The following is a 142149-nucleotide window of genomic DNA, read 5'->3' as shown; positions in this document are numbered from 1 at the left end:
GGAGTCACTTCGCACTGGGCCGGGCGAGAGCTGTAGGAAAGCACAGCTGTGGGACGCGGGCCCCTCCCGGCCGCAGCCCACCTCCCGCGGGCACCTCGCAGCGCCTCCCGGCCGCAGCCCACCTCCCGTGGGCACCTCGCAGCGCCTCCCGGCCGCAGCCCACCTCCCCAGGCTCCCATGTCGTCTCCAAGGCCTTTGTCTCCGAGAAAGAGAGCTGCACCTTGTCGGTGGGTTTTGCGGGTCTCAGGACTAGGAATGGCGCTGGGTGCACCATCAGGTGAAGGCCACTGTTCCCACTGCAGCCCACACCTGCCACCAAGAGAGCAGAGCAGTGGCATGGACAGAGAACCACTCGTTTGCCAAATCATTTGAATCAGACTTGTCACAGCTGAGAATGCCACAGCAAAGCACAGTCGACTTTGTTCCAGAAAGAAAAGGGAGAGCAGGGCACTGAGTCAGACCACAGGAGCACGAGCAGCACCTTCCCCACTGTCCTGGAGAGCACCCAGTCAGACCGCGGGAACACAATCAGCACCTTCCACGCTGTCCGGGGAGAGCAGGTCACCCAGTCAGATCGCGGAAACATGAGCGGCGCCTTCCACATTGTCCTGGAGAGCACCCAGTCAGACCACGGGAACAGGAGCAGCACCTTCCACACTGTCCGGGGAGAGCAGAGCACCCAGTCAGACCGTGGGAACACAAGCAGTGCCTTCTACACTGTCCGGGGAGAGCAGGGCACGCAGTCAGACCACAGGAACAGGAGCAGCACCTTCTACATTGTCCTGGAGAGCACCCAGTCAGACTGCGGGAACACAATCAGCGCCTTCTACACTGTCCGGGGAGAGCAGAGCACCCAGTCAGACCGGGGGAACAGGAGTGGCACCTTCCACGCTGTCTGGAGAGCACCCAGTCAGACCACGGGAACAGGAGCAGCACCTTCCACACTGTCCGGGGAGAGCAGAGCACCCAGTCAGACCGTGGGAACACAAGCAGTGCCTTCTACACTGTCCGGGGAGAGCAGGGCACGCAGTCAGACCACAGGAGCACGAGCAGCACCTTCCACATTGTCCTGGAGAGCACCCAGTCAGACCACGGGAACAGGAGCAGCACCTTCCACACTGTCCGGGGAGAGCAGAGCACCCAGTCAGACCGGGGGAACAGGAGCGGCACCTTCCACGCTGTCTGGAGAGCACCCAGTCAGACCACGGGAACAGGAGCAGCACCTTCCACACTGTCCGGGGAGAGCAGAGCACCCAGTCAGACCGGGGGAACAGGAGCGGCACCTTCCACGCTGTCTGGAGAGCCCTCTTTGCCAGTGAGAAACGTGGCGTTTGAGGCCGAGAGGGAGACCGATTCCAGGTGAAAGGACCATTTTTAAAGACTCTCCAGCTGCCGGTCTGTTTCTTCATTAATTTTCCGTAGAAGCCCCACTTGTGAGACAGGCAGCTCGACGCCGGCCGCTGCCGCCCACCCCCACCCACCCATCATAAAGCAGCACACCAGTGGGGGAGCCGGCAGCCGGGCTTGGGAAGGCGTCGTGGGGTGCGTGCCACGACCCGCCCCCCGGGCCACCACGGAGCTGGGGGTGTATTTTCAGCATGTTTAAAAACCACAGAAGCATTTCTAAGGTCAAAGTGGAAGGGTTCAAATAGCCCGACCAGAGCCCAGAGCAGCCCCAGCACGTCCTCTCCTCATTTACAAGAAAACCCATCTGATTTAAAGTGAGAGACTCCACAGTCACTTCTGTAATTGGCCAGGAAATCACCTCATGAAGGCAGTGTGTTGTTTGAACTATGTCTTATTCTGAAAGAATTTCATTAAAGCAATTACATTTTAATAAATGTGGGAGGTTATGGATGGCACTTCATTTTGTACCAGAGCCTGTATGCCTCAGCAATTAGCCTCGGAAAATGAGCAGGACCCAGCCCATCACTGTGCCTGCGTAATGTTTTCATTACAGGAGTTACAAATAATCTATTAATCTTCCTCTAAGCACACAGCAACATGCAAGCATTCCTCACCGAAAAGCCGGTTCAATAAAGTCGCTCTAAGTAAACAAAGTAAGACGCGGAGAGGCAGCATGTCAGCATCGGATTTGCAGAGTGAATCGAAGGCCTTTGTGCGTCTGGAGACATCCTTAGCCCTTGGGAGCCAAGAGTGGCAGCACCTGGAGACGAGCAGAGCCGGCCTCACCACTGCGCGGGAGCTCTGCCTGTCCGGCCGGGTCGGTCTTTCCGGAACCGTCTGTCTGCCCGGGTCCTGCCTGCCTCTGCCCCCGCCGTCGGAGGAGCCTCAGGGAGCCCCAGTGGGCCCCGTCCCTCGGGAACCAGCTGCTGCCACGGCCCCTGGGGTCACCTCAAGCCCCCTCCCAGAATGAGGGGCTCCCTCAGGAGCAGCACAGGGCAGAGAAGAAACTCCCCAAGGCTTTCAGACAAAAATGTTAGGTCCATTGAAGAATTCCCAGCGGCAGACAGAATGGGATGGCCCAAATCCAAAGGGGCACCTCGAATCTCATCTTTCATCGTCTCCAGCGGAAATGGGCACCACCCTGGAGTGATTTTCTTAAGATCTAAATCTTGATCGTCGATTTCCTCAAAACCAAATATTACAGAATTAACGAGGCCGGGGCTGAAGGGGTAGCGGTTCACCCAGACCCCTCTGCAGTCTCTGGTTCTGGGGGAGGGACCCTGACTCTCAGGACGTGGCAGTGGGCAGAGTGCGGTGGGTGACGGGTGGATGCTGGAGCCGCTATCAAGACAACTGCAGGTGGGAGATCCCTGGGTCATGGGCAGAGGGCAGAGGGGCGTCTGTGTCTGAGGTCCGGCAGCCTCTGCCAAGGCACCTGTGCTGAGAAGCCTCTGGTCCCTGGAAGACACCTCCCTTCAGACACAGATGGCCCTTTTTGTCTTCACTGCCAGGAAGCTCAGTGTTCAAAAGTTACCACTCTGAATCCCACAGTATCTGCCTTCCACCATCATCTCATCTCTGCTGAGTTGTCTGTTCCTGATTGAGAACAACATTAAAGCCCTTTTGGAAACAAATGGGTAATGAATGTGTGGTGGGAGCTCAGGCCCCCAGCCAACTAGGAGACCCTTCTCCTGCACGCAGGGGTCCCTCCACACAGCTCCCAGGCCCCCAGCCAGCTGAAAGACCGTTCCCTGCACACAGAGTGTCCCCCGCCACCGTTCCAAGGCCCCCATCTCCCTTCTCAGACCCTTCTCCGAGAAATACCTTTAATGTGGGGACTAAGCTCTGATTTTATCTGGCCCAAATTCCTATCTAAGGCGACTGGGGAGTCAGGCCCTTCACCGTACCTTCTCAGCAGATGGGTCTTATTTGGCCCTATATATCATGCCTTTCTTTCCAGGCTGACTCTGGCATAACATTATAAGACAAGAAAAGAAAAATCAAAATATTTAACCCCCTGCAGGGGCTGCCCCCCGAACACAGACCACACACTCTGCCTCTTGCCCCACGGCCTGTGGAGACACAGCAGGGGCCACGCGGTGGCCGGCAGGGCCTCCAGCGGCAAGAGCGTCTCCTTAACTCTCGTGCTCAGCACAGACTGCTGCACGCCAGCAGCACGCAGGGACCTGAGGGCCGGGGCGCGGGGAGGGACCTCTGCTCCCGAGACAGGAGCCCCATGGGGGACCCAAGGCCTGCCCCCCGTGAGTGGCTCCCTCAAGGCCCGAAGGACCCGTCTCTGTCAGGCCCAGAGGGACAGGGACTGACTGCTCTAGCCAGGCACTCCCCGCAAGCTTCCTGTCCTGCCCTCGGGACGCCGGGGAGCACGGCCCTCTCCTCGCGGTGGGTCCGGGTCCAAGGGGTGCTGGGGCTGCTGGGCCTTTGGGGCAGGCCACAGGCACCCTGCGCTCCGCAGAGACACGAGAGGCAGGGAGATGCCTTAGACAGGAGGCTCCACACCGTGCTGTAAGCTTTCAGCTGAGTGCAGACGCCGCCCGAAGTCCTCGGCCCATGGAGGGTGCAGGAGTCTGAAGCCACTCTCAACGTCCTCGCCTCCAGGGCTTAAAACGAAGCCGGGACTCACACCATCTCGGGGGTTCTGCGTGGCCTGTACCTGTGAGGACACAGGCCACGCGGGCTCAGTGCAGGGGTGGGTCCAGGCTCAGCTCCACGGGCGCTGCCCCCGCCGCGCCCCCGCAGTGTCTGAGCCCCGCTGCCCTCCCGGTGCTGGTGTGTGCACACCTCGGCCCCTCCCGGAGCCACACGGAGTTCACACCAGGTCCATCCACCGTCCAGAGCAGGAGGGGCCGGTGGCCGGGTGGCTGTGCTGGGAGGGAGGGAAACCCTTAATCTAATGATGTTTTCCTTCTCTGACCGCAAGGCTTGCATGCTAGGAGCCACTCTCTCTTGATTAAGCTCAGCTCCCATATCCCTTTAACCATGCAACTTTAAATGAAACATGTATCTTTCCAAATTAACTTTGTATCTAAGCATAATCAGAGAGCTCGAGTTGTCCTAATTAACTTACAGTCAGCTGCAGAACTCATTTGCCATTGCCACACTCGCTTCAAAGGGAGCCGACATTTATTCAGGGCAGAGGTGGTTCCGGGGCACTGTCCCACCCGGGCATCGCCCCCGGTTTCCACAGAGCCCCGAGGGTCTCGGAGGTAAAGCTCCCATCCCGGGACAGTTCGGAGCTGGGACTCGGGTGCAGCACATCTCCCCACCCCGCCCCCAGCCCATTCTGTATTCCAGAAGTACCCAGAGCTTTCCCTCCCACATGCCAGCTCCCGGCACTGGTGAGTCGTAGTCGTCAGACAGACAGACTGCCTAGAATGCATGCTTTTGATGGAAAAAGCCAGGAGAATATCTTTTTCAAAGAGTGGAGTTTTCAAAGAATGGAAATCTGTAAAAATCAGCCTGTGTGACTTACTGGGGTTCACTTCCTCAGCCCCAGTTACATTCTCGATTGTGTGTGGCCGCGGACTCCGGCTGTGCAGGTTTAGCAGGGTGAGGCGCAGGGACGCACGATTTCTGGGACCCGGCCACAGCCACTCTTCAGGACTGCTGCCGGACCTTCGGCTCCAACGAGGGAGACACCGCATCTGAGGAGTTCCCACAGCTGCTTCACGGGCTGACCGATGGAGGATGGCAGTGCCCTTCCTCCACGCTGAGCTCCAGAGCTCGGAAGCTGAGGCTGCCAGCTCTGTCCTGGCCGGGCTCAGAAGGAACAAACCACAGGGTCCACACTGGACACAGCGCAGGGAGAGCCCTGTTGGCCCTCGCCCACGCGTGGTGGATCACATGATGGCAAACACCTCTGCTCCGAGAGAAAATGGGCAATGCCTTTGCAACTGACCAAGCAAACGCAGACGCTAGATCTGCCTTCTAAACTTCCAGCGCTGGAAATCCCACGTGCTCCAGGCAGGCAGGAAAATGGGGCCACGGTTCCGGGTTGAGTGCGCCGGGTTTGGAGGGGACTGAGCATGGGAGGAGGAGGGGCCGCGTGTGCGGGCGGAGCCGGTGGCTGCGTGGCCGAGGGAAGGGGCTGAGAGGCCATCAAGGCTCACCTGGGACATTTTGTGGCATCCCAGCGCTTCCCCCCAGCCTGAAGCCGCCTGTACCAATAGCTGGGCCCAGGTGGGGTTTTCCACCGTGGGAAGGGCGGGGCAGCTTCCCCAGGCTGAGAGGCTGAAGAGAGCAGCACCCAGCAGCAGGCAGCTCTGAGGTGGGAATGCAGCTCAAAGGAAATGGCAGCAGCCAGCATCCACGAGGAGACCAGCCACGTGGCCAAGTGGATCCCCAAGACTCCCCACAGAGTGATGCTGGGCCAGGTCAGATGCAGAGGCACAGCCCTGGACACACGACAGAGACACAGATGCAGAGACACGGCCCGGCCACATGAAAGAGACAGGTGCCACATGTGGCCCCCAGGGCAGTGACCTTGGCATTGGTGACTGTGAAGCAGGGGCCAGTGCACTACATGTGACGCTGTTTTAGTGAAAATCCTCACGTCCTGTAGAACATGAGGCCTTTGCTGTGGTTTATGGCCAGTTCTAGAGAAAACGGGGGGCTTATAGAAGAGAAAGGGCCCCTGTGATGAACAGCTGGGCCCTTCCCCCCAGATCTCAAGCCAGCAGGGCCACGAGGGACAGCAGTGCTCCACCTTTTATCTGGGATCTTGCCCAGGTGGGGGCTGGCCGCAGCAGCAATGGCCTCCTCCTCCCCACCACACGGTGGCTGGGAAGAGCCTGCATCTTCTCGCTCGAGAGCCTGACACATCGGAGCGTTCCTGCTCCCATCCATGTGGAACGGTCTCCTCTACCGTGGGCGGGCTTGACCAGGGCAAAGGGCCCGGTTGGCTGTGCATCTAAACCGGTTGTGCTCTAGAAGTAAATTTAGAAAACCCCTGAGAAAGTAAAGTGAACACACCCGAGAGGGCCTTGGAGGCCGGAGGCTGAGGCTGTTTCCCGGCCCGAGCAGCGGCTGGGCGGCCGTTCACCCCAGGCCGTGAGATCCCAAGCCTGAGGCAGCCCAGCTGCAGGCCCTGACACAGCCCAGAGCCACACCCTGACTAGCCCCAAACACGGTCAGGATCAGGGAGAAAAGAAAACATCTGCGCAATCAGACACATGGGAGCGGAGCCGGGTTCACCGTGATAGCAGGCAGTGAGTCACGTGGACCGTGGGAACGTGTGTCCACTGGTTCGTTTGCTTTGCTACTGTGGGGCGTCCATCTGCATCCAGTAACTTTCCTTGTGTGCTGATGAGTGCAGGGGTTGGCCTGCATGAAATCGCCCAGCCATCCTTTTGTTATGCAAAGGCGTGAAGGGGCTCAGGACCCCCCAGCATCGTGGGGAGCAAAACACCTCATCTGTGTGGGATGAGGGTTGGCTCCTTTGTGGCACACCAGAGACCCAGGCAGCAAACAGATACCACTGCCCCCATGCCCCTGTGCCCTCAGGAAGGCAGCACCAACCCAGGCCGGAGGGGACCACGGGCCGAGATGGCCTCTTTCCCAAGAGTTGGGGTCCCCTCTGGCAGCTCCCGTGGGGGACCGGGGGCATGGCAGCGTCTGCAGGACCACAGGAGCACCTGGCTGCCCCAACAGCCCGTCTTTCCTTGTTCCCTCTCTGGATGGGCTAAAGGAGTTGCCCGTCTGGCATCTGCTGACCACCAAGTTCCCTGAGCTGCAGTATCAGGCTGGCCTTCCCTCCTGACCACTCCAGCGGTCACACAGAAAGCAACGGGCTCAAAACCGCATCTGTCATGAGGTTCCCAACCTTCAGGGCTGCTCTCGAGAGGGGCCCTGACTTGAAAGAGCACATCCTCACAGAATGGGATCAAGGAAAAGCCGCTCAGTGGTGAACAGCTGGATCAGCCCCAGTGCTGGGTGTGGCAGCCGCTGTTCAGGGTCCTCGTCTGCACCGTCCGTGAGTGAGAGCTGGAGCCAGAAACTCACCCGGACACCACTCCTGGGACGGAGGAACGGCCCAGGTCACCCCCACTCCCACCGGCGCAGCAGCTGCTCTGCAAAGTGGGGGCCTTCAGCACTTGTCAGAACTAAGCTGAGCCCTGTCCACACTCCTGGGACTCTGCTGGGAGGCTCTGCAGGAGCTGGCTGGGCGGGAGGCCAGAGGGTGCCTACATTGTCCCTGTAGGCTGGGCATACCCCTCACTGGAGCCCCAGGGTTGTCTTTGAACCTCTGTGTCAGAGCCAGTGGGCAAGTGTGTGCTGGCTCTACCCACCCCGCCCACATAGACATATGTGGGCACACCCGGGCACATGTGGGCACAACCAGGTACATGGAGACACACCCAGGTACATGTGGGCACATGTGGGTATATGTGGCCCACATGGGTATATGTGGGCACACCCAGGTACATGCGGGCACACCCAGGTACATGTGGGCATATGTGGGCACACGGTATATGTGGACACATGTGGGCACATGCGACACACCGGGGTACATGTGGGCACATGCAGGCACACCCAGGTACATGCAGGCACACGTGGGCAGGGCAGCACTGGCAGACGCTCACTGCCTGTCACAAGCCACGACCTCGGCTTTGACCCTGCGGGTATGCCGGGTTCAATTCGAATGCATGCCATAGCAACGTGTGTGCAGATCGTACAAGCAATGTAGCTACAACAGCAGCCGCCTGAGGCTAAACATGCATTTTTTTTTTTTTAGGTGAAAAATCAAAGCCAAGGAAAATTACTGCCATGGGGGTTGTGGCTGTGGCCAGAGCTTCCCTCCCAGTCTTGCACCTGTGCTCCCTGGTGTAATCGGGCTCAGTTCTTTTGGCCAGAGCGGAAAGGACCCACAGCAGAGCTGGGAGACAGCCCCCTCGTCCCAGGCAGCAGCAAAGGAAGCAGCAGCGTGGCGGGGTTGGGGCTGAGCAGCCCCCACCAACAAAGTCACCAGCAGTCTGCTGACTTTCCCTTTTCTAAGTTTTTATTTTCACGGGGAGGAGGAGGGGGTGCCTGAGTCTGACAAGAGGGTCTCAGCTCCCATGCTGGCCACCCTCCCGCCAGACAAGGGACTCCCGGTCTGTGGTGCCCTCCCGGCCTACTGGGTGACAAGGGACTCCCGGTCTGTGGTGCCCTCCCGCCAGACAAGGGACTCCCGGTCTGTGGTGCCCTCCCGGCCTACTGGGTGTCAAGCTCCGAGGGTACCAGCATTCCCTCCCCTGCCTCCTGCTGCACCTGCTCTGAGCTGAGTTCTGCCCATCACAGCTGTGGGGTCTACAGAGAGACCACCTGGCAGCCAGGCACACATGTCTGTAAGGGACATTTGCTGATGACCCACCGGGGTGATGGTGGAACCCGCCGGCCGTGGAAAGCAGGTGCTGGTACTGGTCATAGTGCCCAGACTCCAGGCCTCCCGCCCTCAGCCCAGCTTCCCGGCCACTTCACAACTCTAAAGTGAATGCCCTGTGCAAAGAGACGCAGCTCATCCCTGGCAGGCCCCGGCTCCCGACGCAGTGTGGACCCCTCACGTGCTGCTCTGGGCAGCCCCAGCCTGCGCTGACTGAGCGTCTGGCATGGCGGACGGACCAGGTTCTGAATGTCTTTAAAGCAGATGCCAATGGGAAGTTTTGTTCACAGAAATTTAACATCAAAAAGCGAATGGAAACATTACAGGAAAGACTGGTTACATTTCCTGAGTTGGGAAGATTCGGGTTCCGTCCGCCTGGGAGGAACGGGTGTGTGGGAGGTAGAGGGAGTCTCAAGAACAGAAAGCTAGGGGCGCTGTCCTGCGGGGAGTGGCACCAGGGCCAGGGGGGCTCTCAGTTTCACCAACCAGGAAAGGGACCCCAGCAGACATGGACTCGCCCATGTCACCCTTGGGGAGGCTCCCCAGCCAGTTGAGGACATACCCGGGGCTCTGGCCTCGCCTGCGGCCTCCCTCCCACTCCCTGGAAAACTGGTCTCACCCACAGCAGAAGAGTCTCACTGCGTGGCCGGTGGGTCCGGCGTGGGGTAGGTTCCCAGGGACACTGCCAGTAGGTCTGCAGATCAGAACTACCTTTGTGACAATGCTAAGTGATACAATGTGACAGTGTCACTGCTTTCGTGACAATACCTTCTCCACCAGGCGACATCTGCAGAACAGTGGCTCCATGGTGGGCACAGGGCGGCAGCTCCGCACCTGCCTTCCCACTGCTAGATGCTGTGCAGCAACGGCTCCGCTGTAAAAAGCCCCCCTGGAGCAGAAAAGCTGTCCGCTCTGTCACACTTCAGCCTTGCACACAGTATGGCAGGGCGCTTTGTCACGGGGGGGTGAGTACATTAAATACACGCAGAGCACACGGGCCACGCACAGAAGCTGACGTGCCTGCAGAAGGTGCACGGCCAGGTCTAGAGCCATGCCCCAAACTCCTGCAATGCCCTCAACCCCTCCCCGCACCCCCGCACCCCCGCACCCCTGTGCCCCCGGCTGATGTCTGTACCCGAAGGAACAATCAACACACACCGTCACTCGGATGTGGGTGTTGGGCAGACATTTTCTGGAAAATGTGCAAAATGAGCCTGTCGCTTTAAGGCAAACTTGCACTATTTGTCGCCATTAACAAACTTTGAGCTTTTGAGCAAAACTTAGAATTCTGGAGAACTTGTATCCACGCTTGGGCTCCAGTCAGCACCTCGAGACCTTTCCGAGGAAGCTGGTGGTGACATTCGCAAATGTGACTTTGATGTTAAATAAAGAAATGCATCATTTGAAAGTGCCGCATGACTCGGTGAACCGACTTTTTCCAGATGACAGTCGCTGGACGCCGCGAAGGCAGCCGGGTCAGAGCCAGCCCAGAGCATGCCACAGTCTCGGCTGCCACGGCAGCGCACCTGGAAGAAACCACCACTCACCACGCGCCGTGCAACGCCAGAAGAGACGACGCGCGATCACCTGAAAGGCTGCTCAGTAATCCCCCCCGTCCCAGCTCAGGATCTGTGTGTGGCCAGGGTTTTCTTCTCAGTTTCAGCCACAGCCATGGATCACAGCAGTTCAAATGCAGAGAACCCAGTGAAAGAGGCTTGCAACATGTAAGCTACTGCCATTCCCGTCACTAAAAATGTTATTAAAATGGTATCCTTTATGTTGACTGTAATGGGGTTATTAGTGCTGTTTTTAAATGAATCAGAAGACGATGAAATCACGTGTTTCGCAGCAGTGTGGGTGGAAGGGGTGCCCAGCCTCTCTCACACGCTGCGTGTCCTCGCTCACAAGTGTGAGAGGAATCCCTGTGCACTCCGTGTGGAGAGGCGGCCAGTGGAGTGGGGAACAGAGTGGGGAAGGGAGTGGGGTGGTGGTGGGGGTGAGAAAGTACTTGTGGGTACCGCGCACTTCACTGGGGGGGTTCCCCTAAAAGCCCTGATTTCAGCACCGTGCGATGTATGCATGGAACAAAATTACATTGTGCCCCATAAATTTACATGAATGTAAAATATGTAAGGAAGATTTTAAAAGTAAATAGAAATGAAACCATAAGTATTTTTCAAATGTCTCTGTTCTAATTGCTAATACGGTATATTTTGATAGTTATAATGCACAAAAACAAAAGCTCTGAGGGTCTTCAATAATTTTTAAAGTGTAAAAATATCCTAAGACCAAAATGCTGAAGACCCACAGGCTACTATAGCCTGGCACAAGCTGGGGTTTCTGTGAGGCTGCCCTGTGCCCGACTCCAAGCTCACGGACCCCGGAGGCCACCCAGCCTGCACTGGGGACTTGCCCGGTCCAGATTCTGCCGTGGCCTCTCGGCGTGGCCTCTCAGAAGCCTGGCCCCTCTGCTGGCCCCTCTCTGTTCCCTAATGCTCTTCCCGATTTGGCCACTTTCCACCCACTGGCCACAGCCTGGGACACAGGGACAGGCCCCTCGGGAAAGGGAGCAACGCCCCGGGAAGAAGGGGCGCTGAGCCCTTTGGCGGGACCAGCTCCAAGCATTTAATGGGATTGAGAAGCGAAGAACTGCGGACATTGCCCTGAACACAGGTGGCCTGTGAGTCACGAGCTGGCACCCAGGGCGGAGCCGCGACCCCAGGGACCCCACAGGGAGGCATTCAGGGCTCGCAGCGGGGACCCCGGGCCACACGGAGCCCCAGCAGCCTCCCCCTCCCCCGCCCGTGGCCAGGGACCCTCCCCGTGTGACACGCCCCCTCCGTCAGGGGTCCCCTAAGTGTCGATAGAGAGAAGGAACCTCCTTTTCAACTTGCATCTCGCCCCCAAGCCCTGCTCTCCTGCGGCCCTGCTGCCCCTCCCGCCTCTGCAGGCTCAGCCTTTCCTCCTGGGGCCTCGGCCCTGTCCCCTCCCTCTCTTGGGGGAACCCACCCAAGAGAGAAGAGAAGGAAACGCACTCTCAGCACAGGTGGGAGGGGCCCAGCTGACAGCTCCCAGGACGAGGGCTCCAGGGGTGACCCCACAGGACACAGGGAGCTGAGGATTCCCTGGCATTTGACAGGTGGAAGAAGCCCTCTGGGAGGCGTCGGCGCCTGATGGGGGCTTGGGAAGACTTCACAATAGCAAAGTAGAAAGTGAGGAAGGCAGAGGCAGCAGCCAGGTCGGGGAGACGGACGAGCCACACAAGCGGGGATGCGATTCCAGGACAGGTGGATGCCAGGCCTCAAAAGGCAGACGAGCGCCCAAGCACAGACAGCGGCCGCCAGCGCCACCTCCCTCCACGAGAAAAGGCAGCTGAGGATCCCAGACCGGTGGCCTGGCAAGAACAAAACCTAAAAGTGACATGTTAACGTAAACGAGAACGTGGGCTCCCTCCAGCTGCAACCGTGCACAGCCGACCGGGGACGGAGGAGGCAACATTGCAGTAAACCGCCTTCCTCCATGAGGAACAGGATGGCAGCCGGCGCTCAGACGTGAGTCAGAGTGAGCACACTGTTCACACGCTAACGGGTGACAGAAATCAGAGTGAGCACACTGTTCACACGCTAACGGGTGACAGAAATCAGAGTGAGCACACTGCTCACACGCTAACGGGTGACAGAAATGAATCAGAGTGAGCACACTGCTCACACGCTAACGGGTGACAGAAATCAGAGTGAGCACACTGCTCACACGCTAACGGGTGACAGAAATCAGAGTGAGCACACTGCTCACACGCTAACGGGTGACAGAAATCAGAGTGAGCACACTGCTCACACGCTAACGGGTGACAGAAATCAGAGTGAGCACACTGCTCACACGCTAACGGGTGACAGAAATCAGAGTGAGCACACTGCTCACACGCTAACGGGTGACAGAAATCAGAGTGAGCACACTGCTCACACGCTAACGGGTGACAGAAATCAGAGTGAGCACACTGCTCACACGCTAACGGGTGACAGAAATCAGAGTGAGCACACTGCTCACACGCTAACGGGTGACAGAAATCAGAGTGAGCACACTGCTCACACGCTAACGGGTGACAGAAATCAGAGTGAGCACACTGCTCACACGCTAACGGGTGACAGAAATCAGAGTGAGCACACTGCTCACACGCTAACGGGTGACAGAAATCAGAGTGAGCACACTGCTCACACGCTAACGGGTGACAGAAATCAGTGTGAGCACTGTTTACATGCCAACAGATGACAGGAATCAGTAGCATGAACACACTGTTTACACACTGACAGAATGACAGAAATCAGTCAGTGTGAGCACACTGTTTAGAAACATGGAGGGAAATGGCAGATGAGACAGCTGAAGCGTGTGGGGAGGTGAGCCAGGGACTATGACTTTTTTTTACAAGTGCCACAGTCCTGTTTAACCTTGTATTCTTTTTTTTTTCTTTTTAGTACAAACTTGAAATAATGGTAAGAAAGAAAACCTATAAATCTGAGCATGTCATCCCCTGTAGAAACCTTTTCGTCTTCCCCCTCGCTGGGAGGCGGGGTCCAGGCTCCTGCAACCACCAAGGTCATCTCTTGCTAAATCCACGCCCCAAGTGTCCTGAGCACACGGCTGGCTCGGCACTGAGTCATGATTTTCTTTAAATGCATTTACCCTGAACGAATCAATGAGCAATCTGACAGATATGGGCATGTTTGCTAAGTACTGGAGCCAAGGCTGATTTGAGAGTCAGGCTGGTCAACATGGTGAAACCCCATTTCTACTAAAAAACACAAATAATTATCGGGGAGTAGTGGCCAGCACCTGTAGTCCCAGCTACTCGGGAGGCTGAGGAAGGAGAATCACTTCAGCCCAGGAGGCAGAGGTTGTGGTGGGCCAGGATCACGCCATTGCACTGTAGCCTAGGTGACAGAGCAGGACCCCATCTCCAAAAATAAAATAAATGTTAAGAAAAAATGAAAGAAAGACTGGTATATTCACATTAGCCTTTGACAGTGGAAGCGAGGTCACTGAGGGTTGGTTGAAAGGACTGATTTCCCGAAAGGGTCGAAATAAGTAATTTATTGCTGACCCTGTCGACATCAGCAAGCCCTGCTGACCACACTCATCCCTCCTCTGACGGCAAAGTTCCCGTGGGACTTTGGGTTGGAGGCGGGGGGTTGGGGGGCAGGACACTGGAGGCTTTGGTTCTGCAGATGAGCACATCTGGAAGCACAGGGCTGGCCTCCCCAGCTGACCCCTGACTCCGGTGTCACCTGAGGCCCCATCTGCCCGCCATCCTGCTGCCACACACAGGGGTCGAGTGTGTTCCTCACAAGCGTGGCCTGGCTGGGGACTGTGGTTATGAAGGACTCTGCGTCACCAAGTGGGAAGAACAGGGCAAACCAGTGCTTAGCTCAGTGCCCCCCTTAGCCTCCTAATGGAGATGTCACAGTGGCATGGGATCCACGTAATGTGAACCATCTCAACACAGGGAGTGGGACAGAGACCCTGCACCCACTCCAGCAGCCAGCAAGGTCCTGCGTCCAGAGCAATTGCCACGACCTGTACCTGCCCTGGAGACAATTGCAGCTATTCTTTTACAGATGCACCTGCATCTACCAGTAGCATGTAATCAGATAAAAAGTCCCAGATGCACCTGTAATTTTCATGAAAATAACAGGCAGGAGTAAGAGAAGCCACAGGATGCCCCACTATCAGCTCACAGATCCTCTGCCCGGCTTCCAGGGCCAGAAGGCAGATGCCCGCATGCTGACACTCATTGTTAGTTAAATTGTCATTGCATAGAGAGCAACTGCTTCATTTTCATTGCTTAGAGAGGCCCAATTTAAGAAAGTTTCATATCCCCACACCTAAGTGAACAAAACAGAAATTGAAGAAATTTTAAATCTCTTTTTCAAAAATACTTCTACATGTAAATTTAGAAAGCTTTTATGTTAAGCAAAAATTGGCAACTAAAATTGCATTAAAAAAACATTTAAGTTCACAATTTTATCTTTAGTATTTACGAGTGAAGAAACTCTGTCCCACGATCTCACAGCATTAAAGCACACCTAACAAAGCAGAGGGTGGGATCTCAGCTCTCCTCCCTCGTCCAGGGGTCACAGTTACAACCGTGAGCCTGAACAGACCGTGTGTTTCTGCTCACACATGGCTGGACACCGCCTAAGGCTCAGCGGAAACGCGGAAGCCCGGGCTTGGCCACTGCAATGGTCCCAGCTTTGGTATGGCGTGAAGACACTCACCTTTCAATATAATTTATTAAAGGTCATTTTCATCAGGGGTCTCTTCCGACAACTTGAAATTCGGAAAGCTAGAAAAGGTAAGAAACAAACACCAAAACTTTGACAATAGCAAATAGCTCTGGAGAGCCTGAGGTAAGAGGCAAGGAGGGAGAGCCAGAGGCCAAGGTAGAGACTCCTTCTTAGACATAAAGGCTGAGGTGTATACAGTAGGAAGTGGAGAGGCTCCTCCTGCCGATGTGGGGCTGAGGTGTATACAGTAGGAAGTGGAGAGGCTCCTCCTGCACGTGTCGGGCTGAGGTGTATACAGTAGGAAGTGGAGAGGCTCCTCCTGCACATGTCGGTCTGAGGTGTATACAGTAGGAAATGGAGAGGCTCCTCCTGCACATGTGGGGCTGAGGTGTATACAGTAGGAAGTGGAGAGGCTCCTCCTGCAGATGTGGGGCTGAGGTGTATACAGTAGGAAGTGGAGAGGCTCCTCCTGCAGATGTCAGGCTGAGGTGTATACAGTAGGAAGTGGAGAGGCTCCTCCTGCACATGTCGGGCTGAGGTGTATACAGTAGGAAGTGGAGAGGCTCCTCCTGCACATGTCGGGCTGAGGTGTATACAGTAGGAAGTGGAGAGGCTCCTCCTGCACATGTGGGGTTGAGGTGTATACAGTAGGAAGTGGAGAGGCTCCTCCTGCACATGTGGGGCTGAGGTGTATACAGTAGGAAGTGGAGAGGCTCCTCCTGCACATGTCGGGCTGAGGTGTATACAGTAGGAAGTGGAGAGGCTCCTCCTGCCCATGTCGGTCTGAGGTGTATACAGTAGGAAGTGGAGAGGCTCCTCCTGCACGTGTCGGGCTGAGGTGTATACAGTAGGAAGTGGAGAGGCTCCTCCTGCACGTGTCGGGTTGAGGTGTATACAGTAGGAAGTGGAGAGGCTCCTCCTGCACGTGTCGGGCTGAGGTGTATACAGTAGGAAGCAGAGACTGCAGCACTGGGCCCCCACACCCCAGGAGCGGATGACATCATGGGGCCACATTTCAGGGCCAGACTTTCTGGGGTTGTCGGGGCCGGGTGAGTTCCATGCCGGGCTGTATGGACTGAGTCTGTGGAACGTGCAGGCTGATTGTCCGCAGGTCATGGGCTCCGCCGTGTAGACGGCAGGTACTGAGAAGGAAGACATTATTTACAGGCCTCCGCTCAAAGATGGTTCCACGTTTTTCTACTCCTGGTGGAGACGGTGATTTGCCCTGAATATTTAAGCCATGCTTAGATTTAACCCGCCCTCCAGGCTTTGTGCCCTGAGGCAGCTGCTCCGGCCCCAGCTTCAGGGTGTCGCACTGCACATGATCTTCCCTGCCCTCAAGGATCACTTGGGGCTGGAGATGTGCCCTAACACCAGCCCAGTCAGATGGCACCTCCAAGCTCTGGCTTCTGGCACCTGGAAAAGGGGACCCTCACTTTCAAGGTCCCAAGGCACTGTCGGAAACTACTTTGTGGCATCAGGTAGAACTAGTCTCAGGATAATGCCAAACAGAAGAGTAAAACAAGACCACATGGTTGGTGACATCACTGAGCTGCTGGGTCGAACCATCCCTGAAGCTGTCTCTTCTGGATGTCAGTCACCAAAGCCAATAGAGCCCCTTTGCTATACTATGATACGTGAGTTTGAGTTGTCAGCAATCTGACTGATACAGCTAAGTGAATGTTGGAAGTTAGTTTAATTTCCTCTCACCTTGAAAATCCTGCCTGGGCTAAATGAAACAGTGGTGTCTTTTAAGGGAAGTCTTGCTGCATATTTGGTAAAGACGGGCTGTTTGCAGAGTCCTGTGAGGAGGAATGTCACTGAGGCCACTGTGGCAGCAGCTGTTTCTGTGGGTAAAGACTGCTCACTGGGGATACGCATCCTTCACAGGAATGGCAGCTTGGTGAGGGTGGTTCCTTCGCAAACCCGAACTCTCTGCAGATCGAGAATATCTAAATAATCCTAACAACGACAACAGGCTTGTGGGAGCCAGCGAGGGTCGCTGCTCCGATTCACGAGGCTGACCACGGCTGGTCTTGAAGATCTAATCACTTGCTTCTTCGGGGGCTGTTAACTGAGAACGCGGGACTTTCCGCGCTGAGAGTTCCGCCCGCGGGCCTGCATGTCTCAGCAGCACGGAGCTATTTCTGGGGAAAGCAGAAGCAATAAACGCACTGAAAATACCCATGATTGATCCAAGCTTCCTCTTTCAAAGAAAAACCGGAAGTTCCTCCTTCCGTCTTTTTGTGGGAAGCCTGCAGGTGCAGGGCCACGCGGCCGGGGCGTCTGGGGAGCAGCCTCCTGCCACTGCCTAGTCAGGCCAGCCCCAGAGTGATTAATTTCCAGGTCACATTTCTGTCGACAGCTGGGAGGTGATGACTAAAACTTGAGTGTGTTTATTCCTTTGCACTGGAACTTGAAAACATCAGTTATTTTCTTGGATAAGTAATAAGTAAAAGAAGATGAAAGAAAGCAGGGTTTGTGGGGCTGACACAGTCGAAGGTCAGCCTGGGGGGCGTGCAGGGGCAGCTGGAGGGCGACGGTGAGGAAGAGCTGCAGCCGGAGGCAGCCCAGAGACGCCTGGAGACACGGCACATGTGGCCCAGGCCACGTTTCCAACATGGGCAACAGGACCCCGTCTTCAATCCCCGGCGTAGAGGCCACTTTGGAAAGTTACTCTGGAAGCTTATAAAATGCAAATTCCAAGTCGATTAAAGTTCGCAGTGGTGGGTTTTCCGTACATGGACTTTTCCTAGATGACCAAAGAGCTGATCGGGCACAGGGTTCCTGATCTGCCGCTGGGCTCCACGGGCAGAGCCTCGACGTCCTGTCGGGGCTGAGGCTGAGTTGCACCTGCCTCTGGAGGGGCTCACTGCCGGCTGCATGTGCCTCGTCCTCACTGCAAAATGCAAAGTCCACTCCATGCCCTGTCCAGCTGCCTCTGGGTCTAGAAAGGGGCCCGTCCATTTCATGACTGAGTGACAGGGACCTGCTCCTGACCACACAGGGGCCTGCGTGCCACAGAGGGAAAGCCTCGCAGAGAACAGAGAGGCGTGCAGGGTGCTGCACGGAGGGGCGCTTAGGAAAAGCCTCGCAGAGAACAGAGGGGCGCGCAGGTGCTGCCCTGGGTGGGGGACACTGACTCCCGCGGGCAGGGCTGGCAGGACGCCTGCCGGGGCGTTTGGGGACATAAGCCACTCTGGGTGAGCCCACACGAGCAGGTTGTGCTGCAGTGAAGCGTGGCCCCTTCTCCAGCGGGGCTTTCCTGGCCACACTGCGCCCTGCCATCCGGGCCCAGGCTCTCAGCCCAGCCGCACACGCTGCAAACCCGTGGCCGAACCTCCATTCCACTTTGTTTTTTATTTTTATTTTATTCATTTTATTCTATGTGACCTATTTGTAATCTTTCCTGGAATTAGGCCAGATTTTAATTAATTAACAAATCGGCTCTTTGGGGCTTGGTAACCCCACCTTACCAGAGTCATTTCCAGGTGGATACAGCCCCCAGGTGCAGGGATTTGGGAGAGATTCTGCAACGGGATGTTTTTTACACTAATTTGTTTTGTTAACTGCAGAAGATCAGCACAGAATCTGAAACAGATCAATAGGAAGCAGCGAACACCCACGCTGCAGCTGGTGCCCCCAGCCCACGCCGCTGCCCTGGGGCAGAGCCGCTGTCCTAGCGCGGCGCTTCCTCCCGCGCCCTCCACCCACCTCCAGAATCTTTACCGGCGCAGCCTGTGTTTAACGGCTCTGATGGACAGACGGCGGCGGGTGTCCGCCCGCATGAGGGAGGCCAGCGGACACATCGCCGGGCCACTGCACCCAGCTGGCCCTGCAGGGACTTGGGCACGCTTGATTTGAGAGCAGCAAGCACAGGGCACGCCCATTTGTCACATCCAAATAAGCAGCTGTTAGTCTCCTGCCGACTCGCAAACCAGGGCTGAAGCCTGCTCTCTTCAGCTCGAATGAGTCAGCCTAGGGCTGGGGAGCGAGTGGGGTTCAGGTGAGGTGACACTGGCCTGGCCGCCTGGGGAGGAAGGGGTCATGTGACCAGTTGCTCCCCAGAACAGAGGTGCAGGTGAGGAGGGGACAGAGTGGGGAGAAGCGGCACAGGGGAGCCCCGAGCCAGGTCCACAAGGGGAGGCACAGCTGCCCTAGGCTTCCTCACGCCCACCTGGTGTGGAAAGGGTGGGGGGACCCACGTCTCCAGGGGCAGCTCCCATGGGCAAGCCCCTGACCTCGAGTGGGCTGCAAGCAACAGGGACAGCGCTGTGAGCCAGGCTGGGCTGCGCCCACCATCCTGCCGGGATGGAATGAGGATGGCCAGGATCTGGGATTCCCGCAGGTGAGGCACAGGCGTTGGGCGCCACCCACCTGCCCCCGGAGGACGTGGGTGGGGCCGAGGGTGTCCTGGCTCTAGCGGGGCACACTCGGTGTCTCAGACCACGGCACTTCCTGCAATGAGTCCTGCCCGAGACGCGTACGGGGGGCTTCCGTGGGGGCCCATATGGGCTCTGAGAGTCCAGGGACAGCGTGGCTGGGTGGGACGCCGCCGTGAGAAGGTCATCGGGGTCTTTTCCACACTAGGAGGACCCTCAACTTCAGTTAAACACACAAGTCCACCGCCCTGTCTGCAGCAGCCCTGGAGAGTGTGGTCATGCATCTTAACGCCACTGGAGGCTCGTGCAGATGAACTCACAAAGCCACAGCTGCCCAGCACCCGCGGGGGGCCATGCTGGCAGGACTGCTGGGTGCCGTGGGGGTGAAAGGCGTAAGTAGGTATGTCTGAAGCAGCAAGGAAGGCCACCAGAAGCCGTGACAGCCGCGGAGCACTTCAGGCCCAGGGCACCTGGGTGCGAGGGAGGAGGTATTCGGGCAAAAGGAACTTTCCAGACCATGCTGTTTTCGCCCACTGTCCAGGTCGGCTTACGAAGGACTGGAAACAGCACCGAGAGCCCGCTCCGCTGTGGGACGATGCAGAGAAACGGTCACCTTTGTTCTCTCCTGAACTTCACCACAGTAAAGGGATTTTGTAAAACAAAACAGCTCACACAAGTGGAACGAGGCAGTGACAATCTGCGAAGTGCAGCATCTCTGTGGACCCCAGAAATGACTCTGACACAGCAGTGAGGACAGGGCACCCCGATTTAGATCCCAAACCCCAATCCCACAGGACTGTGGCTGAGGATGATGCGGGGGAGGGCTGAGGTGCGGAGGGACCTCGGTGCAAGGCAGGCAAGAACAGGAAACGCGGACAGACCCACGAGCTCCCAAAATGGAACCATCACGGGAGAGAAGGACATGAGCAGAAGGGCCAAAGTGAGAAGGCGCCAGGATTAGAGCCAGAAGACAGAGATCAAAGCTGGGATGGAAGGTGGGACTGGAGGACCAGTCCAGATGTGACAGAAAGGGGGAAGCCACAACCAGCCATGCAAGGACAGCGTCGCAGGACTGAAGGACACGCATTCTGCAGGAAGAGTTCGTGGACAGAGGACACGGCACAGGAGACCACGCCCGGGGCAGGAAGAACTCACGGACCCAGGACACGGCATGGGAGACCACATCTGGGGCAGGAAGAGCTCGTGGGCCCAGGACACAGCACGGGGACCACGCCCAAGCAGCACATCCACAGAAGGAGAGGGTCCCGCAGCTTCCAGAGACCTAGAGGTGCTGAGAGACCAGGGCCCAGTGTCTCCAGGGCACCTCTGGGAGCCCAGATGAGGGCATGATCCCAGCCTCCCGAACACATCGTCCCAACCAGACCGTCCATCAAGTGCGGGGAAGCCTGACAGGGACCCCCAGAGTGAGGGGCCTCTCAGTATCACTCCTGTGGGACAGGCTCCAGACACCCCTCCAGAACAAAGTGAGTTAGAGGCGCGGGAGAGGCGTCCTCAGGAAGCCAAAATTAGCAAGCGACCAAGAAAGACAACTTAAGCGAAGACTGAGACATGTGGGGTCCCGTTAGTGTACACACAGAAAGCAAAGGTGACAAAGGAAGAGCTAATGTTAGTGTACACACAGAAAGCAAAGGTGACGAAGGAAGAGCTAACTAATGTTAGCGTACACACAGAAAGCAAAGGTGACAAAGGAAGAGCTAATGTTAGTGTACACACAGAAAGCAAAGGTGACAAAGGAAACGCGAATTATTAATTTTGGGGAAACGGAAAACTGCAAGAAAAGTAATCACGGTTTGTGGGAGGCTCAGCGCTGCATGGCGGAAGTGTGGTCACGGCAGTCCTGGCCGACCAGTATTGGCTGTCCACGTTGTCAGTGGAAAGGTGGTGGGGACAGGAGGCACGGGAGGGGAGCTGATCTTTATTGTGGGAGGTAACGATGACGCCCCAAATTGACCTGCCCAGAGGTAGCAATAGCAGCGAGTCACACAGAGACTGGAGCTGAATGCTGAGAAAATCAGTTTAGAAATTTGGGAATGAATGCTCTGGAAAGACGGAAAGTGAGGTACAGGATTAGGGACTGCTGTTTGCAGAACAAGCCTTAATAAAAATAAAAATAAACACATCCAAGTACAAACTGACCCCGAAAGGGACTAGCCTCCAACAGAGAGAGATGCTTTTCCTGATGGCCGCAGTGCCTGAGCTGCGAATCCCAGCAAGGGCTGTCATTTGTCACTGGGGAACCTTCCCCTGAAACTGGCACTCACTCTTATTTCTGCCTGCATCTCCTAGGGCTGGGAAGAGGCTGGCTGGTTTGTGAAAAACTAATCTGTTAACTTCACGTCTTCATCACCCTCAAGATCTTATTTAAGAAGAATGCCACGCTGACGTTGCGTTCCTAAGGGCCTCTCCTGCTACTGGCGCTGTGTTAGGGAGCCTGAGGGAGGCCGAGAGGTTCTGAAAATGCAGTGAGAATGCTGTCCAGGCTGGCGCAGCTGTCCCCAGGGCGTGGTCTCCTGTGCCATGTCCCGGGTCCGCAGCATCTGGCGAGTGGGAGTCCACGTGCAACGCACATGCGAACTGGAACGCCTGCCTGCTGGCTCACAGCCTCACTGCACCCGCAGCGTCAGTGTTCCAGGCAGGCCATCCACCCCTGCACTCGGTGGGCTGGCACTGGGTCGCTCCCTGGCCATAGATCACTACCTTCTCCAAGCAGCCCCTTCAGTGAGTCGCAGAACACTGGCCGATTCTGATTCCGGGCCTCAGTTTCCCCCTTGTGAAAGGCAAGGCAAGCACCTGAGCCTCAGAAAATCATAGAAGCAGAGGGAAGTGTGGTTCAAACCCATCAAACCACAGCGAGGGCCTGAGGTCCTGGCTCCAGCAGGCACCACAGCCTCCCCCGTCCCAGCTGTGAGTCACAGACCTTATTCCAAGCAAGCTGGGGATCCCAGCCAGGTCCGGGTTGTTTATTATTTCTTGCCTGTGATTTTTCAGGGAGATTTGAATCCGCTGGGAATCCTCAGTCACGGTTACCGTGTGTGTCTGTACATGCCCCTGTGTGCATGTGTCCATGTGTGTGCATGCATATGCATGTATGTGTCCGTGTCTGCATGTGTGTGCATGCGTGTGCGTGTCTGTGTGCACGTGCACGTGTGCGTGTATGTCTCTGTGTGCATGCATGTGTGTCTGTGTGTGCATGTGTGCATGCGTGTCCGTGTGCACGTGCACGTGTGTATCCGTGTCTGCATGTGTGTGCATGTATGTGTCTGTGTCTGCATGTGTGCATGCGTGTGCGTGTCTGTGTGCACGTGCACATTTGCGTGTATATGCCTCTGTGTGTGCATGCATGTGTGTCTCTGTGTGTGTGCATGTGTGCATGCATGTCCGTGTCTGTGTGCATGCGTGTGTGCCTGTGCTCACTGCCTGCGATGCGATGACTGAGGCTGCTGGGGCTGCGTGTCCTCCTGCCACTGGTTCTGACCGTTGGAGCCAGTCTGGCCAAGCCGGTCCACACATTCTTTTCTTCAGGAATTCCCTTAGCTAAACCCTCTGCTTGTGAGTTTTCATGCAGGAGAATGCTGAGTTAAAGCCGTTTTAAGGAGAAAAAAAAAAAAAAAAAGCTTACTTTGAGTGATATCCATGCCCTTAACAAGTGAACACAAAACTAAGAAATAACTGACTGCCCAGAGTGACAGCCTGTCTCCACACGGTAATAAGGTCAACTGCAAACCACACGGCCTGGTGCCCCACATGCGCTGGGCGGCTGAGCGGTGCTGCAGGACCTAGAGGGCCTGGGGGCGCCGGATGTGGCTTGCTGGCTGCAGGGCCTGGTCTGTGGCCAAGAGGCCGTGGCGGGCTGTGGACAGGTGAGTGCTGGGCCCACAGGATGTAGCCAACGCTTCTTATCTCCCACCGGGCCTTCAGTTCCCCTCTCAGGAAGCCCGTCGGTGGCCAGCTGAATGTTTAAACCCAAGCGCTGACCAGTAAAAAGTCACGGGGAAAGCACGGGCTCCCTGAGGTGAGTCTCGGAGGCCGGAAAGCCACCCAGACGCTTGAGGAGGATCAGGAGTCTGCACAACCTACCAAAGCTCTTACTCAGGTCTGCGCTAAAATGTGTTTTTCCCTCAGAAAAATAAGGCATGCTCATTACACCAATTTGGAAAGTATGAAAAAATAAAAGAAAGTAGAAGTCATTCACAGTATCAGTACCAGAGGCAGCTCACATTAGCATTTTTGTGGATTTCCTTCCAATTGTGAGCATGACTGTGTGTGTGTGTGTGTGTACGTACACAGCGGGGAAAGGATAAAGTTGTGTTGAGAACTACTAAAGTCAGGCTGCTTGGGTCACAACCAGCCACCAAACAGTACAGAGTTGAGCAAGTGAGTGAACCTCTCAAAGTGTCATGTAGAGGTGAGAGAGCTGCCCCAGCCGGGGGGCGGTGGCTCACGCTTGTAATCCCAGCACTTTGGGAGGCCAAGGTGGGTGGATCGCAAGTCAAGTGATGAAGACCAGCCTGACCAACATGGTGAAACCCCATCTCTACTAAAAGTACAAAAATCAGCTGGGCATGGTGGTATGTGCCTGTAGTCCCAGCTACTTGGGAAGCTGAGGCAGGAGAATCGCTGGAACCCAGGAGGTGAAGGTTGCAGTGAGCCAAGATTGCACCACTGCACTCCAGTCTGGGCAACAGAGAGAGTCTCCAGCTCAAAAAAAGAAAAAGAAAAAAACGGGGCTACCCCATGGCTGGTTGTGAAATCCCACATGACAAGCCACATGAATGCTTCACAAATGTCAGCTCTTACTATTACGTCCATTGCGTGAACAGTCACATGCGCTGTACATACAGTTGAGTGTCGGCCCCTTCACTTAAAGTTACACTGTGCACCCCGTGGCACCGCACGTTCTTTGAAAATATGACTTTCAAGGGCTGCCCCTTCTGTGTGTGGCTCCCATCTGGGGGCTGTTCCCACTTGCTGGACCCCGTGGCACTTGTGACAATCGTAACACTGCAGTGACAGCCTCACTCGTGATACTCTGTGATTGTCTCTGATCATCCCTTAGAACTAGTCCGAGGATCACAGAAGGATGCATCACGATTCACACGGCCACGTGGCCTAGCTGGAGAACCACCGCCCCTCGGCGCCTGTGACCGCCTGTGACCGCCTGTGACCGCCTGTGACCGCCCTCCTCACCCAGCACTCAGGCCAGGATGGGCTTTCACTGCTGCTCTCATCTGTGGTTCGGGGATTACTGTTAAAGCTGAACGTTTGAGGCGCTTCTAAATAAAGTTTCCATTGCTTTTTGTGTGTGTGTTCATTTTTATTAATAAGATTATTGGTCTTTCCTGACTGATACATGAATACTAGTAAACTTCAATATATTTTATGAATTTTTTGAAGTTTATTCTTGCAGTTTTGAGATTTGTTTACGGTGTTTTCTCGCTTCTTGTCTTTGCTTTGTTTTTCCTTTCATTGTTTATGTTCAGAAGCTTTTCTCCATCCCCAGGTTGGAAAAAGATTCCTTTTAATTTCTTCTGGTTGTTTTATAATTCAATTCAAAATTTTTACTTTTTAATTCATCTGTCATATATTTTGGTGCACATCTTAAATTATATAAATTAATTTAAAACAATCTTCTCTGTCTTATTTTGTTTTTGGTGGTGGTGGTGGTGGTGATGGCAATAGCGATGGTGGCGGTGATGGCGGTGATGGTGGTGGCGGTGGTGATGGTGATATGATGATGGTGGTGATAGTTATAGTGATGGTGATGGTCATGATGGTGATAGTGATAGTGGTGGTGGTGATAGGGACAGTGATATTAACGGTGATGGTGATGACGGTGGTGATAGTTACAGTGATGACGCTGATCATGGTGATGATGGTGATGGTGATGATCATGGTGATGATGGGGTTGGTGGTGGTGGTGACGGTGATGATCGTGGTGATGATGGGGTTGGTGGTGGTGAGCTACAGCAGTTCTTCAGCATCTCCCCCTTTAGCAAACACTGCACATATTTGAAGACTCTATGTATCTTTCTGGGTTCAATAACCTCATTTTCTTTAGGCTGTTGGAAACATCAAGCAGAACTCTCTTGCTCATTCTTGCCATGAGGTGAGGTCTAGCACATCTTCCCTTGGGCACCTGAGAACTATGCTATTTGGTTTCTGACACATCCACAGAACTGGACTCCACAGCTTCCCAAAACCCTTTTCATTAGCAGACACACTTAGGAAACCTTCACTATTTTAGCCTGAAATGCCAAGGCAAGAATGAGTCTTTCCTCTGTCCTCTGTCTTCAAGATGCAGACTCCTGGCCACCACCTCTGAATTAACAGCTCGCACGTTAGGAACTTTGCTCTCTGCGGTCAGTGGCCTCACGCCCCCTGGCCCGTGCCAGTCAGCCCTGCTGGCAGCTGGTTGTGATCTCACCAGGCCATGTGTATCCACAGCTGGAGAACGCTGAGGGGGCTGAGACCACCCGCCCCCCAGGCAATGCCCTCCAGTGCAGTTTGAAGTTTCAGGAGCTTCCTTTCTGCTGGATGGACCTTGAAGTGTATTGACCTTAGCCCCGGTCATCCCGTGGACCTGAGGATGCAGCAGGAAGCCCAGCAGGCAGGGAGAGGATTCCAGGAGCCATGTCTCCAGGAGAGCTCCTCAGTGGCTGGCAGAGGAGGATTGAGAAGACACTCTCCAGGCAGGCCTGAGCAGAACACTGGCACACCCACCCCCTCCCCGGCCAGCAGCCTCACCCCCGCCATGCCCCCAAATCCAGCCCAGCTTCTCCGCCTTGGTGATCCAAATGCACCATGTGCCCCCTCTCCGCAAAGTCCCTTTCTCGGTGAGCTTCTCCCTGCTGCCCTGCCCCCAGCCACGGACTCCTGGCCAGTTTCTTTCACAGCCCATGCCCTGATGACTCACGTGTCACTCACTGTCTGTCTCCGGCCTTGGTGGCACCCTGGCTCCTGAACAGCACCCGGATGTGGCCAACTGGGCTTTGGTCCCTGGGCTGCCCGGCTGCCCCTCCCGGCCTCCAGTGGGAATGAAGCCCATGCAGAGAAAGGCCCCCTGGGCCCCTGCTCCCTTTCTGCTGCACTAGGGTCCCAGCCAGGGCATCCACACTTGTCTAGTCCCATTGTGAACACCTCAAGTATCTGTGCTGCCCACCCCAGCCTCCCAGCTTGTGCTTCCTCATTAAGTCAGTGAGCTTTCCTTCCCAGATGGTATCTCAGCACAACTGCTCTGCCCTGCACGGCCCCAGCACACACCCCATCCCCGGACGGTCACACTGCCCCACACGGCCCCAGCGCACACCCCATCCCCGGACGGTCACACTGCCCTGCACGGCCCCAGCGCACACCCCATCCCTGGATGGTCACACCCTGCCCTGCACGGCCCCAGCACACACCACAACCCTGGATGGTCACACCCTGCCCTGCACGGCCCCAGCGCACACCCCAACCCCGGATGGTCACACCCTGCCCTGCACGGCCCCAGCGCACACCCCAACCCCGGATGGTCACACCCTGCCCTGCACGGCCCCAGCGCACACCTCATCCCCGGAAGGTCACACTGCCCTGCACGGCCCCAGCGCACACCCCATCCCCGGACGGTCACACTGCCCTGCACAGCCCCAGCGCACACCCCATCCCCGGACGGTCACACTGCCCTGCACGGCCCCAGCACACACCCCATCCCCGGACGGTCACATTCCTGGATATGCCCTCAGTGGACAAGGCACAGTGATCAATGCGTGTCTGGGCCGGGACAAGCTTCCCTCCTCCTGTCTCCAACGCTGACGGAACATCCGCAGAGAGTGAAGCCCCCACGGTGCTGTCCGTCCCTGCGCTGGCGACAAGGGCGGGGAGAGTGTGACTGGCGCTCCCGGAGCAGCCTCGCAGCCGCGTCGTCACAGACGGCCCCGTCTGTCCCTGCATCACACCTCACGGTGTTTTCGTATTCTAAAGCCCGTGCACATTTCAATGGGGTCACGGATTTTGTAGTAATATTTTTGCTTGGAACTGGTAACAAACTAAGACAAATTAAATTCGATGCTGGTTTATACTTGCATTTTAAAAGATTTTGAAAATAAACAGCATGATGAAGCCCAAAGAGTGATCATAAACTCCTCAGAAACATCAGAAAAGCCATCTGAAATCTAAAAAGTAAAATACATGAGAATCCACCACTAAAAACTCCAAAGTCTAAATGAACAAAGGAATCGCCTGCCACTGCTCCGAGACACCCTCAGCCCCGGCGGAGCCTCTCAGGGTGCCCGGTGGCCTCTGAGTGACGAGTGTCCTTCAGGGGAAAGAAGTTCTCTAGCGCCCCCGACATCTACCACATGTGAAACTGTCTTAATCAAGTGTCACAGCTTCTGAAATGCTGCATTTTAAAACCTGGTCTCTCTGTGTTTAGGGTAAATTTCCCTCCTGCAAGCACTTTCAGAGCAGGGCCTCGCTGGGACGTCAGGGTGAGGGCACCTCCTGGCCCCTCCTGCCCCACACCCCCAAGCCGCAGCCCGCCCCACCGTGGACCCAGGGGGAGCCCTGGGCGCTCTGTGGACGCGGCTTTCCTTCCAAGGGGTGGCCTCTGGCCCACCCCAATGAGACCCCAGCACCTGCCTCAGCTCCAGTGGAGAAGCGGGGCGGGGCCGACCCAACCGAGACCCAGGCCAGGCAGGGAGGGAGCAGAGCCCCTTCTGGGCTGCAGCAGGGGCCGCCTGCGTACTTGGGAGCTGCGCACAGATGTGGGACCTCAGGGGCCACGTGGAGGAGACCTGGGGACCGCCCAGCTTTTGGCTGCTGAGCTGCGCGCACATGGCCACCCCGGGCCTGAGCCTATCAGGGACTTTGAAGGTGCCCACCCGGTCTCAGGGGGATTCTGCCAGGTGCGGGCACTGGGCACGGGCACTAGTGAGCTGCGAGGGAGCCGCGCACGGACTGGGGGCGAGAAGAGTGACCCCAGCCAGGTGCACAGCCAGGGACCTTCCTCACCTGGCCCTGGGCAGTGCATGGTCCCAGCACTGGGCTCTGCACTGGGTGGGGCCGTGGCATGTGGAAACCCGGGGCTGGCTGTGGCCACGGCAGTGGCCGTGACATCAGCAGACGTCAGTGAAGACCCCCCTCAGGGACCCAGGCTCCAGTCCCGAGTGGGAACGAACTGTGAGGACCTCACGTCCCGTAGAGCAGCTTGGAGCAGTCACCCTGGGTCTGAGCGCAGAGACTTTGAAGGCCCTGGATCGAGGCTTCCCTGGAGATCCCGGGACCCTGGTGCGCCCCGAAGCTCCTGTGCCTGGACACAGCAGGGCTGGGGCTCGGCCCTACCAAGAGCCCAAAATGTTTTAAATGTTAGTCTTTGCTTTAAGATGAGAAAGTCTGGCTCAGTTCCTCTCCCACTGGCTGGCATCTGTAACTCCACGAAACCTGCAATGTCTGGACTGTGAATAAGTGACTTTGACCTAAATGTTTTTACAAGCTGTAGAGTTTCAGTGAAAATACTTAGGTACTGATACTTCTTGGGAAGTTTGATGCAAAACAAACAAACAAACAAACAAACAAAAAGCATGTGTTTTGCCTTAAGGAAGTTTGGTCAGCTGCTCCCCACGGCCTGGGCCCCCCAGGAAAACCCAGCTCTGCCATGCTGGTGTCTGCTGTGCTGACGGTAACCAAAAAATAAACTTCTAAGCCCCCAACAGACTGAAGGGATCCTCCTCTCTGTCAAGGGGATTTCAAAGAAACCTGAAAAAGGTCAGGCCATGGTGGGGTATGGGGTCGCAGTCGCCTCCGTCGAGCCTCCGCCCTCTGGAATTGAGGCACAACTGAGCACTATTAACATCAAAACGGATCTTCAGACGGACACACAGGCTGTTTGTAGCAATAAGACACCAAACTCCCACCTAATGCCAGGGTGGTGTCACAGAACAGAGAGCAGGCTCCGGAAGTCCCCAGATATTTTGCCCCATAATATATTTATTTGACATATCTTTTCACGGCCCTGCAAAGCTGTCTCTTGTGGGAGAAATTCACACTCTGTAGAGAATCCTCTTCCCTCTCCAGGCCTTTTTCTGATGCTAAAGAGATTGGCTGAGAGTCTAGCACCTTCTAAAGGTCTAAATAGGAAACATTTGCCATCCAGTGTCTCTAAGGGCAGCCACCTATGCGACTCCATCTACAGCATAAGAACGTTGGTCTCCATACCCCTTCACCAACACGCTCCTTTCTGTTGACTCCAGGTCCTTAGACACCTTAACTCCTTTGACCAGTTGCCGCTCAGAAAATCTTCAAACACACCGATGACCAGGCAGTCCCCACTCTGGGTTGTCCTACCTTTCAGACCAAACCAGCGCACCCCTCACACGTACGATCGATAGCTGTCTGCCTGTAACTTCTGTCTAAAGCCGGGCTGTCACCCAGCCAGCTGAGCACATGTCCTCAGGACCTCTTGAGACTATGCCTCAGGCCCGGGCCGCTCATATTTGGCTCAGAAGAAACCTCTCAAAATATTTTAGAGTTTGGCTTTTTCCCCTCAACATGACCCTGCCACCCAACAACATGAGCTGATGAATAAAAATGGTTTCCGGAGTCTTCCTGCCCTTCCTCCCACCACAAGGAGAAACACGTTGTCTGAAACAGTCAGAATGTTAAGCTCACTTACTTTGCTCCTATTTTCAGCCAGAGGTTGGGCCAGGGGTTCCCTGGAGGCTCAAGTCACCCAGAAGACACAGGGACACCCCAGCCACGACCTTCCCCCATGGGAGTCTGAGTGGAAAGTGGGGGAATGGGGCACAAGAATGGGTTAGCAGAACTTAGAGTGACATCTTCTCAAACGAAGTGACAGATGCTTTTCACGGGGTGAAGGGAGCGCTGCCCGCCATGCTCCCACGGAAGGGCCGCAGCTCCAGCCGGCACACCCGAATGCTGCTGTGGGTGCCACGCAGACAGCTCGGGGCTCTTCCCTGGGCAGGGGGCCCTGCATGTGGCTACAGCAGCCGGCAGAGCTGGGGCGGGGCGTCCAGGGTCATCCCTGCAGCGTGAGAAGCACAGGCTGGCATTGCTCTGGGCACGTAGGATGCCAGCCACACTCACTTTGGCTCTGGGATTCCTCCTTCCCGTTCAAAGAGGAGGAAAGACCAAAAACCACGTATCTGTGTCCTTCGGACTGTGGAGTATCAGAGCACCTCAGGAGAAACTGGGGGCCGTGCAGAGGAGCCCTACGTGCCCCCCAGATGCCCACTGCATCCTCTTAAGGAGCAAGCAGCCACAGCAAAGCTTTCTGAATTCCCAGATAACGGACCAGTGCAGGGAAGTACTTCCCGGAATGGTGGATCCTCCGCTGCATTTTTGTAATTGTGGTAAAACGTAAATAACATAAACCACCTGCCATGTTCGCCACCGCAGGTGCACGGCCCGGTGGGGAAGCACAGCCGCAGCTTCTGTGCGGCCATCGCCGCCGGCGCCTCCTCCGCCCAACGCGAAGCTCGTCCCTGTGAAGCGCTGACTCCCCAGTTCCCGCCCCAGCACCCCCATCTGTGTCTACGGGGACCTCCTAGGAGTGAGACCCACGGTGACTGTCTTCGGGGGGCCTGGCTTATTTCATGGGGAATGATGCCCTCGAGATTCACCCAGGGCGTAGCCTGGGTCGGATTTTCCTCCCTGGTTCGCAGCTGAGTCATCCTCCGCTGCAGGGCGCAGCAGCGTCCGCGTCCACGCGGCCCCGGACAGAGCTCGGGCGGCCTCTGGCCTCGGCTTTCGTGATCAGCCGTAACTGCAGTTGACCCTCGAGCGACGCGGGTTTAAAGCACACGGGTCCGTGTCTCAAGCCGGTGGCCTGCACGTGGTGGGTCTGCCTGGCTGCGGGCACCGAGGGTGGGCACCGGTCCCCCATCCGGGGTTCTGGGAGGGCACCGGTCCCCCATCCGGGGTTCTGGGAGGGCACCGGTCCCCCATCCGGGGTTCTGGGACACCAAGGGGTGACTGCGCCGTTTTCCGTATTCGCCGGCAGCGCCATCACTAAGTGGGTTTCCTGCTAACCAACGCCCTGGTTGTTAGGAGCAGAGGGGAGGGCCCGGGAGGCCCCAGCGCGCCCTCGGGCTCACCTTCGCGTCCCTGCTGCGTCCGGCCTCCAGCGGCCTCCTGGCCTCGGGGTCCAGGCCTCTCCCCGGGAGGACGGCGGCCGCCCCCAGCTCCCATCCGGAGCTAAAACCGCTGCGGAGCCCCCGGCAGCACCTGCTCCTCCCCAGGCGCCGCCGCCGCGCCCTCCGACCCCGGAGGAACCTGCAAGCGCCAGGCCCCTCCGCAAGTCTCCCACGGCGTCCGCTCACCGTGGCGCCTCTCTTGCCAGGGCCCGGTTCCTTTGGCTCCCTGTTTACCAAGCTGGGTTTTGCCGGCATCGCCTGGCGGGTATGGCGGGAAAATGAATTTCGTCTTTCATCTCGCACACGCCAAGTCTGAGGCCCAAAGCGGCCCGGGGTGGGGACAGCGCGGGCAAACCCGGGAAGGCCCTGCGCACGTGCGGGCGGCTCGTGGCCCCCCGGACGCCAAAACCCACGGGCGCGGCCTGGGCTGGAGCGGAGCCTTCCCGCGCACCTCGTGTCCGCTCCACGGGGTTTTGTTTGCATTATTTTTTATTGTTTATTGTTATTTTTCTTCCCCTCCGGGGCTGGTGGAAACTTCAGAGGCGAACGGGAGTGCAGAGGTGGACAGTCGTTGAGGATTTGGAAATGATGAAAGGCAGCAGAGCCCTGCCAGCTTCTTTTAGAACTTCGGTATTTATTAGCTCGATAGAAGATCTTATTAGCTTGATGATTCTTTGAGACCAGGTGCTATTCTTATCTAATTTATTCATTCATTTATTTCCTCAACAAATATTTCTTAAATGACTTTTATATTCTCCTCCAAGCATCTCAAGCAGATGCTTAATAGGAAATAACACTCCCTTTATACAATAACATTACGCAACGCCTTCATTTGTTCTCATAAAGGCAATTAGTATATGAATTTCCACCCCCATCCTCAAAATTGCAACACGGTGTGTGGCGGAGAAACCCTGGGTGTCTCAGGTTTCCTCACTGCACATTTTCCCCAAGACAAAGCGGGTGGTTACCGCTCGAAGGTGGCCAAGAGCATGTGTGTCTACCGGCAAGCACCTTACCCTCCTCGAGTGAAAATAATTCAGAGAAAGTTTAACATATGAAAGTCTGGAGTTAAAGAACCAGAGCTCACAGACCACCTCTCCAGTAACCAGAGTGTTACTTAAATGCTTTGAAAGTCACTTCACTCATCTAGAAAATGGGGTGGGGGGGCTCTTACCTACCAGGACTGCCACTAAAATCAAACCATACCCTGAGCATGCGAAGCCTTCAAAGCCTGCATTTTTGGCTGGCAGAGGCACTGCAGAGGTCAGGGCAGCTTGGGGAGCCCCTGTGGGGGACACGAAGCCCCCGTGGTGAGGGGCACACAGCAGGTGAACTCGCTGCCTCCCCTTCCAGCTGTGCTTCCCGGGCAGAAAGAGGCCCCAAAACACCGAGTTACTCAACCTACTGACCATCAGGTTTGTTTCCAAAACCCTGATTTCCAGGTTTCAAAATTGTAAGCTGTGGCCCATCAATGGCCATGTGCCACCCAAGACCCCTCTCAGCCCCTCAGCCTGGATTCTCGCCTGCATAACTCCAAGCACAGCCGGGGTGGCTAATTCCACAAACAACCAGCTTCCTGATTGCATTATCTGAGGACTGAGGAGTTCTTCCCCGAGGCTGATCACACAGATGAATCAAAGGCCTCCTGCTTGGAGGCGAGGGGAGAGCAGGTAAGGGGATCATTCCCAACTGGCAGGTGGACGATTCCCAGGCAGCGTGGAGCACAGAGCTGTCCCTGGAAGGAGGCTTTCCCATTCTCGTGAAAGTCGAGGGGTTTGTACTTGATCCTCCCACAGGCATTCTTCCTGCACTGTCCAGAGTCCAGAGCTGTGGCTCCCCCCACCCCAGGACTTGGCCATGTCCACACCTCACCCTGCAGTCACTTGTTTCTTGAATTAATTTTAAATGTCATTTTGCTTTTTAACCTAGGCTCGTTCTACATAAAACGAGTGACCTTACGGACTAATGTGCCGGTTATTCTCTGTAACACATTCAAATTAATATATAATAATATACAAGAAATAAGTAACTAGTAAAATAAGGAACGTTTGTGCACATGCTGCCTAAAAAGCCTCTCATGCACGGAGAGGACTAGGCGTAGGACATTTGGGGAAACTGTCTTGAGAGAAGAGACGGGCAAGGCTTGTGCCCGGAGGCCTGCAGGCCCCACGGGGCTGAGCTCAGCCCCCTGCACGGAGTTTCTCCACCCCGCTCCTTGGGGTGCGGGTCCCACCTGCAGGGCGGTGGAGGGACGTCCCCATCTAGTGGCCGCCTGCTTCCATGACACCGAGAAGCAAGTTTCCCATCCAGAGGTCGAGGTTTCCTTTTGGTGATGGAAACCCTCTGGAATTGCACGTGGTGATGGTTGCACAACTTTGTAAATATACTCAAAACCCCAGGGTTGGACATTTTAAAGGCATGAATTATATGGTACGAGTTATATCTCCATTGTAAAGAGAACTTTTGTGAAGAGTTTCACTATGTGAACAGAAAAACATTGTCTATGCCTTCCTATGGTGAAATTAAAGCATCTGAAGCATAATGAGTGTGTCTTTTTTACTTCGTCCTAGAAACATGAAGTTAGGAACATCCAGGGACCACGAGTCTTCAGGACAGAAATTGTTTCATTTGTGCTTTTCTGCAAGCCACAGCAATAGTTACTACTGAACACAATTCTTCCAGGACGCCCTTCTCTGATACTCTAATAAGTTGTTTCTTTTTAAGGGCACTTCTCCCTAAAAAGTGCTTTTGGGCTGCAATTAGACCGATCTGGAACGTGCAGCGCACGCCTTTGCTCTCACTCTGCAGTGGAGCCTGTGGGTGTGGTTAAATTATGATGTTTTATTCTAAGGGAGGCTGAGAAACATCTGCTTCTTGATGGAAACCATGTGTTATTACAAGACACTATGTCAGGCATTTTAACATGATACACTCCTTGCAATTATACTTACTAAACACAACACCGCTGCAGAATCCCCTCATGTTCTCCTCATAACGCCGGCTCAAGAAACTTGCCCTGCACCTCATATGGGATTGATCAGTGCAATTATTTTGTAAAGGTCTTTGTCAGTGGATTCAAAATAACCAGAAACAATAATTATTATTATTTAGAATTCAAGTGTTAGTTTTCCAGCTGAGATGCAGCCTCAGCCTTACAGGTGTGGAAAGAGTGGAAATGAGGTTACTTGTGTCCACTGCATCTTCGAGGAGGGGAGATTCTGCAGCTGGTTCCTCATGGCCCAGCAGGGAGCGCCCCCCACCCCAGAAGCGTGCTAGAACACGGCTCCATGGGAGCCAGGAATCCGTGGGACCCTCGGCTCGTCACTGTCACACTGCACGTTTCATGGCCCAAACCAGTCTTCCTTGTGTGTAAACTTCAGAGAGAAGGTGCCTTCATGGGGTGAACACAGAAGTGCCACCCCAGAAAGCCTTTTCTGCCCAGCGGCAGGAAGGGGGGGTCCAGTCTGAGGCCCCAAGTGAGGAGGAGCTGAGCCGCATCTGCCGTCCAGGGATGGGCAAGGTGGGAGGGGAAGGCTGAGCAGCGTCCAGGGAACTCTCTGACGGCCGCCTTCCTCCTGAGCCTGGTCGACGCTCAGCTGGCCTGACCACACTGAGATTCACTTCTCCCTCCATGCAGCCCTGATTCCTCTCCTTTCCTCCACAGCCATTGACCCTAAACACATCTGCATGTCAGCCACAGTTCACAATGCACAGTGTAACTCTCAAAGACAGGATTATTCAGCCAAAATGTTGCTGGCGCCGTGGATGAGGGATCCTGAGACAGGCTGACCAAGAAGAGAGACGAGGCACAGTCAGGCCGGTGATGAGAGGGTTATCACCACCCGGTGCTGAGGGAACGCTATGAGCAAATGTATGCCAATACAGATGAAATGCAGAAAGGCCTGGGAAGATCAGACAACCAAAACTGACTCAAGAAGAAATGGAAACTCCCAATAGACCTGTAATAAGTAAAGAAATTTAATTCATGATTTAAAATCTTCCCACAAAGAAAAGCCCTGTCCCCATGACTTCATTGGTCAAATTTATCAAACATTTAAAGAAGAAAAATCATACCAATTATACACAACTTTTTCAGGAAAACAAACAGTAGGTAATACTCCCCAATTCATTCTGTGAGCCCAGGATCACCCTGATACCAAAGCCAGATTAAACATTCCAAGAAAACGTCACACCAATATCTCTCACGAACATAGATGCAAAAACCCCTAACAATATTAGCAAACAAAGAAAAAAAAAAAGCAAACCAAATCCAACAGCATATAAGAAGGATTACAAACCAACATCAATTAGAGTCTATCCCAGAAATGCAAGATTGGTTTAATACCTGAAAATCAATGAATCCATAGATGTGGAAAAATATCATCAATAAAATCCAATACCTATTCATGATAAAAACTAACAGAAAACAAGAAATAGAAAGAAGGGAATGCCCCCCACCTTTTAACGGAGGTGTTAAAAAACCTAGAGCTGACATCAGAGTTAGTTATGAAAGACGGAGGCTTCCTCCGAAGATGTTAAACAAGTCAAGGGTGGCTATTCTCACGTTGTGCTGGAGGAGGAAACACGTGTTAGAATTCATCAGCTTATTCACATCCACGTACAGTACCGAGGGGACCTCAGGTGGCAACTGTGCCACAGAAGGGCTGGGAGGTGCCCCCAGCTCTCGGGCTGTGCCAGACAAAGGAAATTCGTAAATCAAAGCTGGGCTTGGAAACGTGAATCAGATACACCCTAAAATATGTTTTCTTTTCTTAATGGCTGAATTGTAAGAATGATTTCTGACGTTGTGCTGGAGACGTGGTGAGGACAGCCAGCCTCGTCTTGTTCAACGTCTTAGGAGGGAAGACCTCCGTCTTTCATGATTCACTCCTTTCCCAGGAGGGAAGGAAGGGAGGGAGGGAGGGAAGAGGGGAAGAAGGGAGGGAGGAAGGAAGTTCAAATCATAAATACTGAAGAAGGAAGGGAGGGAGGGAGGGAAGAGGGGAAGAAGGGAGGGAGGAAGGAAGTTCAAATCATAAATACTGAAAAGAAGAAATAAAACTATCTACTAGAGATGACCTAATCCTCCATGTAGAAAATCTTAAGAAATTTACCAAAAAGAACCCTGCCGAACAAGCCTATCAAGATTGTAAGATACAATATCATTATGCAAAAATCAATTATATTTTATAGAATATCAATAAACCTGAAAATTGAATTAAGAAAACAATTCCACGTACAATAGCATTTAAAATAAAACAGTATTAAATGCAACAAAAGACATTCAATATTTGTTCACTGAAAGCCACAAAACATCACTGAGTTTTCATCAGCAAAAACTACAAACACCGTAGAAGATCTAACGAATGGAGAAACATTCTGTGCTCTTTGATTGGAAGGTTCAGTATTATTTACATGTTGTCTCCACAAATCGCTGCAATTCAATGCAGTCACTATCAAAATACCAGCATGCTTTTGTGACAACTGGCAGACTGCACTCTGTATTTACATGGACCTGAAGAATCCAAAACAATTCTGAAAAAGAAGAACAAAGTTGGAGAACTTACACGACTGGATTTCAGACTTCTATAAAGCGACAGCGATCAAGATCATCTGGTATCAGCATAAGGACAGACATAAAGATCAATGGAACAGAACTTGAAATCCAGGATGCTCACGGTCTGCACCGTAAAGGCAGCACGTTAACACGCCACTGGGGAGCGATTTCTTTCTGTTCAGGACTCTCAAGTCCAGCCCACCCTCGCGTCTATATGGTGCTGTCTGTCCCGGCTCCAATCCCTTCTCTGTTTTGAATCACATGAAGACAGTCATCTGGGGACCTGCTTCTTATACACTCTCTCCAGTGGCCGTAACAGAAACCTGGCAGCAATCAGAAGAGAAGCAAACTGGAAGGTAATTTGTATATAAATTGCAAGTTAAATTTATTCAGGAAGAATATTTCCTCTAACACACCTTTTAAATGGTATATTATGAAAATTTTCAAACATATGAGGAAAGCACCCTCCATCCTTGGTCCCCCCGTCCCCTCCAGCACCCTCCGTCCTCGGTCCCCCCGTCCCCTCCAGCACCCTCCGTCCTCGGTCCCCCGTCCCCTCCAGCACCCTCCGTCCTCGGTCCCCCCGTCCCCTCCAGCACCCTCAGTCCTCGGTCCCTCCATCCCCTCCAGCACCCTCCGTCCTCGGTCCCGCTGTCCCCTCTGGCAGCCTCAGTCCTCGGTCCCTCCGTCCCTCCAGCACCCTCCATCCTCGGTCCCTCCGTCCCTCCAGCACCCTCCATCCTCGGTCCCTCCGTCCCCTCCGGCACCCTCCGTCCTCGGTCCCGCTGTCCCCTCCAGCACCCTCCGTCCTCGGTCCCTCCGTCCCTCCAGCACCCTCCGTCCTCGGTCCCCCCGTCCCCTCCGGCACCCTCCGTCCTCGGTCCCGCTGTCCCCTCCAGCACCCTCCGTCCTCGGTCCCCCCGTCCCCTCCAGCACCCTCCGTCCTCGGTCCCGCTGTCCCCTCCGGCAGCCTCAGTCCTCGGTCCCACCACCACCTCCAGGACCCTCAGTGCAGCCCCATCTTATCTCAGTCATACCCACTAGTCCCTAAACCAAGTTACTTTGAAATCAATCTCAGGTATCTATTTCATCCCAAATATTTCAGCATATATCTCTAAATGAGAAGAGCCTTGTCTAGTAATATTCATATAAGTCATCAGTTTTATGTTTTGGAATTATTTTTAAATGAACAATCCTCCCTTAAGGCGCATGGACAATCCACACTCAGCGTATCAAGCCTATAGGTCTCTTTTAAAAGACTTTTTAAGACTCTTCTGATGATTTAAAGTCAAATGAGTGCTATGCTCATCCGCAATCGCAAATAGCCTGTTGCTGTATGGCCAGAACAACTGTGTTAGGAAAATGCATGTTAGAATTCATTCGTTTATTCACGTCCACGTAATGCACCGAGGAGACCTCAGGTGACGACTGTGCCACAGAAGACTGGGGAGGTGCCAGCAGCTCTCTGGCTGTGCCAGACAAAGGGAATTTTTAAATGAAAATTGGGCTTGAAAACGTGAATCAGATTCACCCTAAAATATGTTTTCTTTTCTTAATGCCTGACTTGTAATAACAATGTCATAAATTAAACCCGAGCTGTACAGGAGGCTCAAATGGCAAAACATTCAATGCCGTCTCTTCCTGCTATAAGTGAAAACACACCTGGTGGAAATTCTAAGACAAATGGGACCCTTCCAACTCAGAGTCACTAGAATCGCCACCACAGTCCAAAGCACCCCGGAAGCTTTCGGGGTGCATGTGCGTGGGCTCAGGAGCCTACCCTCTGTTCCAGCCCACGTTTCTGACGCGTGATCAGAAAGCAGCATGTCCTATCCTCGTTCTCCACCACGGCGTGGCACACCAGCTGCTCTCCGGGCCACAGAATCTCAGATGCCACCCTCACCCCGTGGGAGCTGCCTTCTCCTAGACACCACACGGGCCATTGACGTCTTCCCAGGTGTCTTTATCTTTCCAAAGTCCACACGTGCGCTACCTCCTCCTCTAAAACACAAAAGCAGAGAAGCAAACGGCAAGAAAGGCAGCACGCTCCCTTCAGCCAAAGTGCAGCACATTTGTTTTCATTATTCCTCTCCGTTTTACTGGAGGTAAAGCGTCATCTAGACAAGCCCACGGGAGCAGTGAAAAGAGCCAGTGAATAGTCGGTTGAGCTGGAACGGTCCCCATACTCACACGCCTTAGAGAGCGGGTTTACCTGGCCCGTGTATTGGGTGCCCGCTGCAAACTGCTCTGACGTGAACCTATCACATGTGACAGCATCCTCCGCGCAGATGTATTTCTTAAGACATCTTGTCTTACGGAGCTCTCTCCCTACAATGACTTAAATCCGACAGTGCAGTGGGGCATCGCCCCCTCCCCATCACCTCAGCAGGGCCCTTCCACTCACGGGGACTTTTCCTAATTCTGTTCCTTTTCTCTGCCCCATTTCTCGAAATAAAAGCAACCACGAGCAGACGCCTCCTCTGGGACCCATGCTCGATCTCCAAAACCAGCCCGAGAGGAAGAAGAGGAGGAGGCAGAAGAGGAGCAGGGGAGGGAGACACTGGTTTTCCCTTTTGGTCTATTTTATACTGTTAAAAACAAACAGAAGAAAAATCACAGGGAATTTCTACTTCTGACATTAAGGCAGGCCAGACACTCAGAAGGGTCCTCACCAACAGGACAACCGATCCTGCCTGAGACAGTTTTCCTCCCAGCATTGGGCTTGAATGAAGTAGGGCCTTCTTCAAGGCTTCCATGTGACCTGGATTCAGAGGAGGGAAATCCCATAGTAAAATAGAAAAGGTGAGGTCACCCTGGGAGTGCATGCTACATCACAGCTGCCTGCAGGCTGCATGGCCAGGATGTGAGCTGGGGCTCCAGGCCCAGCAGAGGAGGCGAGTGTGCTGCCCGCTGGGTCCCTGGCTGGAGCCAGGAGCAAACACCACCAGGTTCTCACAGTGAATCCGCCAAACCTGAGCTCACAGCCAAAGAGCAGCAAACGCATGCAGAAGAATGCGTCCAGGAGCAAGTCAGCATGTACAACACAAACACAAAACAGGCTCAGACACCAGGGGCATCCAAATCAGAGGTGAGATCTGAAGAAATAGTCCAGAATATATAACAGAAAGACGAGGCAAAAAATATTTGAAAAATTAAAAGGGAGCGATTACAGAAGAAGGTCTAAGGAATATCTAGTCATAGTTCTAGGAACTGAGTCAAAAGGAAGAGGGCGAAATGGTGCATTAAAGAGACGATGCTTGAAAATCTGCAAGAATTGGTGCAAGTCACGAATACACAATATATTCCAAATAGAGTCAATGAAATCCACCCTTAGACACACTGCAAGAAAATTTCAGGACGCTGAGGCCGAGAGCGGCGGCTCAACCTGTAATCCCAGCGCTTTGGGAGGCCGAGGTGGGTGGATCCCCTGAGGCCAAGAGTTTGAGACCAGCTTGGCCACCATGGTGAAACCCCGTCTCTACTAAAAATACAAAAATTAGCTGGATATGGTGGCGGGTCCCTGCAATCCCAGCGACTCAGGAGGCTGAGCTTGCAGTGAGCCGAGATCGTGCCATTGCACTCTATTCTGGGTGACAAGAGTGAAACTCAGTCTCAAAAAAAAAAAAAAGAAAGAAAATTTCAAAACACCTACAAAGCCAACAATAAGATGAACAGATTTTCTTTTCTTCTCTTTTTTTGTTTTGGGTTTTTTCAAGACGGAGTCTTGCTCTGTTGCCCAGGTAGGACTGCAGTGGCACCATCTCTGCAGCCATTCTCACAGCTCAGCCTCCCGAATAGCTAGAATTACAGGAGCATGCCATTATACCTGGCTAATTTTTGTATTTTTGGTAGAGAGAGGATTTCGCCATGTTGGCCAGGCCGATCTTAAACTCCTGATCTCAGGTGATCCGCCTGCCTAGGTCTCCCAAAGTGCTGGGATTACAGGGGTGAGCCACTGCGCCTGGCCTAGGTTTTCAACAGCAAAAATGAAAACCGGAATCCAGTGGAATCATGGCTTCTAAAAACAAATTGTCATGCTACAGTTGTCTACCCAAACCATCTTTCCACAATGAGAGCAGATAAAACATTCTCAAAGAAATAGAAACTGAGAATTCAACTCCAACAAAACTTTCCTAAAGGGTTTCTAAAGAATGTGCTCTAAGAAGGTGAGAACCAATCCCATAAAGATGTGATTGACTTATGCATATCATGTGGCATACGGCATATATTTCACATAGATTACATGTTATATAAATATTTGATGTCTAGTAGATTTCCACTGTTTAGCAGAATCCGTTTCTTTTCATTGAGATAGATATTTTTCCTAGTAAATTATTCGTTACTTAAAAAAGGAAGTTACAAAATATTATAACCATAATATCTAACTTGGGAGTTATGAAAATTATAGAACTAAAGTATCAAACAATGATAGTTTGAAAGTCTGGAGAAGAGTGTTTTAAGATTTATGTTGTTGAGAAGGAAACTGAGGTATTAATTTAAAGTTTATTATGTACTAAACGCAATGCAAAATTTCAGTGGTGATAACCAAAATCACAATGGAGTGAACAAAAAATTTACTAATAGACAAAAAAGCAGATCTCCATATATTTCCAAAGGAAAAATATGAAATAGAGGAGAAAAAATACTACACACACACACACACACACACACACACACACACACACATATAGAGAGAGAGAGAGAGAGAGAGAGAGAAACAGGAGAGATGGAGGAGTGACACACATAAACACATGGAGAGAAACGGAGGGAGCGGGACGGAACACACACACACAAGCAAAGATGATAAAACTGCAGGCAAAACTGGCAAATGCACTTTAAAAAGGAGAGATTTTTGACACATCTCTTTAGACTATGGCTTTTTCAATTAGGAAAAAAGTAAACATATACTAAATTTGAATAATACATTCAACAAGCTTACTTTATTAGATGGATATAGAATCCTGAACCAAATCAGAAAATAATATACATTCCTTTGAAGCAAATATTAACTATATACTGGACTTTATGCTAACCACATTTAATTTCAAAATAATAGTATCATACATTTGATATTATCTAACCATAGGGCAATTGTTAGAAACCAACAATACAAAACAAAAAGTTCCCAAAGATTTGGACATTTTTAAGATGTATTTCTAACTAACTCCTTCACTGAAGAAAATGATCACAATAGAAAGTCATAATTGAATGACTGACAATTTTGAAACTTGTGTGATGAAACAAAACTGTTATTGAGTAGGGCATTTATAGCTCTGAGGTTTGATTTAAACGAACACAGGCTAAAATTAATGAACTAAACATCCAATTTAAGACGATGAAAAAGAGCAATAATGAATCCAAAGAAATTGGCAAATTCCTAGAAAATATAATTCCAAAAGTGAAACATCTCATTGTGAGATGAGGTGATAGGTGTAAACAGACATGTAACTATGAAAGAAATCTAATCAGTAGATTAAAATTTTCCCACAAAAAAATAGCAAGACAAGAAAGGTTTAAAGTTATACCAAACATTTTTAAAAGGCCATCCCACACTTATAAAAATGCTTTGAAAAATGGAATTAGAGACATAAAAGAGGAAAGCTTCCCAACTCATTCCATGAGCCCAATATACCTTTGATTTCAGATTCAGCAAGGCAAACACGAAAGATAGACGTTTCTCACTTGTAAACATGGGGCCATAAAAATATTAAGTCGATTTAGCTAACTAAAAATCTACTTATGGAATTGGGTTCATCCAAGAAATGCATACCTTAATCTGGTTTTAGAAATAGAATCATGTATACATTATATTTATGCAAATATATGTATTTCCCCACCTTAACAACATGAAAGAGAAAAACCGTGTGATCATCTCAACAGAGGCAGACAAGCATTCGATACTATTCTAAAATAGTCATAAAAATCTTTTAGAAGACTAGGGATGAATGAAGTTTCTTTAACCTCGTAAAAGACATGCCAGGAAAACCCTTTGCAGAAATCTTTCCTGATGGAGAAATGTCAGAAACACTCCCATTATGAACCAGAATAAGACAAGGAGACCCGCCATAACTGATTCTGCTAATCACTGCAATATGGGGCTAAACTACCACAGCAATGCAGGAAAAGGTATAAAAGCTACAAAACTTGCAGAGGACTCACCATTTATAAATGATATGTCTTTTCACAGCAGAAACTGCAAATAATCTACTGATACGCTATTAGAAATAAAAGATCTTGGTAAGGTGAGTGCTTGAGAGTTCATGAAAATCCACTACAGTTCTGTAAACCAGCAACAATCAGCCAGAAAATGGTGTTTTTAAAAAGGCATCATGTACAACAGCAACAGAAAAATCAAGGAACCAGGAATAAAGACAAAACAAAAATGAGCAAGTACTATATGGAGAAAATCATAAAATCTTATTGGAGGACTTTGAAATGGACCTGACCAAGTGGAATGGTAAACCACAATGACAGATGGGAAATTTCAAATCACAAAACTGCCAGTTCCCCCCAAACTGACTTAGATTCCACACAGCTCTGATTAAGGCCCTAACAGGTTTTATCAATAAACTCGACACATTAATTCCACATGTTATGAAACAACAAATGCCAAGAACAGCCACAAAACTTCTGAAGAAACTTCTAAAGAATCAGGGGGCCCTGGTCCTCCCAGAGCTCTGGCAATTCAGATAATGCAGTAGAAGTCAGAATAGAAAATCTGGCCTGGCTGGTGCTGTGGCTCACACTTGGAATCCCAGCACTGTGGGAGTCTGAGAGAGGTGGATCACCTGAAGTCAGGAGTTTGAGACCAGCCTGGCCAACATGGTGGGACCCTGTCTGTACTAAAAATACAAAAAAATTAGCCAGCCTTGGTGATTCATGCCTGTAGTCCCAGATACTTGGGAGGCTGAGGCTGAGAATTGCTTGAACCGGGCAGGCAGAGGTTGCAGTGGGCCGAGATCACACCACTGCACTCCAGCTGGGCAACAGAGCAAGACCCTGTCTCAAAAAAAAAAAAAAAAAAAAAAAAAAAAAAAAAAAAGAAAGAAAAAAAAGAGAGAATGGTATATTTTAGAGATGACATTGCAGATCAATGAGAACAGAAGTTTTTCAATATATAGCACTGGGATGATTGGTTATTCATATGGAAAATAAATTGGATTCCTGCCCTTACATCATATATGAAACATCCTTTTTTTATTAGTAAATGGTTAGCTGTGAAGGGCAAATTTCATACATTTTAAAAGTATAAGACGAAGATCTCTTTAACCTCACATTAGGGAAGGCATTCTTAAAATTAAGCTTCTATTCATCAAAATATCTCATACAGAAATGAAAAAGACAAACCCAAAATTGATAGACAACATGAGTAACAAAAAAAAAAAAACAGTAAAATAATTTCCTTCAGAAACCACAGGGAACTACTACAAATCAGTAATAAAAAGACAAACAACCTAACAAAAATGAGCAACAAACATGAACAGGAATTTCACAGGAAAGAAACTCAAATGGCAGATAAAAAATAGAAAAATAAGCAAAAACATATGGTAATTAGAAGACTGCAAATCAGAATTACGAGTTTTCATTTTAACACAGACTTTTGCCTGGTGTGGCAGACACCAAGCTGGATGACACGGGCTTGAGGACATGGATGGAAAGTCACTCCTCTGTTGCTGGTGGGATTATAAATTAAAACAACCATTTCAAAAAATTGGTAGTCACCTCATTCATCTGAACATCTGCATACTCTATGATTCTGCAGTCCCCTCCACACACACACCCTCCAGAGGCTTCAACTCAGGTGCACCAAGAATCATGCAGAATGTTCACTACAGTATTTCTCATGATACAAAAAGTGAAAGTGAAAACAACCAAATGTCCATGTACAAAGACTGCATAAACGCATTATAGGAAATTATACAGACAGGAGTCACAACAAATAAACCACAGCCAAATGAAACTATATGGGAGAGATGTACATACGCAATGATTAGTGAAAAGCCATCACTGAAGAATAGATATGATGCTATTTTTATAAACCTCAGAAACAAGCCAAACTAAACAATATTAACAATATTTTTTGTGTATACATATAGATATATACTCATTCAATAAAATACTGTCGAAAAGGAAAATGATTGACACCAGACTGAGGTTGGTGGATGCCTCTGGGAGGAAGCAAGGGCAGGGTGGGATGGGAGCTCTCTGGCAGTCACTGTGATGTTGATGACAGCCTGGATTTCCGGTCAGCTGATGGGCGCCTTTTAGGGTTGGGCTTCATAGCTTCCCCGATACGGTACACACAGTCTGCTCTGTATATGGGGAGCCTGGGGGCTGGAAACCCTGAAGAGATGTGGCCACACTCAGCACCTAGCCAGGCCTTAGTACCCAGGGCTGTGACAGAAGCAAGGGCAAGGAGACTGTGAGGGATGGCGGGATGGAGATGGGGGCCACAGAAACAGAAGTGGGGTCAGAAAACATGCAGGGGGTTCCACACTGCTCTTTGAAAGGTCTGAGTCCACGAGGGCTTTGTGATACTCAGAGAAAGGAGGCAAGGTAAATGACAATGCCAGTCCTCCAACTCTGGACCATGTTGTTACATTGGCCTGATCCTAAGTGAAATAACATTGCCGTCCGCCATGCCCTTGGTCCACGGAAGAATGGCAGGTGCAGCTGCTCTGTGGGCCTGTGGGTGGGTGGGATGTCTGCATGGGGATAATCAAACAGGGCTGCCTCGGTTTCAGCTGCAGAGCCTCCTGCCCAGACCTCGCCCTGAACAGAGAAGGCCAGCAAGACTGCACTCCCTGCTGCTCTGCCCATGAAAGGCTGGCAGGGAACTCACTCAGAGACAAGAGACCTGCTTTTGTTTTGCCCCAGGCTGCTGCGGCTCCAAGTTCTGCCAAAATGGAACCATGTCAGTCACAGAGAGCCCACAGGTTGGCACCAACAGCTTCTTTCACTTGTGACAGCAGCAAGGCCAGCAGAGGTGATTCCCTGGAAGGTTGGAGCCTTCCTCCTAGCAGGACAGTCTAATGCCCTGGGCCGAATGGGCTGATTCTTACCCCAGGGGTTTCCACTGGTTTCCCTGCCATTTTCCCACAGCAACACACATCACAGCTGCAGCCCAGGGGAGGTGGAGGAAGGCCCAGGCTCACTCGCATCACAGCTGCAGCCCAGGGGAGGTGGAGGAAGGTTCCAGGCTCAGCTGCATCACAGCTGCAGCCCAGGAGGGATGGAGGAGGGTTCCTGCTCACATACATCACAGCTGCAGCCCAGGAGAGAGGGAGGAGGGTTCCTGCTCACATACATCACAGCTGCAGCCTAGGGGAGGTGGAGGAAGGTCCCAGGCTCACGTGCATCACAGCTGCAGCCCAGGAGAGATGGAGGAGGGTTCCTGCTCACATACATCACAGCTGCAGCCCAGGGGAGGTGGAGGAAGGTCCCAGGCTCACGTGCATCACAGCTGCAGCCCAGGAGAGATGGAGGAGGGTTCCAGGCTCATACATCACAGCTGCAGCCCAGGAGAGAGGGAGGAGGGTTCCTGCTCACATACATCACAGCTGCAACCCAGGGGAGGTGGGGGAAGGTCCCAGGCTCACGTGCATCACAGCTGCAGCCCAGGAGAGATGCAGGAGGGTTCCAGGCTCATACATCACAGCTGCAACCCAGGTGAGGTGGAGGAAGATTCCAGGCTCACGTGCATCACAGCTGCAGCCCAGGTGAGATGGAGGAAGATTCCAGGCTCACATGCATCACAGCTGCAGCCCAGGTGAGGTGGAGGAAGATTCCAGGCTCACATGCATCACAGCTGTATCACGGGTGAGGCAGAGGAAGGCACCTGATGCCCTCACTGCACCTACTGAGGGAGTGAGTTTCTGGAAGTGGTATCTTGAGCCGCCTCCACTTGACCTCCTGGGAGGGCTCATTTGTTCAGGTCCATGGGACATTTTAAAGAGCTCCCTGTGTGATCGTGAGGTATCCTGAAGCTTAAGAACCACGACTTTATGAGGTTTGTGCTATTTTAAGGCCAATATTCATGCTCTACTTTATGTTCTATAAATGTGAATTTATACATCCAATTTTCTAAAAGAAGAACATGTGTTCTTATGTTGTTTATTAAGATAAAATATTAGAATTAAAACAACAGATGAAACTGGCTATTTAAATGTGTAAGATTCCCTCCCAGCTCAGCATGCCAGCCCAGGCATACCTCAGAGAAGCTGTTGTGGTTCCAGACCACAATAAAGCAAGTCACGTACATCGTTTTGGTTTCCCAGGGCTTTATAAAATTATGCTTACACTATACTTTAGTCTTATTAAGTGTGAAGTACCATTATGTCTTTAAAAATGCACAAGCTACCTGGGCATGGTGGCTCACGCCTGTAATCCCAGCACTTTGGGAGGCCGAGGTGGGTGGATGCCGAGGTTAGGAGATTGAGACTATCCTGGCCAACATGGTGAAACCCTTTCTCTACTAAAACACAAAAAAATTAGCTGGGTACGGTGGCACATGCCTGTAGTCCCAGCTACTCAGGAGGCTGAGGCAGGGGAATCACTTCAACTCGGGCAGTGGAGGATGCCATGAGCCGAGATCGTGCCACTGCACTCCAGCCTGGGCAACAGAGAAAGACTTCATCTCAAAAAAAAAAAAAAAAACAGCACAAGCCTTAATTAAAAAGTAATTTATTGCTAAAAAATGCTGACGATCATCTGCACCTTCAGTGAGGCTAAATCTTTTGCTGAGGGTCTTACCTCAGTGCTGACAGCTGCTGGCTTGAAGGCTGGGGTGGCTGTGGCAATTTTTAAGAATAATATAGCACTGAACTTGGCTGTGCTGATCAACTCTTCCTTTCACGAACACGTGTGATGCTGATGGACAGCATTTTACACACAGCAGAGCTTTTTCAGGACTGGAGTTAATCCGCTCAGACCCTGCCACTGCTTTATCAGCTCATTTATGGAATATTCTAAATGTTTTGTTTCATTTCAACCACCTTCACAGTGTCTTCATCAGGAGCAGATTTCATCTCAAGAAACCATCTTTGCTCATCCGTAAGAAGCAACTCATCATCTGTTCAAATGTTATGGGATGGCAGCGATTCAGTTCCATTTCCAGACGCCCCCTTCTAGTTCTCTTGCTACTTCCACCACATCTGAAGTTATTTCCCCACTGAAGTCGTAAACTCCCCAAAGTCACCCATGAGGGTTTGAATATAGTTCTTTTAAGCTCCTGTTAATGTTGATATTTTGACATCCTCCTATAAATCATGACTGTTCCTAACGGCATCTAAAATGATGGATTCCTTTCAGAAGGTTTCAATGGACTTTGCCTAGATTCATCAGAGGAATCAATTATAGCCTCACAAAATGTATTTCTGAAATAATAAGACCTGAAAGTCAAAATCATTCTTGATCCCTGGGCTGCAGGGTGGATGTGGTGTCAGCAAGCCTGAAAACAACACTCATCTCCTTGTGTCTCCATCAGAAATCTGGGGTGACCAGGTGCATGGTCAGTGAGCAGGAATATTTCTGAAAAGAATCTCTCTTCCTGAGCAGTAGGTTTCAACAGTAGGCTTAGAACAGGTGGTAAACCATGCTGTGAACAGAGGTGCAGTCATCCGGGCTTTGTTCTTCCACTGATGGAGCATAGGCAGAGGAGATTTATTAGGGGCCCGGGGATTTTCAGAATGGCAACCGGGCACTGGCTTCAATTTAAAGTCAGCAGCTGCATTAGCCCCTAGCAAGGGGGTCAGCCTGTCCTTTGAAGCCAGGCGCTGACATCGCCTCTCTAGTGGTGAAAGTCCTAGACGCATCTTCTTCCAGTAGAAGGCTGTTTTATCCACATGTAAAATCTGTTGTTCAGGGCAGCCTCCTTCATCGATGGCCTCAGCTGGGTCTTCCGGAGAACTGCTGCTTCTCCACCAGCACCTGCTGCTCCACCTTCGCGTTCATGTTACAGAATCGGCTTCTTTCCTTCAACCTCATGAATGAACTTCTGCTGGCTTCCAACCTTTCTTCTTTCTGAAGAAAGTGGAGAGAGACAGCATCCTCGGCTCTCCAGCCTCCACAGAATTGAAGAGAGTTAAGGCCTCGATCTAGACTGGGCTTTGGCTTCAGGGAGTGTTACGGCTGCTTTGATGTTCTATCCAAACCACTGAAACTTCCTCTGTATTCGCGATAAGGCTGTTTTACTTTCTTATCATTTGTGTTCACTGGAGTCACACTTTTAATCTCCTTCAAGAACTTTTCCTTTGCATTCACAGCCAGGCTAACCATTTGCTATAAGAACGCTAGTTTTTGGTCTCTCAGCTTCTGACGTGCTTTCCTCACCAAGCTTAATCATTTCTAGCTTTTGATTTAAAGTGAGGGCATGTAACTCTGTCTTTCAATGAAACATGTAGAGGCCATTGTAGGGTTATTAACTGGCCAGATTTCAATACTGTTCCGTCTGATAGAATAGGGAGGCCGAGGAGAGAAGACAGATGGGAACACCGGGTCGGTGGAGCAGTCAGAACAAAATTAAATTTGGTGTCTCACGCGGGCATCGTCACAGTGCTCCAAAATAATTGCATAGGGCTGGGCACAGCGGCTCATGTCTGTAATCCCAGCACTTTGGGAGGCCGAGGCAGGTGGATCACCTGAGGTCAGGAGTTTGAGACCAGCCTGGCCAACATGGTGAAACCCATCTCTACTAAAAATATAAAAGTTAGCTGGGTATGGTGGCAAGGGCCTGTAATCCCAGCTACTCCAGAGGCTGAGGCAGGAGATTCACTTGAACCTGGGAGACAGAGGTTGCAGTGAGCCCAGAGTGTGCCACTGCACTCCAGCCTGGGTGACAGTGTGAGATTTTGTCTCAAGAAAACCCCCAAAAATCCAAAAAAACAAAAACCTAGTGGTGAAATGTAAACCTGAAGGTACCTATTGTAATGTAGACCTGTTTCTCAGAAGCTAATTTTGGTGGAGGTATAAAAGTTGTAACTATCAAAATGAAGGGAAAGCCATGAAGAGAGGTTCTCATACACATCTAACAACAGGTACGCTAGAAGACTAGGCAAAACCCAAAACCTTGCATAGAAACCACTGCAACCTTACACAAAAAAAGCTTCTCCAAGGACATCTGCCCAACAATTGCCTGTCCAACCTTGGACTGGCATCACCCTTGCTATTGATCTTTGTAGCCAAGGATAATTATTTCAAAATAATTCTGTCATCCTCCTAATTTTTCCTTTAAAAACCTGTCTTCCTTTTCCTGAATATGCACATAGTTTACCATGGCATCCGAATTCCCATTGCAATGCTCTATTCTTGAATAATTACTTCTTTGAGTGAGCTTCTCTCTGTTACTTAGACTGATACATAGAGTGTCAGAAATGGGACCAGAAAAATATCGCCATCGGAAGAAATGACATGTTTATTAGGTTTTCGATTACTTAGGAAAACTGAGTTTTAAATGGGTTAAGGCTTTTACATTCATGTAACTTTCTGTATTTGCTTTTGTAGTATTTTAACTATTACTCTGTTGAAATGAATGATTAATATTTTACACGACTTGTGATTTTTTTTTTTTTATATGGAGTTTCACTCTGTCACCCAGGCTGGAGTGCAATGGTGTGATCTCAGCTAACTGCAACTTCTGCTTCTCTGATTCAAGCAATTCTCCTGCCTGAGCCTCCCTAGTTGGGATTACAGGTGCCCGCCACCACACCTGTCTAATTTCTGTACTTTTAGTAGAGACAGGGTTTCACCATGGTGACCAGGCTGGTCTTGAACTCCTGACCTCCAGTGATCTGCCTGCTTTAGCCTCCCAAAGTGCTGGAATTACAGGCGTGAGCCACCATGCCTGGTCCTGTGATTCTGTTCTGATCAAGCGTTTTAAACTTTTTGACATCTTTGGCAGGTTTCCCAAATCAGAATACCAAATTAAGTATTTTTGACCCTAAAACTAACTTTGGATTTTCTAGTTCTGCTCCTGGAGAGACTCAAAAACATGTATCTCTCATTTGTTGACACATTAAATAATCAGTCTTATTTGGTAAATTGTAGGGAAGCATTGTCAAATGATAAGTGATACTAGACCTTCTTTCAGATACACTTGTGAGTATGTTGTTGATATGTTTCAAAAATTATATAAACTCATAGAAATCTAATATGCTATCAGTCATAATTTTGGTTGTCATGTTACATTTTTCTGAAGTTATATTTGTATGGCTATGCATTCTAAAGATTATATGAAATTTATAAAAGTTTCATGGTCTTGATATGAAGCTATCAGTCATGATTCTGGTTATTTTAAAATGCTGTATGTTGTATGTAAGTAACTAAATTTCCTTGATAATTTTTATCAGATTTTTAACCATGGCTAGTCTAAGTTTTTGGCTTCCCCCGTTATTATTTTCAATTATTCCCTACAAGTATTTGCAATCAACTATAGTCCAAAATTGCCTTTCATAAAAAAACTTGCAGGTACTCGTGGACACAGATTTCTGATAACTTTAAGATCATGAACTGAAATGGAATTTCCAGAACTCTGATGAAGAAACTGATGGATCCATGACACTGCTAATTATGCTTGATCTTGAGATCAAGCAAAACAAAATACTAATTATATGAAATTCAATAATTAACAGATATTTTTATGACTTTTATTTGAAACACTGTTAGTTCTTTACCTACATGTTTTATTTTCCAGGTTTAAGAAAACGCTGCCTCATAAGCTGTCCATAGTTTACAACAATTTGGTATAGTTTAGTGAACAAAGGTGGAGGCATTTGATTTTTCTACTTGATTCTTCCAAAATTTGGTAACTATTCACATGTATTCTTAGTTTTAAGGAAAATATGATTATATAAGTTCAATAAGATCCTATTCTCTCTTTACATCAGGATACAATTAGAAACACTGATTATAGAACAGAGGCTTTGACTGAATATCATATTTGAGGGTACGCACAGAAAGTCCTGTTTTAAGTCTTTTCAGCCTTACAGTCAGTAAATAAAAATTGTCACTTCCTGGCAGGCCCAGGAACATTCAGGCTGTAAGTACAATCTAAGATCTGCCCTGATTTGGCATTCTAGCCTCAAGAGGTTTTTAAATCTTATAACCTATATGATCAATGCAGGGAGAAAAAGTTGTTTCTAAAGAAAAACTACCACACACCTGTTATTAGATTGAAGTTCTGAGCCTCGTTTTCAAGTTCTTGTTATCTACCTGTAGACTGGGATAGATCCTGAATTATCCTAATTTCCTCAAATGTTTGACTCTAATTCTCCAAATAAAACCAAAAACTGCTTCTTTCCTAAAGCCCCGTAGGATGAAACTAAACACACCGTAAAGAGCAAGCCTCATGCCTGATGTATGAGCCACACATAAAGTTCACCAAACAGCCAAACTGCTTGATGCCATCACCAGAGACATTCAAGCTGCAAACCAGGAGGAAAAGCTGATGTTTTCATGTTGTAAACAGTTTTTCTCTAGACATTGGAACAAGACTCCATATCATAAGGAAAGTCTAACTCCTCAACTCCTCTTAATGTCTTTTCCACTTGACAGGATAATAATGAAATTGAAATTTCACAATCTGTAGCTTCTGCTGGTAACTTAACAGAATCTAACCTTTAAAAGTCCGTTAGTATTCATTGGTTAAATAAGAAAATGCCTGTGGTTTCTTACTGTGGTACCTGGATAAATTCCTATGGGAAAGTTGAGACCCAGGGGGAGGTAACTGAATCCTGTGGGTTACCTCCATGATTCTCATGATAGTAGGTCTCACAAGATCTGACGGTATCATTATTATTATTATTATTATTATTAATTATTATTATTTGAGACGGAGTCTCGCTCTTGTTACCCAGGCTGGAGTGCAATGGCGCGATCTTGGCTCACCGCAACCTCCGCCTCCTGGGTTCAGGCAATTCTCCTGTCTCAGCCTCCTGAGTAGCTTGGATTACAGGCACGCGCCACCATGCCCAGCTAATTTTTTGTATTTTTAGTAGAGACGGGGTTTCACCATGTTGACCAGGATGGTCTCGATCTCTTGGCCTTGTGATCCACCCGCTTCGGCCTCCCAAAGTGCTGGGATTACAGGCTTGAGCCACCGTGCCCGGCTGCAAGATCTGATGGTATTATAAAGGGGAGCTCCCCTGCACACACTCCCTTGCCTGCTGCCATGACAGACGTAACTTTGCTCACACTCCCTTGCCTGCTGCCATGGCAGACGTGACTTTGCTCCCTCTTTATCTTCCACCATGATTGGGAGGTCTCCCCAGCCACATGGAACTGAGTCAATTAAACCTCTTTCCTTTATAAATTATGCAGTCTCAGGTGTGCATTTATTAGCAGTGTGAGAACAGACTAATACACTGACCTTTAAAGATATCAAACAACTTGTCACATGTTCATTGGTCATTTATATATCTTCTTCTGCGAAATGTCTACTCAGCTCTCTTGCCCGAGTTTTAACTGGATTATTTGTAATTGTACTTTGAGTTGTAAGAGTTTTTTATGTATTCTTGATTCAAACCTTATCAGACATGTGACTTGCAAATGTTTTCTCTTTCAATGTGTTGTCTTTTCACCTTCCAGATGGAGTCATTTGGAGCACAAGTTTAAAAATTTTGATGAAATCCAGTTCATTTACTCTTTTGTCATTTGTGCTTTTGATGCTGTATCTAAGAAATCATTACCTAAATCCAATTCTTGATGATTTCCTCCTGTTTTAAGTGTTCCAGATTACATGAAGTTCTCTGACCCATTTTCAGCTATTTTTTTTTTTTCAGGATATGAGCTAGGAGTCTAAATTCATTCCTTTGCATGTGGATGTCCAGTTGTCCCAGAATTATTTGTTCAAAACACTTTCCTTTCCCCCACTAAGATGTCTTCATACTCTTGAAAATCAGGTGATCATAAATATGAGGGTTTATTTCTGGACTCTAAATTCTATTTAGACTGGAATTCTACTCCATGGATCTACACATCTATCTTAATGTCAGTACCACACTGTTTTGATTACTGTAGCTTTGTAGGGAATTCTAAGTACTCCAAAGAATTTTTCAAGATTGTTTCTGCTATTCTGGGTCCCTTTCATTTTTATGAATTTTAGGATCAGCTTGTCAATTTCTGTATACAAGCCAGCTGGGATTTTGAAAAGGATTGTACTCAATCTATAGATCAATTTGGGAAATATTTTCTTAACAATTTTGAGTCTTCTGACCCATAAACATGAGATATATTTCAATCTATTTAGATCTTCTTTTCTTTCAACAATGTTTTGTATCTTTCAGTGTTTACATCTTGTACTTCCTTTGTTAAGTTTATTCCTAAGTATTTTATTCCTTTTTGGTGCTATTATAAATGGAATTGTTTGCTTATTTTGGCTTTTTCATTGCTGGTATATATAAATACAATTGATACCCTGCAACATTGCTGAACATGGTTATTTCTAAGGTTTTTGAAATGGATTCTGGACAGGTGCGGTGGCTCATGCCTATAATTCCAGCACTTTGGGAGACTGAGGGGGACGGATCACCTGAAGTCAGGAGTTCAAGACCAGCCTGGCCAACGCCTCACCTCCCCAGAGCCTTGCCTCCTCTGATGCTGCACACTCAGTCCGCCATTCTCACCTGCGTCTGAAGTCAGACCGGTCTAGTGACCTCAGGCCCCTTCCTGCCAGTCCTCTTGTAAGAAGGGCAAAAATAAAACATCAAACAAAAACCAAATATATTCTGCATTACAGCTGTCATTAACAACTCCTACATTATTCAAACAAACTGTATTTATTGGAAAAGCTGCCCCATTTCATTCTGGCGGCCCTGGAGTATGGCCTCTTAATCAGCTGGGATCACAAAGATCTTTAGTGGAGGTTAAAGGGGCAGGGTCTGCAGTCAGGCACCCAGCTTCGAGATGCCAGTCCTGCCCTCTCCTGGCTGTGCAGCTGAGCACCTACACCTGTGCAGGGCTCACTTTCCTATCTGTAAGGTGGGCTCGTAGCTACCTTGGTAAGTCATGGCACAGATGAAATGAGACCAGGCTCTGCAATGCACTTGGTTCAGCAACTGGCAAAGTGTCATCTGCCCCCATGATAAGCACCATCCTTACCCTCTGCAGAGCTGCTTAGCAAGGTAAATGGGGTTTCAGTGCGAAGATTCACAGTGTAACCAAAATTGAAAGCCATTCATGATTTTGGTCTGAATGGGAAGTTAGGAAGAACTCACAAAGCAAAGTTTAAAAAAGGAAAAAAGAAAAGCCAGCAAGAATAAAAACTGGTTGACATTTCATTTCATTTCTTTTTTGGTCTAGAAATTATTGACTTTAGAAACAGGCATCACAGGCAATAGCTTTTAAAGAGCATCTAAACGGACCCGGAATTTCCTTTTTTTTTTTTTTCTTGCTTGCTCTCTTTGACCAAAGAAGAGGAATTTGCTTTTTTAATGTACATGCTTGTCAAGCAATTCTGGTTCAATTGATGAAATGAGTACATGCTCAGATTATTTGATTCAGAAATAGTAATATTTATTCTATTATGCCAAAAATTAAGCAGAACTCTGCACAGTGATCTCTAAAAATGAGTCTGAAAAATAATCATCTAATTCCAGTAAAGGGCTCTCACACTTTTCAGATTTTAACTCCAGGCTGGGTGCAGTGGCTCACGCCTGTTATCCCAGCACTTTGCCAAGGTTGGCGGACTGCTTGAGCCTAGGATTTTGAGACCAGCCAACATGGTGAAATCTCACCTCTACTGAAAATACAAAAATTAGGCAGGTGTGGTGGTGGGTGCCCATAGTCCCAGCTACTTAGGAGGCTAAGGCATGAGAATCGCTTGAACCTGAGAGATGGTGGTTGCAGTGAGCCAAGACCGCACCACTGCACTCCAGCTTGGGTAACAGAGCAAGAGTCTATCTCAAAAAATAGTAATCATAAATTTTAACTAGTTAAAAATACATAAAATTTACCATATTAACTGTTTTTAGGTGTACAGTAGCGTTGTTTCTTCATACTGATCTGCAACAGATCCCAGAACCTTTTTGTCTTGAAAAACTAAAACTCTGTACCCATCAAACAACTACCTTCCCCACCTCATCCCCCAGCCCTGGTAACTACCACTTTGTTTTCTGTTTCTATAAATTTGACTTTAGATATCTCACAGAAGTGGAATAAGACAGGATTCCCCCTTTTGCAGCTGGCTTATTTCACTTAGCGTGGTATCTTCAAGGTTCACCCACATTGCAGCAGGGGTCAGAATCTCATTCTGAAGGCTCGGTAGCATCCCACCTCACGGGTACACCACCTTGCTTGTCCATTCATCTGCTGACGGCCGCTGTGTTGTTTCTGCCTCTTGGCTACTGTGAACAGTGCATCTGTGAATGTGGGTGTGCGAGTGGCTCTTCAGACCCTGCTTTCAATTCTTTTGGATAAACACTCACAAGTGGGGTTGCTGAATCATACGTAACTGAGGAAAACCTCCATTCCGGTTTTCGTTACAGCCATCCTAATGAGTATGGCATGACTACCTCACTGTGACTTTAATTTGCTTTTCTCTAATGATCAGTGATTTTGAGCATCTTTTCACGTGTCTATTGGTCATTTGTAAATACAACTGTCCCTTTCCAGAACTTTCCACAGACCAAAATCTGAGGATGCTGGGAATGTTTGCATGTAACCTAGGCACATCCTTTAAATCAGGCGTCCCCAAACTACGGCCCGCGGGCCACATGCGGCCCCCTGAGGCCATTTATCCGGCCCCCCGCAGCACTTCAGGAAGGGGCACCTCTTTCATTGGTGGTCAGTGAGAGGAGCACAGTATGTGGCGGCCCTACAACGGTCTGAGGGACAGTGAACTGGCCCCCTGTGTAAAAAGTTTGGGGACGCCTGCTTTAAATCCTCGCTATGTTATTTATAATACCTAATGCAATGTAAATGCTATGTAAATAGCTGTTACACTGTATTGTTCAGCAAACAATGAGAAAGAAGTCTGTACAAGTTCAGCATGGGTGCATTTTTCAAATAAAAATATTTTCAATCCATGACTGGTTGAATCCGGGGATGCAAAACCCACGGCTAGAGAGAGTGCTGACTGTATATCCTCTCTAGAGAAACGTCTGCTGCAGTCCCTTACCCTCGCTCATTTTCAAATGAGGTGGTTTCACTGACGCTGAGTGGTAGGAGTTGTCTACATATTCCAGTTACTAAGCCCTTATCAGACACACGATTTGCAAGTATTTTCTCTCGTTCCACACGCTGCACAGAAGACTGATGTCGTCTTAGTTTTACTTTTGTTGCCCATGTGTCGAGTGTCATATCCAAGAAATCACTGCCAAATCCACTGTCATAAACCTTTCTCCCGTTTTCTTCTAGAAATTGTATGGCTTTATTTCTTTAGTCTTTAATCCATTGAGTTAATTTTCACATAAGGTGACATATAAGGGTCTTCACAGCTCTTCTTGGGGGTCTAGGAAATAGTTAAAGGGCCCCAAGCAGAGTCACATGTGTGTATGTTCACACACTCAAGCCAGATCTCAGACTCCCCCAGGTCATATTCTGCTCCTATGACTCGCGTCCTTCCCTTTAACCTCCTCTCTGTTCTGGCCTCACTAGCACTGACCTTTGTCTGCTAATCGAATGACACAACTGAGTTTGGAGGAAACATTCGCCAGCAAGGAAAAGCGACAACAGAATCCTTCCAGGTTTTACCAAAAACCACCTGGACATGGATAAAACGAGAATTCCAGCCAGTGGGATTCCCCCTTTCCCCAGGCCACTACATAAAGATGACTGCACTACAGTCCCGTATCTCTGACCTGTGGCCCCCGTATCCATCTCTCTTTTGAAAGACAGGGTCTCACTGTCTTTTAAAAGGACAGTGGCACAACAGCTCAGTGCAGCCTTGACCTCCTGGGCTCAATGGATCTTCCCACCTCAGCCTCCTGAGAAGCTGAGACTCCAGGCAGGTGCACAGCACCACACTCAGCTAAGTTTTTGTAGAGATGAGGTCTCACTATGTTGCCCAGGTTGGTCTTAACTCCCGGGCTCAAGTGATCCACCTGCCTCAGCCTCTCAAAGTGCTGGGATTACAGGCATGAGCCACTGTGCCTGGCCCAACTCCACAGTTCCAAACATTGAAAGTTTTGCGTACCTCATATGGCAGGAAACTCTGACCTGAACTGGCATGAGACTGCTCGTGGTCTTTTTCATCCTGCTTATATTTTGCTGCAGAAATATGTTTGACAAGGTGTTGCCCCAGGCCCCAAACAGAACATGCACATACCACTTTATGAACATAAGAAAAATCCAGAATTAAGATACATCTGTTTCTAAGATTTTTGAGTAAGAGGTTGTGGCTTATGCTATTTTTCCTGACTATGGCCTCGCTTTCTGCAGAATTGTTGCTTCTTCCCGAAAACTTTGTTTCCACCTGTTGATGCTAATGTTTTCTCTCATGATACTTAGAGATAGCTGATGTTTTTTCTTTTTTTCTGTTTTTTAAGATAGCTGACTTTAACAAAAGGTGGCACACCAACTAAAGACATGGTAAGTGTCATCCCTAATTTGAAGACCACACGGCATCTACCCAGAGTAAAGGTATCATCATCTAGGGAAGTCTACATCCATCTAGAACAGTCTGCCAATTCCACCAAGGTCTGTACTTCAAAATCGCTAAATAACACGTGATTCTTCCATTTTGCAGAATTATTTTTTCAAACCAAAGTTCACATACTGCTGGTAGGAACCGGTTCAAATAGGGAATGTTGATACATATCAACATCCTTTGAGACAAACCTGTTCACACAATGAATGTGGAGTCCAGGGCACCCCTACTTTCTCTCACAGGCCCTGACATCACCCAGGGCTTGTGCTGTTGGTAGTGTTAAAACTTTATGAAAATTAACTTTAACAGAGTTTAATTGAGCAAGCAATGATTTGGGAATCCGGGAGCCCCTCACACCAGAACAGGCTGAGCAACTCCAGTGCCACTGCCTGGGCGAGGAGTTACAGACAGGACGGGAGCCACACAGAGAGAAGTGAGGCCTGCAGGCAGCAGGGTGGCTACAGCTGACGTCCGGCTTATGTTTTTTTTTTTTTTTTGAGACAGAGTTTCACTCTCGTTACCCAGGCTGGAGTGCAATGGCGCGATCTCGGCTCACCGCAACCTCCGCCTCCTGGGTTCAGGCAATTCTCCTGCCTCAGCCTTCCAAGTAGCTGGGATTACAGGCACGCGCCACCATGCCCAGCTAGTTTTTTGTATTTTTCAGTACAGACGGGGTTTCACCATGTTGACCAGGATGGTCTCGATCTCTCGACCTCGTGATCCACCCGCCTCGGCCTCCCAAAGTGCTGGGATTACAGGCTTGAGCCACCGCGCCCGGCCCTGTCCGGCTTATTTGAACAGAGTTTGAACGGCTGGCCGCCTGTGACTGGTACAAGAGTAGGTTACAGCCCATTCCCATATCCAGTTAGATTACAGTTCACTACACATGGAGAAACTTCTAGGTTAAACTAAAAGTATGCAAGGAGGCGGCTTCAGGCTACATGAAAGAGTAGTGTGTCCTTACAGCGTGAATTAGGGCTTCTTGGGAATTCTTCATCCCCTTCTGGTCTTGCAAATATTGCCCACGCCTTTAGTTTTGTTACCTGGTTGCTCTGTTTTTATGAAATTATGAGAAATTGAAAAACTGTCACTACTGGTGACATTTTCCCACGATCTCCACTTTAAAAAATTTCCATAAATGCTCGCTCCTGAGCGCATGTTCCCTTGTAGTTATGGGGGCAGGGGCTGCAGAAAGCAGCAGAGACAGGCAAAACCCCACAGCTGCAAAAAACGCACTCCTAAGAGCAAGTAATGGCCAAAGCTAAAAGACACTGTGCACATTCTGTGTCACGGCATTACCTAACTTAAATGGCTCTAAGTAAAGAGAATTTTTATCTGAGGAACGCGAGTCCTTTTAATTATGAGGCCGGGACAGACATTCAAACGAGACGACGATACGCCCGACTCCGCCTTGACCTACATGTTCCTCTCCTGCTACTCTGGTGGCAACACCGCCACAAGCAGCTACAGATCAGCCCAATAAGGCCACACTGGACCCTGCACCCACGCGCTACAGCTGAACAACGCGGAGTCAGTCACTAACCAATGTTATTTCTGTAAGCCAGAGATAATTCCTCACAAACAAGTTCCCATTAGTGCACTCCCCGGCCCCCTCTTCTGCCTTTAAAATCCACCTCTAACTGCGAACGGGGGATACATTCGAGCACCCTGAATTTGTGCTCCCAGGCTGCAATCCTCCAGCGTGGCCCACAGAGAGTCTCTGCCTAGAGAAAAGGTGCCTCTACCTTTTAGGCCGACAGTTTCCAAAACGTTTACTAACACGGGAAGAGCCACCAACTAAAAGTGGGAGGAAAAGGCAAACACGGGGCAATCTCAATTGCACGTAACATTTATAAGCGTCAAGACAGATATTCAGTAAAAAAAAAAAAGGGGTGCCGGCATGCATTAGGCCTGAAAAACCGCAGCCCAGAGCGGCCTCCCGCCTCCCGCCTGGGCCCCCAGGAGCCGGGACCTCCGCCGCCGCGCCCGGCCACGTGTTCAAGAATCTGTTTCAGGCCGGGCGCGGCGGCTCACGCCTGTCATCCCAGCACTCTGGGAGGCCGAGGCGGGTGGATCACGAGGTCAAGAGATCGAGACCATCCTGGTCAACATGGCGAAACCCCGTCTCTACTAAAAATACAAAAAATTAGCTGGGCATGGTGGCACGTGCCTGTAATCCCAGCTACTCGGGAGGCTGAGGCAGGAGAATTGCCTGAGCCCAGGAGGCGGAGGCTGCGGTGAGCCGAGATCGCGCCATTGCACTCCAGCCTGGGTAACGAGAGCGAAACTCCGTCTCAAAAACAACAACAATCTGTTTCAGGGCCGGGTCTCGCTCTGCCGCCCAGGCTGGTCTCCAGCCACGGGCTCGGGTGATCCGCCGGCCTCAGCGCCCCGCAGCGTGGGACTCCGGAGCGCCCGCCTGCCCGCCAGCCCGTCCTGTCACGTCAATTCCCGACAAACGTGGAAACGGCCTCTTTGGGCCGCAGATGCTCATCAGGGTTCGCCCGGGGCCGCTCTCCCGCCGCGGCCGCTCGGATCTTGCGAACCCACCAGGCGCTTCCGGGCGCCTGGTCCCACGCGGGCCCGCCCCTGCGTTTCCGCGTGGAAGGGGAGGTCGGACGAGGGGCGACCGCCGCCCATAAGCTCCCGAGGCCTTGGGTCCGGGCGGGACGCGCGGCAGGGACACCCCGACGCCGACCGCCTCGGGTCTCCGGGACCGTGCCGCGCACGGCATGCTGGGACCCGTAGTCTCGCGACAGTGGGACTCGCAGTGCTCGACGGGAGTCGAGGGGAGCGGCTCGCGGTTCATGCCGGAACTCGTAGTCTCAGGAGGCCGGGTCCTGACGCGAGACGGGGTAACGGGAAGCACGCCCGCGTTGAACGCTGGGACTCGTAGTCCCGTCATGTCCTACCCGCGGTGCACGCCGGGATACGTAGTTCCGCGCTCGGCGGGATCCTCAGTGGGACGGGGGGACAGTGGTCCGCGTTGCATGCTGCTGCTCCACGGCTCAGGCGCTCCGAGGAAGGGTAGGGCGCAGGAAAGCAGTTGACCGGGGCCGGCGCGCAGGCTTGGTCCCAGGACAGAGCTGTCCGGGCCCGCGCTCGGCGCTCGCGTTTGCACGCGCACGTACGCCCGCACGCACGCGGCGCCCTCGCCGTGACGTCACGCGCCCTCCAGGAAGTCGGCGCGGGCCGAGCGGCGGGTTGAAGCCGGTGCCGAGAGGAGCTGCAGCGTCGCCGCCTGGGTCGGCCGCCGCGGTGGGCGCCGCGCTCTGAGCGCCGCGCAGGCCCCGTAGCGACCGCCCGTCCGCCCTCTGTCCGCGATGGAGGCGCCGGCCGCCGGCCGCGCTCCCGCCGAGGGTGCCCCGACGGCGGCTGTGGCCGAGGTGCGCTGCCCGGGACCCGCGCCGCTGCGCCTGCTGGAGTGGAGGGTGGCGGCGGGCGCGGCCGTGCGCATCGGCTCGGTGCTGGCCGTGTTCGAGGCCGCCGCCTCCGCGCAGCCCGCCGGCGCCCCCCAGTCCCGCGCGGTCTCCGGGGGCTGCGTGCGCCCGGCGCGGGCGGAGCGCAGGCTGAGGTCGGAGCGCGCGGGCGTGGTGCGGGAGCTGTGCGCGCAGCCGGGCCAGGTGGTCGCCCCGGGGTAAGTGCGCCGGGCCGAGGGCGGGCGGGCCGCGGTGGGGCACCGGGCCGTTTGGTGGGGACGGGCGATAAGGCGGGACGCAGGCACTGCGCCTCTCCCCGAAACCGGGTAGCGACCACCCGTGGTTTAACCAGTGGGGAGCGTTTTGAGATAAAAGGGGAGGGTCCCGCATGGCGACCCGAAGTTGCTGTTTGGGAAAGCGGTGGTGTTTGTTTCTTTCCTTCTGCCGCGATCGGCCCCGCCTCCTCCTTTAGCTCCACCTTTGTGAGTTAGGAAAACTCCACAGTCATCGGGCAGGCTCCAGACCTGTTATTGAAATATAAACTGTTGGGTGTGTGCGCATCTTCAAGTTTTTGTAAACTTTGTGAAACGCACTTGTAAAACCTGGTGCAGTCGTGCTTCGTGGCTGAGGGACGGGCGGGAACCAGGCCTTGCAGCGAAGGCAGTGGCCCGTGGTTGACCACTGTGGGCACTGTCGCAGGCTGCTTCAAGGTGACAGGGTAGTACGTGGTCGTGTGACAGACTCCACAGCTGTCGGTACCTGTGCTCTGACCGCATGCGGGGGTGTGCTTCTCCAACATGGAAGTGTCCAGCCCTGTCTGAGTCTACCTTTGTATTCTGGGAGGGGTGGCACATGGGCACGGGTGTATGTCTGGCTGTGGTAATTTTGATTGTGAGAACAGAAACTCCAGGGAAAGGTGGGCACTCCAGCCTGCAGTGGGCCAGGCGTGAGCTCCCTCTGGGAATGGTGCCACTCCTGGGGACGCCATCTCACCCTCACCCGCAGTCCCTGGCCCTCGTTCCTGTGGCTTGCACTGACCCTGTTTTTGTTGAGGATGTGTTACGCACCTGCTTCTGCAGGAGTGAGGATGGGCACAGGACATCTGCCATCACAGCCCCAGAACGTCCTGGCTCCGCTTCGTTTGGAGACACAGCCTGGGTCCTTGACGCTCGGCAGAGGCGCCCACTTCTGTCCCCTCCATGCTGGTGGTTGGGGCTGGGAGGTTCAGGGCTGTGCTTCCCAGGAAATGCCTGCACAGCTTCCTCTGTAAGCACTGGCCATACCTCTGAAGATAGTGGAGGCAGACCTCAGTGCTGATGTATTCCCTGCGCAGAAAACCCCAGGATGGAAGAGCCTTCTGATGTTCATTTGTTCTTATTGTACGGAAAGGGCCACTCTGACCTAGACAGGTGGGTAACTTGGTTATGTGGCCAATTAGTATTGAAACTCCATATTCAATCAGCCTAGTGAATAAAATCAACCAGTACATCAGCCAGCCAAGTAATTAGTTAATGACAGGTTCCCAGCAGTCAGTAGTGTTTATGGGGAGGTGCTGTTTGAGATCTTGGGGTACCTCACAGCACTGATTTGTCACAGGGCCCTTTGAGAAACTCATGTGATATCATTTCTCCTCAGATGGAGCATCTTTGTGGCACCAGGTGTTTCTCGAATTCCAGGAGGCTTATCTCTCTGCCACTAGTCCATGGATGGCAGGTGAATCCCTGCCTTAGAGAAGGCAACAGACGGTGTTACCTGGAATTCAAGGTGCCTCCTTCCCCATTTCTGTGTAATCCTGTGAGTCTGTGTACTGGGCTTTTGTGAGCATTTCTTGGGAGTGTGGTAGTGTGACGTCAGCATTTCTGGAGGTGTTCCTGCCCTGCAGTGGGCATGGGTGCCATAGATCCAGGAAGGAGCAGCTGGCAAAGGCATTAATCTAAAGTCCTCTGTGTGTGTGCCCTGGGAGTTCTGGTCGTCTGTTTGGAATCGGGTTCCCGCCTCGAGGTTGCGTTAGGTAGCTGAATTGGGGAGGTGCATTTGCAGCCGGAGTCCGTGCTGCTGACGGCTCCGTGTGGTCGTGTGCGGTCCGGATGAAGCTGCCCTGGCTCTGGGGCTGCTGTTTGGAGATGTGTTGGCCTCCCCAAAATGCCAGCACAGTTGAACACAGTTCCACAGTTGTGGAACACAGTTGAAAATTATTAGATTAAGTCACTTGCTGACAGAGTTTGTGAAAAGGGTGGGTTTCAAGTGCATTTCTCTGGCAGCCCCCTGTGATGGGAGTAGCGCCCTGCAGTGTAGATTCATGGTGACATCTCTCCATGGAGAGCTGCAGGTGGAAATCTTCGCAGCTTTTGCTTAAAGCCCGACAGTGATGGATTTCTCCAGTTTGTGAGCTCCAGCTCAGAAGATCTTTATACACAGTTTACAGCGGACCTTCGAACAACATGGTTTGTGGTTTGAGGGTCACCTTTATGTAGATGTTGTTCAGCAAGTCGTCTGCTCTCTGCATCCATGGGTTCCACGTTCGACACTCTTTGCTGGGTGTGGAGTGCAGCCTGTTTATACAGAGGGCTGACTTTCTGGATTTGTGGGTTCTCAGGGCCGATGCGGGACCTGAGTATCTGTGGAGTTTGGTATCTGAAGGAGTCCTGGAGCCAGTCCCCATGGATACTGAGGGCGACTGATGATATGTGGAAGTCTTTCCGAAACAGATTGTGCCGCTTCGTGGTGAAGTGGAGAATGTTGGGTGTGACTGCATCCTAACATGGGAAGGTGCTGGCCATGAGTTTAGTCCTTGTTTCTGTGACCCTTCTGGGATATTGGTTGGTGAAGAGTTGTGTCCCTTCCTCCAGCGAGCCTGAGTTGCACCACCTTCACTTAAAAGGTTTTTCCTGTGTTTTTCGTTTTTTTCTCTGATTGCTGGTGTGGCCATTTCCAGCAGCAGCTTCACGGTTCTTGGAGGCTGGAAGGTGAGGACGTCAGGGCAGAGGAACTGTCCAGAACCTTCTGTGCTCTGCTCACCAGCCCGGGCATTTGACTTTCACTAAGCAAGTTCCCAGGATTACACATGGGCTGCTCTAGAATTGACTTATCTTAACCAGCTCCAAAACTTTTCTTGAAGTTACAGGTTCCTGAGATATTTATGTGGGAGAGCAAGCATTTGATTGAAGTTTGCTTTAAATTAAGTTTGTAGACTGATCATTTTTAGTTGATCCCTAGAGCACCCCTTTCAGATGATATAGATGACACACCCTTGTACAGAGAAGCATGGCAGAATCCACAACTGCTTTTGAGGAAGCTCCGACCCTGGCTTCAGCTCATCCACGGGTGAGGGCAGGGGTGGTGCAGAATCTGCTCCTGGGCCTGTCCCGAAGAAAAGTGTCTCCCCCTGTTTACATGGACATCCGAGCACCGACGGAACCCCGTGGCTCTTGGTTAGAGAGAGCAGGTCCTTTGTGGCCGCCTGAGCAATACATGGGCAACCTTACCAGCCAAGAGCAGACAGGAATTCTGGCTTGATGTGGCGCCTATGGGGAGGCCACACTGTTTTGGTCCCTCGAGGGATCACTGGGCCTCAGCATGCCCTGTTGGGTGCGTGTTGAGGCCTTTAGAGAAAGTCTTGGGACAGGCAGCCCGCAGATTCCCCAGGGGTGGTGTTGAGGACATTGCTGACAGGTGTGGGATTCGCGGCGTGGACAGTGGCGTCTCTCTTGAGGCTTGGCTGCTGTGTTCACCCTGCGGGCGTTGTGGATTGGCTTCTGGTCTACATGGCTTTGGAACTGGGGCATGCCTACCCATTATTATTCCTTCATCTTGATCTTTTCACAGGGCTTACAAAAATACTTATTTTTCAGGAACAATGGGAAGTATCTTTGAAAAGATATCGTTAAATCTGTTAAACTGGCGCTTTCCAAGAGCAGACAGTGGCAGCAGCCTGAGCGTGCATGTGGGGCTGAGCTCGGGCGTGTACGTGTGCCGTCGCCATAGTGAAGGTGGCTCTTGGCCCCACTGGCCACCAGCTCTTAATGGTAACTGTTTAGCTGAGACTGTGTTTCAGAAACAGAGATCTGGGCATGGCTTGTGTACATGCAGCCAGCGCACTGGCGGTGCCGAGGAACAGAGTACATGCTGAACCTGAGTGTGGATGAGACCGTTAGTCTCAGCGATTCTTCGTAGCATGGAATTGTAACAAAGAAAGAGAAATCCCACGTGGGTATGTGTGTGTGAGCCTTGTGTAGTTTGGTGTTGATTATTGAGGCAGAGCACTGCGGAGAGAGGTAATGGAGCCCGTGGCTCCGTAAAACCTCCCTAGAGAAATAGCAGGTGTGAGTGAATCTGTGAAAAGCACCAGCGCTATCCAGGCAAGGTGTGGTTGTGTTCTTGTCACCTGCATTGTTGTGATCAGCAGCGTTCCTCCTAACCACATCAGTGGTTATTTTTAGACAAAGAACTATTCTGGGAGCTTAAAAACACTACATTTGGTATAGTTGCAATAATCACTAGATTGTCATTTTGATCTTTATTAAGATTGTATGTTTTTATAGGGCTTCATCCTGGCTGGCAGAAGTAAGAACTTCCTTACTCTATAGGAAAGAAACAGATTCTAAGAAGTTTGGACCTGCCCTGCCCCTTACGGCGTGTGAGGGTCCTGGTGGGAAGGAAGGTGCAGGCGCCTCGGGATGAGCGCAGGACCCTGAGAGAGCCTCAGCCCTTGGCTCTCCCTGTGCTACTCTCTGCAAACCAGGTTTCATCCCTGGAGATTCCCAGTTCTGGGGGAGTAGCTAGAGCAATAGTGTTTATCTGCTTTTATAATACTTACGTGGAGTAGAATTATTTTAATAGAAAATATTCTGACAAGTCACTATCCTTCAGAAACTAAGTCTTTTTTTCCCCTCAAATCTCTCTGCTTTGTTCTTTCCCTGGCTACTCCGAGGGGGATATTTAAGTCTCCAAAGAAAGGGGAAAGTACCTGAAATAGTCTGGGGGCGGTGGTGGCCAGTAAGAGCTAACAGGTGGAGGCGGCGTGCGAGGGTTGGTGGAGCTCACCTCGCCTGTGCCTTTCTAGCTGTCCACAGGAAGCGCCTCTGTGGCAGCCAGCGCAGGTAGTGAGGGTGCCACAGAAAAGCAGGAAGACAATTGCTGAGTAAAATGAAGGTCATCCCAACAATGGTAGTATTGCTATCTTTATTGCTTTGCAGATTTTAGAATAAAAATCATTGAGAAATAGTAATAAAGTTAGAATAGCCTACAACCTAAGATTGGCCCCCCCACTTCATTGTTCTGTACTTAGGAGGTAGAAGCTTCTGAAATTCTAAATGTGGTTCAGTCAGTGCACGGACATCGTCAGCTCTGGGTCTTGTCCTGGAAATAAGGAAACGTCATTTTCATACTGGTACCAAGAATCTTGACGAATTGGCAGTTCTTGTAGTAAATAATTTTATTCTTCCCTGCTGACATCTGCACTATTTAAAGGATCCTTTTTTTTTTCTGTCCTGAGTGAAGGATGATGCTTTTAAGAAGATCTTTGTGTCTGACATTTGGGAGGTCGTCACTCTGTCAACCTTTAGACTTGGGTGAGCTGCCCTTCAGACGTTCTGCTTTGGTTTTTCCACTTTTCACCTGACAGAAAGCCACTGGCCTTGTCACTTCCTTGGCTTTGTGGCTTCGTGGCTTCGTGTACACATGTGGTTTACCTTTGTCGTGGATTTTTAGGCATCTCTGTCCTGATCCTTTAGGTAAGGGTCTTTGAAGCATGTCTGCCTAGAATCGTCTGTAGGCTGCAGACGTTTCGTGTGCAGTATCAGATTTCTCTCCATGTTCGCGGCTTCTTTGTTAGTGTGAAAGTGGTTACGTGCAGTCGTCTAGTATCTGAGTACAGAGGAATGGATGAATTCTCAGTTCTGTGTGTATTTGTATAGTGCACAAATAAATGAAAATGGAAAACAAGTGATGCAAGTTACTTGTCTCAGAAAAAGTGGTTTTTATGTTTCAGGGAGAAGGAGACCATAGAGAGAATGGAACTGAAGAGTTTCAAAGGATTCGGGTGATGTTTTTTAAAGGATAAATGTACTTTTTAAAGATTGCAAAGAGATGGTCTTGATAGATTTTTAAATATCATGTATTTAGCATCATATATGTACAAAATTCCTTTCAATTTTAAGAGAAACCAGAGCTACAATGTAACTTACTTGATATTTGTAATATTTTTGAAGTAGAGTCTAAAAGACTCCGTTGTTGTCCTGCCGTACTTTAAACGTTGACTAACGCCGGAGTCGTGCTGTTTCAACGCGGTTTTGTGCTGACTAGCATCTGGCGGGATGGTGGAGTCCGTTACCAAGCCGGTGCGCACCGGCGCCTCTGTTTTGCCAGCTCACTGGCAGGTGCATGCTGTGACAATCGGCTTTTTGTCTTGAGCATACCACTGGGTGCTTAGAGTGTTTTCAGGCTGGAAGCATTTGGCACCATGGTTCTCTGGGGTCTGTTGAGGTTCGGAGGCGGGGACCTTCCTTGCAGGTCTGTCTACCCAGCAGAGAGGGCAGTGGGGTCTGAATGGTGTGGTGCACCCAGCACCACGTGACTGTGAGATGTGGCTGGTTCTAGACCACAGTGGCCCTGCTGAAACTTCCCCGCCGCGGCTCTGTGTGGATGTCTGTGTGTTGGGAATCGGGCTGGCCTGCCCTGTTCTAGCTTCCTCTTCACATTCCCCAGACTGTGCTTCACAGCCGCAGCTTCGGTGACTGCTCAGAGCCCTGCCTGCGCAGATTCTCCAGGATGGCTACGTCTGGGCGCTGGGGACGGAGCCGGGTGCAGAGCGTGAGCCGCCGCTGACAACTGTACTGCTGTGGGCACAGCACTGGACCCCAGCTGGTGCCTGGAGCTGGAGCACCTGCCACCCCTGTGGCTACGCAGAAGACAGAGCAACAACACCTGTTCTTTCCAGCCTCTTTGTTTTCTGTTTTGAGATGAAGTTTCACTCCTGTTGCCCAGGCTGGAGTGCAGTGGCACACTCTCAGCTCACTGCAACCTCCACTTCTTGGGTTCAAGCAGTTCTCCTGGCTCACTCTCCCTAGTAGCTGGGACTACAGGCACACACCACCACGCCTGGCTAATTTGTGTATTTTTAGTAGAGACAAGGTTTCACCATGTTGGGCAGGCTGGTCTCGAACTCCTGACCTCAGGCAATCCACCTGCCTCAACCTCCCAAAGTGCTGGGATTACAGGTGTGAGCCACCGCACCCAGCCACTCAGGCTCTTTTGGGACATAATTTTTGACTTCAGATTTGTAAGAACAGTGCACAGAATTCTCACCTCAGCTTCGCACCAGGTTCCACGAATGTTAATGCTGTGCTGTGTTTGCTTATGTTTCTCTGTGCACACACACGTTTCCATGGGGTTGGAGAGTTAGTTGCAGGTGTGATGTCACTGTACCCCTACTTCGGTTTCCTAAAAACAAAGATGTTCTCTTACATAACTGCTGTACAGTTACCAAGATCAGAAACGAACATCCATGCAGTGCTGTTTTCTGCTCTACAAATTTCCCCATGGTCCTGATAAAGTCCTCTGTCACAAAGGCAAACCCTGGAGCCCACATCGCATCAGTGGTTGGACTGTCACAAGTCAGCTCCTCTGTCTGTCTGTCTTTCTGTCTTCTGGCATCGTTGCCTGGTTTTGTAGGACGTCCCTCAGTTAGATTGCAATTGTGTGCACTCGGTAAGGCTGGGATAAGGCTGTCCAGGACAGCTAGGTGAAGGTGGTGTCTGCCAGATTTCTGTTGCAAAAAGTTGCTACTTTTTCTATTGTAATTGAGTATCTTGTAAGAGATACTTTGTTGCTACATAAATACCTTACATTCTCACCAAGCTGACCCACCATTTTGGGTAACCGTCAATGATTCCTGCTGGAATCTCTTCATTTCTAGGATGATTGGCCAGTGGTGATGTTCTTAATTCCAGCATTTCTTCTCCATTTTCTGGTTGGCTTTCTACTGTAAGAACAAATCAGGCCGGCTGCATGGCTCATCACGCTTGTGATCCAGGCACTTTAGAAGGCCAGGGTGAATGGATTACTGGAGGTCAGGAGTTTGAGACCAGCCTGGCCAACATCAGGAAACTCCGTCTCTAGTAAAAATAGAAAAAGCAGTCAGGCTTGGTGGTGTGTGCCTATAGTCCCAGCTACTCAGGAGGCTGAGGCAGAAGAATCACTTGAACTAGGGAGGCGGAGGTTGGCAGTGAGCCGAGATCACACCACTACACTAAACTGGGTGATGGAGCGAGACTCAAAAAAAAAAAAAAAGAGCAAATAATTAGCATGTCTATTCAGCTGCGTACGTCATGGCTTCTTATTTTACTTAACGGATTATAATCTGTTAGTGTTACTATTTGCATTGACACGTCACTTATCCCAGGTGTGGCCGGCGGGGTCCCCGTGGTGCTGGTTCCTAGTGGCTGAGTCCCGGCACACTGCCGCCGTTGGTGCATAACAGATTCTAGGCTGCGGCTGTCCCGGCCACAGCCCTGGAATCAGCAGGTGTCTAACAAGTCCTGCTTCCTCTTAGTGGAGAATCCCAAGATCTAGGTGCAAAAAGTGCACTCTTCCCTCTGAATACACTTCTATACTCAGAACGTTGGAACTTAGAGAAGACTCTTGAGCCGTCCTGATCTGTAGAAGGAAGGGGTGGGTTGGACCCACCTGGAGCAGATGCTCAGAGGTGATGGCGTCCATGGTTCAGACGCAGCCTGTAGCCCTCTGATGGGCCCACGCCTCGGACCTCCCCCAAGAGAGCTGAGAGTCCAGAACCCGGAGACTTCGGTACTTACTGTACTTGTGTATTTTGAGGAAAATAACTTGTTTAGAGATCGCATGTCATGGCTTTTTCATGGATTTTCTTTAGGACAAACCAGAAAACATTTGCTGGTGATTGATTTGACATTTTTGGGCTGAGCTCTTTGGTTGGGGTGTTTTTACGTTTGCATCGGTATTAAAGAATCCACAGTGCGTTGCTCCCCTTTGTGAGGTGTGGAGACGTTTCTCTGCCTGGAGCGTGGAGGCTGGAATGAGAATGCACAGTGCTGTTCACCCCGGCTTTGTATTGGCGTCTGCACAGATGAAGCTTGGAAATGTCTTGTATGAATAAAACGTTTTGTCTGCTCACTGTCTACACGTGCATTTCCTGGCCTTTGCACATACAGATTTTCTGGGCCAGGTGGCCTGGCCAGCGCATCCTGCAGGCTGTGGGATGAGCAGCATCCTTGCCTCCAGGTGCGACATTGAGAGTGTCTCCAGACACTGCTTTCTGGGGGAGCAGAGCCTGCACTAGAATAAGACAGGCAGAACCTTTCGACCCCAGTATAGAAGGTTACTGACGCTCTCATGTGATCCGTATGTGAACGATTTTCTGGAGAAGGCCCGTGCTTGGTCCACGTTGCTGAGGGCCTGGGGGTTGCTGCCCTCACTGGGCACAGGTGCCCTTGGCATCAGGGCCTTGGCTCTGCCACCAGGACCTTGCATGGTCTTCATTTCCAGCCCTCACCTGCTTCCTCCTCGTCTGTCAAGACCCAGCTGTGACATCTTCTGTGATGCTGTTCTAGAAGCTTCCTTCCTCATGTGGAACGAGGCATCTACTGTAGTCACCCTGCCTGTGGGCACCTCAGTCCAGCAGTCGCTCTTGTCTGATTCATGTTAGATTGTTGGTGACAGCAGGCAGTGCACGCCTGAGTCAGCTTATGGTCGACTTTCTTCAGACCTCAGGCTGAGCTGATGGCCCAAGGGAGGCTGTTTGTGGGGAGCAGGGCCAGCTCACACTCGCTCTTAGACCTGTGCTGGGGAAGGGAAACTGCCCAGCTGGTACCTGGCCTTGCTACCAGCCCTTCCTTGGAGCAGGAGGCCCCCATCCTTTGTGACAGCCTAGTGTCACTCTGTGAGGCGTCACACAAGACTTGGGGCGGAAGACAGGGGACAGCTCCCAGGCAGGACTTGGGTTGGGGAATGGGACATCTCCCAGGCAGGACTCAGGGTGGGGAACAGGGCACAGCTCCCAGGCAGGACTCGGGGTGAGGGACAGTGGGCAGCTCCCAGGCAGGACTCGGGGTGGGGGACAGTGGGCAGCTCCCAGGCAGGACTCGGGGTGGGGGACAGTGGGCAGCTCCCAGGCAGGACTCGGGGTGAGGGACAGTGGGCAGCTCCCAGGCAGGACTCAGGGTAGGGACAGTGGACAGGACTCGGAGTGGGGAACAGGGCACAGCTCCCAGGCAGGACTCGGGGTGGGGGACAGTGGGCAGCTCCCAGGCAGGACTTGGGGTGGGGGACAGTGGGCAGTTTCCAGGCAGGACTCGGGGTGGGGACAGTGGACAGGACTCGAGTTGGGGGACAGGGGACAGGACTTGGGGGTGGGGGACAGTGGGCAGCTCCCAGGCAGGACTCGGGGTGCGGACAGTGGGCAGGACTCGGGGTGGGGACAGTGGGCAGGACTCGGGGTGGGGAACAGGGCACAGGACTCGGGGTAGGGGACAGTGGGCAGCTCCCAGGCAGTACTCGGGGTGCAGACAGCGGGCAGGACTCGGGGTAGGGACAGTGGGCAGGACTCGGGGTGGGCAACAGGGGACAGGACTTGGAGTGGGGGACAGTGGGCAGCTCCCAGGCAGGACTCGGTGTAGGAGACAGTGGGCAGCTCCCAGGCAGGACTCAGGGTAGGGACAGTGGACAGGACTCGGAGTGGGGAACAGGGCACAGCTCCCAGGCAGGACTCGGGGTGGGGGACAGTGGGCAGCTCCCAGGCAGGACTTGGGGTAGGGACAGTGGGCAGGACTCGGGGTGGGCAACAGGGGACAGGACTTGGAGTGGGGGACAGTGGGCAGCTCCCAGGCAGGACTTGGAGTGGGGGACAGTGGGCAGGACTCTGGGTGGGGGACAGGGGACAGCACTTGGAGTGGGGGACAGAGGACAGCTCCCAGGCAGAACAGGAGCAGCTCTTCAAAGACAGAGGCTGGTGGGCGGGGGAGGTGGAGGATTGGAAGAAATGTCTGCGTGTCGGGCCGTGTAGACCAGGCTGAAGGTGGACGGGAGGGTGTGGCCATGTTTCCTCTGTGCAGGCAGCTGAGTCGGGTCAGGGCCTGATTGCTTTGGTGAGGGCAAAGGCTGATTAAATGCCACCCAAAGCTAAACCCAGTGGTTTCTGTACAAATTGACTAGCTGGTTCTGCAATTCATGTGGAAACCCTGGGAACCTAGAATAGAAATTTTGAAAGTGAACAAAGAGAACCTTTACTGCCTGATGTCAAGACCTGTTACAAAGCTGCAGTAGCCGCGGTAGTGCGATGTTGGTGTAAAGACAGATGTGCGCCGTCAGCGTGGGAAACAGAAGAGTCCAGACTCTCAAACATCTGCTCAGTTACCCACAGCAGTGCCCGGGAGCTGAACGAGGAGGGCTGGCCTTTGAGCAGTGGTGCTGAATACAAATTCACTGTCATGCCTCTGTGGGGTGGGCAGAATGACCCCTCCCCACTGTGCTGAGGGGAGATGTGACGGTGGAGAAGGGAACCAGAGACAGCACTCACAAATACCCCACCCACTGTCTTCATCAGCTGTGGGGTGGTTAGAGGGGCTCGAGCTGAGGACCACAGGGGCCAGGAGAGGTTGGAAGAGACAGGGACGCGGGTTCTCTCTGGAGGCTGCAGGAGGGCCAGCTCTGCTGCAGCTGGGTTTCAGCCCAGCAAGACCCGATTCAGACTCCAGCCTCCAGAAGCAAGAGACCGTGAGTGTCCAGCGTTGTGCGCTGCTGCACGAGGTGTGTCACATCAGCAGCGGCAGCAGGCCTTCAGGGTCCGCACGCAAGGAAGCACGCCTCAGCCCGTATCTTACCCGTGTTAAAAATAACTCAGAAATACATCACACACCTGAGCGTAATGTAAATTCATCCGGCTCCTAGAAAGGAATCTTAATGACTGAGTAAGACAAAGATTTCTTATTAACAATACAAAAAACGGTGATGAATTGCACTTGAACAGCGTTAAAAACTGTTGCTCTTTAGAAAACAGAAGTGAAAGGTAGACGCCACATTGGAGAAACCTTTGCAGAACACACACACTGTGGGCATTCGGCAGCTGTTCGTCTGTTCGTGTGGAGCCCCTGCGCAGTTTCCTGGGCACCTCAGTGGGTCATTGGTCAGTCATGACTTTGAGTCTTTCCGGATTTCTCTGTTCCGAGAGTTTATGATGTATGCCTGATAAGTTCTGAAGTCAGGTAGTAAAAGTTCTTTTTGTTAGTTTTCAAAATTGAGATTCTAGGTTTTCTGAATTTCCATATAAATTTCAGAACCAACTTGTCAATTTCTAACCAAAAAACACCTGTTTATTGGTTAAGCTAGAGACACCACAGATCTTTCTTCATGCTAACGTGTTTAGGGGAGATTGGCAAAATCTTCCTAGTTCATTTTGAGGATTCCTGAAAAAATATTTCCCAAGCCATAAGTTTTAGTTTAAAAATGAGCAAAGCGAATAAATACAAACCTCCTGTTAGCTGTGCTCACAAAGGAGAGGCCGCAGCAGGAGGCACCAGGGCCCTTCCCGCCCTGTCTCCTCCTTAGGTGATACTTGATTGCAAAGCCTTGCCAAATGAGCTGGTTTACCCCGTGTCTCTTAACACCTGTGGCAGCATTGCTTGTTGAGCCGGAAGTCCCTCAGGTTACAGAGACCCGTGAATCTTCAGACCTGAGCTGCACCTGCAGCCTTGGGGCAGGAGCCTCGGGTGCTGTCACGGGTGGGCCTTTTCCTCTCTTCCCCTTGCACGGGTGGAATGAGGAGCCCTCGGCGTGCTTGTGTGCTGCGTCCGGCAGGAGCTATGCAGGGTCTCCTTGCAGAAGGCTGATTGCAAAGTGATGTCTGCCGAAGACTGGGGAAGCCTGTTAGAGGGGCCGCGGCTCCCAAGTGGGGTTGCTGCTGGGACTGGGGCAGAAATGCCTGAGGAAAGGATGTGGGGCCATTGGGAGGACTGGGTTTGGGTGCTGGCGGTGGGGCTGCAGAGCCCTGTGGGTGGGCGGGCGGAAACTGCTCAGCCGGGAGTGCCTGAGTGCCGGGTATCGCAGGGAACCTGGATGTGAAAGCCCTGAGTGCAGCTGTGATGGTGTTGGGGACGCAGACTCCCGGGTGGGGATGGCCCCCACGGCCTCAGCAAGCAGGGAGCAGGTGTCCCTGAGTCCTGTGAAGCCTGGTGGTGTCTTTGACCAGGCGTGGTGGCCGAGAGGGAGGATAGATTTTGGAATATCTGTGTATATACGTGACGAGATATCTTGGGGATTGGACCCAAGTCTAAACGCAGAATTCATTTATGTTGAACGTCACTGTGTACACACAGCCTGAAGGTAATTTTACACGGCACTTCTGATGGTTTCAGGCATGAAACGCAGCTTTGCTGCCCACCACATGGAGTCAGGAGATGAATCTCCCCCGTGGCCCTGTCTCCATGCCCAGAAGGTTTCGGGTTTAGGATATTTGGATTGGGAAAGCTCAGCCTGAATGTAAAAATTTAGACTCTTTTTTTAATGTAATTTAAAATTTCCCTGGCAATTTTCATTTTAAAAAATTTAGATTCTTACAACCGGTAAGCAGTGGTTGTTATTAAAAAATATTTCTGAGAATTGAGGATTTACAGAATAGAGTTCTCAATAAAGTTCTCTTTGTAGTTTTTTAAAATGACCCTTTCTGAGTTTCCTCCTGGGGTGCTGGTGGGAGGCTCTGTGAGTTTGTGGGGGCCAGAAAGTGTCAAGGCTCCTGTGGTTGCTGAGCACACGGTAGGTGCAGGGGCAGGGCCGCTTTGTCCCTATCACTGCGCAGAGTCAGGATTCGGGTTCCAGGCGCAGAACCCGGGGCAGCTCAGATTCTAGGTGGTGGCTGGCAGCCCACCCCGTCCCGAGAGTGCACCGTGTCTCCTCAGCACGGTTCCTCCTCCAGGATGATCTGCACACGCCCATCCTGTTCCCTCCCCTGGAAGAGCTCACTTCCGCTCCCCTCCAGGATGCAGGCTACAGACGCCGCCCCTGCCCCTGCAAGTCTCCCTGCTCTGCCTTGTTGCCGCCTGCGGCCTGACCCTCGTGCCCCCTCGCCCTCTCCATGACATGGCTGGAGGTATCGAACATGCCCGGGGCCTGGAGTCCCAGTGGGCCATGGGCTGGGAAAGGTCCCGTTGACGGATGTAGCTTGCCGCGGTGGGGTGGGGGGCTGTGAGCATCTAGGGGATCGAGTGCCGGGCAGCCTCTTGTCGGCAGGGTAGAGTTGGCAGAGCATCCCGGCCCAGAGCCGGGCATGGGGGCTGCGCGCAGCTAGGGGTGGGCACCGAGTGGTGGGCGGCCTCGTGTCCACGGGTTGGGGTGGGGGGTGGGGTCTGCGAGCACCTAGGGGCAGGCGCTCAGTGGTGGGCGGCCTCTGGTCTCGTAGCCTTCAGATTTCAGCACTTCTTCCAAGGCTTCTGGTGAGCACTGGACAAATAAAACAGTATGTGTTTATATAAAACTGGGAATATTACAGTTGTTCCGTCAGCAAAATGTAGTTGCATCAGCTTCTTTCTATATGGGAATGATATGTGGGAGGTAATTTATTTTTTGATGTTCTACCAAATTGTACCTTATTGTATTGAATTAACCAAGTTTTAGATTTTATAGATTCTCTATGAGAAATGTCTAGGATCACATATAAATAGAGACGGCTTTCTGTTACCCCTGAGGCTCCTCACTGGACCGGATAGCCTCAGGTTTCCAGTCATTCCACAGGCAGCACAGGGTTGGTGTAGTGCGGTAGGGGTTGGCTTTTCATGAGCGAGACCTGTCGGTGGAAAGTTCTTTCGTTCTATAGACAATGAAATGCCCTCAAGAGTGATGTGACCTGCCGGAAAAGTTATGCAGAGTTAGCGTAGAATTGGTACAAAAACTTAGATTTTAAAATTCTCACTCGGGCTCTTCTGATAAGAGATTTAAAAATGTCCTTCTCTTTGTGTTTTATAGAGCGGTACTGGTGAAGTTAGAAGGATGTAGCCACCCAGTGGTCATGAAAGGCTTGTGTGCTGAATGTGGCCAAGACCTCACCCAGTAAGTACCCGGAAGAGTGAGATCGCTGCCTGCTGGCGCTCGAGGTGGTGGCCTCGGAGGGGTCCGAGAAGCAGTGCTGGGGACACAGTGAGGGCTGCTGGTTTCCTGGCGGCAGGTGCAGACACCTCCCTTGGGCCCCACCCGAGTCACACGCAGTGGGTTTCCTCAGGAGGCGGTTCTTCCTGTTCTGTTGCTAACTTCCTGTCCTGTCCTGCCACTCCAGCCTCTTGCTGTCCTCAGGTGTGGGGGGCGGGGGCTGAGACCCGGTTTCTCCTGACTGAGGATGCTGATCGCTGCGTGTCTGGAGCAGCCCCTCCCTCAGGGCAGCCTGTGCTGCTCCTCCCTGAGCGCCCCCGCCTCTATTGCCAGGTGGTTTCTCAGGTTTGTTGCGCGGTGGGAGATGCGGCAGCTTCCTTTTCTGCCTCTTCCTGATTCCGTGTGGCTTTGCAGTTTGTTTTCATGAAGAGCTGGCTCTGTGTGCGTGAGTGGCCGCGAGCTCAGTGTTTTCACCAGGTTTCCCGTCTGTCTTTAAACAGTGGAGAATGTTTCCACAGTTGCCGACAGAATCCAGTTCTGCTCTAAGACAGCAGCATGTGCCCCTTAAGACACCAGTTGGAATCCCATCGCTTAGAGCTCAGTGTGCCTCTGTGCGCGGTGACTCAGCTGAAAGCCCTGAACCTGTCCTTCACTCGCAGGTTGCAGAGTAAGAACGGGAAGCAGCAGGTGCCGCTGTCCACGGCCACCGTGTCCATGGTGCACAGCGTGCCGGAGTTGATGGTGAGCTCCGAGGTGAGCTGGGCGTCCGCGGCTGGTGTTCAAGGAGGGCGGCTGCAGAGCACAGACGTGCGGTTGTTGTCATTACTGGAACAGCCCCTCGTCACACAGGTGACTTACGGGGGTGCTGCCTTCCTCAGACAGGGACGCCCGCCCTTGGCCCTCCACAGACAAGTCTGCCCGCAAAAGCGACTCAGGACCCCTCGGCTGCGCGACCTGCGTATTGGGACCTCCGGGTGCTGCTGCTGCAGCTCTGAACAGCCAGGCTCAGCCTGGGGCCTCTCGAGCCAAGTCCTAAGGGATAAGACAGCGGCTGGTGGAGCTCAGGAGGTGGCCACACCGTCAAGGCGGGACAAGGCGGGAGGGCATCAGGGCAGATGCTGGCAAGGGGTCGGTGGTGGGGAGGGTGGTACTTTGTTGCCTTCCAGGAGCTGCTGCTGCTGGTGCCGGTGAGAAGCTGGCTTGGGAGAGTGGGCGCATGCAGGGGCGGGTTGGGGGGTCCCAGGGGTGTTTGCCTTATAGCCGACAGGAGAGCCCGTGGGGGTTTGGGGAGGAGAGAACGGGCAGGTGTTTGTGCGCCCAGCTGACAGTGAGATGGGTTTTTATCTTTGAGTGTCTACGCCTCATTTATGTATTTCAGGAGTTGCTGGGGGCACTGTTGGTCAGCGGCTCTGGGCACCTCCTGTGCTCAGGGTTGGACCTGTGTTTGAGGCAGACGCCATCTCCCCGACCCCGCTTCACCCTGTGGGTGAAAATGCTCTGGGAGCCGAGAAAAACTAGTTTGTGATCTTACAGACTTTCAGGGCCGCACAGTTTTGTAAATAGGTAAAACACTTTCCGGTGTTAACGACTTTAGTAAATTCGTGCTTTTAAATGATGGACACCAATTTTAATGTTTTTGTGGGAAAAACAAAATGCCAGATACGTGATTCTGGGCTTTCTGAATTGCTAAACTTTAGACAAACGTAAACGTGTGTGCATCAACCAAAGCTGGCAAGTTTGGGGGTGAAGGGAGAAGAAAGTACCCCCATCTCCTCCATAACCGGGTACCTGCCGGCACCTTTGTGCGTTTCCTTTCGGGGACGGCCATGGGAGGAGGTTTTCCCTGAGCAGGACCGGGATTTTGTTTGTGAAGAGTGAGGGCCAGTTGCAGTGACAAGGGCAGCGTGATGCGTCTGGACTGTCGCATCCCGTGTGCTGTACCCCGTGCCGGGCTCCTGATGCCAGGCGGCTGGGCCCTTGTTAGGAGCTCTGCTCCGGAACTGGCGTGGAGGGACACTCCGGGACGCCGTCGCCAGGCCCCGGGTCTCTTCGAGACACAGGAATAGGCTGATCGTGGGTGGTTCTGAGCGCAGCGCCCTCACTGGTCTCTGCTGCCCAGCCTGGGCTGCCCAGCGGCTCCCTCCTCCCAGCCAGCTGACTTGGTTTCTTTCTTAATTTTGCAGCTCACTTTTATTGAGTGGTCCATAGCATCGAATCCAACTTTTTTTCTTTTTTTTGAGACGGAGTCTTCCTGTGTCCCCCAGGCTGGAGTACAGTGCTGTGATCTTGGCTCACTGCAACCTCCATCTCCCGGTTCAAGTGATTCTTCTGCCTCAGCCTCCCGAGTAGCTGGGACTAAAGGCATGTGCCACCACACCTGGCTAACGTTTTTTTTTTTTTTTTTTTGTATTTTTAGTAGAGATGGGATTTCACCATATTGGCCAGTCTGGTCTTGAACTCCTGACCTCGTGATCCACCGGCCTCGGCCTCCCAAAGTGCTGGGATTAAGGCATGAGCCACCACACCCGGGCTCAATCCAACTTTTATAGAAACAGCCGGTTTCTCTTCACCTCCATTTTCATTGGCTCATGTGTTTACCTGAGTTCTAAAATGATGGTCACAAGTGAGGCTGCCATGGCCAGGTTGGTGACCCAGCACAGGCCGTGGGGAGTGCCAGGGTCCGGAGAGGAACGCGCCGGTATCGTTTTGTGTTTCTGATAAGATGGAGTTTTGCTTTGGATGCGAACATGCTGACTTTGTCATTTCTTGTTTCTTCTTGGTTGTAGCAAGCTGAGCAGCTGGGAAGGGAAGACCAGCAGCGGCTGCACAGAAACCGGAAGCTCGTGCTCATGGTGGATTTGGACCAGACGTTGATCCACACGACGGAGCAGCACTGCCAGCAGATGTCGAATAAGGTGCGTGTGGGCGGCCCCCTGCGGGACAGCGCCCCGCCCCAGACGTCCGACTCAGAGTCGTGTGACCGTGTGAGCGCGGTTCGTTCCCATGGGTCAGCCTGGATCTCGAAAGCAGACCTGCTGCTTCTGGGCGTGAGCCTTGTGTCTGTCGGGCTGCTGAGGAGCGTCCGAGGCCCCGGGCAGAAATCCTGATGCCCACTGCGTCTCCTGTGTGGTGGGGGCGGCGTCCCACTTCCTGCCCTTCGTGTGGGGACGGGGTAGGGGGGTGGTGGGCGGCGTGAGGAGCGTCTGAGAGGGGAGCGTTCCCGTGAGGACGGGGTGGTGGGCAGTGTGAGGATCTGAGCGGGGAGTGGGATGTTGAGGGCAGGTGGATGCCTGGGTTTGTTCTTGGGGGCACTGAGCTGGAGGAAAAGGCTGGGAGGTGGCCAGCACGCGTTTTCCGGGAGAATTATGGGGGAATCCTATTTAGTGCATACAAAGTCCTTCCCGAGCTTGCCCTCAGGATGAAGCTGGAGAAGCTGAATTCTAGACCAAAGGCTTTGTCAGCATGGACGGTCACCAACAGGGAGGCCCTCACCAACACTGAGTTACTTTTTATGTTTGCTATTAGATAGGTAGTATGTGGACTCTGGTGTTTGGTTTGAGATTTCAGAGGCACATCAGTTCTGACCTTGCCAGTGCCTGAGGGCGTTCCTGGGCATCTTGCACGTCCCGAAGGCAGCCACCCGGCAGGCCAGAGGGTCACCACAGAGCCGGGCGTCCTCCATGGCCAAATGCCAGGGCCTGGGACCAGCAGCCAGGACAGATTGATGCAGTTGGGCAGAAGTCAGGCTTGTGACGAGCTTCATCTGGAAGAAGTTTGGTTGATGCTGGCAGAGTCAGTCAGGTGGTCAGGGTGATCTGTGTGGAACCCTTAGGTGACATAAACTCCTGTGTCTTAAACACAGTTTGCAAAAGGAGGTAATTGAGTAACTACACAGGAGTTTCCTTTAGGGCCTGAATTCAGGCCTTTACCCACAAAACAGTTGATATTTTTGGCTGTGTTAGTCATTTTTGTATATCATGGCATCTTAAACAGGAATATTTTCTTTTTTGCAGTAGAAACTGGATATTTTCAGATAGGTTCATTCATACCAACTACTCTACTCACTAAGGGTTTTGGGGTTTTTTTAATGCCTGTTTTGTGACAAACTAAGTATTTTGAAGGATGTAAGGACTTTATGAAAATACATTTTGCATGTATATACCTTCGTAAATTGCCCTGGCTATTCCTTGCTTTTGTTGTGCCTTTGAAGCTGGACGTTCAGTGAGTTTTATAGGCCTACCTCATTTTATGCTTCACGGATACTGTGTTTTCCCAGAGAGGAGGTCTGGAGGACCCTTTGTTGAGCACATCTGTGGGTGCCATTTTCCAATGGCATGTGCCCACCAAGTGCTGCGTCACGTTTTAGAAATTCCCGTGGTACTTCAGGCTCCTCGTTCGTGTTCTGTCTGTTACAGGGGTCGGTGGTCCATGGTCTTTGAAGTCACTGTTGTAACAGTTTTTTCATTAGTGTTCTCCCTGTTCTAGGGATTTATGATCAGCGATCTTCAAAGTCAGTGTTACAATAATTTTGTCATTAATGTTCTCCCTGTTACAGAGATTGATGATCGGCAGTCTTCGAAATCGCTGTCGTAATAGGTTTTTAATTCGTGTTCTCCCTGTTCCAGGGATTTGGATCAGCAATCTTTGAGGTCACTGTTATAATTGTTTTGGGGTGCCACGAACCACGCCCACATAAGATGGCAAACCTGATGGATAGCTGTGTGTTTCTGATGGCTCCATCAGCCGCCCATGCCTTGTCTCTCTGTTCCCGTGCCCAGGCCTCCCTATTCCCTGAGGCATAGCAGTATTGAAATTAGGCCAAAGTAATAACCCTACCGTGACCTTTAAGTTTTCAAGTGAAAGGAAGGCTCACTAGTCTCTCACTTTCAATCAGAAGGTAGAAGTGATTATGCTTGGTGAGGAAGGCGCGCTGAAAGCCAGGATAGGCTGCAGGCTCGGCCTCTTGCACTAAACAGCCAAGGTGTGAATGCAGAGGAAACATTCTTGAAGCAAACTAACAATCCTTCTTCAGTGAACACACACATGATTAGACATGAAACAGCCTTGTTGCTTAGGAGAGAGTTGCCGTGGTCTGAGTAGAAGATCAAACCAGCCAGAACATTCCCTTAAGCCAAAGCCTCATCCAGAGCAAGGCCCTGACTCTCTTCAATTCTGTGAAGGTGAGTGAGGTGAGGAAGCTGCAGAAGAAAAGCTGGAAACCAGACAGGTTGGTCCAAGGCGCCGTCTCCGTAACAGGAAAGCTAGGTGGAGCAGCAGGTGCTGATGGAGAAGCTGCAGCACGTTCTCCGGGAGATCCGGCTGAGACCACCGATGAGGGAGGCCGCGCCAAACAGCAGGTGTTCAGTGCAGACGGAAGAATATGCTGTGTGGGGCTTTCACAGCTGGAGAGAAGGCAGTGCCCGGCCTCTTACTATTTAAGAAGTGTTGGGAAACACTGCAAAGGAGAAAGGACTGACAGAGTGCCTACATAAATTGGTTACGAGTGACTGACAAACAAGGAGCAGCAAACCGCAGAAACCCGCAGCAGGCTCTGCGGAGGAAGGCCCTGCGCCTCGTGTTCCGGTGCAGGGTGACCGAGGCTCTGTTACCGTAAACATTGTGCTCGAGGACGTAAACCCCTTCGTAGCACTGTGACGTAGCCGCACTTGTAGGCTCCTTGTAAGGCCTGTGTTCCGTCAGCTGCACATAGATAATAGGCTAAAGAGAACCACATGTTCTTGTTTTGGGACACTCCCAAACCACCGCTGTTACCAGTTCTGAGGATGGTACAGCGGTTCTGGCTCACTGATTCACTCCACCATCACTCTACCCCTACCCTACAGATCAAAGTGATTGTAATCAGTAAGTAGTGTGGATAATCAGAGCTCGGGGCCTTCCCTGTTTCCTCCAGAGCAGGCGTCCCCAGGCTTTTTACACAGGGGGCCAGTTCACTGTCCCGCAGACCGTTGGAGGGCCGCCACATACTGTGCTCCTCTCACTGACCACCAATGAAAGAGGTGCGGGGGGCCGGATAAATGGACTGAAGTGTGGCGGGGAGCCGGATGAATGGACTCAGGGGGCCGCATGCAGCCCGCGGGCCGTAGTTTGGGGACGCATGCTCCAGAGTAATAAAGTGATCCCACTTTTTCTTTTAATCTGTCTTTCTCACATTTCCTTGTCGCCACTGAACTTGGGGTGCCCATGGGTGATGTAGGGCTGGCTCCCTGCACCCTGGTGCACCAACGTGTGGGTCTCATGGATTCCCTGCAAAGAAGTATATCTCCTAAGGCTGTAGCTGCCTTAGAGAGCAATTTCTCTGATGATTCTGGGAAAATCAAATAGAAAATCCTTCTGGAAAGGATTCACCATTGCAGGTGCCACCAGGAAATACGTGATTCATGGGAGGAGGTCAGAATATCAGCATCAACGAGGAGTTTAGATGCTGTTGATTCCAACTTTGGTGGATCACTTTAAGAGGCCGAAGACCTCAGCAGCGGAAGGAGCTGCAGTGGGTGGAAATGGCGAGGGAACTAGGAGTGGAGCCTGACGCTGACGAATTGCAGCAACCTCAGGGTGAAACGTGAACAGATGAGGTGTTGCTTCCTGTGGATGAGCAAAGAAAATAATTTCTTGAAGTGGAATCCGCTCCTGAAGATGCCGGGAATGCTGTTGAAATGACGACAGAGAATTTAGAGTGTTACGTAAACTAGTTGGTGAAGCAGTGGCAGAGGGAGAGAGAATTGCCCCTAGTTTTGAAGTTTCTTCTCTGGGTAAAATGCTGTCAAACAGCATTGCATGCTACAGAGAAGTCTTTTGTAAAAGGAAGAGTCGATTGATGGGACAGACTTCATTGTCATCTCATTTTATGAAATTATCACAGCCACCCCTGCCTCAGCAACCGCCCCTCTGATCAGTCAGCAGCTGTCAACATCGAAGGGAGGACCCTGCACCAGCAAAAAGTATGTGACTTGCTGAAGTCTCACATGGTCATTAGCATTTTAAAATAATAAATAATAAATTTATTCTGTTTTTATTTTTGAGATGGAGACTCGCTTTGTCGCCCAGACTGGAGTGCAGTGGCGCCGTCTCGGTACGCTGCAGCCTCCACCTCCCAGGTTGAAGCGATTCTTGTGCCTCAGCCTCCTGAGTAGCTGGGTACCACCACACCCAGCTAATTTTTGTATTTTTAGTAGAGGCAGAGTTGTATCTTGTTGGCCAGGCTGGTCTTGAACTCCTCACCTCAAGTGATCCCCTTGCCTCGGCAACCCAAAGTACTGGGATTACAGGTGTGAGCTACCGCGCCCAGCCATTTTTAATAATAAAAACATTTTTAAATTAGGCTAGGTACATCGTTCTTTTAGACATGATGCTACTGCACATGTAGTAAGCTACAGTAGAGCGTCAACAAGAATCACGTTCACTGGGAAACCACAAAATTCACGTGATTCTCAGTGTCTCCAAGGTAGACTTGCTGGGGACAGCTGGAGTCTGGTCATCATGCAGCTGTTTGTCCATGTGCGGTCTGGAAGGCGAAGATGTCCCAATGTGGTGGGGAGGGTGGTCTAAGCATGAACAGCCCTCTGCCTCCCAGTGCCTAGTAGTGTGCCGTACTAGACATCCAGAGGAGACCCTGGGGCCGGGGCCTGGCCCTACTCCTGGCCCCTTGTTGAGAGCAGTTTTGGGGATCAGGGTGGTGCTGGCCACACCTCCCAAAGCCTCGACAGCTATGGACTTTTTACTATTGAGTAGCGGAAGAGTTGTTAATAAAACTTCTCACTCCTAAATCTTTAACAGAATCACTTCTTCATGAGGTTGTAACTAACTTAGAAAAATTTAACTGGGCTCAAGTCACCTGCCTTCTAAAGCCATTGAGAGTAAACATTTTACTCAGCAAGTAAGGGACAGGATTAAAAGGATCAAAGTTTAACTTCCTGAGGAAAGGAAACTGACGCATGTTGGGTCACATGTAAGCAGGTTGGTATTGCTCATTTCATCCGTCTACTAAGTAGGATTTAGAATACTTTCAGATTTTGTGTTGTATGTGTAAATGAAAGAAACTGTCTGCAAATTACTTGTGCATTATACCAGGTTACTTGAATGTTTGATTTCCTTTATTCAGTAACTCAGGAAAACACTCTCAGCGCATGATGTGGACGTCTGTTCAGAGCGACCTGTGTGGCTTTGCTGTTTAACACAGGTCTGCATTTGAAGAGACAAAGGCGGAAGTGGCATCAGTGTCTATCTTGTAGTTATCATAGGTTGTTACCGTTGGCATGGTCATCACGGGTGGTTATCCAAGGCGGTGGTGGATGGTTACCGTGAGGAGTAAGTGTCCTTGTCGTCGGTGGTTATTGTGTAGTTACATGGGCGTTACTGTCGGCATGGCCATCCTAGGTGGCCTGGTCGTTGGGGATGGTTATTGTGTAGCTATCATAGGTTGTGACTGGTGGTGTGGTTATCAGGGGTGGTAGTTGCAGGCAGGTGGTTAGTGTAGTTATCGTGGAGCTAGTATACGGTGTTACATGTTACTGTTAGTGTCGTTGCCTGAGGTGGTTATCCTAAACAGTTGCTGCAGGTAGGCAGTTACCATAGTTTTCATGGGCAGCCATTACCACACTCACTGCAGGCATTCCCACAGCAGAGAAGGCCACACTTGCTCACTTGTACTGCGTGCCCGGAAAGTACTCACACAGTGGGTTGTAAATGCCACTGGTAGCTCCTCGCACCAGTTGGGGTCACATTCTTATTTGGAGGGGTGTGCATATGCGCATCCTCTGTCCCATGTGGAGGGGCGGGCACACACACGTGAGGGTACACGTGTGTCCTCTGTCCCATGTGGAGGGGTGGGTACACGTGTACTCTGTCCCATGTGGAGGGGCGGGCACACACACGTGAGCGGTGGGCACACGTGTGTCCTCTGTCCCATGTGGAGGGGCGGGCACACACACGTGAGTGGTGGGTACATGTGTGCCCTCTGTCCCATGTGGAGGGGTGGGTACACGTGTACTCTGTCCCATGTGGAGGGGCGGGCACACACACGTGAGTGGTGGGTACACATGTGAACTCTGTCCCATGTGGAGGGGTGGGCACACACACGTGAGTGGTGGGTAGACATGTGTCCCCTGTCCCATGTGGAGGGGCGGGCACAAACATGTGAGGGGTGAGTACATGTGTGTCCTCTGTCCCATGTGGAGGGGTGGGCTTACACACGTGAGGGGTGGGCACATGTGTGTCCTCTGTCCCACGTGGAGGGGCGGGCACACACATGTGAGGGGTGGGTACACGTGTGTCCTCTGTCCCATGTGGTGGGGCGGGCACACACGTGAGAGGTGGATACACATGTGTCCTCTGTCCCATGTGGAGGGGAGGGCACATGTGTGTCCTCTGTCCCACGTGGAGGGGCGGGGTCTATCCCATGTGGAGGGGTGGGCACACGCTCGCATGTCCTGTGTCCTGTGTGGAGGGGAGGGCACATGTGTGTCTTCTGTCCCACGTGGAGGGGCGGGGTCTATCCCATGTGGAGGGGTGGGCACACACTCGCATGTCCTGTGTCCTGTGTGGAGGGGAGGGCACATGTGTGTCTTCTGTCCCACGTGGAGGGGCGGGGTCTGTCCCATGTGGAGGGGTGGGCACACACTCGCATGTCCTGTGTCCTGTGTGGAGGGGAGGGCACATGTGTGTCTTCTGTCCCACGTGGAGGGGCGGGGTCTGTCCCATGTGGAGGGGTGGGCACACACTCGCATGTCCTGTGTCCTGTGTGGAGGGGAGGGCACATGTGTGTCTTCTGTCCCACGTGGAGGGGCGGGGTCTGTCCCATGTGGAGGGGTGGGCACACACTCGCATGTCCTGTGTCCTGTGTGGAGGGGAGGGCACATGTGTGTCCTCTGTCCCACGTGGAGGGGCGGGGTCTATCCCATGTGGAGGGGTGGGCACACACTCGCATGTCCTGTGTCCTGTGTGGAGGGGAGGGCACATGTGTGTCTTCTGTCCCACGTGGAGGGGCGGGGTCTGTCCCATGTGGAGGGGTGGGCACACACTCGCATGTCCTGTGTCCTGTGTGGAGGGGAGGGCACATGTGTGTCTTCTGTCCCACGTGGAGGGGCGGGGTCTGTCCCATGTGGAGGGGTGGGCACACACTCGCATGTCCTGTGTCCTGTGTGGAGGGGAGGGCACATGTGTGTCTTCTGTCCCACGTGGAGGGGCGGGGTCTGTCCCATGTGGAGGGGTGGGCACACACTCGCATGTCCTGTGTCCTGTGTGGAGGGGAGGGCACATGTGTGTCTTCTGTCCCACGTGGAGGGGCGGGGTCTGTCCCATGTGGAGGGGTGGGCACACACTCGCATGTCCTGTGTCCTGTGTGGAGGGGAGGGCACATGTGTGTCTTCTGTCCCACGTGGAGGGGCGGGGTCTGTCCCATGTGGAGGGGTGGGCACACACTCGCATGTCCTGTGTCCTGTGTGGAGGGGAGGGCACATGTGTGTCTTCTGTCCCACGTGGAGGGGCGGGGTCTGTCCCATGTGGAGGGGTGGGCACACACTCGCATGTCCTGTGTCCTGTGTGGAGGGGAGGGCACATGTGTGTCTTCTGTCCCACGTGGAGGGGCGGGGTCTGTCCCATGTGGAGGGGTGGGCACACACTCGCATGTCCTGTGTCCTGTGTGGAGGGGAGGGCACATGTGTGTCTTCTGTCCCACGTGGAGGGGCGGGGTCTGTCCCATGTGGAGGGGTGGGCACACACTCGCATGTCCTGTGTCCTGTGTGGAGGGGAGGGCACATGTGTGTCTTCTGTCCCACGTGGAGGGGCGGGGTCTGTCCCATGTGGAGGGGTGGGCACACACTCGCATGTCCTGTGTCCTGTGTGGAGGGGAGGGCACATGTGTGTCTTCTGTCCCACGTGGAGGGGCGGGGTCTGTCCCATGTGGAGGGGTGGGCACACACTCGCATGTCCTGTGTCCTGTGTGGAGGGGAGGGCACATGTGTGTCTTCTGTCCCACGTGGAGGGGCGGGGTCTGTCCCATGTGGAGGGGTGGGCACACACTCGCATGTCCTGTGTCCTGTGTGGAGGGGAGGGCACATGTGTGTCTTCTGTCCCACGTGGAGGGGCGGGGTCTGTCCCACGTGGAGGGGTGGGCACACACTCGCATGTCCTGTGTCCTGTGTGGAGGGGAGGGCACATGTGTGTCTTCTGTCCCACGTGGAGGGGCGGGGTCTGTCCCATGTGGAGGGGTGGGCACACACTCGCATGTCCTGTGTCCTGTGTGGAGGGGAGGGCACATGTGTGTCTTCTGTCCCACGTGGAGGGGCGGGGTCTGTCCCATGTGGAGGGGTGGGCACACACTCGCATGTCCTGTGTCCTGTGTGGAGGGGAGGGCACATGTGTGTCTTCTGTCCCACGTGGAGGGGCGGGGTCTGTCCCATGTGGAGGGGTGGGCACACACTCGCATGTCCTGTGTCCTGTGTGGAGGGGAGGGCACATGTGTGTCTTCTGTCCCACGTGGAGGGGCGGGGTCTGTCCCACGTGGAGGGGTGGGCACACACTCGCATGTCCTGTGTCCTGTGTGGAGGGGAGGGCACATGTGTGTCTTCTGTCCCACGTGGAGGGGCGGGGTCTGTCCCATGTGGAGGGGTGGGCACACACTCGCATGTCCTGTGTCCTGTGTGGAGGGGAGGGCACATGTGTGTCTTCAGGACGCCTGTCTCAGGCACGTGGGTTTAGGGGGCCTCCCCGGGTCCTCAGCCTTTTCTCCTGACCGTCCTGTCATTCTTCCAGGGCATCTTTCACTTCCAGCTCGGCCGGGGCGAGCCCATGCTGCACACTCGCCTGCGTCCTCACTGCAAGGACTTCCTGGAGAAGATCGCCAAGCTGTACGAGCTGCACGTCTTCACCTTCGGCAGCCGGCTGTATGCGCACACCATCGCAGGTCGGTCAGCCACAGCCACATTCGGGGTGTGAGCACTGGGTTTATTTCCTGTTCTCCGTGATGGTATTTTAAAGGTGAAGAAAGAAAAGTGCGGAAGCTCCTCCAGGAGCTCAGTTTGGGTCTTAGGGTTGGCCGTTGCGCAGAGGGTAGTGAGGAAGGGAATTCTGCCCTCAGGGCTGGTTGAGGGTGGGGCTGCGGCTCATTCTGCCTGGGTGCGGTACTGGGTAAGCAAGCCACTTTGGAAGTCTGTGGGGACCACGTGGACACATTTTCTGTGGACATACTCTGACAGATAACTTTTTAATTGGTTCATGAGGACTTCGGGCCAGGCTGCTTCTGTGCGCTCACGCTGGGTGCCTCACTGCACACAGGATGACCGTCTCTTACCTAAACGTGGGCACCCTTACTGTTTAACGTTTGCTTCTGTCTCCGGGGTGACAGTGTGAGCACCGGCCTGTGTGGGAGGAAGCAAGGGGACGATGCCACGGGACGGGGACCGTGTGTCCCACGAGGATGTGGGCGCCGAGTGGCAGCGTAGACAGAGCTCCGCCTTGCCGGCTCCAGAGGTTGTTAGATTGAACATTTTAAAATTCAGAGGTCTTTCTAGATTGGTCTTAGTCGTTTGTCGTTGGTAAGAGATGAATTTTGAATCCTCCTTTATTTAGTGCCTTTGTAGGAAATTTTGATCATGACCTTTAATTCCTCTTGTAAAAAAATTGGACACATTCACCTGTAACATTATGGCTGTGGCTCTGTGGCTGCCTGAGATAGATGATGTGAAGACAGGTAATCGTGCACAAGGGTGATACTGGTGACGTCCTCAGACCAGCAGAGAATTAACTGCTGCTATGATCTCATGGTTTTACACCCCCAAGTGCATATGTTAAAACCTAGTCTCCGAGGCAAGGGCGTTAGGAGGGGCGTGGGAGGTGGTGAGGCCATGAGGGCTCCAAGCTCGTGAATGGAATCGGGGCCCTTACCCAGGCAGGCGGGGGGAGCCCAAGGAGGACACGGCGAGCCGGCATCCGCTGACCCGCAGCCAAGTGGCTGGCGTCTCGGTCAGGCTCCTGCGTCCAGAACTGTGGGGAGGGACATCTGTTCCTGAGTCACCCACTCTATGGAGTTTCTTTAGAGCAGCTCCAGCCGACTAAGCCACCTACTGTGTGAAAACAGACCTTGAACCCTTTGCATGCTCCAGGCCCGGATTGTGCCCAGTGCCTGCAACTCACACAAGCCGCATGTGAGAGGAGACCCCCGAAGCCTTTGCATGCTCCCAGCCCAGATTGTGCCTTCACATCCAGGGCCTGGGCACCTCCCAGGGTCCGACCCGTAAGTCACACAAACCACAGTGATGGCGACACCCACTCAAACTAGACAATGCAGGAGTGGGGGGAGTGGGGAGAGACATCACTTTTACAATTACAAATGTCAGGGAAAGACAAAGAACCAGAAAATTATTCCTCACGGGCACCATCTTCACGCCTGTCCCCTATTCTCTGTTTTTTTGGTGTATAATTTTGCCTATTTTGTCTTAATATATGCACAAGTTTACATGCTTATGTTCTTTTCACATAAGATTTTATCACTAAGAATGTATCCATCACATGGTTATAAATCTACATCATTTCATGTAAGATTTTCTCCCTCCTCTGTGGGCGGGGTCCTCCGGGCGAGTTCCTGAAACCAGGATTTGTCAGGGGAGGGAGTGATTCCTGACCCCTGGGACTGTGAGGACTGCTCCCTGGGAGGGCGGGGGGTTTGCCGAGTGCCCCAGCCTCCCGCCTCCCGCACGGGTGCACGCCGGCGGGCACAGCCCAGTGACCCGCACGTCTGACTCCTGAAGACGGCGGTCCGGGCCGTATCAGTGGTTTTTCTCCTCCTCTCCTGTCTTCCCATACGTTTGTTTAGTGGCCGTGCAAATGTTTCTTGTTTGGGGCTTCCCTCTCCAGGTCTTGCCCTTTAAAGCTGGGGTTGTTTGGGTTGGCTGTCTCACAGGTCTTTGCTCTCCAGGTCTTGCTTATCCTTTTCTGAGAGGCATCGGCGTTGGTTGGTTAGAGCACACAAGCCCCAGTGAGGAGGAACATGTGGAAGTCTCGGGTCTGTCTAAATGCTTGGCTGGAGGGGGGTTGGGCTAAAAGCAAAGGGGTTCCAGGTTTCAGCTGGGCCACGCCCTTGCTGCCCGTCACACGGACACACAGGGCATGGGACGCCGCGTTCTGATTCCACGGTAATGAGGCCTCGTGTGGTGTAAGATGAAGCAGGTAAAGAGAATGTCATGTTTCCTTATCAGCCTGAAAGCTGGAGGGATCCTGGTCGCTGCTTACAGATTCAGCAGGATGTTCATGCTGATGTCCACAGACTGCCAAGCCACGTGGACAGCAGAGTAGTGACCTGCTCATGGTCCCTTGTCTGCAGAGGGCCTCAAGCCTGGGTCCTGCTGCAGTGAGACCTGCTAGGTGTGCTGAGCATCACGGGGCCCTGTCTGCACTTTTTATGCGCAAGTTCCAGTTCCAGTGGGTCTGAGGGATGTTGGTGAAAACCAGACGAAGACATCACAGGGAAACTGCAGACCAATCCCTATGAGCACAGATGCAGAGATTCTCAGCAGTCCAGCAATGTGGGAGAAGGGCTGCGTCCAGGCTGTGGTTCAGGAAGGCCAGCTTTGCTTTGACGGGTGAGCCTCAAGGCTCGTGGCTGGCGAGATCTGTAGCGATGACGTGGGTCAGCTTTTCAACAAGTGAGAAAGTGAGGTCCAGCCTGAAGCCTGAGGTGGCTGCTGAGCTTCCGCTTTCGATGCTTTTCATTTGGAAAGTGACCATGTTCGGCTGTGCATGGTGGCTCATGCCTGTAATCCTAGCACTTTGGGAGGCCAAGGCCAGCAGATCATCTGAAGTCAGGAGTTCGAGATCAGTCTGGCCACCACGGTGAAACCCCTTCTCTACTAAACGTACAAAAAAAAATTAGCTGGGTGTGGTGGCTGGTGTCTGTAATTCCAGCTACTTGGGAGGCTAAGGCAGAAGAATTGCTTGAACTCAGGAGGCGGAGTTTGCCGTGAGCCAAGATCACGCCATTGCACTCCAGCCTGGCCAACAATAGTGAGACTCCATCTCAAAAAAAGAAAGTTACCGTGTTCATAGCATGTGTGCTTTCAGTCTGACCAGGATAGAAATGGTAAGTGTTTGGGATGCGTTTCATTTATCTTGCAGTAGAGTCTAATAATTCTGTTAAGAGACTCTAGATTTAGTAACCGTGTGGCCTCAGTGCTCATCTAGAATTTACATGTTCTTTATACAGGAAGAAACAGTATCGTTTATTTCTCCTTTAAGTCCAAGTATGGTTTTTTTTTGTTTGTTTGTTTGATACAGAGTCTTGCTCTGTTGCCCAGGCTGGAGTGCAACGGCGTGATCTCGACTCACTGCGGCCTCCGCCTCCCGGGTTCAAGCGATTCTCCTGCCCGAGCCTCCTGAGTAGCTGGGATTACAGGTGCATGCCACCACACCTGGCTATTTTTTATATTTTTAGTAGATAACGGGGTTTCACCATGTTGGCTAGGATGGTCTTGATCTTCTGACCTCTTGATCTGCCCATCTTGGCCTCCCAAAGTGCTGGGATTACAGGCATGAGCCACCACACCAAGCCGCAGCATCTTTTTGTTAATGAAATGTTAACAAACCAGTGGTATCAAGGAACCAAAAGTTGCTGACAGTGGTGCATTTGAAACATCTGGAGGTGGTGATACCTCCGCCAGGAAGCAGGTTCATTTTCCAGAAGATCTTACAGAGCCCAGAGTGTGTCACACAGCGCGGGGCCGCAGGATAACTGAGGTTCATGGATCTGCTCTTGTATTTTAACCACAGTGCCATGGGGCCGGAGGGTACCTGAGGTGCATGGATCAGCTCTTTTGTTTCCTTGCAGTTGTGATTTCAGAGATGGTGTTGCAGAGAATGAGCCCAGTAGGGATGGGTGCAGGAGGTAATTGATTAAAAGCCAGCGTGAGATCAGTAGTGATTGGATAGAGTGCAGTCACAACACATTGCAGAAGTGGACACCATATGCCACGTGGGGAGGTGACGCTGGGCCTTCCAGGGCACGTTCAGATCCCAGAAGTGGACCCTGTGGGCCACGTGGGGAGGTGACGCCAGGCCTTCAGGGCGCGTTCAGATCCCGGAAGTGGACCCTCTGGGCCATGCGGGGACGTGGAGCCGGGCTTTCCAGTGAGACTTAAGTCTTGAGAGAACATGGGCTGCGTGGCTGGACTTTGGGTTCATGGTGCTTCTGAGATGCCTAGTCTGCCTCCTGGCTTTCTGCATAGCTAACAGTTGTGCAGGGGATCTGCGTGCCGTGGCAAGACCACAGTCCCAGCTCCCCGCTCTGCACCCGCTCGCTCTTCCGCAGTCCAGTCGCCATTTTGTTCCCTGGCATCTGCACATGTCATGGCAGATAGAGGTTGTGTGTTCATGTGTTCAGTTTTCTTACAGTTTCAGCCTCTTGGGAGAGTTATAATTGTGTTGCATTCATTCTTGTACCTTTTATTCCCAGTAAAATTCCAAGTAATGTTAAACTTAGTAAATGTTAAATGAACAAACACCGCTAAACACATTATCTAGGTGCAATAGAATACCTGTTCCTTGAGGTATGTACAAGTTTATGCCTTCAGCCACTTGTATGATGAGTAACTGAAATGTTTCTTTTTGAGGCTTCATAATTACAGTAGCTTTTCACCTCCAGAATGTTTTAAATGGTTGGTGAAATTAAATTGACATTGAACTTGATGCCTCCAACGTATTTTATGAATGGAATAAATTACCTGAAAAGCCTGTTTTGCTTTTGTTTAGCACCCTACTTCCACAAACTGAAATATGATTACTACATATTCTATGGTTCTTGTAAATTAGCAAGAGATAACTTATTTTAAAATAGTTTTTATTTATAAATATGGGCACTTTTTAATGTAAACTGAAAACTTCGCAAAGTTAGGAAGATAAACACAGTAGGCTTAAAGTTCAGAAGGTAAATTTGTAGACCAAGAAACCCAGAGCAGAAGTAATCCCAAAAAATCTGTGCCTGATTTGTTGATTGTGATCAGGGTGCTTCCTGAATTGTAGAAGGTGGTTTTGCAGATGGCATGGTATTGCTCTATTAAAGGAGTCAAAGCAGATCATCAGGCACCTGAAGCTCTTCAGGAAATTGTTTGTAAAAATTTCATTAGACTTGTAATGACGGATGTCATGTAAAGGAGGTGTCAAATGCAGCCCAAGCAGATTCCTCACTGTGGAAGTACATTCTGCAGCGGCTGGTCAGTGTGATGTCAAGTCTGACCTTCTTCCCAGTCTCTTCTGTCAGGCAAGCTTCTTTGTTGCCTAAATTAGTAGCACTAAAACGTGTTGTGTCACGGTGAGAGGTAACTGGCCTTTCTGTGTATTTCTACTGCACAGTGTGTGAGTTTGTATCATTCTACTAAAGCACTTGGGAGAAGTGAGCCTCCTTGATAGCTTTCCTCCACTAACCGTTACCGACGAGCGTGGTGGGCCGCCTACCTGGGGTTGGGAAGGATTGTATCCAAAGGGACACAGACTGATTTCAGTTTAGTATCTAGACCCAGTCACGTGGAGAAGCACACGCACAGTGTTTCGAGATGGAATGGTAACTTTCCTGTTTTACTTACGCAGGTGCCTTCCATAATTTTCTTATGCATCTAGCACTTCAGCAGGACATTAGAAATTTTTCAAATTAATGGAATTGTAGACGCTTGTCAACATAATTTGTGTTTGAGAAATAAGTTCACCCTGAGAGATCAGAAGCCCTAAATGAGGCATCTTACCTGAACGGGGTAAAGTGTTTGGTGCAGTTTTCCATGCTCTGCGTCTGCCCCTGTGAGGAAGCACCCATGTCTTCGCCATGTGCGGTGTGATGTAAATGCATCTTAGATGTGCAATCATTGTCCTGTTTTCTTTTTCAAGGATTTTTAGACCCTGAGAAGAAGCTTTTTTCTCATCGAATATTATCGAGGGATGAATGTATCGACCCATTTTCTAAAACAGGAAACCTTAGGTATGTACCCGGCCAAGTTCATCACAGAGACTACTCGCTGTGCATTGCCCATTCTAAAAATCGCGCTTTGAGATTTAGAGCAGTATTTCGTACCGGTGTTTTTTAGGAATGTCCTTTTTGGCCTCAGAGTACTGAGAAAGTTCCTGTCTAACCTGTGCTCCTGCTGCCTCCCAGGCTGCCTGAGCCCCGGTGCCTGTACACGGCCCCCGATGCGGGCTCTGCCCGTCCCGGCAGCCCTGCCCTGAAACCACCCTGGAGCCGGGCCTCGTGTCCTCGCTGCCTCGTCTGTCAGATGGCACGCATTTGGTGTCAGCCTGCCACCTGACTGTGTATCTGTTTGCTTAACCAGTCTTGGCGCGTGTGATCATTCTAGTCCCTTTAGCTTCAGATTTTCATTCCTATGCAAAGACCTGGCATTGAGATGTGTGGTTGGAGAGGCAGGAGGCAAGTCGTCATCCCCACAGTAGCTGGGTGTGAAGGGTTTGGCCTTTTTGCCTCTGAGTATCCAGGGAATGGCCAGGGCTCCTGGGGCACTCAGGGACTGACTTTCGGGCCCAGAACCCAGGAGGGCAGAGCGCGTAGGGACGCAGTGGGCATCGGAGGCGGCAGCCGTGAGGACCTGAGTGGGCAGAGGAACGTTCACGACTGTGTCCCACGTACAGGTTTGCAGCTTTGTGGGGCTGCTGGTTCAGGGGGTGTTCTTGACGTCAGCATTGACATCTGCAGTTTGTGATTTTCTTAGGAGCTTGCCTGTGTTAATCCTACTAGTAATTGAGAAAACCCTAGGTCTCATGACCATTTTCCCATATTTTTGCCTTTTGCCATTTCTTCCTTTCCATTAGCTCCAGAGCCCCTCCCCGTCAGCTCCTCTGAGCTTTTTTGACACGGCTGGCCCCTCTCTGCCCCTACGCAAGACTTTTGTATATTCTTTTATATTCTTTGATGTTTCTTACCTGCTCTGTATGAGAAACTTCCCCATTTCCACCCGGAAGTCTGTCCTGCTGTGACACCATGGCAGGTGTGGCTTTTTCTCCCGAGGAGCCCTGGCGATCATAGCTTCAGCATCAGTCACCTCCTGGCTCACGGTGGCCACCTGCCTCTCCGCATGTTTGTTTTTAGATTTAGGGAATCCACACAGACTCTGAGGCCTATGCAAGCTAGTGTTACCTAAGAAGAGGGTCTGAAGGTATTTACTTCAGAGACAAACCTCCTTTTTGCTAGTGTGTGCCAGAGTGAGCAGATTGATCAGAATAGAGAATGGGAGGTGGCTTGTAGTGATTTGTTAACAAGGGTCGGCTGAAGACAGAATGTAGGATCGGATGGGGACGGGCCCAGCATAGGCCCTGGTGACCGACGCTGTGGCTTGCATGGAGGTCGCTGGAGGTCCACTTAGAAATCCTGTATTGGCAGTGGGTCTGTGTTTTGTTCCTAAGACAGGGTCTCGCTCTGTCACCCAAGCTTAAGTGCAGTAGGGGGGTCTCAGCTCACCACGACCTCAACTTCTGGGCTCAAGCCATCTTCCCACTTCAGCCTTCTGAGCGTCTGGGACTACTGGTGCCTGCCACCACGCCTGGATAATTTCTGTGTTTTTTGTAGAGACGGGGTCTTGCTTTGTTGCCCAGGCTGGTCTCAGACTCCTAGGCTCAAGCTTTCCTCCCACCAAGACCTCCCAAAGCTCTGGAAATTGCAGGAGTGAGCCACACTACGCCTAGCCCGGTCTGTTTTCAGTCAGCACGTTCTGGCCTTTAGGCTACCCAGCCTTGTTTGTACATGAAGCTGGCCCGTAATGCCTGAAGTAGTGACTCTGGTGCTTTAAGAAACAGTTTGAGAACTCCTGCTTGAAGGAGAATCGGAAACAGTGGGGAAGATGTTACGAAGGTTTAGATGTGACCCAAACCAAAAGGGCTTTGGGCCAGTTGGCGTCTGTTTCTGATTGACCTGCTGTCTGCTGGCTGCATGTGGATTCAAGTCTTAAACTGTTATGCATGGCAAAGTGAATGACTACAGCTTTTCATTATTATTTTTTGTAAATTATGCATTTTCACTTGTAGAAATCTCTTTCCTTGTGGTGACTCAATGGTTTGCATTATTGATGACCGAGAAGATGTCTGGAAGTTTGCTCCCAATCTGATAACTGTGAAGAAATATGTGTACTTCCAGGGCACGGGTGATATGAATGCGCCCCCTGGGTCCCGGGAATCTCAGACAAGAAGGAAAGGTGGGTAACCGGCTTCCTGATTCTTTAGAAAGAATTTGCATTTTATTTATTGTTTATCTCTTCTCATTTCTTATCTCTATTTTGACTGCTGTGGATTCAAGATGCACTTTGGTTTTGTTTATTTGTATTTCAATAGAGATTATTGGATTTATTTATATAGTACTGAAAAACAGGATATTATGTTGTTTCAATTTGGGCCTTAAAAAAAATGGCCCTACCTTAAACATTTTCCCAGTTGAATAAAGACTCAAGAATGCTGTTTACTTAATCCATCTGAAAGCTCCTTTCATCCCAGTTTTCCTCAGATGCGCCCCTGGGCATTTGGCCACGGCATTCTGTAGAGAGCGCAGATGTGGGGTGCAGTGGCTCCACAGGGAGGGACCGTTCCCAGTACGTGGTGGTCAGGCAGGGCGCTGGCCAGGGCCCCAGAGAGCAGTGTGCTTGAACGTGTCAGGCAGGTGTGCAGCTGGCGTTCACCCTATGAAAAGTTAAGTGTTTTTGATGTTTATTTTTTTTTGAAGTATTTTGAGGCATGCATTTACTGCTGTAGTCACTAAAATGGAACTTGGAGGTTAAGACCAGGAGAGAGTGGAAGTGGAGGCGCTCCCGTAGAGCTGGAGACTCACTCGATGGGTGGGGTCAGGGCAGAGTTGCCGACATCCTCCAGAGCGAGGCTTGACAAACCGTGGCCGTAGGGCGCCAGGTCCGCAGCGCAGAGCTGGGAGGCAAACCTCCAGCAGTTCCTATGGGTAGAGGATCCCTCATCCCCAAATCCAAAACTTTCTGAGTGCCCACGTAGTGCTCAAAGGAAACAGTCATTGTAGCATTTTGAATTTTTCAGATTTGGGATGTTCAGCTGTTAAGTTTAATGTGAATACTCCAAAAGCAGAAAACAAATTCGATATCCAACACATCTCTGGTCCCATGCACTTTGGGTGAGGGGTACTTAGCCCTCCCGGCTGTGCACGGCACCTGTGCCAAGGCCTGGTCTGGAGGGTGGCTGAGAGCTCCCAGCCGTGGAGAGGGTGCTGCTTTACCTTCGAACATTGTGTAACGTTTAATGCTGAATTGTGGTGACTTTTCCTTTTGCGTGCATATTTAGTGAATCATTCCTCTCGAGGCACCGAGGTCTCAGAGCAAGCCCCACCCGTAAGAGACCCTGAGGGGGGAACACAGGCCCCTGGAGGGGAGCCCAGCAATGGCCTGGAGACGCCAGCACGGGAGCTGAACGGCCTCACTGCCGCCCCGCAGGACCCACCCCGCCCTGGGAAGCCAGATGAGAAGGACGCCTGGCCCCCTGCCCAGGCCCCCGCTGGCAGCCGAGAGCTGGCAGGCGCTTCCGAGCCCCAGGGATCCTGTGCACAGGGTGGCCGGGCAGCACCGGGACAGCAACCTGCCCAGGGTGCCACGGGCACTGACCTGGACTTCGACCTATCCAGTGACAGCGAGAGCAGCAGTGAGTCCGAGGCCACAAAGTCCTCCTTTGCTTCTGACGGTGAAAGTGAGGGGAGGAGCGGCCAGCGGAAGCCGAAGGCTGCCACGGAGGGAGCCGAGCTGGTGCAAGGCAGGCCCCCGGAGGCGAGCCGGCCTGCAGGGCCAAGTTCCCCTGGAGAGGCCGAGCCCAGCGCACATGTCCCGGACAAGGGGCCCGAGCTGGGTGGGCAGGAGGAGGGCGAGCGGGACAGTCTCTGCGGCCTGGGCAACGGCTGTGCTGACAGGAAGGAGGCGGAGACCGAGTCTCAGAACAGCGAGCTGTCGGGCGTCACCGTGGGCGAGTCCCTGGACCAGAGCATGGAGGAGGAGGAGGAGGAGGAGGAGGAGGACACGGATGAGGACGACCACCTCATCTACCTGGAGGAGATCCTGGTCCGTGTGCACACCGACTACTATGCCAAGTACGACCGCTTCCTCAACAAGGAGATCGAGGAGGCGCCGGACATCCGGAAGATCGTGCCGGAGCTCAAGAGCAAGGTGCTGGCGGACGTGGCCATCATTTTCAGTGGGCTGCATCCCACCAACTTCCCGATAGAGAAGACGCGGGAGCATTACCACGCCACGGCTCTGGGAGCAAAGATCCTCACTCGGCTGGTGCTGAGTCCCGATGCCCCTGACAGGGCCACGCACCTGATCGCCGCTCGGGCTGGTGAGTGCCGCCTCCCTCCCCGCACCCTGGGCGTGCGCGGTCAGCCCCGCAGGCTCCTTGCCGGCACGCCTTAGAGTTGGCATTGCTGTTTATCTCACGTTCAATTTTCAGAGATGTTTTTCAGAATCACCGTCTTTTAAGAATAGATCCTGACCTTGGGTGAAATTCAGGTTTGGGCATGTTTGTGCTTTCGGACCACAGTCATCGTACACATCTTGCCAGGTGGCAGGAGTTACTAGTGTGTGGGGCACACAGAAGCGCCTCCCTGGAGTAAGAACAGGGAGTCAGCAACAGGGAGTCAGCAGCAGTGAGGACACTCCAGGCAGGAACAGGAGGTGGGGCCTTCAGTTCACAGGTAAAAGGTTAACAAACCCTCCGAGTTAGAAATCCAAGTGCAGGGTCCAGCTGAAGCGTGCACAGAAGGACGCGTTGTGGCTGGAAGAGCGGAGGACGGGCCCACTGTCCCCCGATGGTGAAGCCTGCCCCAGACAGGACAGGCCGCTCTGCCGGGTTTGAAACTTCCACCGAGTAAAACAGAACCTTCCAGAGACAGGTGAATCTTGAAGGAAGGCTCACACCTCGTTGCTTAAGAAACTCAAATACCTAGTTACTGTGTTAAAAGACTCCCATAAGCACTTTGATCTCTCCCGAGTGAAGGTTGCCTGAACCCCCTCAGGTTCTGCTCCGCCAGTCGCAGTGTCTCTCCTGGCCACGTGTCCTGAGAGGGCTCTTCAGTGCTTGGCCCTGCCTCCATGGCTCCGGCGGCCGTAGGGAAATGCTCCCTGACATTTGAGGACACGCCTCCAGCACGCATCATGTGGCGTTGGACAAATGTGCTCAGTAAAGCATTTGAATCAAGGGTGAATGGAAGCTTCCATCTTGGTGTGAAATAGCTGGGTGCTAGCTGCAGGGCAGAGACAGACTCTGAGTCCCAGGAGGAAGCCAAGCCCCGGCCCCATGGGCAGTCAGGCACTTGTTTCCTGACCGTGGAGCTGAGACAGGTTGGGTGCTCCACGGCCCCTCGAGTGCCCGTCTGCCGTGCTCCGTGTCTGCCCAGCTCCTGACCCTCCTCTCACTTTCCTTCCTTACCCAAATCGTGCTTACATTTCCGTTTGGCATCCGTGTTCATGACCTCACTGCTGAGGGGCTTTCCTGAACAGACGTTAAAGGGTCCTCCTGCCGCTCACGTCACCCGCCGTGCCCAGCTCCCTGTCTGAGATCCACCCTCCGCGCTCCAGCCTGACTGGTCTATCCCTTCCCACCATGGCTGCTTATCCCTGGCCTGGGAGATGGGCACCTGTGACAGGCAGCCCTAGTGGGATGCAGCCAGGTGAGCACCCTGAGCCTGACTCAGCCCGGTCTCCCGCAGGCACAGAGAAGGTGCTGCAGGCACAGGAGTGCGGGCACCTGCACGTGGTCAACCCTGACTGGCTGTGGAGCTGCCTGGAGCGCTGGGACAAGGTGGAGGAGCAGCTCTTCCCGCTCAGGGACGACCACACCAAGGCACAGAGGTGGGTGCCCGCCAGTCCCTGCCAGGCGGTCCCTCGCCAGGTGGCGTTTGCTTCGCATGCCTGGGCCGTGCCCACTGGGAGTCCCTGCATGCCTGCCCTGCCTCGCCCGGCCACCCCGCTCACGGGCCTTGTTCTTTTCCTCCTACAGGGAGAACAGCCCCGCGGCCTTTCCTGACCGGGAGGGTGTGCCCCCCACTGCCCTGTTCCATCCGATGCCGGTTCTTCCCAAGGCCCAGCCTGGCCCCGAGGTTCGGATCTATGACTCCAACACAGGGAAGCTCATCAGGACGGGTGCCCGGGGGCCCCCAGCGCCCTCCAGCTCCCTGCCCATCCACCAGGAGCCCTCCTCCTTCAGGTACATGGCAGCCCGGCCGCGGCCCCCAGCTTGCTGCTCTGGTCTGTTAGGGGGATGGCACCAGTTGCCTGACGTGAGCGCGGGTGGATACTGCAGCCTGTGACTCCACTTCCACCTCGCGGGAACCCGCCCCCGCGTGCACTCTTGGGTCTTTTGTTTTTCTCTCCTCTCTTTGGTCCCAAAGCTGAAACAAAACCCCCACAATTAGCTTCTCAAATGTGTCCAGGCACCCACATGTCCACAGCTTGTGGCTGTCCCGCAGAGCACTCAGCCCTGGGGACACTCAGTGGAGAACAGGCGGAGCGGGGCTGGTTCTCAGCCTCCCTGCCTCACCGTCCGCTCTCTGCCGGCTCCTTGTTTCCCACCCTGGGCTGCCTTCTGTTTCCACACAGAGTAGGTGCAGGGGTGGTACCAGTGGCGGTTGGAAGGGAAACTTGATTGGAACGGAAGGCGTTGGTAGCCAGGATCTGTGCTGCCCGGGAGAGGAGAGATCGCAGGTTCTGAGCACACGGCTTCCGTGCCTGTTTTCCTAAGTGGACCCGAGATCGGCCCTCAGCCTGAGGTTGTGGCCCTTGCAGACGCCATGTAAATGGCTGTGGGATGTTCTTGGAGATTTAAATGACTAGTCTTTGTCCTGTGGTTGTTGCTTTGAAATTAAACCAAAAGTTTGACTTGATTAAACCTGACCCGGGCGAGGGCCACTCACCAAGGTCTCATGTACGTTCGCCCTGGGAGCCCTGGGAGAGGTCGGAACACCTCAGAGCCTCTGTGCAGAATACAGGCGGCCAGAGGGAAGCAGGTGCACACAGTTAATAGGTGGAGAGGTACGCTTTGGTGTCCTTTGTGAGCCCTTCAGGATCCAGCGCTGTCCCTGCGTGGGGACACTGAGGCCCAGAGTACAGGGCCCTCCCAGGTTAGGGGAGCAGGAATGGCCAGAGCACAGTGGGTGGCAACATTCTGAGCCAGAAGCCTGGGTGGACAGGCAAGGAGGACTCCACTGGGCACCATGGCAAAGCCCAGTCAGCTTTTGGGAGAGGCCACTCCGCCTGGAAACATACTCTGGTGCCTCCTCGGTTTTCTGTCTCATAGACTGTGTTCTGTCTCGAGCAGCGCTTGCCCCTCACAGCCCTTGGGTTCATGGGGGGAGTCATGCTAAGAGGAGGAGAAGTCGGGTGACTGGGCAGTGGGCAGGTGCAGGTGCACTGTGGCCATGGGCAGCTGGCCAGCACGGCGAGCCTCCTGTGCAGCAGGCTGGCAATGCTGTGGGACCTGGGGCCGGCAGGGGTCAGGTTAGGACGAATTCGAGGCTCTCCATTTTGATGACAGGTAAGAGGCTCCCCAGCCATACAGAGATGATGTCACTTCCCATCGTTAGGAAGGCTTCCTGGTGATGACGTCACCTCCCATCGCTAGGAAGGCGTCCTGGCGATGTCACCTCCCATCGTTAGAAGGCGTCCTGGGGATGTCACCTCCCATCATTAGGAAGGTGTCCTGGTGACATCACCTATCGTTAGGAAGGCTTCCTGGTGATGACGTCACCTCCCATCGTTAGGAAGGCGTCCTGGTGATGACGTCACCTCCCATTATTAGGAAGGCGTCCTGGTGATGTCACCTCCCATCATTAGGAAGGCGTCTTGGTGACATCACCTCCCATCGTTAGGAAGGCATCCTGGTGATGACATCACCTTCCATCGTTAGGAAGGCATCCTGGTGATGACATCACCTCCCATTGTTAGGAAGGCGTCCTGGTGATGACATCACCTCCCATTGTTAGGAAGGCGTCCTGGTGATGTCACTTTCCATCGTTAGGAGGGCGTCCTGGGGACATCACCTCCCATCGTTAAGAAGGCGTCCTGGTGATGACGTCACCTCCCATCGTTAGGAAGGCATCTTGGTGGCGGTGTCATTTCTAGTCTTTAGAAGGGCTTCCTGTGTGGGCTTGTTGGGGTTTTAATACAGTGTTCACTTTCTAGTGCTTGCCTCTTCCACCGTAGCAGATGCCTGCAGTTCGGTTTGTTTCTGACGCTGGTGACCACAGACAGGTGGCATCAGGCCCTGAGTCTAGGGGCTCAGTCCCACCAGGCTGCCCTCATCTCAGACCCCCAGGCCACATCGCCAACCAGCTCAGCTGCAGTATTGGGGGTTCCCACACTCAGACTTGTGCAGTTTTGATCATCTGAATCAGCTCAGGAAACTCAAGAAAACATTTCACTCAACATTACCAGGTTAAAGGCTCGGGAACAGCCAAAGGAGGGGGAGCATGGCATGTGCCCCCCGGAAGCTCAGCGGCGAGGGCATGGCTGGTCCCCCGCTGCCCCTTTTCCTGCCAAAGCCTCCTGATGACCAGCTGTGTCCTGGAGCCACTCAGGCCCAGCCTGCAGTGCTCTTACCACTGTGGTGTTTCCAGGGGCTGGGAACAGGTCTGTTTCCATAACACCAGGGCTTAGCCCTTTGGTGTTACTCTTATTTATTCATTTGACTTAATTAATTCCAACCCTCCAGCCGGGTAGCAAAACTCCTGGACCCTTCTGAGGACAGCGAGGGGGGGCCTGGCCTGTGGGGTGGTCGTGGGCCAGGCGGCGAATGGGCCCGCACCTCCTAGAGCAGAACGACGTGGAGATGTGACATCTCGAAAGTCAGGGTCTGTTGTGTGCTGTGATTCTCATCAGTGGAAGCATGATTATAGGGCAGATGTGTGCACTAAAGTGCTACTGCTGAGATTTAGTTCTAAACTGCAGTTGTACAAAAGCCTTGCGTGAGGGAAAGCAGCCGTACAGTCGGTACTACGGGCAGCACCGGTGCTTTACACGCTGTTTCTCACGCTGTTACATAAAATGGTGGGGGAGGGGCTCGCACCTGCGGTCCCAGTGCTGTAAGAGGTGGACCCGCGCGGGTGGCTTGAGCCCAGGACTTCAAGGCTGCAGTGAGCTGTGATCACACCACTGCGCTCCATTCTGGGCCACAGAGTGAGACCTGGTCTCAAAAAAAATTTTTTTTTTAATAAATAAAAATAAAATCAAACCTTTGACTTATTTTTTTCTTCAGTTTTTTGTTTTGTTTTGTTTTGAGACAGTCTTGCTCTGTCGCCCAGGATGCAGTGCAGTGGCGCGATCTCGGCTCACAGCAGCCTCTGCCTCCCAGATTCAAGCAGTTCTCCTGCCTCAGCCTCTTGAGCAGCTGGAATTACAGGCACATGCCACCACGCCCGGCTAATTTTTGTATTTTTAGTAGAGACGGGGTTTCACCATGTTGCCCAAGTTGGTCTCAAACTCCTGGCCTCGTTGTCTTAAACTACATAAAGTGGTCAAAACTGGTTTTTTAATTATTTAGCCTTACTTGAAGTGAGCTAGGAATTTCTAAGATCAATGAGGAAAAAAGCTGTTATCTGAAGACAGACTTGCAGATGGTAAGCTGCATTTGAATAAAGTCAAACACTTTTACTTGAGTAACACTAATGATGTGGCAGCAGGTAGCTTTCCGTGTCTGTGTTCTGAAGTGTGTGTGATTCGCCTGCCAGCAGCAGGTCGGGTTCGAACAGCGCGTCACACGCAAGTCTGCAGCTGTGCCTGTCTTTCCTGAGGAGGATGGATACAGGACTGGGCTGTGGTTCATTTGAATAAGTCAACTTTTGATGAAACTTTCTTCTCTTTTTAATCGGAAAGTGTAATTTGCACCAAACTATAAATTTTACTTCAAGTTACTACCGGCCATTTACATACGAAAGGGTGTTAACGTGGTTTGTTAAGTTGTGGTAATTGTGCTGTTGTGGCCTCAGAAATGTGCTGCTTGGTCTGTGTGATTACAGGTGGGCGCACCTTTGTCGAATGAAGGAAATGTCCCTCCCCTCACTTGTGTGTGTTGGAAATGGAGTTCTCCTGAAATGAGCATGGGTTCTGCTTTTCGATAGTTTTCAAAGTTGATGAAATGACCAATTTATCTAAGAAAAAAAAAATCCCTGTTTTAATGTCCCCTCCCCAGGCTAGACCTAGCCCTGAAAGTCTGAGGCAGTGGGACCAGGCCAGCAGGAATTCTGGGGGTTTTTGTGCTGCAGAAGGGACTCGGGTCTGTGTGGACTGGCCACGCCCCTGCCACTCCTCCACACTGGGCTGTTTTTTTCTTTTTTTTTTTTTTTGAGATGGAGTTTCACTCTGTTGCCCAGGCTGGAGTGCAGTGGCACCATCTCAACTCACTGCAACCTCCTCCTCCCAGGTTCAAGCGATTCTTCTGCCTCAGCCTCCCGAGTAGCTGGAATTACAGGCATGCACCACCACACCCGGCTAATTTTTGTATTTTTAGTAGAGACAGGGTTTCACCATGTTGGCCAGGATGGTCTCAATCCCTTGACCTCATGTAGGGTGTTCCCTTCTGGTTTAATCCTAAAGTCTCCCCTGCTTGAGTTCATGTGACGCCTGCCCAGTCTCCTGCACTAAATAGACCTGTGTCCCTAATGGCCCTCCCTGTGTGGAGCCCTGGTGCCTGCAGGACCGGAGGGCTCCGCCTGTGCAGACGGGTCCAGCATGGTCTCCCGCGGCCACCCCCACGCCCTTGCAACAGTGCTGTGCCATGCAGCCCAGCTCCCCCATGATACCACTCACCGTCAGTCCTGCGCCTGAGCAGCCCCAGGCCTCATCTGTCACGTGCGTTGGTCACACTGTGCGAGAGTGGCCCCATCTCCCCACCGTCCTCAGAGTGGTGGTTCCCTATTCTGTGCCCGGAACCCTGTGCAGACCCCGTTGTGACAGGGCCCTCGGCGGTCAAGGCAGTTGGCCCTCTGTCCCTAGACTGGTCCTCACCTCAGGTTTTGGACATTGTAAGTGTTCTAATTCTGGCTTTGACCTTTTTAGTGCTTGGCTGGTAGGCAGGTTCACTGGGGACCTGGGTGTGAGTGTGAGCATTCGGTTTTTTGGTTAAACTTTTTGAGATATTTGTAGATTTGCGTGCAGTAGTAATGCAGAGAGGCCCTTCTTTATCCCATTTTCCCTGTGGTTGCATCTTGTGAAAGTGGGGAGCATGCTCCCACTAGGACCCACGCAGACTTATCCAGACACAGAACCCTCACACCAGCTCCCCCGAAGCCCCGCATGGCCTCAGCCACTTCCCTCTCCCTGACCCTTGGCCCTCCACCTACTGTCCCTCGCCACACCGCGTCCTCTCAGGAGTGCTGTGTCAGCAAGTCGGCACAAGCCTCTGGAGCTGACCCTCCCTCCTCAGAACGACTCCTGAGTTGCTGCTGTGCCCCTTGCTCATGCCCCCTTTTGCTGAGCGGTGTTTGGTGGTGTGTGGAGGAGCCATCTGTGGTTTCACCTTGTTCACCCTTTGAGGGACATTTGGGTTGCTTTCAGCCTTTGCTCTAAACGTTTGCACAAGGTTGAGTGTCTCATCTGAAAATCCAAAATCGGAAATGCTCCAAGATTTGCACCTTTCTGAGTGCTGACGTGTCCCTGGAAGGAAAGGGTCATAGAACATTCAGATTTGGATGCTCAACTCGTAAGTGTGATGTAGATACCTCAAAATTCGAAAATCCAAAATCTGAAACACTTTTGGTCCAAGCATGTTGGCTATGGGATACTTAACCTAAGTTTTTATTTCTTTGGATAAATGTCCAGTGGTACCGTTGCCAGATTGGATGGTGAGTGCGTTTAGCTTTCTAAAGAAGCTGCCAGCCCTTGTTCTGGAATATCTGCATCATTTCTCATTCTCACCGGCGGTGAGTGATGCCGGTGGCCTGGCCAGTGCTGTTGACAGCAGCCATTCCTGATAGGTGTGTCCCGAGCTCATCATGGCCGCAACTCAGTGGCTGCATTCTTAGTGAGTAATGACACTGAGCATCATTTCTGCGTTCCCTCTGCATATTCTGCTCGGTGAGGTGGCTGTTTGGGTCTTTTGCCCATTTTCTAATTGGATTGTTTGGGTTTTTACTGTCGGTTTTGAGAGTTTTAAAAATACATTTTCATACTAGTACTTGGTTGGTTATGTGACTTACAAATCCCTTCTCCCAGTCAGCAACTTGCTTTTTCATCCTCAAGAGGGTCTTTGGCGGAGCAAAAGTTTTTAGTTTTCACGATACTCTGTTTATCACTGCCTCCTTTTAGGAATCAGGTTTTGATGTCAGGTTAACTAATAGCTAGTCCCAGATCGCAGAGGTGTTGTTGATGTTTTACCCTGAAAGTTCTGTGGTCTGTTGTTTAACACCTTGGCCCGAGATGTGCTCGAGGTTGGTTTTCTGGCCCCAGCCACATTATCACAGGCACCATTTTCCATCCGCGGACACTTCTGCCCGAGTCTGGAGGGCTCTCGGTGCACCTGTGTGGTCTGCTTCTGGGTTTTCTGCCTGTAGGTTTTTCATAGATGCCCTTGATCAAGTTGAGGGGTTTCATATTTTCTGAGCGGTCATCACCAGCGGGTGTTGAATTTTTTAGGTGTTTGTGTGGTGTTTGGTATGATGGTGTGGTGGTTGTTCTTTTGCCTGTCAGTATGTGGTGGTCACGTTGACTGATTTTTGGACGTGGAAACAACTTTGCAACCCAGAAGTGAGTCCCCTTGGTTGTGGGGTAGAGCAGCCTTGATGCTCTTCTGTGAAGTGTCTGGATGTTCGTGTGGAGGAGCCTGTGGGTTGGTTGTGGTGTGGAGTGACCTTGATGCTCTTCTGTGAAGTGTCTGGATGTTCGTGTGGAGGAGCCTGTGGGTTGGTTGTGGTGTGGAGTGACCTTGTTGCTCTTCTGTGAAGTGTCTGGATGTGGATGCAGAGGGGCCTAGGGGGCTGCACTTGTCACATGTTGTGCTGTCTGCGCCCAGGTTTGTTGCGGCTCCTGTTACGAGGTAGGGAGCCCCACCCTCCGGCATCGCAGAGAGATTGTAGACTTGCCCCTTTCTCTCAACACATTTGGGAGAAGTCTCCAGTGAGACCGTCTGGTCCTGGAGATTTTATTTTTGCAAGATTTAAAATTTCATATTCATTTTCCCTGATGGTTACAGGGTGTTTCACAGGATCTGTTGCGTTTGGGTGAGTTGTGGCTGTTTGTATTTTTGAAGGAATTGCTCTATTTACCTTCTCTCTCTTTTTTTTTTTTTTGGTTTTCAGCCTTCATGTTATCTTCCTTCTGCTTGCTTTGGGATGATTTCTTAGGACGTTAGTTCCGACGGTCAAGTGTGATGTAGAGAACTCGAGTGGAGTCTCCGGTGCTTGCCCGGATTCCTGCTTCCATCCTTGCAGGAGGCCAGCTCAAGGTCCCTCCACTCCCAGCCTGCAGGGACATCCATTGCACTCTCAGGGCAGCCCTGGCCCACTTGCTCCCGTCCCTGTCCTGCTAGGGGATGTTTTCACGGGACAAGACTTTGGGTTGACCTTCCTTTTCCTCGGGACCTGAAAAACATCCGACTTGGGTGATGTTCTGTTTTTGACCGTTTTTCCTCTAGGTAAGCTGTGTTTTCTCTTTGACTGCCTTCACGGTCTTTCTGCATCTTTCACGGAAGTTCCTGGCTTATCTTGTTTAGGTTTGGCTCTGCTGTTTGAGTTGCAAGGGTTACGTCTTTTGAAGTCTGTGGGACACTTCCAGCCATTGCTCTTCAGGGCCATCTCTGCCACGCTGGGACAGCAGGGACACAGATGCTGAGCCTTTTTCTGTCTCACGCATCCTAAACGGCGTTCCTTTTTCCTGTCAGCTCGTTTTCCCTGTTGTTCAGATTCGCGATTTCTGTTAGACTTTCAAGTTCACTGACTTCTGTCTCCTTCATTTGCTGCTAGTCTGTCCATGACATTTTTGGTTTTAGTTTTTGTATTTTTCATTTCTGAAATCTCTTGTCTTTTCTGTTTCTTTGCCAAGCCTTTCTGTGTTTTTCATTTGTTTCAAGCATATTTGCAGTTGCCTGTTGAAGCATTTTTATCATGGGTGCTGTAAAATCATTGTCAGAATGTTAGCCTGCCTGCCTCTCAGCCTGGTCTCTGTGGATTGTCCTTTTCTCATAGTTTTAGATCTTCCTGGTTCTTGCTGTGACCGTGACATTGGATTGGAACCTAGACTCTTCACATGGTGTTAGGAGACTTTGGATCTTATGTAAATCTTCTGCCATCACTGATTTTTTTCAGGCCATACTCCAGCAGCAGGAGTGGAGGCCCCCTTGTTTCTGCCAGTTGGGACAGGAGTCCAGTTCCCCACACGGCATCTTTTGAGGCCTGTGAGTGGGGGTGGGGGTGGCACCATTGCTGGTGGATGGCTGTGTGTGGTGGGGTGGCACCATTGCTGGTGGATGACTGTGTGTGGTGGGTGGCACCATTGCTGGTGAATGGCTGTGTGAGATGGGGTGATACCATTGCTGGTGGATGGCTGTGTGTGGTGGGTGGCACCATTGCTGGTGAATGGCTGTGTGAGATGGGGTGATACCATTGCTGGTGGATGGCTGTGTGTGGTGGGGTGGCACCATTGCTGGTGAATGGCTGTGTGAGATGGGGTGATACCATTGCTGGTGGATGACTGTGTGTGGTGGGGTGGCACCATTGCTGGTGAATGGCTGTGTGAGATGGGGTGATACCATTGCTGGTGGATGACTGTGTGTGGTGGGGTGGCACCATTGCTGGTGGATGGCTGTGTGAGATGGGGTGATACCATTGCTGGTGGATGACTGTGTGTGGTGGGGTGGCACCATTGCTGGTGGATGGCTGTGTGTGGTGGGGTGGCACCATTGCTGGTGGATGACTGTGTGTGGTGGGTGGCACCATTGCTGGTGAATGGCTGTGTGAGATGGGGTGATACCATTGCTGGTGGATGGCTGTGTGTGGTGGGGTGGCACCATTGCTGGTGAATGGCTGTGTGAGATGGGGTGATACCATTGCTGGTGGATGACTGTGTGTGGTGGAGTGGCACCATTGCTGGTGGATGGCTGTGTGTGGTGGGGTGGCACCATTGCTGGTGGATGACTGTGTGTGGTGGGTGGCACCATTGCTGGTGAATGGCTGTGTGAGATGGGGTGATACCATTGCTGGTGGATGGCTGTGTGTGGTGGGGTGGCACCATTGCTGGTGGATGGCTTTGTGGGGGTGACATCGTTGCTGGTGGACGGTCTGGGAGTGGGTGGGGTAGCACTGTTGCTGTGGCAGTCCTGGCTCCACACATCATCGTTTCCGGCACCATGGGAGGGGTGTCTGCATCTCCAGTGGGGGCTAGGGAGAGTCCTGACCCTCCCGCATGGGTGGGAGGGACCTTGTTGCTGCCACTGGGGGTGGACGTCAGGCTTCCCACATGCTCCCCCATGGCCTTCTCTGAGACCCCAGAGGAAGGGTGTTTGGAGTAGAGCAGTTATCACAGGTTTTTAACATGTTCATTTAATTCATTTTAAAATAACTGTGCAGTTGGCCCTTTGAACAACACTGGTTTGAATGGCATGCATCCACTTAACATGGATGTTTCAGCCAAATGCAGATAGGAAGTGTGGTGTTTGCGGGATGGAAAACGAGCCTTCACGGGATGGGAAGCGGACGTGCATTTGCGCGATGGGAAGCGGGCATTTGCGGGATAGGAAGCGGGCCTTCGCGGGATGGAAAACGAACCTTCGCGGGATGGGAAGCGCTTGTTTGCAGATGGCCATCAAGCGTGAACTTTGACAAGGCTGGGAGAGTCCCGAGTTCTAGATAGCTCAGATCAGCATTTTTAGATTTGTGGGTGAAAAATCTTCTCTCCATTAGGAACTAGACTAATACAGTTGTGTCTTTATAGTTTTGTGACTTTGACTTAGGGCCCGTTTCCTTCACCGTGATGGGTTTTATCCCCTCGTCCTTGTGTCTGTCCCTAGCAAGCTGGTGTCTGGGACGCACGCTCATCGTCCAGGGAAGAACCAGCTGCTAGAAACAGCTGCCGCTCAGGAGGGCAGCATCAGCCGTTTTCCCAGAAGCTTGCCTTAAATTCCAGCATTCAAAGGCGGGCATCAGAATGTATTCATAAGATTGACACATCCAGAGCAAAACAGATGTTTACAGACGAGAGAAGCCATTTCAAATGGAGTTGCAGTTTTCACATAGCAGAAAAATGGGTGTGACCGTAGCATGCTTGAAACAGAAGATTGGCCCCGCTCACTGATTTATTACATCAACATTTAATACTTTAGTAAAACAAGCGCAAGAATTACCCGTTCCTGTTGTGTGTGTGCGAAATGAGTTTTTCTTCTTTTTAAGATGGACTCTTGCTCTGTCACCCAGGCTGGAGTGCAGTGGTGTGATCTCTGCTCACTGCAACCTCTGCCTCCTGGGTTCAAGCAATTCTCCTGCTCCAGCCTCCTGAGTAGCTGGGATTACAGGCGCCTGCCACCGCATCCAGCTAATTCTTTGTATTTTTGGTAGAGATGGGGTTTTACCATGTTGGCCAGGCTGGTCTCAAACTCCTCACCTCACGTGATCCACCTGCCTGCCTCGACCTCCCGAAGCGCTGGGATTACAAGTGTGACCCTCCACACCAACCTGTGAAATGATTTTAATTTCAGCCACTGACGTCTGTTTTGTCACTTCACCGTTTTTGGTCTTTTCGTAGCCTGGAGATGTTGTGTTTTCTTGTTTTGTTTTTTGTCGTATTGTTCTCCAGACCCTGTTTTGAGGGCAAATGATGTGTCCTGGTGGTTCCCAGAACCTTGTTCATCTCCCGCCCATTTTCCCCTTGCTTCTAAGATGCTAGAGCCTGGCAGATGTCTGCACCACAGGGATTTTGTTGATAGAAGAAGGTACATGCTGTTTTTTGACAGGATAGTCACAAACGTGTTTTGCCAGTCAGCCTGGCTCAATGAGCAAAGTCTGATCTGTTAAACTCTGAAAAGCTTATTGGCAGAGCATCAGGTGTTTCATAAGTATTCCTATTGGGGTGTGTGAGTCTTTATCTAGTCCGAGAGTCAGGAATCTGATTCAGTTCTGAAAGGTGCCATTCAAGCTGACCTTCCTCATGTGGGGCCTATAAAATTCCTTTCAGAGCGGTCCCGCCACCTCAGCCGCAGATGTTTGATGAAGAGCTGCCTGATGCTCAGGACGGAGAGCAGCCTGGCCCTTCTAGAAGAAAGCGACAGCCCAGTATGTCTGAGACAATGCCGCTGTACACTCTTTGTAAGGAGGATTTAGAGAGTATGGACAAAGAGGTGAGCCAATGACGCACCCCGGTGCCCGCCCGGCGCGTGTGCTGGGGCCACAGAGCAGCGGTGCGCGGGTGGACCACTGAGCCGCGCACGTGCAGGCAGAGAGTTCTGCACGCACACAGTCGGGTCTGCTTTGGGACTACCGCTTCTGTTTTTCGTGGAACTTCCTGTTCAAGGAGACCTAGAACAGCATAAGCAATGTTACCAGCAGCACGTGGCATGAGAGCACGTCGGGGCCTGGTTTAGGATTCGCCTCTGTCCCCACCAGGGCCAACGCTGCCCGGCCCTCCTGCTCTCCTGGCTGTCCCCAAGGACGTAGGACAGCATCTGTAGGCACACGTGGTCATGTCCAGGGGCGATGCTGGTGCCGGTCAGCAGCCCCCCCACCCCCCGCCCGACGCCGACAGGCCCCTGTTGAGAAACCCTGGACAGCTGTGCTTCCATTGCATGTGGGCGTTGAACACACGCACACAGTGTGACTGATTCTCACAGCGTCTCGTGTGACTGACTCACAGCTTCTCGCGTGACTGGTGGTCCTCGTGTGACTGTGACTCTCGCAGCGTCTCGTGTGACTGTGACTCTCGCAGCGTCTCGTGTGACTGGTGATTCTCGTGTGACTGTGACTCTCGCAGCGTCTCGTGTGACTGTGACTCTCGCAGCGTCTCGTGTGATTGGTGATTCTCGTGTGACTGTGACTCTCGCAGTGTCTCGTGTGACCGTGACTCTCACAGCTTCTCGTGTGACTGTGACTCTCACAGCATCTCGTGTGACTGATTCTCACAGCTTCTCGTGTGACTGTGACTCTCACAGCATTTTGTGTGACTGACTCTCGCAGCGTCTCGTGTGACCGTGACTCTCGCAGCGTCTCGTGTGACTGTGACTCACAGCTTCTCGTGTGACTGGTGATTCTCGTGTGACTGTGACTCTCACAGCATCTCGTGTGACTGTGACTCACGGCTTCTCGTGTGACTGGTGATTCTCATGTGACTGTGACTCTCACAGCGTCTCATGTGACTGATTCTCACAGCTTCTCGTGTGACTGTGACTCTCACAGCATCTTGTGTGACTGACTTGCAGCATCTCGCGTGACTGTGACTCTCGCAGCGTCTCATGTGACTGGTGACTCTTGTGTGACTGTGACTCTCACAGCTTCTCATGTGACTGGTGATTCTCTTTTGACTGACTTGCAGTGACTGTGACTCTCACAGTGTCTCGTGTGACTGTGACTCTCACAGCATCTCGTGTGACTGTGACTCTCACAGCGTCTCATGTGACTGTGACTCTCGCAGCGTCTCGTGTGACTGGTGATTCTCGTGTGACTGTGACTCTCGCAGTGTCTCGTGTGACTGTGACTCTCGCAGCGTCTCATGTGACTGTGACTCTCACAGCATCTCGTGTGACTGGTGATTCTCGTCTGACTGTGACTCTCGCAGTGTCTCGTGTGACCGTGACTCGCAGCGTCTCGTGTGACTGTGACTCTCGCAGCGTCTCGTGTGACTGTGACTCTCGCAGTGTCTCATGTGACTGTGAGTCTTGCAGTGTCTCATGTGACTGTGACTCGCAGCATCTCGTGTGACTGTGACTCTCGCAGTGTCTCGTGTGACTGTGAGTCTTGCAGTGTCTCGTGTGACTGTGACTCGCAGCGTCTCGTGTGACTGTGACTCTCGCAGCGTCTCGTGTGACTGTGACTCTCACAGCGTCTTGTGTGACTGTGACTCTCGCAGTGTCTCGTGTGACTGTGAGTCTTGCAGTGTCTCGTGTGACCGTGACTCGCAGCGTCTCGTGTGACTGTGACTCTCGCAGCGTCTCGTGTGACTGTGACTCTCGCAGTGTCTCGTGTGACTGTGAGTCTTGCAGTGTCTCGTGTGACTGTGACTCGCAGCGTCTCGTGTGACTGTGACTCTCGCAGCGTCTCGTGTGACTGTGACTCTCACAGCGTCTTGTGTGACTGGTGATTCTCGTGTGACTGTGACTGTCGCAGTGTCTCGTGTGACTGTGACTCTCGCAGCACCACGTGTGACTGTGATGCTCACAGGATCTCATTATCATGGCACTAAAGAGCTTTAGGCAGCATTGGTGAAGTTGGGGTTTGCTCAGCCAGGTCATGTTTGGCTCCTGTGTCCTGGGCCCCTTGGCCCATGTGGGTGCTACAGGCGGGCAGTCTGCATAGCACGGTCCTTCAGAGACTGTTCTTTAGAAGGACCCTGGTGGAAAAACGCACTCCGTGTCCTGGAAGGTGCCTTCATGGGTGGCGCCCGTGCGGGTCTCCCGCGGCCGGTCAGGATGCCCGTGCAGGTCTCACCCGCAGCTGGTCGGGGTGCAGGCCACGCCCTTCGAAGGTCATCTTCCCCAGAGCCCGTCCTCTGTGCCCACGTGGCATCGCTGTCCTGTGGAGAGAGCTGCCGTTCTGTTTGCATTGAGAAGGTAGCAGAGGTTTCTTGAGGAGGAAAACAGCTCCTGTTTATTTTCAGCAGAAGCAGAAAAATGCAGATGGTTATATTCAGGACAGAATCATGTCAGTGACTCAGGTCATCACCTTTAGACACCAGTGTGTCTTGTGAGGATCAAACCCATTTTTCAGGTGTGCTGATTTCTCTGCCATTTTGAACATTAACTGTTTTTTTTTTCCCATGAAAATGTTTTCTCTTAAAAATATCTTTGTCAACCACTACTCGTAAGCCCAGAATACTTCATTTGACATGCCGGAAGTTTCCATATAAGGAATCACCACCTGACTAGGACCAGGGGCTGGAGGAGAGGAGGGGGTGGACGCCGGCCTCCTCCCGCCTGGAGGCTGCTGACGTCACATCTTCTCCTGGTTTCCTGGTCAGGCGTGGAGGACTCGGTCTGTTCCCCACGCAGTCCCGTTTGTCAGGCAGCAGTGACAACCTTGGTCCTTATTCATTTGATGTCAAAGGGGGTTGAAATCTCAGTGGGAGACAGAAGTCTTCAATGCAGTCAGCAGCTTTCCTCCACCCAGAAACCTAATTCTCTCAGAAATAAAAAGTGACCTTCAACCCCAGATGTGGCCCTTCAGGAACAAATGGTATTGAAACTGGAAGTCTGCAGCCGTGGTTTGCTCTGTGCATGGGGAAGAGGCCAGAGTGTTTCACATTCATGAATACTTTAAGCCCGCTTGATTCTCCGTGAGTCCCGGGCCCACAGGAGAATCAGCCCTCCCCCGTGGGATTGTCCGTAAGTCCTGGGCCCACAGGAGAATCAGCCCTCCCGCTGTGGGATTATCCGTGAGTCCCAGGCCCACAAGACAGCGCCTGCTGTTGGAGCACTGACAGCCGGGACCCTCTGCTCCTTCCTGGGGGCTGCGGCAGGGGCTGCGAGGCGGTGCGGGAGACACTGAGTACACATCCTGCCTTACACGGAGGAGACTGTGGAGAAGAGGTGAGCGGGGTCCCAGCATCATGACATAGGGGTTTGCGGCACCTGCATACATCCTGGGATCCCCGGGACCTCCAAGAACGGAGCCGTGGAGTGTCCTGCAGGTGCACATTGGTGAGCAGCGCTGTGGCACCTCTTTCCAGCCTGTGTGACTGTGCCTTCGTCCTTAGCTCTTTGCCAAGGCCCACCCAGTCCACGTGGCCTTGTCTCACCTGACTCCCTGTGCCGCGTGTGGACGTATGGCCACGTGCACAAGACCAGGGGTGCCTGTTAAACACACGGCACACAGCCTACAGAAGTCTGGAGCTTTCCTCCTCCCTTTTCCTGGAGAAAACACATACATATATCCATATGCATACCTACAGGACCTGCCTTTTGTCGTTCGAGGCATTTGAAAGGCTAGAAGGGCTCTACTTTATGAAAAAAAATTCATTCTTTTCTATCAGATGGTGACTTTATATTTTAATGTTAACGTATTCTAACTGTTTTAATATTTTCTCCTTTAAGTAAATATGTCTAAAGTTTCAGAGTAGCGAAAGTCTTTGATTTCTATACCAGCCCCTCCCCAGCCTCCATGAAATGTGTCCTGTGTTTATAAATTTTTTTAGCACTAGGCTGACCCAGATGGATTCTCTACCTAGTTTTCCTCCAGCAGGCAAGTGGAAGATAGGCTTCCTGGTTGCTTGCTGTTACTTCTGTGTTAGTTTGAAATATTCCAAAAATTTTACTTCATGGGGTGCAGCACACTGGGTTTCCCAGCGCAGGGTCCAGGCAGCTGCCGGGATGCTCCCGCCCGCTTTCCAGGACAGCCTTGAATGTACAGCAGGGAGGGTTCCTTCAAGTCCCTGCCAAAGCTTCCAGGGAGTTGCTGCCACCGTCAGCAAGAGCCGGGCATGCAGCACGCTGCCTGCCGTGAGCTGCCCTGGACATGGGGCTGGTCTGTAGCGGCCTCCTGTCCCCACAGCCGCTTCTGGTCCTTCGTGGTGCTGTGGCTCCCACAGCTGCCCAGGTCCCATCCCATTTGCTCAGGGAGGAAAGAGAGGACTTGGAGGTCAGCCGTCCCTCCCTGTGTGGCTCCTCCCTCACCACAGGGGCCAGGGTACTGCCCCACACCCCTTCCTCTCATCCCCACCCACTCCTAGCCCCAGCCCCCCGCAGTGTGTCCCAGGAGGGCAGGTGCTGACGCTGGGCCTTCTAAGCACAGCCCTTGGCACTGTCCTTGCTCGGAGCCACCAGTCACTCCTCATTGGCTAGAAGACAAGTTAGAGATGGTGGTAGGCGACCATGGCCTCTGAAGACATCTTCTCCTCCCAGGACCTGTCACTGCTGCCTTCGTGCCAGATAACTGCACGAGAAATGAAATTCGGGACTTTGAGAGGAGATGGTCCTGGAAAGTGCTGGTGACCACTAAGATCACAGAATCCTCCTTGGAGGAGGGAGGAGGGCCGCGGGAGAGGGTTCAGAGGAGGCCCAGAGCTGAGGACACGGGGCCTCTGGAAGCTGGAAAATGCGAGGAGGGGACTCTCCCCCTGGACACCTGGATTTTGGTCCTGCGAGACTCACATTGAACTTCTGACCTGCACAGCTGTGAAGTCATGAATTTGGATCATTTGAGCCATGACGCATGGTGATTACAGCAGCCTCAGGAATCTCCTTGTGTCCCGGCCCTGGCACGACAGCCTCATCTCACGCCTGTCCCCCTTACACTCCATGTGCTGGGGCAGATGAGGCAGCTGCACCCCAGATATGCCTGTCTCTCGGGCTCGCTGCCTGCACCCACCATGGGCTTGCGAGACGGACCGGGTGCCTGCCGCGTGGTGTTCCCTGGAGGCTGCCGTGGCCTCCATTCGTCCTGGAGACACGCAGGGTGGGGGCTGCTGCTCCTTTCGGGATGCAGACGATGGGGCGTTAAGGGGATCTGGAACCAGGGTCAAGTGCAGCCTATGGTGGGGGCCATTGAGTGAGGTATGCTGAGACCTCCGGTCGTTGCTGGTACGTCAGTGGAACCCAGAAAGAGGTTGAAGGCAACGTGTGAAGAGTTTAAAGCTGTCTCAGAAAGTTAAAACTTCACAGATACTGCTCATAAAATATGCATGACGTGCCTGGACTTACAGCCTCAGTACCTTCTAGCCTGGAGTGAGCTCTTGCGTAATGTCCAAACTGTTTCTCTGCAGTGGGCACCGTCAACCCAGCGTGGGGCTCTGTGCTCCCCTCTGACACGAAAAACAGCTCCCACCCGTCCTTCAAGGCCCCCCTCAGCTGCTGCCTTGCCACAGATCTGCCCTGACCACCCTCCCACCCCCAGAGAAAGGAAGCAGAAGGTGGTGGACACAAACAAGGAACGCGGACGGCCGCCACACTCGTCTCTGCACACGGATGCAGCCATGCACGTTTTTAAGCAAATTTGGGGAGTTTTCAGCCATGATGTCTTCAAGTATTTTTCGAGGCCAGTCTCTCTCTCCTCCTTTTCAGGAATCCATGACACGAATGTTAAACTTCCAGTGCTGTGCAGAGGCCCTTGAGATACCAGTCCTTCTCCTGCTGTGCTTCTGAGACCAGTTCTGTAACTCCACTCCTAATACCTGCAGCGTCTTGGAGCCTAACATGTTAGTGAAGCTGCTTTGATTGAATTGGACATGTGTTCAGAAAGCTCTGGGCACCTGCTACTATGGTAGGCCTTTCCCCAAACTCATGATAGACTGCAGAGTTAATGGTAGATCAGATTCCAGGAAACTAAAGGACCAGAACCCTTCATGGCTGTGTACAGTAGACAAATCTCAAGATTCACTTAAAATACACACAATACACATAAATCAGTGATGTATGGGAATTTTGCTGTCACCGAACAGCAGTAATTTTTCCTGTTATGTCTCATTTGTGGGTTTTAACCAAATTGTGACTTGATCTTTTAATTTTCTGATTAACCAACATCCTTTAAGAATGAGTTAGTTTTGTACATTATATTATGCAATCAGTGGAAATGGTGGATGATAATTGATGGGGAAAAAAAACTTAGTAACAACCATGTCTAAAGATTAGATCATTAGGTCATTCTTCACACGGTCAGAACTTCAGGTATGTAGACTGGGATTTGATTTTTCTTACATTAAGTTGGTAACTTTAGGAAGAATGCTTCTCTCTCTTTGGGCTCTAAATATTTCCTGAAAGTTATGGTTCCTGAAGTGTTAGTGAATTGAAGTCTCACCGTAGGTGTAATTGAATAGATAAGAAATTATCTTTTGTTTTATAGAAGACTTGTCACAATCTTCCTCTAAGTAGAAAAGCTTTCTCTGTGGGTTTTGGAGTTTGTAATTTGCGTAATTCATTTTGGAACACGTCTGGCTGCAGCCACATCTCTAGTGAAGGGCTCTGGGTCCCGCCACTCAAGCTTGGCAAGTTCTGAATGCCTTGAGTTTGTTTTCCAAGCTTTGGGGTTTTTTAACATGTCATTAAAGTTCCTCTTTAGTTGAAGTCTTCTGTTCATTAAAACATCTTTCCAGCTGGTATTAATTCACTTGAAAATGTATTCCACATAACAGTTTTTCTTTGTGAGTTCTCTGCCGCGTCACAAATCACCACACGTGTCCCTCGAAGCTGCCCCCGCTTCTTGTCATCTGGGACTCAGGGCTCAGGCCGTGCTCAGGGCCGTCCTTCCTGCTGCTTGCAGGAGTTCAGGGCCATCCTCCAGCACTCGGATTGCAGACGGTTCCTGTACCCAGGCCCTCAGCTCCCAGAGGCAGCCCGCGGGAGATCTTCCCCGCAGTCAGCACAGCCGAAGCCGTGTGGCGGGACCTCTTCCCGAGAGCAGCATCCCGAGCTGTGCCGGGCCCTGTGCGTTGCCGGGGAGTCACAGGCCCCTCCTGTGCTCACAGTGTTGGGAGCTTGGTTTCCTGCCCAGGTGTCCGTCATGAGTGGTGTCCACAGGCGCCTCTCCGAGCTGTTCCAGCAATGCTCTTTGTGGAAAGTGCACCAGCCCCACACCAGGCTCAGGTATTTTCCTGCCACCCAGAGCGAGTATCTGCCCTGGGTTTGGAGACCTGCAGGAGCCGTCAGGAGCCGTGGTCGGCCGCGCAGCTCGGGGCAGCTCTGGGCAGCGTTGCCATCTGTCCCCTTTGTTTGCCATCTCTGCAAAGTGCCGTTGACGAAAGTTAACTTTAATGGTCTCTAAGTGCTTTTAGTTTTATTGGCAGAGAATATAGCACATCTGAGAGGAGGCCTGGGATGTTTGTCCTTTCGGACGGGAGAGAAGTCCATTGATGTCAGGCAGCAGGATTTACGGTTTAAGCGGTTTGTTCCTTGAGACTAGAGCTGCTTAGGGTGCTGTGGTGGCCTTTTCATGGGAGGTGCCGTGTCTCGTCATTTGCTGAAGCCTGTGTTTCTCCACAAACATCCGCCTCTTTCTCTGCCAGCTCAGAAAGAGACTCCACAGCCCTGTGTGTGTCAGCCTCTCTGCAGGTTCTTGTGTGATCATGGAACTTCGGGGAAGGGAAGGTGCCGGAACCGGGGCCCCATGGTCACTGGAGCCTTGTGGCGGGGCCCGTCCCCTGCACACCCCGTGGAAAGCCTGCTGGTCTCCGGAGCCAGCACTGCTGCCTCTCCAGCTGCTTTTCCTCGCTCTGGCCTCTTCTCCCTCTCATGCTCAGGGGGCTGTCCCGGCCTTGCTCTTTCCCTTCTCGTCTCCTTCCTCTCTCCCAAAGTTGCCCCACCTCGCTCCAGGGCAGAGCTGGGTTCAGTGTTATTATCAGTGATCTGGGGTCATGGAAGGAGGCTGATGGAAACATTTAATTTTTGTGCGTTGACAGGATATAGTAGCATCTGGTGTTATCTGTATTTGCCCTTTGGTAGAAATTCCAACACTTAGGTGTGAACTCATTTGTGTTTTTTCTTTTTACAGACTTCTAAATTTTCCTCAAGATTAAAAACATATGTTTTAGCATCTTTTAAGTAAATACAAAGAACCCTCAACTTAGAATGGTTCAGCTTAATGGTTTTCTGACTTTACAACCATGTGCAGGTGATGGGTGTTTGGGAGAAACCGTACTTCGAATTTGGAGTCTTGACTCCGCGTTCTGCAGAAAGCCGTTTCCGAGTTGGCCTCGTGCGAGATGATTTGCCAGCGGTGGGCTAACGGCAGTGGTGGTAGTGTGGAAGGCGGCTGGGCCAGGTGTGCTGACTGTTTTCAGCCTGTGATGGGCTCACCTGGACATGACCCCGTCATGAGCCCAGGAGCCTCTGTAGTGCAGAAAACTGTTTTTCAAAAAGTACAGTCATCTTTTTTCTAAAAACAAGTGCAGGAAAGATAGGTGTCGTTCCCACACCGATACGAGTCAGCCAGAAAGACGGAGAGGAGATGGGAGCACTGTTAGGCGAAGTCAGGTTTAATGCACGTCCACGTTTCTGGTTTGGCTTTGCAAAGTGCACCTCCAGGTCTTTCAGATAGCACCCGATGGACACGTGCCGGCTGCCCTGCCTCACCAGCGTTGGCCCTCCCAGGTGGGGCGCCGCACTAGCAAGGGCCGCGTGGGGTCCCTGGGTTGCCACGCTGGCTGGCCCGCCTGCCCTTGGCTGTCAAGTGCAAAATAACAGATTTTAACGATGCCTTTTTTTTCTCTCTCTCAACTAAAGCATGATGTCATGTTAAAGGCCCTAAGTATTTTCAGAATAGAATTTAGTAGAATGATTCCCATAGGAGACTCACCATCAGAACAGTAAATACAGTGATGTAAGCATTCTGGTGAAGTGCGAACATCAATAACGTCTTGGATTGACCAACTGCTCTTACCAAATACCTTTAATGCCAGCGTCCCTGGTAACGTGTTACTTTCAGAGATCATTATAATGACCTGATGATAAAGTCGCTGCCTTAGTTAATTAACCATTGGTTAAAATGTTTCTGCCTTTTAATAATTCAGGCCAAGGTACATGTGTTGGGACTCGTTGGACCTGTTGGTGATGAGTTTGAAATTGCAGACTGGGTGAGGCGGACTCAGGGCCGGGGGTGAGCCGTGATTTCCAAGCCTCTGTAACTCTAACCTCAGGGCCTCAACTGCTCTGAGCTGTGCCTGTCTCAGGAGTTGTGCTCTGTGTCTGTTTGTCATGGCCCGCTGCAGGGGTGAGGTCATGTCTGTATCAGTCAGTGTCCCTCAGGGCCCCATGTGGCATCCCTTGGGCCCCAGCCAGGTGGACACGTCCAGACCCCTCCTGAGAAGCAGCCTGTGCTGGGGGGCAGTGGACAGGCCGCCTGGCTCAGGGACCACGCGGCTGTGCCGTCGCACAGACACCCTCAACGTGGGAGGGCTGTGAACAGAGCTGCCCGCCAGCACCCCTCCATCGTGATCCCTACTGGGCATAAAGCCGTCTTTTCTCTGCTGGCAGCGGCCAAGAAGCCTCTGGCTGCTGTGTGCAAATTCTTTCTGCATGTCCTCCCATCTCCGCTCAGTTCAGGAGAGGAGGTTCACCTCCCTGGCACGGAGCTCAGCCTCTCTTGCCTCCACAATGAGGCGCTGATGGCACTCACTTCCCGCGTGCTGAGGTTCCGGGAGGCTGAGGTTCAGATGTGGCACACGGGTCACCCACTCGCTCACCCGCCCACCACACACCTCCCGCCTCTGTTCCCACTCCCATCAGCATCACACGTGTCAAGCAGGGGCTGGCCCATGCTCACCCCAGGTGTTCAGGAGTCACCCTCCCTGCATGTGTTCCAAATTGGAGGCATGCCTAGAGCGAGCGAGCCGGCGTCTTAGCGAGTGTCCCTATGGCATGGCCACATCTCCACCCAAATTCCCAGATGGGAAAGACCAGGACACCTCCCAGAAAGCCCTGTCACTTGGAAGTCATGCTGTGGATCTCAATGATCTTGAGAATTTCAAGCAAATATTCTGATTATTTACCGTAAAATCCAACAGTGTGCTAGGAATAAAGCCCCCGTTCATGTAAGGCACAGAAGGAATGTAAACCCAGCCCCTGCTTGTGAAGCGACTGGGCTTGCTCCATGGATTTCCAGGAGTCTTTCACCTGAGGCTTTGTTTTAAGGATTGGTGAGTTTCAAAACCCAGGGCTCGGGTAGGAAGCAGAGTCCCACCTCTGGCTGCCATGCCACTGTACCCAGAGCCCTCGACTCTGTGGGAGAAGGCCTGTTGTTGGGGATGGGGCCCAGGAAGGTCTGTGGCTGACTCTTGGCTGTTTGTCAGGTGGACGACATCCTTGGAGAAGGCAGCGATGACAGCGACAGCGAGAAGAGGAGGCCAGAGGAGCAGGAGGAGGAGCTCCAGCCCCGGAAGCCAGGGGCCCGCAGGGAGCGGACACTTGGGGCCTCTGCGTCCAGCGAGAGGAGCATGGCAGGTGGCCGCGGGCCCAGGTGGGTGTACACTCTGAGGTGGGAGGGGCCTGACGTGGGCTCTTGGAGGTGACTCTGCCTTCGGTGGGCCGCCTGTGTCTTGTTCTTCATGCCCTCCCCTGTTCTGTCTTGACAGCAGCAGCTTCGATTCAGCAGCCCCTGGTGGTGGACGCTTGGTTGCCTCCATGTTGAATCCATGTCATATTACATGTACACACAGACGTGTGTGTGGTCTGCACATGTGCACACAGGCGTGTATGGGGTCTCCATGTGTGCACAAAGGCGTGTGGGGTCTCCATGTGTGCACACAGGCGTGTTTGTGGTCTATACAAGTGCACACAGATGTGGGGGGGGGTCTCCATGTGTGCACACAGGTGTGTGTATGGTCTTCATGTATGCACACAGGCATGTTTGTGGTCTGTACGTGTGCACACAGGCGTGTGTGAGGTCTCCATGTGTGCACACAGGCGTGTGAAGTCTCCATGTGTGCACACAGGCGTTTGTGGTCTGTACGTGTGCACACAGGCATGTGTGAGGTCTCCATATGTGCACACAGGCGTGTTTGTGGTCTGTACGTGTGCACACAGGCGTGTGTGAGGTCTCCATGTGTGCACACAGGTGTGTGAGGTCTCCATGTGTGCACACAGGCGTGTGTATCATCTCCATGTGTGCGCACAGGCATGTTTGTGGTCTGTACGTGTGCATACAGGTGTGTGAGGTCTCCATGTGTGCACGCAGGTGTGTGAGGTCTCCATGTGTGCACACAGGCGAGTTTGTGGTCTGTACGTGTGCACACAGGCGTGTGTGAGGTCTCCATGTGTGCACACAGGCGTATCTCCATGTGTGTACACAGGCATGTTTGTGGTCTGTACGTGTGCACACAGGCGTGTGTGAGGTCTCCATGTGTGCACACAGGCGTATCTCCATGTGTGTACACAGGCATGTTTGTGGTCTGTACATGTGCACACAGGCATGTGTAGGGTCTCCATATGTGTGCACAGGCGTGTGTGAGGTCTCCGTGTGTGCACACAGGCGAGTTTGTGGTCTGTACGTGTGCACAGGCATGTGTGAGGTCTCCATGTGTGCACACAGGCGTGTGAGGTCTCCATGTGTGCACACAGGCATGTGTATCTCCATGTGTGCACACAGGCGTGTTCGTGGTCTGTATGTGTGCACACAGGTATCTGTGGGTCTCCATGTGTGCACACAGGCGTGTGTGAGGTCTCCATGTATGCACACAGGCGTCTGTGGATCTCCATGTGTGCACACAGGTGTGTGAGGTCTCCATGTGTGTGCACAGGCGTATCATCTCCCATGTGTGTGCACAGGCATGTTTGTGGTCTGTACGTGTGCACACAGGCGTGTGTAGGGTCTCCATATGTGTGCACAGGCGTGTATGAGGTCTCCGTGTGTGCACACGTGTGCATGTGTGGTCTGCACATGTGCACACAGTTGTGTGTGAGGTCTGCATGTGCGCTCACAGGTGAAATGAGTAGGAGCAGTGCCAGCCTCGGAGAGGCTGCCCCAGCTTCAGCAGGTGAGTGGGGAGCGCCCACGGTGGTACTCCAGGTGCACGTGCGCTGTCCGCGGGTGAAGAAAATGGTGGGGCTGCTTTCTTTATCCGCCAGGTGCACGTGCGCTGTCCGCGGGTGAAGACAATGGCAGGGCTGCTTTCTTTATCCGCGGAAGCAGTTCTCCGCATCTGGTCTTACTCTTAGGCTATTCTCTGGGTGAATAAACATTTCAAGAAAAGAGTGTAACTCATTCAGGCAATCCAGTTGTAAAATTGGGCCAGAAATTCCAGCAACAAATGCAGACAGGACAGGATAATCATAGCTCCATTTGCAAGAATTACTTAGAGAAAATCCCTTGCTTTGCAACTCGGGTTCAGCAGGGAAATGTGTGCAGTGTCTCTCAAGGCAGCCGCTCTGTTTACCGCGTAGGAAGCAGCATTTCCCAGCTGTATTGAGATGACATCAAATTGTTTTGGGAGAAATTTTGAAATTCCATATTGGGCCTTGGTTTTTCCACATGGATTATGGGGTGGTTCTGCCTGGCCGTGCATTTCTTCACTTCTCGGTATAGACCTCTTGGGTCTGTCTTGAAGCTCTGGGGTCAGGTCTGGGAAGGGCAGCACGTTGGGGGCCTCCGAGACGGTTCTCCTGCCCTCCCCTGAAGACCCTCTAGGCCAGGGTTGGGCTGAGCAGGCTCCAAGGAGTCTGCTGTGGCCATGTTAGTATCTGCAGATTTGCAGCGTGCTCTGGGTGTGAACATACGTGGTTTTAACATGATAGTTTTTTTCTAATTAAAAGAAGAAACCCAAAGTGTTTTTCTACTAAGACCAGTCAGGGTGCTGCTGGTTGACGTGGTGACGTCCACGTTATCCAGTACACGTGCTGTTGCTGCGTCTCCCCGTGTGGGCACCTGGATGAGGCGCTCAGCGAGTCGCGGCCCAGACCTGCGGAGGGCCTGGGGGCCAGGACGGGAGTTAGCACCCTGGGTCTTTTCTCTTTTATTGCTGAATGACCTGCACTGGCAGAATTGGACTTCACTGGTGAAACAGTGCAGATGAGATGAGAGAGCCCCTCTGCTTGGTCGTGGCTTCAGCGCTGGTCTCCCAGCTGCAGGAGGCAGTCAGGGCTGGGCCTCTGCATTCTGGCTCCTCGGGCAGGGACCGGGATCGTCACTGTCATCCCTGTTTCTCTTTATGTCTTACGGACTCAGCGGGCTTGGAAGATTTTAGAATTTGTTATCAGAAGAATAAAGCGTCCCAAGAGTCTGTTCTGATCCCGCCACACAACCTTCATCCCTGCCACTGGGATGGGTGGGACTCTGGGCGCCTGACCCCTGCCTGTGCCGCGCCCGCCTTTGTGAATTGCCATAGCAGCCTGACTGCTGGGACGTGCATGTCCCTAGAAGGGGTGGGACAGTGGGGTCCGTTCAGCTTCCTGTCAGCAGGGAGTGGGGTCCGCGCGGCTTCCTGTCAGCAGGGAGTGGGGTCCGCGCGGCTTCCTGTCAGCAGGGAGTGGGGTCTGTGTGGATTCCTGTCCACAGGGAGTGGGGTCCACGCGGCTTCCTGTCAGCAGGGAGTGGGGTCTGTGTGGATTCCTGTCCACAGGGAGTGGGGTCCGCGCGGCTTCCTGTCAGCAGGGAGTGGGGTCTGTCTGGATTCCTGTTAGCAGGTGGTGGGGTCTGTGTGGCTTCCTGTCAGATTTTTGTGACTTTGGGCTTTGGGGGCCTCATGCCTTCTTTAAAGATCAGGGAACTCCAGTTACATTTCATTCCTGTTTACAGGGTATTCAGCGAGACATGCGAATGTGTTGAAATTTTTCACGTAACATTTTTGCTTGTAACGAAGTAAAATATGGTTTGAGTTTTGGGTTTATTTTTGCACGTCAAACATTCAGCTTCATCCTGATTCTTGCCCGTGTATGGCGACGCATTTTGTGCGGAAGCTGGCTCCGCTTTTTCCCATCAGTGCTCTGGTTGGCAGCACATCTTGCTAATTTCACTTGGCCAAGCTTTTCTGTAGAATCTTAATGTCACTTGAACTTGAAAACGTTTTAACAGAAGGGGGAAGGTTGTGTTTTTTACTTGTCTACCAAGAAGTGATTCATTCTTCTCTGAAATCAACAAACATCAGATGCCTGCTATATATGTAGCCTCCTGCTGGGCGCTTTTACTCTTTAAAGTAAATCCTCAAGATAAAAAACCAAACAAGACATCTTCAGAATGTTTAAGGATCTTACAGACACATCATCTCACCACCAGTTCCAGGTACTGAAAAGAACAGGTACCCAGGTTGGGCGAGTTCTCCCGTGTAGGTGATCCGCCCCTGAGCCTGTGGTGGGGTGATGTCTCCCATGTGGGGTGATCTGCCCCTGAGCCCGTGGTGGGGTGATGTCTCCCATGTGGGATGATCTGCCCCTGAGCCCGTGGTGGGGTGATGAGTCCCATGTGGGGTGATGTCTCCCATGTTGGATGATCTGTCCCTGAGCCCGTGGTGAGGTGATATCTCCTATGTTGGGTGATCTGCCCCTGAGCCCGTGGTGGGGTGACGTCTCCCATGTAGGGTGATCTGCCCCTGAGCCCGTGATGGGGTGATGTCTCCCATGTGGGGTGATCTGTCCCTGAGCCTGTGGTGGGGTGATGTCTCCCATGTGGGGTGATCTGTCCCTGAGCCCATGGTGGGGTGATGTCTCCTATTTGGGTGATCTGCCCCTGAGCCTATCCTTTTATTCTTTTGGTGGTAGGAGGTGAGTCATCGCTCACAGAAGGCAACTTTAAAATACACCATAGCCTCTTCAGATTATTCCTAGAGTCCGTGGAGAAGTGAAAACGACATTGAGTTAACTGCCAAGAAACATAGCATAGCATTGCTGGGAGCTGTTGTGTTAGCGGCAAGAGGATGAGCTGGTCACTCCCATGATCTGTTGACAGAGACAACAGCCGAAGACAGGTCCCTGAGTACTCGGAGATTTTAGTCCTGGCGCTGTTTCCTGTCCCATCTGGCGCAGTGATAAACAGGAAAGGAAAACAGCACCACGTTTTAAAGGCTTCGTTTCCTGACACGAGTACCCAGATCCAACACTCAGCTCTTCTCCATGGGGGCGTGTGGTCAGCCTGCGTGGGAGACACGGGCCGGCCGGCGAGGCTCCTTCGAGGTCTGGCCCCTCTTGTCGGTTTGGGAGGGTTGCGTGAGTTTCCTGGTCTTGCAGACAGACAACAGTGAACAGTTCTCCCCAGAAACACACATCAAAGTTCTTTTTAATCTTGGATAGCCAAGCAAGATGTTCTTTAGGAGAGAGAGGAGCAGAAAAACTATTCAAAGACATAATGACTGAAAACCGCCCAAATTTAATGGAAAACATTAATTTATTCATCCCAGAAGCTCAGCAAACCCCCAGTAGGATGAGCACAAAGATCCTTCCACAGTGGAAGTGGAAATGCTGGGACAGGCCTGGGGGCACCAGGGGAAGCGTGAGGCCTCCACAGAGAGCCCGTCCTGAGGCTGCAGCCGCTTCTCCTCGGAGACGGAATGACCATACCCAGGCCCCCTGTCCAGCAAAACAGCCTTTCAAAAACAAAGGCTGGGCTTTCGCAGACAGACAAAGTGGGAGCTCACTGGCAGACGCGCCTTACAAGAAGCTCTTCAGGCTGAAAGCAGGTGAGCCAGAGGAAACTGAGTCCACACAAACAAGCAGAGCACCAGAAATGGTGGTTACGTAACTCTGTAAGGCAGCATGTTGCTTCTCCTTTTCTCTCTTGATTTAAAAAGTGGTATGGTTTTATATTATAAAACTCTATGGCCAGGTGTCTGGCGGCTCACGCCTGTAATCCCAGCACTTTGGGAGGCCAAGGCAGGTGGATCACTTTAGGTTAGGAGTTCAAGACCAGCCTGTCCAACATGGTGAAACCCCGTCACTACTAAAAATACAAAAATTAGCCGGGCGTGGTCATGCATGCCTGTAATTTTAGCTACGCAGGAGGCTGAGGCACAAGAATCACTAGAACCCAGAAAGCAGAGGTTGCTGTGAGCCAGGATCATGCCCCTGCACTCCAGGCTGGGCCACAGAGCAAGACCCTGTCTCAAAAACAAAAACTCTTTGTGGTGTTGGGCCCATGACATGCGCGAGTGTAATCTTTGCCAGTAGCAGCACAGAGCAGGGGACTGGGGGTGCAAGACGACAACAGGTGGTGACTTGAATCTACAGGAGGCGAAGAGAACCCTGTGTGCTGGGCAGGAAGGTCGCTCCTGCCACACTGAGTGGCATTGACAGGAAGAGGTGGAGAGAACCGGAGCCACATGAGTGCACACTTACTCTCCCTCCTGTAAATGAGCCGTTACAACAGCCTAGGACTGGGTTTGTGGCACATGTGGATGTGGTATTGTAGCAGTGAAGCACGAAGCGGGGAAGGGCCAGAGCTGCGCAGCAGCCACGTCTCCATGTCTCATGGAATCAGGCAGCGTTGAGCCCGAAATTGACTCTGATGGAGTGAGATATTATATGCTGAACCCAAGAGCAGCCACTAACGAAGTAACTCAAAATACATCATGAAACAGACCGTGAACGTATGAAAGGAAAATAAACCTTGGGTCCCCCCATCACTAAGCTGACAGGAAAAGTTGAGCTGGGGAACTGCTGAGGGCCAGTCTGCCTCCCATTCCCTCCAGAGTCACCCTCTGCTCCCTGAGATGGATACAGGTCTGATGGCCTCCTTTGGAAAGGTTGATCAGAAACTCACAAGAATGCAGCTGTTTGCCGTTTGTCTACCTGTGACCTGGAAGCCTCCTCCCCACTTCCAGTTGCCCCACCTTTCCGGACGGAACCAGTGTTCTTCTGACATATGTTGATTGATGTTTCATGTCTCCCAAAAATGTATAAAACCAAGCTGTGTCCCGACCACCTTGGACACAAGTCGTCAGGACCTCCTGAGGCTGTGTTACGGGCGCATGCCCTCCTAACCTTGGCAAAAAGAAACTTTCTCAATTAACTGAGACCTGCCTCAGATATTTGGGGTTCACAAAAGGAACCAAAATGTTACATTAGAAAATGATCACTTAATGCAAAAGGAAACAGTAAAGAGAAGACAGGAACTAAAACTCCATTAGACGTGAAAAACAAAAAGCGAATGGCGGTTGTAATGCCAAAGGGCGCTCACAGATTCACATCACTGGGGGGAACAGTGTGGTCAGAAGGCAGGCATTGCATCGGTCAGCAGACCCATAGGAAAGCCGGGGTGTTACCTGATACCAGAGACGACTGAATTTAAAACAGAATGCGTCTACGAATACAGGGGATGCCTTCTAGTGAGAACCGATAGAATTGTGATGATGAGAGCCGGACTCACCGGGAAGGTGTGAGCGCTGCTGGCACACGTGCACCCGAGGTGAGGACCACCCACCTCCGCAGAGGCAGAAACCGGCCAAGCAAAGGGAGAAGTGGACGCGGCGGGACCGCGCGGGTTTCCCACCACTCAGTCGTGGGGGCCTCGGACCAGCCCTGAAGCTCTTCAGGGCACGCAGGAGACTCCGCAGGGTCCTGAGGAAGAGCTGGCCGGAGGACGGGGGTGCCGGCCTGCCGGCAGGGTGGGCCATGGAGCTGCAGCGGAAGTGGCCGTTCTGGAATATCCTGTGCCTGTGGCCAGCTGGCTCTCAGCAGGGGCACCAGGCCGCTCCGTGGGAAAGACCTGTGGGTCCTGAGAGTGGGTGGGGGTGTCGAGGGCCCCCCTTTTCTCCCGCAAGTGGGAATCTGAACGTGCTGCTGGGGTTAGGGGATGGGAAAGATCTCTGGGTCCTGAGTGGCATGGGTAACTTTTGTGGAAAGATGAGAGGTCAGCACCCCCACGTGTTGTGACTGGATTGTTTCTCCCGTGCGTGCTCTGGGTTTGCCACTCGAGGGTGTCGGAAATGGAGGCTTTGTTGGCTCTCACTGCACACAGCATGTGGAGTTTGCCTTCGTAGCTGTGCAAGCATGGATCTCTTGCAAGAAGGAGAGCCTCATGACTGCCGCTGTACTGTGAACGGTCCGGAGACCCTACCTTCCCACCTCATACTTCGGGGCTTTTTTTCTTTTTGAAGAGACAAGGTTTCACTCTGCTGCCCCGGCTGGAGTGCAGTGGCAGGATCACGGCTCACTGGCACCTCGAACTCCTAGGCTCAAGGGATTCTTCCACCTCTGCCTCCCGAGTGGCTGGGAGGCACCCCACCATGCCTGGCTAATTTTTAAAAATTTTTTGTAGAGATGGGGACTCCTTGTTTTGCCCATTGAGACCATACTGGTCTCAAACTCCTGGCCTCTAGCAGTCCTCCCACCTCAGCATCCCACAGTGCTGGGACTGCAGGCGGACACCATGCCTGGTGGTGGTAAAGTGGTCTTTGGCACACCGAGGCAAAGGCTCCTGGTCGAATGCATTGACCATGTGATGCCAGCCACTCAGGTGCCTGCAATTTAGAATTTGGGTACAAAGCTGCTGGATCAAATAGTTTTTTTAATGATTGCCCAATTATAAGTGAGGGATAGAATTTTTTTTCTCGTCCTTTCAATACATGAAGCAGCAATTCTTACCCTAAAATACGCTCGCTCAACTTCTCACTTTAAGGAACCCCAGGCTGGGGTGCAGGCTCTTAGAGGGAAGGGTTGAGCAGTGGGGTGCCCGCCAGCTCCCTGCTGGGAAGGGTCCCTGCCTCCTCTTCCACCTGCAATACACATCCAGATTCATTCTAATGCCATGAGATTGCTGAGGAGGAAAGCGTGACAGCGTCCACACCCAGAACTGCTGCATACCCGCCCGCTGGGGTCCTCGGGGGACTGGGGCTCGGGCACAGCCCCTGCGGAGGGCACCGCTGGCTCTCTGGGCCTGGGCCTGGGCCTGGGCCCACTCTGAGCAGCTGACCAGCTCTTGCTGCCTTCTTTCTTCGACAGGGCCCAGCCTGTGTTGGAGGTGGTTGGACTTTCAGGTCACCGCTCATCTGGTGGGTTCCCTGCAGGTCCCTGTGAAGTGCAGGCTTTGCCTGCTTTGACCAGGCAGCCCCACGCCACCCTCACGCCACATTTCACTCCAGGATTCCTTGGGGAAATAAGCCGCCCTGTACAGCTGTCCTGGTGCGTGCAGACCTGGCCACCCCAGCATGGGTTTTCAGTGACGTGGTAGCCTCACTGTGTGCAGCGCTGATCCTTCTTTCTGCAGCCACGCTGGCGGCAGCCACGGAAACCCTGTGGCTATGGATTGCTCCTTCCCCACTGGATCAGATGCTGCTGTGACACAATCACGCGTGTATTCGCCACACTGACAGATACCTTTCTGGTGCTAAATTGTGCACTGTGACAGCCCAGTGTGTTTGGGAAACTGAAATACGGGTCGGGGGCAGTTTACGTATGTATTCTTCTATTTGGATTCTTGCCTTATTCCACGTTAAATTTGAGATAAATGTTTGAGCTTTAAATTTTCTCAAATCTGTCAATATTTCTGTATGGAGCTGTGCAGCTGGTCGTATAAACAAAATATAAATATTGCATGTTATGCTGAGGAAGTGAAGCTGGTGTTGGCTATAGACATTTACTGACTGTGGCATGCATCTGTCTTTAACGTTTGAGGTAATTTTTAATTACTAAAATTCATTCGTCTTGTATTTTTAAATGCCACCTACAAACATCGTTTAGCCAAGAATAAATGTTTGTGCCATCTTAGCGAGGCGCTCCTGTACTTCACTACGGAGCTGGAAGCCCGCAGAGGCCAAGGGCACGGCGTTCTCGGCACCAGGAGAGACCACGCGGGGTCTGGCAGGACCCATGGTGGGAGGGGCACTCCAGCCCAGGCTCTGTGACTCCTCAGGGTAGAAACCGTTGACCTGCCCCCAGACACGCAGCCTCACGCAAGGCCTGGCCCTGTCTCCTGTCAGCCACGTTTTTCCAGAATGCGTGGAAAACGTTTCTCTGAGCATTCTCACCGGCATGGTGGGGTCCAGGTCCCTGTCTGTGAGATGGGAATGATGGTGCCGGCCCACTGGGTTTCTTGTGAAAATCGAAGGAAGAGGCCCCCAGGACAGCTGGTCCTCAACCCACAGCATCCTCAGCTGTGAATCCACAAGAAACTGTACCCAGCAAGCACTGTGAGCACCTGCAGCCACCTCGTCTCACAGCAGCAACACGTGTGGTTAGAGTCATCAGTAGCATGTTGGTGCAGGAGTGCTGTGAGCTATATCTGTGTGTGTGAACTGTGTCTCTGTGAGCCGTGTCTGCGTGTGTGAGCCGTGTCTGTGTGAGCCATGTCTGCGTGTGTGAGCCGTGTCTGCGTGTGTGAGCCGTGTCTGTGTGAGCCATGTCTGTATGAGCCATGTCTGCGTGTGTGAGCCGTGTCTGTGTGAGCCATGTCTGTATGAGCGATGTCTGCGTGTGAGCTGTGTCTCTGTGAGCCGTGTCTGCCTGTGTGAGCTGTGTCTCTGTGAGCCGTGTCTGCCTGTGTGAGCCGTGTCTGTGTGAGCCATGTCTGCGTGTGTAAGCCGTGTCTTTGTGAGCTGTGTCTGCCTGTGTGAGCCATGTCTGTGTGTGAGCCGTGTCTGCGTGAGCTGTGTCTGTGTGAGCCGTGTCTGTGAGCCATGTCTGCATGTGTGAGCCGTGTCTTTGTGAGCTGTGTCTGCCTGTGTGAGCCATGTCTATGAGCCGTGTCTGAGCCATGTCTGCGTGTGAGCCATGTCTGTATGAGCCGTGTCTGCATGTGAGCCATGTTTGTGAGACATGTCTGCTGTGTGAACCATGTCTGTGTGTGAGCCGTGTCTGAGCCGTGTCTGCGTGTGTGAGCTGTGTCTATGTGAGCCATGTCTGTGTGTGTGCAGGGCTCTGCAGCAGGAGCTGAGGTGGCCCCTTCCATGGGCTTCATTCAGGTCCCATGGCACCCTGGCAAGGCACACTGGCTTTTCTGAAGGTGTCCTGCTGTCAACAGCATGGCTGGGTGTTTTAATCAGCCTTTTGAGGGGAACGCTGTGGCATATTTCTAAACTTCAAGCAGAAAGAGTCACGGCTGATGCTTCCCATTCTTTGTCTCTCTTGCTGCTGTTAGAACTCTTGTCTGCCATGGACGGCGTCCCCACTTGATTTTAGGAAGAAAGGAATTGTTGGAACCGGTTCTTGCATCTCTCGCCCTCCCTCTCCTCCGCCTGCTTGTCGTCAGAGTGCCTCCTGGCCGATGTCAGCCCCGTCTCCACGTTCTTTGGGGGACCCTGCCCCTGCTTGCTCAGTGCCCTGTCCGTCCAGCCCAGCCTCGCCACGAAGGAGGTGACCACACCTGTCGACCCTGGGGTCCTGGCTTCGCTGGGAGGGGCGAGGGCTCTCTTGAAGAGGCAGGGAGCTGAGTCACCAGACTGTTAGGGTCGGGCCGCGCACTCCCAAGGCCCTGTGCGTATGAGATTCTGGCCCGGCCTCTCCCGGACTTGGTGACCGTCCCACACTCGACCTGAGAGTGCGCTTTGGCCTTCCTGTTAAGTCATGACCGCCTTCCTCCCTGAGGTCAGCGCCGTGCACTGCTCAAGGGGCCCAGAACACCGCCTCTGTTCACAAGGGTCTCCTGTCCAGCCCTCTGGACCTCAGGCAGTCCGCCGCCTTGGCCTCCCAAAGTGCTGGGATTAAGGCGTGAGCCGCCACACCCAGTCTGCTCCACTCTTAAATGATGAGATGCTTTGCTGTTCAGGAAAGGATCTTGTGAATCCAGGGGTCCCCGCGTGTCACGGAAGACGGCAGTTCTCATCTTGCATGGCAGGCCAGGGAGGGAGGAAAAGGGGAAGGGGTTGTCACCCCGCAACCCAGCATGTGCCACCGGGACAGGGCTTGGAGGGGTGGGGCCCTCGTGCTCCTGTCACACTGTTCCCTGGACCATAGACAGCTGAGTTCTCTGAACAGGCTTGTCGTGACCGGTCGGTGGTGGCTGCCAGCCCGTAGGGTTCTCTCACCTTCCGCCGGTCCGTCTTTTCTTTTTGTCTCTTAAAAGTGAAGTGTGGTCTTTCTAACACCAGCATGAGTGGCTTCAGGTGATTTCTGTGCCGTGGTTTGTGCACGTTCGCCTCGAGTGTGTGTGTTACGTGCGTGCTGTATATGCACACAGCCGTATCGTACGTAGTGTGTCACATACATGTTAGATACACACATGCATTGTATCTCCGTTAGCCAAGAAGATATTTTTAGGGTATTCACATACGGTGACTCACTAATTTCTCTCAGTGATTTTCAGGACTGTGACTGGACACTGGCGTGGCCCAGTTGCCCCCATCAGGGTAAAATCAAAACAGGCCGTGCACCGCTCACCAGGCTTCCGTCTTTAAGGGTGTAGCTGAGGTTCCGTGACGCAGCACCGGGAGGCGGGCGTCTAGCAGGGCGTCAGCAGGCCAGAATTGCGGTGCTCCGGGCGTCTTGTGGGTGTGTCTGTTCACGGCAGCCAGCGTCACTGGAACCAGGTGCATCTGCAGTGGCGCCTAAGAAAAGCCTAGTGGCATTTGCTGGTTCTGCAAAGGGCTGGTGTTCTCTTCGCTTATTTATTAGAGTGACCATTTTAGCACGGCCCGAGGAAATGAGCATTTGCAGACTGCGGCCCCTTGACGACCTGGGAGGTGCTTGTTAGCGTCACTCCGCCAGGTGACTTCCTGTCCCGCCCTCGCACTCCCATTCCGACCGGTGTGTGTTGATGAGCTGCTGGGACACCGCTTTGCCCGTGGCGTCCTCGTGTGTAACAGGCCGGGGCCGCCTCTGCGCCTGTGTGTCGTGACCCCAGGTCTGGTGGCCCACGTGCGTCCTGGGCCAGAGAATCGTGCTGCGTCCTGTGTTAAAACCACAGAGGCCCCTTTCCAAGCGCAGACCCCGCGGCCACCCGGCGTGCATTTGCGCACCCCGGGCGTCTCACACCACGCTTGCTTCTCTGCAGAGGCCACAAGAGGAAGCTGAACGAAGACGACGCCGCCAGTGAGTCCAGCAGGGGGTCCAGCAACGAAGACGAGGGCAGCAGCTCCGAGGCCGACGAGATGGCGGCGGCTCTGGAGGCGGAGCTCAACGACCTCATGTGAGCGCGGGCGGCGGGACCGGAGCCGTGCGGACCAGCCCGCGGACCCCGCGGCGTTTTCCTGAAGGACGTGTATGTTTGCAGAGCTCCACATACAGAAACACGTTATTTTGCAGAAATAGGTGTTTTTAAGAAGTTTTACTAAAGGAAAGTCTACTTTTGTAAGTGACAGGTGTTAAAGGGCCGGGTGTGCTGTGCCAAAGAGCTTAGCAGAGCCTTGCGGGGCCCAGGCTCGCCCCGCCTGCTGTCTCAGTGAGGGGTGGGCGATGTGTTTCCCCCTGTACCAGAGCACATTCCTTAGGGGAAGGCTTCAGGGTCCCTCGAGACATGGACAAGGAGTTCAGATGGGATGGCACGCGTGCCGAGTGCTGAGCCCCACGAAGTGCTGAGCCCCACGGAGACAGGCCTGGAGCACCTGCCACTCCCTCCCAGGGGACCCACTTCTGGGGAACAGCGCGGCTCTGGGCGGCCTGGAGCTTCCTGCGCAGGCTCCGTGCCACGTGGTCTGGGCGGCCACCCTGCTGTCCTCCCACTGGCATCCTGGCAAGGGGGCGTTGCTTTTGCTGGGCAGCCTTTTATGTCTTAGATCTGATGTAAAGTTTCTGTAAATCTATTTCATATCTGACCCACCAGACGGATTTCTCTTTCATTTAATAAAAATCCTTTTTGTAAGTTATCTTCTCGTGGTGTGTGGCAGCAGTGACACCGGCCTCTCCCTTGCTGGGATCCAGCTCCTTAGCTGAATGCTCATGGGGCGTGGGGTGGGCTGGCTCCGAGCTCACGGTGGGTTTGTCTGCACGTGACTGGGGGTAGGAGTTTAAACAGGAGAGGGTCTCACTGTGGCTGCTACTCTCCGTGTGGAATTTTTCCACAGATCGCACTGAAACATTAAAAATCCGAGACCCTTGTTGTTTCTAATTATTAGGTTTTTACATAACTGAAACCTGAGATGCCCAGAAGCTCCCGCTGGGAGCTCGTTCACAGGCAAAACGTGGAGCTCCACCCTGGGCTGTCTGTTCCCTGGGGTGGTCAGGGTCTGGCTCGCAGCCCCTCAGAGAAAGGCATGCAACAGCCTGTGTCTTCAGAAGGGCAGGCACGCGGCGGTCTCTCTCTCCCTTCTGGTCACGCCGCTCTGAGGACCCTAGACCAAGCAGCCTCAGTCGGCAGCTGGAGGAGGAGGGGACGTGAGCCCAGACTGCTAGCGTCAGTCCCGCCAGGACCCCCCGAGGTCACAGCCTGTGCTGATGTCCCCTCCTCCTCCCGGCATCAGTCCCGCAGTGTGATGGGCGCAAGGCTGTGCGCTGAGGCCGTGGCCCTTCTCCAGAAGCGCTGTCCCCTGCGTTCCCACACACCCTTACCTGACTGCAGCTCGCAGGACCTCCGGGCTCAGGCTGCCTCTGCTGGGTGTGGGGCCTTTCCTGTGGGGTGTCCAAGGGAGGGAGGTGTCCTCATGCTGTCAAGATACGGCGAGATGGCAGCAGAGGAAAGGCAGCGTCCCCCAGCAGCGTGCCAGCCCCAGGTGACAGGTACTAAGCAGGTTATGTGCAGGGCCATGTGACGAGGCAGCTGCACCACCCAGCCCAGCTGTGGGTTCCCTGGGGTCCGAGCTCTGAGGAGGCCGCAGGGCAGCAGGTGCCAGTCAGGGAGCTCCTCCCCTCCAGAGAAGCAGGGTGCGAGCTGGACCCCACCTCAGGCTCACTTTCGCTGCAAGCAAGGCAGAATCTAAGATGAATTGGACAGAGAACAAAACTAATGTACAGGTTGATACCCCAAAGAGAGCATTGGATTCTATGGTTTATATGGGCACAAAACGTGCAGGGAGTGACGTGCTGGGTGGGGGCCGGGGAGGCCGAAGGAGGCCTCGGTGCTTCCTGGAGGCCTCTGGGGAAGGCTGGGGGACCCCTCCTCTCCGTCCACAGGGTTTTCTCAGGGGACCCTCCTCTCGGTGCACAGGGTTTTCTCAGGGTTCCCTCCTCTCAGTGCACAGGGTTTTCTCAGGGTTCCCTCCTCTCGGTGCACAGGGTTTTCTCAGGGTTCCCTCCTCTCGGTGCACAGGGTTTTCTCAGGGGACCCTCCTTTCGGTGCACAGGGTTTTCTCAGGGGACCCTCCTCTCGGTGCACAGGGTTTTCTCAGGGGACCCTCCTTTCGGTGCACAGGGTTTTCTCAGGGGACCCTCCTCTCGGTGCACGGGGTTTTCTCAGGGTTCCCTCCTCTCGGTGCACAGGGTTTTCTCAGGGTTCCCTCCTCTCGGTGCACAGGGTTTTCTCAGGGGACCCTCCTCTCGGTGCACAGGGTTTTCTCAGGGGAGCCTCCCCTCCATCCACAGGGGTTTCTTGGGACCGCTCCTGTCCATCCACAGGGTTTTATCAGGGTTCCCTCCTCTCGGTCCGCAGGGGTTTCTCGGGACCGCGCCTGTCCCTCCACAGGGATTTCTCAGGGACCCTCCTCTCGGTCCGCAGGGGTTTCTCCCTCAGGGCTTGGGCTGATTCTGCCTGTGGCGAGTCCCTGCTCAGTCCGAGGTGGCCCCCTGTTCTGCTCCTGGTCGAGTCCCCTCTGACTTCCTAGGGTGTTAGTGGTGCTCTGCAGGGCCTCACTGAGCACAGCGTGGAAGTACAGACGGGGCTGTAAGGGCAGCAGAACGGGGACCCCCCTGCTGCCTATTCTGGCCTGGGGGCGGAGAGGACGGGAGGAGGGTGGCGGAGGGTGGCGGGGGAGCTGGCTGCTCGGAGCCTGCAGGCGGGAGGGGCCGGGCTTCCTGTAGCTTTCAGGACCCCATGCGGGTCTGGTTCTGGGAGGGGCCCAGCCACGTGGGGCATTCAGGACCAGCCTGGCTCCGGGCGTTCTGCCACGTCTGAGCATCTGGTCTCGTATTATCAGCAGGTTGATGATGTGTTTCTACCCCTGCCCCGCGTGTCCTGAAAGATGGTTTGTTGGTTTTTTGTTTTTTGGTTTTTGGTTTTTTTTTTTTTGAGATGGAGTCTTGCTCTGTTACCCAGGCTGGAGTGCAGTGGTGTGATCTCGGCTCACTGCAACCTCCCCCTCCTGGGTTCAAGCGATTCTCCTTCGTCAGCCTCCCAAGTAGCTGGGATTACAGGCACCCGCCACCGCACCCAGCTAACTTCTGTATTTTTAGGAGAGACGGGGTGTCACCATCTTGGCCAGGCTGATTGGAACTGTTGACCTTGTGATCCACCCACCTCAGCCTCCCAAAGTGCTGGGATTACAGGCGTGAGCCACCATGTCCAGCCCCTAAAAGAACCTTTTTAACAAAGAGGACCCAAACTCTTCTCCCCAGGGAAGGTGAGTGAACCGAGCATGCAGGGGAGATGGGCCAGGTTCTCTCCAACGCCGAAGGGCAAGGGGTCCCCAGTTCCTGGAGGAGCGGCAGGATTACCCCAGGCTCTAGGATCGTCCCCGGGGCGGTGGGGCGGTCTGGAGGCTTGGGGGCGGGGCCAGCACCCCCAGCCGCATTTCCGCACAGCCTGCCCCACGCCCGGCCTGCCCCACGCCCGGCCTGCCCCACGCCCGGCCTGCCCCACGCCCGGCCTGCCCCACGCCTTCTCCGGCACCTGCTGGAGGCGGGTCCCAGCACCGGCGCATCCACATCAAGAGCTGAACGTGGGACTTTCTCCCGCCTGCCTCCGTGTCGGCCCGCCCCGTGCCGCGGCGAGGAACCCCCTCCGGGGACTCCACGGGCCCCGTCCCGTTCTTGGCTCCGGCCTCCATCAGCACCAGCCGTGTGCTCGCAGCCCCAACTGGAGCAGCTCCCGAACTGTGCTGCCCGGCAGGTCTCCTGCCCCTGCCCACGGCCGTGGGGCCTCCCGGAAGGCCGGCCCAGGACGGCACCCCACGCCGGCAGCCCCCGAGAGTGCGGCGTGCTCTGCTTGGAGCGCCAGGGACTTCACCTGGGGGGCTGTGGTGGACGCTTATGAAGTGTTCTCTGTGTCGTGCAAAGAAACGACTGAGTCTTTGGGGAGAAGGTCAAATACTGAAAAACTGTACAGCTGTTTCAAACAAAGTGTTAAGAAATTTTAACGGGAAACTTGAACTTGCTTCCCTGAATGTAACTTTCATGTCAGGTTTTAAGCTTAAAGTGGCTGTAAGGAAATTTGTGATTTAGAATTTGAAGAGGTAACTCCTTAAAGTTTGAGATAAGTCGTATAAACAGATAATACATTTTAGACCATTCAAAAATCTGTAACAGTAAAATTTAATAAAATTTCCTTTTCTTTTGAGAAACAAAGTTGAAATTTTGTGTGACAGCATGAGCGGATTTCATATCGGGTCCGTTTTTCATACTAAGTTTTCGAGACAGCCATGAAGCTCTCATCTGCACACACACTTGCTGTGAGGCGCACCTGGCAGATGTGGGGATCCAGGCCTGGGTGCTTCTCCGCCTGGTGCCCACCCAGGGCTCACTAAGCGCTGGACATTCCGTAGGTTTGACCAATGTCTGATGCGTATCCACCACTGTGGCGTCACACCAGCCGCGTCTGCGCCCCGGCAAGCCTCTGCCCCCGCGCAGCCACCAGTCTGACCCTCGGCAGCCACTCGTGTTTACTGCCCCCTAGTTGGCCCTTGTCCAGAGGGTTACGTGACCGGAATCACACGTACGGGACCTTTTCAGATCGGCGTCTTTCACACAGTAATACGCATTTCAGTTTCCTCCATGTCTTCACGACTTGAGAGGTCGTTTGTTTTTAGCTCTGAATCATGTTCTGTTGTCTCGATGCACCAGAATTCATGTATCCATTCACCTACCAAAAACCAGTCTTGGCTGTTTCCAAGTCTGGGCCATGATGGGTAAAGCTGCTCTGGATATCCACGTGTAAGTTTTTGTTCGGGCATAACTTCCTAACTCCTTAGAGTAGATGCAACTGCTGGATCCTACAGTCAGAAACTGTCACATTGTCCCCAAAGCAGCTGTGCATGTCCCACCTCTGCCCACAGTGAAGGAGAGTTCCCATTGCTCCACGTCCGCACCCGAATTTGGTGTAGGCAGCATTCCGGCCGGCGGCCTTTGCCGGGCGTGTGGGGTGGGGGTCTCCGTTTCTTCAGTGTATGTTTCCCTGAGGACCTGGCGTGCGAAGTGTCTTTTCACATACCCCTTTGCCATCTCTGTATTCATACTCTTGGATGAGGTTTTACAATCTTTACAGCCCATTTAGAAATCAGTTCATTTCTAATTGTCAACACTGTCGCTTTTTTTTTTTTTCATGGGGGCTGAGTTTCACTGCGTTGCCCAGGCTGTTCTCATCCTGAGCTCAAACAATCCGCTTGCCTCAGCCTCCCAAGGAGCAGGATTACAGGCATGAGCCACTGCGCCCAGCGAGTTTTGTTCTCTGATTAAGAAAGAGTTTTATATGCATTTCGGAGAACAGTCCTTTATCACACGTCTCTTTCAAGTCCTGTCTCCTAGTCTGCCTTTTCTCATTCTCTTGACAGTGTCTTTCAGAGAGCAGAGGTTTTTCATTTTCATGATACGTAGATCGTGTAGGTATTCCCTAGGGGTTTTACAGTTTTGCATTTTATAGTTAGGTCTCTGATCTATTTTCAGCCAGTTTTGGTGAAAGGTGTGATGTGTGTGTGGACGTGATTCATTTCTTTGCATGTGGACATCCAGTTGTTCCAGCACCGTTTGCTGACAGCACTCTTCACCATCGCGTTCCCGTTGCTCCTCGGTGGAAGGTCAGTCGGCTGCATCTGTGTGGGTCTGTTTCAGCAATCCGTTTGTCTGTCCTTTCACTAGTACTTCTAATTACTGTCACTTTACTCTTGCGGTCAGGTAATATCGGTCCTCCAGCTTCATTCTCCTTCAGTACTTTGTTGTGTATTCTGGGTCTTTGCCTCTCCATATAAACTTTAAAGTCAGTTTGTCAATAGTCACAAAATAACTTGCTAGGATTTGATTAGGATTGCATTGAATTTATAGATCAAGTTGGGCAGGATGGACATCTTGAAACACCCAATATTGATTCTTTCCATCCATGTGCATAGAATATCTCTCTGTTTCATTCTTCTCTGACTTTATTGATCAGAGTTTTGTGGTTTTCCATATATATATATATATATATATATATATATATATATATATGTATGTATACACACACACACACACACACATAGAGAGAGAGAGAGAGTTGGATTTATACAAAGGTATTCTTTGGCAGAGGGAATGTAAATGATACTATGTTTTTAATTTCAAATTCCACTTGTTCATTGCTGGTATACAGGAAAGCAGATGAACCGTGTGCATTAACCTTGCATTCTGCAGACTTGCTGGAATTGCTTCGCAGTTCCAAGAGGGGCTT

At 52.3% G+C, this 142149-nt stretch overlaps 1 protein-coding gene across 6 annotated transcripts; it reads left to right on the top strand.

Moving 5' to 3' along the window:
- Positions 1–61899: 61899 nt before the first annotated feature.
- On the top strand, positions 61900–136509 carry CTDP1 (CTD phosphatase subunit 1). Of its 6 annotated transcripts, none has more exons than XM_039463768.2 (13): positions 61900–62368; positions 77136–77219; positions 77915–78008; positions 80042–80170; positions 89025–89175; positions 95136–95226; positions 97278–97444; positions 98547–99587; positions 100957–101098; positions 101247–101453; positions 112400–112562; positions 123146–123312; positions 135703–136509. In XM_039463768.2, exons 1-13 carry the CDS (start codon positions 62055–62057, stop codon positions 135839–135841), a joined length of 2889 nt encoding a protein of 962 aa, XP_039319702.1. In that variant the 5' UTR covers positions 61900–62054; the 3' UTR covers positions 135842–136509. The 6 variants fall into 6 exon arrangements, with proteins under 6 accessions (XP_039319702.1, XP_039319703.1, XP_074239327.1 ...); XM_074383226.1 differs by having other exon boundaries at positions 62016–62117; XM_010336713.2 differs by lacking the exon at positions 61900–62368 and adding an exon at positions 75754–76263.
- The last annotated feature ends 5640 nt before the right edge of the window (positions 136510–142149 follow it).

The sequence above is a fragment of the Saimiri boliviensis genome, chromosome 13, assembly GCF_048565385.1.
Source record: "Saimiri boliviensis isolate mSaiBol1 chromosome 13, mSaiBol1.pri, whole genome shotgun sequence".
In the NCBI taxonomy this organism is placed as follows: domain Eukaryota; kingdom Metazoa; phylum Chordata; class Mammalia; order Primates; family Cebidae; genus Saimiri; species Saimiri boliviensis.
Note: the sequence above shows the minus strand (reverse complement) of the source record. Positions and strands in the feature narration are given on the sequence as shown.

Excerpts from the sequence above, each read along its gene's own strand:
- CTDP1 (XM_039463768.2), top strand. The coding sequence starts at position 62,055 with ATGGAGGCGCCGGCCGCCGGCCGCGCTCCCGCCGAGGGTGCCCCGACG. Across the intron at positions 78,009-80,041 it reads AGTTGATGGTGAGCTCCGAG|CAAGCTGAGCAGCTGGGAAG; the intron begins GTGAGCTGGGCG and ends TCTTGGTTGTAG. Across the intron at positions 95,227-97,277 it reads TCTAAAACAGGAAACCTTAG|AAATCTCTTTCCTTGTGGTG; the intron begins GTATGTACCCGG and ends TTTCACTTGTAG.